Source organism: Salmo trutta, chromosome 12 (genome assembly GCF_901001165.1).
Source record: "Salmo trutta chromosome 12, fSalTru1.1, whole genome shotgun sequence".
NCBI classification, from domain to species: Eukaryota; Metazoa; Chordata; class Actinopteri; order Salmoniformes; family Salmonidae; genus Salmo; species Salmo trutta.
The window spans coordinates 59,304,214-59,425,150 of record NC_042968.1 but is presented as its reverse complement, the minus strand read 5'-3'; the positions used below and the strand labels follow the sequence as shown (position 1 = coordinate 59,425,150).

Genomic DNA, 120,937 nt, shown 5'->3' with positions numbered 1-120,937 from the left:
CCGCCTCATGGGTCACAGCCAGCTGCAACACAGCCTGGGATCAGACCCAGGTCTGTAGTAACACCTCTAGTAACACCTCCAGTGCCTTAGACCGCTGCGCCACTTGGGAGGCCGAAGTAATACATTTCTAAAGTTTCTGTAAGGTTTTCATGAGGTGGAACTTTAGGAGGATCGAAACACATTGTTTAAAAATACTGCAGAAAGCAGCAGGGAGTGCAATTGAGGAGTACATGAATGGAACCTAGAATTAGAATAGATTCTCGATTCCTCTCTCTGGAAACTTTCCTACCACCCTCAATAGCTACTGCCATGGGTGCAATGTTCTTTTCAGACAGAAGGGACATTGTGTATGCAATATAACAGCCTGGCGATGTATCACTATTAGGCCTACTGCGTGATGAAAAAAGATCTATAGGCCTTGCTAGAACTAAATAAATCAGTGTAAACTCCTGCACTTAAAAACATGTGCTGCCGTTCACAGTCTCGATTTCTATGAGTTGATTGGCATATATTTATTGACCACACATTCACCCATCAGAGGGCGGGAAAAGAGGGAGGTATACTGCGGACTACACCACGAGCTTCAAGGTTCTTGTTCACAGTCAAATCGATCTGTCTGCTGTCCAACATGCTTAAAACCATTCTGCAATTGTCATAGTAGTTTATTGATCCGTGTGTCCTCTCACTGCTGTGAATTAACCATTCTATTCCGATATGATTAGGCCTACACCCAATGCATGTTCACTATGGATATCGATCAGATATCGATTGATCAAAGCGTATCAATGGATATGATATCATTTACTGATTATGTGGTGAATGGGAGCATGCCAAATTTCAGCATTCAATTTGATACGCCCACGCCCCATTGAATTAACTAACCTACCCTTGGATAGCCAGGGAGGGACACATGTTTAGGCTGGACCACATAGAATTGATGTGATACTTCATGCAGTGGCCTGCCATTTCCACTCCAATAGGAATCGCTAGCCACCCAACCTGCGGACTTTATTTTCTCCACTTCTAATTCATATTGTTGTCGGACTCCGGGCGGATGATCTTTGAAGTCCCGCAGTTAATCAGCTGTGATGTCTATCCTCTAACCCAGTGTTCACAGACTAGCTACAGCTGAGCTGACGACAACCTCACACACACTTATAGACAGACCCCAGCTATTGACTGAATAGGCCTGCGGACCAGGGGCGGTTCTGGGGGGGCCGGGGGGGCCCCTGTGACAACAATTTCAGACCCCCTTGTGGCCCCCCTAAATGTGGAGTATGAAATTATTTTTAATTAACAAATTTTTGCTATCGTTCTTTTTTTACATCCGTTATTAGACAGTGGCAACGCGGAACACTAATGATTATGAACATGGTCTTTTGCCTACTAATGCCTGCAATGCAGTGAAGAAAACGATATGACAACAATAACGTCTAATGTAACTGGCCCCTCTAACAGTACAACTGGCCCCAGCTTGGCCCCCCCCAGCTGAAATGGTCTAGAACCGCCACTGCTGCAGACTCGACACTCACCATAGTAGTAGACTGATGTCGACTCCGCTAGTGATCCCAGCAGGGCAGCCGCCGCTTCAACAATCACGTCAAACAGATGTATTGCTGCCCTGCTACATTGTGACACCGTCGGGCGTCCAGCATTGACACCAACCATTGAGGGAACGCTTCAGTTGAAATCCGATTCTGTGGTAAAGCCTTTCTTAAACGGGACAAAACGGGGACCTACCTGAATTTGTCTAATAAAAACGGTGTTTTAATTCGGCTAAATGATTTCAACCCTGCTATAGAGTACTGCAGTATGAGTTATAATACCCATAAAACCTACCGGTCAAACAGGGAAATGCTTCAAATTGTTTTTACACCATACATTTTTCTCATAGGGGATTTTAGAAACACTTGAAATAAGGGCTGTGTTTCATGTAGGCTTACCCTGGTGGGACGTTTTCATAACCGTGTAAATCTCTCTAGGACAAGGTGACTTTTATCAATATATTTGCCCCCCAAAAAGTAAATGCTAATTAGATGCTAATGAAGCTATCATAAAGAACTACAAATACCATGATGATCTGGATGAGACTGCTGAATCTAGGCAAAGGTAAGAATCTCTGGATTAACTATCAAATGTTAGCTGAGTGAATAAATTGGCTACATTTCTTTAAATGGACAATTCTGTGAACTATCTTGATGCTTATTAGCATTTTCGAATCTAAAAGTAAATAGAGCTGAATATATTGAGTCACCTTGTCTGAGAGAGATTTACATGGTTATCGAAATGTCACGCCAGGGTAAGCCTGCACGAAACATAGCCCTTATTTTAAGTGTTTCTAAAATTCCCTATGGGAAAAATGCATGGTGGAAAAATGTTTGGAACCATTTCCGTTTGACCACTAGGTTTTATGGGTATTATGACACCTGTGGGGCTCTATACTGCTTGCTTTATGTCATGTCCAATGGCAGCTTCAGAGCTCAATAATCTGCGAGGTTCTATTGTCGATGGCTGACCATGCGTTCATTCTATGTTGTGAATTGAAATAATGTGTAGCAGATAAAAGGTCACATTGAAGGCACATTGATGACAACGCGTGTAGTGTAGCTGAAGTGTAGTTGTCACCTGTTGTGCAACAGCCTTGTCGAAGCTTCACACAATGCTGTTCCTACATGTGTTCTTCTCTTGTGCATAGCAGCAATTATAACAAAGGCTGCATGCAGAAAACCCTTGCAAGAAAGTATAGTGCCTTTTGAGGGCCCTAAGCGAGATTTTAGTTTTTTGGGGGCCCCCCCTAGTGGTTGGAGGCCCTAAGCGACCACTTATGTCGCTCATGCCTGAAGCCAGCCCTGATACCTATACAGACAATGAGTACAGCAGGCCTCTACTTCATTGCAGTTGGATGATGCCCACACGTGATTGAACCGGTAAACTATGTTGAAGGCATCTGGAATTAGCCGAAATTAAAGCAAATTTAAAACAATAGCATATTGATTATGTCTGGGGTGAGAGACTATTAGGCATACATCAGAAATGTGTCATTTCTGACAAATATTAACTTGGATTCACCTCTCAGGTTTTGGCCTCCTCCTCACCTTTCTCCTCTCATCCATCTCAATAGTCTAGGTAAATAGCTCCCTCTCACCTTTAGTGGAGAACTTCAGTCCCAGACCTCTGACTCAAAGCAGTGGGTGCATGTATATGTGTGGTCCCGTGTGGCTCAGTTGGTAGAGCATGGTGTTTGCAACGCCAGGGTTGTGGGTTCGATTCCCACGGGGGACCAGTACGGGGGAAAAAAATTCTATGAAAATGTATGAAATATATGCATTCACTACTGTAAGTCGCTCTGGATAAGAGCATCTGCTAAATTACAAATGAAATGTCTCTGTGGTGTGAGTGCATGCGCCCTAGTTTATATCTGTGTGTGCTGAGTGTGTGTTGATTGTTGCTCTGATTAAGGTAGTTAAGACATTACCTTTCAGCAGGATGTGAGAGCTGCTCTTTTCAATTCCTACAGATTAGACTTAATGATGTCATGTATAGGATAGGAGGAGAGGAAAGAGGTGGAGGAAAAAAGAAGGGAGGGGAGGAGAAGAGATGTGCATAGGAGGAGAAGTGGAAGAGGGATGGGATGAGGAGAGAGGTGAGAGATTGTCAAACATGTTCCGGAGTGAGCGATCAAAGTAATTTTCCTGTTATTTATCATTCAATAGCCCGGCATGTGTGTGTGTGTGTGTGCGTTTGCCATATACCTATAGGTGTGTGCCTTATGTCAGTAAACCATGGAACTCTGTGAGTTTGTTCTGATCTTCTGAATTCAAATGCTCTCAGTTCTAGTTACAGTCCAGCCATCACTTCCCAGAACTCCACTCCTGATTACAGTAGGTAGCATACATGACAACACTGCTGGACTGGCTAACTCCTACACTGGCCAGTCTAGTACTCATCACAGAATGCGTGTGTGTGTGTGTGTGTGTGTGTGTGTGTGTGTGTGTGTGTGTGTGTGTGTGTGTGTGTGTGTGTGTGTGTGTGTGTGTGTGTGTGTGTATATATATTCTCAATTCCTAACTGTGCCAGTCCGATAGTAAAAACAACTTAAAAAAACAACCTGCTGTCACTGTTGGTCATTTTACGTGTGTGTCTTCAGCCTGTGTTTTAACACTGTAATCAACCAAAGCTTGTGATGAACACAATGTATTCTATGTCTGAACACACAAACCATCCGAGTGACTAATTAAAAGAATGCACACAGAGACCTCTCATATCAACAGTTATCATCATCATCATATTACAGAGATAGGGAGCATGAATAACTAGAAAGGCTAAATGAATCCTCCCCAAAGGAGACATTATAATAGCATAGAGATAACCATCTTCTCCCAGTCATACCCTCTCAGCTAGTTAATATATTACAGAAATATTAGTATAAAGATAATACAAATCAAGGTTATATATTGTAATAATATAATGGCCTTTCCAAATAGCAGAGGAAATAAATAATCGTTCAATCTCAGAAAGTACATAAGCAGATAGAAAGAGCATACATCTTCTGTTCTCTAGGGTGTGGTAACAGACAGTCTTCCTCCCTCGTTCTCTCTCTCCCTTAGGATCTCTATTTTTGGTTCGTCACTCTCCTTATCCCACCGATATCGCTCACTCACACACACACACACACACACACACACACACACACACACACAAGCTCAGGCACACACGTACACACGCAAGCACACGCACACACTCACACGCACGTGTGCTCACAAACACGCGCACTTTATTGCTTCCTTATCTTTGCTCATTAATATTCATTAGCTGGCGACATCACTGCTTAATTAATCAGGCTAATTTGCATATCTCTTATCAGAGTAATCCAGTCCTATTTCCCATTAACAGAGCCACTGGATTACCCTAATCCTGTTGCGCACGAATGCACACGCACACACACACTCAAACAAAGGTGTACACACTCAAACACACACACACACATTCAAATGCAGACACTCAAACATGAACAGACACACAGATGGCTTGGTTTTTCATGTCTGATGAGAGGGCGAGATATGGAGAGATACAATTGAGAGCATCGCAATACACAAACACAAACACACACACCAGAGAGGAGACAGATTAGACACAGTTTTGTACTCCACATCACATCATATGTAGTCGGAGCTGGAGCTGGAGTGAGTATTCGTGCTGTACATCGCTCCGCAGGTAATATTACATTACATTTAATTTCATTACATTACATTACAACACGACTACATTACAACGGAACGATTGGATTAGTGTAATGTTAGCTAGCTACATAGTTGTCTTTGCTGTCTTTGTATCAAAGATAAAGGTGTAGTTTAAAGAAACTATCAAATCAAATGTATTTATATAGCCCTTCGTACATCAGCTGAAATCTGAAAGTGCTGTACAGGAACCCAGCCTAAAACCCCAAACAGCAAGCAATGCATGTGAAAGAAGCACGGTGGCTAGGAAAAACTCCCTAGAAAGGCCAAAAACCTAGGAAGAAACCTAGAGAGGAACCAGGCTATGAGGGGTGGCCAGTCCTCTTCTGGCTGTGCCGGGTGGATATTATAACAGAACATGGTCAAGATGTCAAAATGTTCATAAATGACCAGCATGGTCAAATAATAATAATCATAGTAGTTGTCGAGGGTGCAACAAGCACGTCCGGTGAACAGGTCAGGGTTCCATAGCCGCAGGCAGAACAGTCAAGATGTCAAAATGTTCATAAATGACCAGCATGGTCAAATAATAATAATCATAGTAGTTGTCGAGGGTGCAACAAGCACGTCCGGTGAACAGGTCAGGGTTCCATAGCCGCAGGCAGAACAGTTGAAACTGGAGCAGCAGCATGGCCAGGTGGACTGGGGACAGCAAGGAGTCATCATGCCAGGTAGTCCTGGGGCATGGTCCTAGGGCTCAGGTCCTCCGAGAGAAAGAAAGAAAGAGAGAAAGAGAGAATTAGAGAGAGCATATTTAAATTCACACAGGACACCGGATAAGACAAGAGAAATACTCCAGATGTAACAGACTGACCCTAGCCCCCCGACACATAAACTACTGCAGCATAAATACTGGAGGCTGAGACAGGAGGGATCAGAAGACACTGTGGCCCCATCCGATGATACCCCCGGACAGGGCCAAACAGGCAGGATATAACCCCACCCACTTTGCCAAAGCACAGCCCCCACACCACTAGAGGGATGTCTACAACCACCAACTTACCGTCCTAAGACAAGGCCGAGTATAGCCCACAAAGATCTCCGCCATGGCACAACCCAAGGGGGGGGCGCCAACCCAGACAGGAAGACCACGTCAGTGACTCAACCCACTCAAATGACGCACCCCTCCCATGGACGGCATGGAAGAACACCAGTAAGCCAGTGACTCAGCCCCTGTAATAGGGTTAGAGGCAGAGAATCCCAGTGGAAAGAGGGGAACCGGCAAGGCAGAGACAGCAAGGGCGGTTCGTTGCTCCAGCCTTTCCGTTCACCTTCACACTCCTGGGCCAGACTACACTTAATCATAGGACCTACTGAAGAGATAAGTCTTCAGTAAAAATTTAAAGGTTGAGACTGAGTCTGCGTCTCTCAGATGGGTAAGGCAGACCATTCCATAAAAATTGAGCTCTATAGGAGAAAGCCCTACCTCCAGCCGTTTGCTTAGAAATTCTAGGGACAATTAAGAGGCCTGCGTCTTGTGACCGTAGCGTACGTGTAGGTATGTACGGCAGGACCAAATCGGAAAGATAGGTAGGAGCAAGCCCATGTAATGCTTTGTAGGTTAGCAGTAAAACCTTGAAATCAGCCCTTGCCTTAACAGGAAGCCAGTGTAGGGAGGCTAGCACTGGAGTAATATGATCTAATTTTTTGGTTCTAGTCAGGATTCTAGCAGCCGTATTTAGCACTAACTGAAGTTTGTTTAGTGCTTTATCCGGGTAGCCGGAAAGTAGAGCATTGCAGTAGTCCAGCCTAGAAGTAACAAAAGCATGGATTAATTTTTCTGCGTCATTTTTGGACAGAAAGTTTCTGATTTTTGCAATGTTACGTAGATGGAAAAAAGCTGTCCTTGAAACAGTCTTGATATGTTCTTCAAAAGAGGTTAGCTAGCCAGCTATATTCGTTCGGAGTGACGCCATTTTCCAAACAAAGTCAACACCACAGCCACTGCTAGCTAGCCAACTTTACCAACTAGCAGTACTGTAGAAACGTAATACATTACAACGGAACGATTTGATTAGTGCAATGTTAGCTAGCTACATAGTTGTCTTTGCTGTCTCTGTATCAAAGATAAAGGTGTAGTTTAGAGAAACTATCAAGGTTAGCTAGCCAGCTATATTCGTTTGCAGCGATGCCGTTTTCCAAACAAAGTCAACACCACAGCCACTGCTAGCTAGCCAACTTTACCAACTAGCAGTACTGTAGAAACTAAAAAAAAATGCATGAAATGAAATGTATGAAATGTATGCATTCACTACTGTAAGTCGCTCTGGATAAGAGCGTCTGCTAAATGACTAAAATGTAAATACATTACAACGGAACGATTTGATTAATGTAATGTTAGCTAGCTACATAGTTGTCTTTGTATCAAAGATAAAGGTGTAGTACAGAGAAACTATCGAGGTTAGCTAGCCAGCTACATTTTCAAACAAAGTCAACAACGCAGCCACTGCTAGCTAGCCAACTTTACCAGCTAGCAGTACTGTATCATTTTAGTCAATAAGATTTTTGCAACGTAAGCTTAACTTTCTGAACATTCGAGATGTGTAGTCCACTTGTGTAGCTAGCAGGACTGACCTTGTGTTAGCTAGCCAACGTTTAATTACTTCTGCGTTATGAAAGGAACTAGACACGGACATGAATGATCCATTGGTAGTTTGTTGTAACCAAGTATTGGTGCTAACCGTGTGTTATTGGATGCTAGCATGCTAGTTAGCTACGGCGTCATAGGATACGGTGCACTGGGTGGGTTTCACGGAAGAATACTGTACCAAGTTATCTAGCTGAATAAACTAAGTTTGAGCCTATTACTGGAAACATTGAACCACTGTAGTTTACATCAATTATAATTTCTAAAGTGGAAGTTGGAAGAGTTATATTTGAGTGTTTCAGTGAAAGGTTAGTGAGGGAGGCCCTGCTCTCTCGCTTCCCCAGTTGTTTCGTTAATTTTCATTCCAATCTCCTTTGCATTAGCATAGCCTCTTCTGTAGCCTGTCAACTATGTGTCTGTCTATCCCTGTTCTCTTCTCTCTGCACAGGCCATACAAACGCTTCACACCGCGTGGCTGCTGCCACTCAAACCTGGTGGTCCCAGCGCGCACGACCCACGTGGAGCTCCAGGTCTCCGGCAGCCTCTGGAACTGCCGGTCTGCAGCCAACAAGGCAGAGTTCATCTCAGCCTATGCTACCCTCCAGTCTCTCGACTTCTTGGCGCTGACGGAAACATGGATTACCACAGAAAACACTGCTACTCCTACTGCTCTCTCCTCGTCTGACCACGTGTTCTCGCATACCCCGAGAGCATCTGGTCAGCGGAGTGGTGGCACTGGAATCCTCATCTCTCCCAAGTGGACATTCTCTTTTTCTCCCCTGACCCATCTGTCTATCTCCTCCTTTGAATTCCATGCTGTCACAGTTACTAGCCCATTCAAGCTTAACATCCATATCATTTATCACCCTCCAGGTTCCCTTGGAGAGTTCATCAATGAGCTTGACGCCTTGATAAGTTCCTTTCCTGAGGATGGCTCACCCCTCACAGTTCTGGGTGACTTTAACCTCCCTACATCTACCTTTGACTCATTTCTCTCTGCCTCCTTCTTTCCACTCCTCTCCTCTTTTGACCTCACCCTCTCACCGTCCCCCCCCTACTCACAACATTTACATTTACATTTAAGTCATTTAGCAGACGCTCTTATCCAGAGCGACTTACAAATTGGTGCATTCACCTTATGATATCCAGTGGAACAACCACTTTACAATAGTGCATCTAAATCTTTTGGGGGGGGGGGGGGTTAGAAGGATTACTTTATCCTATCCCAGGTATTCCTTAAAGAGGTGGGGTTTCAGGTGTCTCCGGAAGGTGGTGATTGACTCCGCTGTCCTGGCGTCGTGAGGGAGCTTGTTCCACCATTGGGGTGCCAGAGCAGCGAACAGTTTTGACTGGGCTGAGCGGGAACTGTGCTTCCTCAGAGGTAGGGAGGCGAGCAGGCCAGAGGTGGATGAACGCAGTGCCCTTGTTTGGGTGTAGGGCCTGATCAGAGCCGCCTGAAGGTACGGAGGTGCCGTTCCCCGTAGGCAAGCACCATGGACTTGTAGCGGATGCGAGCTTCAACTGGAAGTCAGTGGAGAGAGCGGAGGAGCGGGGTGACGTGAGAGAACTTGGGAAGGTTGAACACCAGACGGGCTGCGGCGTTCTGGATGAGTTGTAGGGGTTTAATGGCACAGGCAGGGAGCCCAGCCAACAGCGAGTTGCAGTAATCCAGACGGGAGATGACAAGTGCCTGGACTAGGACCTGGGCCGCTTCCTGTGTGAGGCAGGGTCGTACTCTGCAAATGTTGTAGAGCATGAACCTACAGGATCGGGTCACCGCCTTGATGTTAGTGGAGAACGACAGGGTGTTGTCCAGGGTCACGCCAAGGTTCTTAGCACTCTGGGAGGAGGACACAAGGGAGTTGTCAACCGTGATGGTGAGATCATGGAACGGCAGTCCTTCCCCGGGAGGAGGAGCAGCTCCGTCTTGCCGAGGTTCAGCTTGAGGTGGTGAGCCGTCATCCACACTGATATGTCTGCCAGACATGCAGAGATGCGATTCGCCACCTGGTTATCAGAAGGGGGAAAGGAGAAGATAAATTGTGTGTCGTCTGCGTAGCAATGATAGGAGAGACCATGTGAGGATATGACCGAGCCAAGTGACTTGGTGTATAGTGAGAATAGGAGAGGGCCTAGAACAGAGCCCTGGGGGACACCAGTGGTGAGAGCACATGGTGCGGAGACAGATTCTCGCCACGCCACCTGGTAGGAGCGACCTGTCAGGTAGGACACAATCCAAGAGTGAGCCGCGCCGGAGATGCCCAGCTCGGAGAGGGTGGAGAGGAGGATCTGATGGTTCACGGTATCAAAGGCAGCAGATAGGTCTAGAAGGATGAGAGCAGAGGAGAGAGAGTTAGCTTTAGCAGTGCGGAGAGCCTCCGTGACACAGAGAAGAGCAGTCTCAGTTGAATGACCAGTCTTGAAACCTGACTGATTAGGATCAAGAAGGGAATTCTGAGAGAGATAGCAGGAGAGCTGGCCAAGGACGGCACGTTCAAGAGTTTTGGAGAGAAAAGAAAGAAGGGATACTGGTCTGTAGTTGTTGATATCGGAGGGATCGAGTGTAGGTTTTTTCAGAAGGGGTGCAACTCTCGCTCTCTTGAAGACGGAAGGGACGTAGCCAGCGGTCAAGGATGAGTTGATGAGCGAGGTGAGGTAGGGGAGAAGGTCTCCGGAAATGGTCTGGAGAAGAGAGGAGGGGATAGGGTCAAGTGGGCAGGTTGTTGGGCGGCCGGCCGTCACGAGACGCGAAATTTCATCTGGAGAGAGAGGGGAGAAAGAGGTCAAGGCACAGGGTAGGGCAGTGTGAGCAGGACCAGCGGTGTCGTTTGGCTTAGCAAACGAGGATCGGATGTCATCAGCCTTCTTTTCAAAATGGTTGACGAAGTCATCCGCAGAGAGAGAGGAGGGGGGGGAGGGGGAGGAGGATTCAGGAGGGAGGAGAAGGTAGCAAAGAGCTTCCTAGGGTTAGAGGCAGATGCTTGGAATTTAGAGTGGTAGAATGTGGCTATAATTTTAATGGTAGGTTTATTTGAACAGTGAGAGAGAATAACAACAACAAAAATCCAGAAAAACGCATGTCTAAAATGTTATAAATTGATTTGCATTTTAATGAGGGAAATAAGTATTTGACCCCCTCTCAATCAGAAAGATTTCTGGCTTCCAGGTGTCTTTTATACAGGTAACGAGCTGAGATTAGGAGCACACTGTTAAAGGGAGGGCTCCTAACCGCAGCTTGTTAACTGTAAAAAAGACATCTGTCCACAGAAGCAATCAATCAATCAGATTCCAAACTCTCCACCATGGCCAAGACCAAAGAGCTCTCCAAGGATGTCAGGGACAAGATTGTAGACATACACAAGGCTGGAATGGGCTACAAGACCATTGCCAAGCAGCTTGGTGAGAAGGTGACAACATTTGGTGCGATTATTCGCAAATGGAAGAAACACAAAAGAACTGTCAATATCCCTCGGCCTGGGGCTCCATGCAAGATCTCACCTCGTGGGGTTGCAATGATCATGAGAACGGTGAGGAATCAGCCCAGAACTACACGGGAGGATCTTGTCAATGATCTCAAGGCAGCTGGGACCATAGTCACCAAGAAAACAATTGGTAACCCACTACGCCGTGAAGGACTGAAATCCTGCAGCGCCTGCAAGGTCCCCCTGCTCAAGAATACATATACATGCCTGTCTGAAGTTTGCCAATGAACATCTGAATGATTCAGAGGACAACTGGTGAAAGTGTTGTGGTCAGATGAGACCAAAATGGAGCTCTTTGGCATCAACTCAACTCGCCGTGTTTCGAGGAGGAGGAATGCTGCCTATGACCCCAAGAACAGCATCCCCACCGTCAAACATGGAGGTGGAAACATTATGCTTTGGGGGTGTTTTTCTGCTAAGGGGACAGGACAACTTCACTGCATCAAAGGGACGATGGACGGGGCCATGTACCGTCAAATCTTGGGTGAGAACATCCTTCCCTCAGCCTGGCTCATTGAAAATGGGTCGTGGATGGGTATTCCAGCATGACAATGACCCAAAACACACGGCCAAGGCAACAAAGGAGTGACTCAAGAAGAAGCACATTAAGGTCTTGGAGTGGCCTAGCCACTCTCCAGACCTTAATCCCATAGAAAATCTGTGGAGGGAGCTGAAGGTTCGAGTTGCCAAACGTCAGCCTCGAAACCTTAATGACTTGGAGAAGTCTGCAAAGAGGAGTGGGACAAAATCCCTCCTGAGATGTGTGCAAACCTGGTGGCTAACTACAAGAAACGTCTGACCTCTGTGATTGCCAACAAGGGTTTTGCCAAGTCATGTTTTGCAAATACTTATTTCCCTCATTAAAATGCAAATCATTTTATAACATTTTTCACATGCGTTTTTCTGGATTTCTTTGTTGTTATTCTATCTCTCACTGTTCAAATTAACCTACCATTAAAATTATAGACTGATCATTTCTTTGTCAGTGGGCAAACGTACAAAATCAGCAGGGGATCAAATACTTTTTTCCCCCACTGTAAGACTTGTTTTACTGTGGATATAGATACCTTTGTACCCATTTCCTCCAGCATCTTCACAAGGTCCATTGCTGTTGTTCTGGGATTGATTAGCACTATTCGGCACTAAAGTACATTCATCACCAGGAGACAGAACGCGTCTCCTTCCTGAGCGGTATGACGGCTGCGTGGTCCCATGGTGTTTATACTTGCATACTATTGTTTGTACAGATGAACGTGGTACCTTCAGTCGTTTGGAAATTGCTCCCAAGGATGAACCAGACTTGTGGAGGTCAACAATTTCTGATTTCTTTAGATTTTTCCCATGATGTCAAGCAAAGAAGGTAGGCCTTGAAATACATCCACAGGTACACCTCCAATTTACTCAGATTATGTCAATTAGCCTATCAGAAGCTTCTAAAGCCATGACATAATTTTCTGGAATTGTCCATGCTGTTTAAAGGCACAGTCAACTTAGTGTATGTAAACTTCTTACCCACTGGAATTGTGATACAGTGAAATAATCTGTCTGTTAACAATTGTTGGAAAATTACTGGTGTCACGCACAAAGTAGATGTCCTAACCGACTTGCCAAAACTATAGTTTGTTAACAAGAAATTTGTGAAGTGGTTGAAAAACGAGTTTTAATGACTCCAACCTAAGTGCATGTAAACTTCCGACTTCAACTGTATATACTGAGTGTACAAAAAACAGTTTAACAACTTTAAGGACAACTGCTCTTTCCATGACATAGACTGACCAGGTGAATCCAGGTGAAAGGTATGATCCCTTATTGATGTCACCTGTTAAATCAACTTCAATCAGAATCATTGTAGATGAATGAGAGGAGACAGGTTAAAGAAGGATTTTTAAGCCTTGAGACCTTTGAGACACGGATTGTGTATGTGTCATTCAGAGGGTGAATGGGCAAGACAAAATATTTAAATGCTTTTGAACGGGGTATGGTAGTAGGTGCCAGGCACACTGGTTTGTGTCAATAATATTAGGAAGGTGTTCCTAATGTTCGGTATACTCAGTGTAACTGACAAAATACAGGTAGCTGACAAAATAAAAGAAACACCCACATAAAGTGTCTTAATAAGGCGTTAGGCCACCACGAGCCACCAGAACAGCTTCAATGCGCCTTGACATGGTTTCTGCAAGTCGAGAGCTTGGGACTATAAGTTTCTATCTGCAAAAAGGTGATTCGAAGATAATTTACTTTACATTTCCAAACCCTCATTGGTTTGAATGGTGTCAGCAATTTCCATGTTGTATTCTTTTGAACTTAAATACATGAACTGGGGTATTTAGAGTACTATACAGGTGGAGATCATTGAACAGAACAAGGCTATGTCAAGAACTACATTTTGACTAAAATGCAGATAGAACCTTCTAGTCCCAAACTCTCAAAGTGTTTGGAACTATTGGAGGGATGCGACACCATTCTTCCACAGGAAATTCCATTGTTTGGTGCTTTGTTGATGGTGGTGAAAAACGCTGCCTCGGACTCATCTCCAGAATCCCCCAAAAGTGTTCAATTGGGTTGAGATCTGGTGACTGAGACACACACACACACACACACACACACACACACACACACACACACACACACACACACACACACACACACACACACACACACACACACACACACACACACACACACCTCCCACTTTCAAGAGCCTTTCTGTGTGTTTGTGCTAGTGTGTGTGTGCAAACACAAATCTACTTATGTACTTTATATCTATGTATTACTTGATTCTCTCATTGAGCAATGGTTGTTGTGTCTCTGTCTTAATCTCACTCACTACAAGAGCAAAATTCTAATTTTGCCTGCACATATCCAATCAATCTTCTCAGGACAAGATTTTATTGCGTTCTCATTCCCTCCTCCTCTCTCTCAACCCTTTTTTTCTATTTCTCCGGCTCTTAAATGTAATTACCTATGTGTGACTGGGAGGCTGAGAGACTAACCTAAGGTTCCAGGTACTTAGGCATTCACTCCACTTCTTCATCTCTTTTTCTCACATTCATCTTTCTTTCTCACTCCCTCCATCGCTCTTTTGTACATTCAGATTTGGAGACCTGTGTGCCAAGGGTTTGTCTGGAGGATGAAATATTTGTTTTAATCTATCCCACATCTCTGGAAGAGGAGATGGGTTATAACCCCCCTCTTTGTAACTTTCTATTACTTCTCTTTCCCCCTCCACTTGTTTATCCCTCCTCGTCTCCATTATTCCCCTCACGCCCACTCCCCTCCTCCACTTCCTTTCACTTCCCATCCCTCTCTCTCCTCTACTCTCCCCATCCCTCTCTCCTTTCCTCTCTTGAGGTGGATTGTGTTGTTGTTCTGAGTAGTACTAGGTGACGTGTGAAATTGGCTTCCATTCCCCTGTTGTCCATTCTGATGACAAACCTGTCTGGTCAGAAAGAGAGAGAAAGGGAGAGAGAGGGGGGTAAGACAGTGGGAAGGGGGAGAGAGAGAGAAAACGAGAGAGAGAAGGTTTGAGGGAGAGAGAGAGTGGGTGGGTTAAGAAGAGAGAAATGGATGACAGAGTGATAGGAAATGGCGATAGAGAGTGAGCAGCGAGAGGAAGAGAGCAAATAGACAGAGAGAGAGACAGAATAGAGTAAAGTAATAGTAATGTGGCCCCTGTCTTGTAAAATAGGCTTCAAATCACTCCAGCCTTGAGACCCGGACAACACAATATTTATAGCAGGAACTCACACAGACCACTCTCCCTAATGATGCTCCCTCTCTCTGGTAGCGTGGGAGAGAGGGATGGAGGGAGGAGGAGAGATAAATGAAGGTAAATAGGGAGACTGAGGAGGAAGGGAGAGAGGAAATGAAGAGAAATACTTGAAATAGTAGACTGAACTCCAGACTTCTGACAGCAGGCCCGGGCATCGATCACGAGGAGTGGAGAAGGGATTATTTTATTTTAGAGCAGGGGACCCCAATTACATTAAGCCGTGTGTCACGACTTCCGCCGAAGTCGGCTCCTCTCCTTGTTCGGGCGGCGTTCGGCGGTCGACGTCACCGGCTTTCTTGCCATCGCCGCTCCATTTTTCATTTATCCATTTGTTTTGTCTTGTTCCCTGCACACCTGGTTTTCATTCCCCAATCTACATGTATTTATTCCTCTGTTTCCCCATCATGTCTTTGTGAAAGATTGTTTGTGTTACGTGTTTATTGTTGACGCGCCAGACTGGTCTGTTTTTTCCGTGGTATTTCACAAAGATGTTTATTGTTAAACATAATTGTTGTGACTGTTTTGCGCGTTTTGCACTTTTGCCTCAATAAAGTGTGCGCCTGTTCACAAATCTCTGCTCTCCTGCACCTGACTTCACTACCAGTACGCACACACCTGACAGAATCTTTCACCTACCATGGAGTCAGCAGGAGCAGGTACCCCGGTCAGAGGAGTCGAGGAGCGCGTCCAGGAACACGCGGCAATGGTACATCATCTCGGTGCCATGATGGATCGCGTTGTCCAGACCATGGACAGCTGGGAGAGACAGGAAGTCTCTCCAGTGCCTTGACCAGCGCAACCGGGGTTACCTCTACCCGTCCCGTCCGGATCCAGCTCCAGTGGGATGCGTCTCTCCCTTCCCAGGGAGTATGATGGGACGGCCGCACAGTGCCAGGAGTTCCTTTTACAACTGGACCTATACCTGGCCACTGTTCACCCAGCTCCCTCAGGAAGGGAGAGAGTATCCGCCCTCGTCTCATGCCTCTCGGGGAGAGCCCTGGTGTGGGCAAACGCCATGTGGGGAGAGGGAGACGTGGCGTTGGACCACTTCGAGGATTTCGCCCGTCTTTGACCATCCGCCCGAAGGTAGAGCGGCGGGGGAGCGACTCTTCCATTTGAGGCAGGGGACGAGGAGCGCACAGGATTTCGCGCTGGAGTTCCGGACCTTGGCCACTGGAGCAGGATGGAACGACAGGGCCCTCATCGACCACTATCCATGCAGCCTGCGTGAGGATGTCCGACGGGAGTTGGCCTGCAGGGATGCCACCATCACCTTTGACCAACTGGTGGATCTGTCCATCTGGTTGGATAACCTGCTGGTCATCCGTGGACATCCTGAGGGGGCTCTGTCGGTTCCATCTCCCAGCACTCCCGCTCCGGTGCCCATGGAGTTGGGAGGGGCTGCGCGTAGGGAGGCTGGAGGAGGGGCCTTCACGTGCACCATCTGTGGCCGCAGAGGGCACACTGCCGGTCGGTGCCAGGTTGGTCCCTCTGGGAGTCGAGGCAGCAGGCAGGGCACTCTGGCGTCATCCCAGGTGAGTCTGCACCACTAGACGGTGCTATGGAGACATATGTCTCTGAATCCCTGCGTCAGGGGTACATTCGGTCCTCCACTTCACCTGCCTCCTCGAGTTTCTTTTTTGTGAAGAAGAATGGGGGTCTGCACCCGTGCATTGACTATACAGGTCTCAATCAAATCACGGTGAGGTACAGTTACCCGCTACCTCTTATCGCCACGGCGATTGAGTCAATGCACGGGGTGCGCTTCTTCACTCAACTGGATCTCAGGAGTGCGTACAATCTGGTGCGTATCCGGGAGGGAGACGAGTGGAAGACAGCGTTCAGTACCACCTCAGGGCATTATGAGTACCTCGTCATGCCGTACAGGTTGATGAATGCTCCATTAGTCTTCCAATCCTTCGTAGACGATATTTTCAGGGACCTGCACGGGCAGGGTGTAGTGGTGTATATCAATGACATTCTGATATACTCCGCTACACGCGCCGAGCATGTGTCCTTGGTGCGCAAGGTACTTGGACGACTGTTGGAGCATGACCTGTACATCAAGGCTGAGAAATGCCTGTTCTTTCAGCAGGTCGTCTCCTTCCAAGGGTACCGCATTTCCACATCAGGGGTGGAGATGGAGAGTGACCACATTGCAGCCGTGCATAATTGGCCGACTCCCACCACGGTAAAGGAGGTGCAGCGATTTTTAGGGTTTGCCAATTACTACCGGATGGAGATTTATCAGGGGTTTTGGTCAGGTGGCTGCTCCCATTACCTCACTGCTGAAGGGGGGTCCTGTACGTCTGCAGTGGTCGGCTCCATTTTTCATTTCTCCATTTGTTTTGTCTTGTTCCCTGCACACCTGGTTTTCATTCCCCAATCGACATGGATGTATTCCTCTGTTCCCCATCATGTCTTTGTGAAAGATTGTTTGTGTTACGTGTTTATTGTTGACGCGCAAGTCTGGTCTGTTTTTTCCGTGGTATTTTACGAAGATGTTTGTTGTTAAACATAATTCTTTTGACTGTTTTGCGCGTTTTGCACTTTTACCTCAATAAAGTGTGCGCCTGTTCACAAATCTCTGCTCTCCTGCGCCTGACTTCGCTACCAGTACGCACACCATTGGCACCGTGGGACGCTTTTTCATTGAGCAGATGGTCGGGGGGCTGGAATATAGTTATATATAATTAGTACACTGCAAATTGACTGCAAAAATCCAAAACAGATATAGTATTTGACAAAAACAAAATCATTTCAAACATTGATTACATTGGGATACGATCACATATGTCTCTTTATTTATGTGTGGGAATACTTTAGAACAGATTTCGTAAATTAAAATCCCTTTGAGCTGATTTCCTTATGACTTTACAGTATTTCATTTCCAACAACGACAATTCTAAAAAATGTATACATTCATTGTTTTTGCTCAGCAAACTTGGGGGGCAGTGGCCCGCCTATTGGGGAATCCTGAGGATTGAGATGCAGCCTGGATCGACGTGTCAGGAAGAGAGAGTCATTTAAATGCAAAAATATAGAAGGTCTATGAGCCTGCTATGATGGCAGACCCACTCAGAGGACCATATTTTATATAGATGCAGAAAACATTACTTCCAGGGGAGAGTGATTTCAATCAACACCTGAATACATACATAAATACTGTACATAAACTATTATGGGGGGGGGGGGGCATTACGCTCGTGCGTATGTGGCTCAAGTGTGTGTGTGTGTGCGGCATGGGCATGGCATGCGCCTTCAAATGCTTGGCATTGTGATGGACTCACGAGATTACGTAGTGTTAGTCCTTCCCAGCCCGCGCGCGGAGAGAAAACACTGACACAAGGTTCAGGCCTACCGTTGACGTCAAACTTAACACGAATACAGAGAACGACGACCATTTCACCGGTAACTCTGATTCTGAGAATTTCGTGTGGATTTGGGAGAGAGAAGTGCTTACACTTGACCAGTGACCCAGGCAACAGAAGAAAGTAACTGTATGACTGCTACGATATTATCCCAGATCAACATTCCAATCACTTTCTTTTGTCTTTTTTTTCTGTCACAGTCAAAATATTTTGGGTGTTTATAACCCTCGGCAATTTTTTTTTACATCAGAGCAGTAAATACTTTTTTTTTTGTGAAACAACAATCAAAAATATATTTTTTTTATCATACTAAATTGAGCAACTGGAAATATCTAAACTTATTATTAAATATAATATTTATTATTTTAGCATATAATATCTGGATTCTTACTCTTTCAACATCAAAGCTCTGACATCCGAAAATGGACTTGCTGTTGAACATGACGGATTACTACCCTTCCGTTAACGCCACTAACGGCTCCGGTTTGAACGAAACAGAAGACTATAACCAGTTCGTGCAGCCGGTGTGGCAGATCGCTCTTTGGGCAGTCGCCTACTGCAGCATGGTGTGCGTCTCCATGATCGGTAACCTGGTGGTCATCTGGATCATCCTCGCGCACAAACGCATGAGGACCGTGACCAACTACTTCCTGGTAAACAAACACATCTTATTAAAATCTAAAGAAGGAGATGGCTTTTTTTAATTTTAATTATATATATTTGTATTTTAAAATAATGTGTGTGTGTGTGTTTGTCTGTTTGTCTGTGTGTCTCTCTCTCTCTCTGTGTGTGTGTCTGTCTGTCTTCCTCTCTCTACATCTGTCTGTTTGATCCCTCTCTTCCTCTCCTCCCAGGTGAACCTAGCCTTTGCAGAGGCGTCCATGTCTGCCTTCAACACAGTGATAAACTTTGCCTACAGTGTCCATAACGAGTGGTACTTTGGTGTGGGCTACTGTCGCTTCCATAACTTCTTCCCCATCGCAGCTGTCTTCGCCAGCATATACTCCATGACCGCCATAGCACTGGACAGGTGAGCAGTGTGTGTGTGTGTGTGTGTTTGTTGTCACTGGAATGTAGTCCATGACCACATGACCGCAATAGCTCGGAACAGGTGAGAAACCCTATATACTGTGTGTGTACATGCGCGTGCATGCTTTTGTGAGTGTGTGTGCGTGTATGACCACGCCACAGCCAGCTACAGTAAAGCTTACATAACATGTACGGTGCCTTCAGAAAGTATTCATACCCCTTCACTTATTCCACATTTTGTTGTTACATCCTGAACTCAACCGTTTTTCTCACCCATCTACACACACTACAGTCAAAACATGTTTTTAGAATTATAGCAAGTTTATAGAAAATGAAATACAGAAATATCTAATTTACATAAGTATTCACACCCCTGAGTCATTACTTTGTAGAAGCAACTTTGGCAGTGATTACAGCTGTGAGTCTTTCTGGGTAAGTCTCTAAGAGCTTTCCACACCTGGATTGTGCAACATTTGCTCATTATTCGTAAAAAAAATCTTCAAGCACTGTCAAATTGGTTGTTGATATTTGCTAGACCCCCATTTTCAGCAATTGCCATATATTTTCAAGTAGATTTAGGTAAGCACTGTAACTCAGCCACTCAGGAACATTCACTGGTAAGCAACTCCAGTGTAAAAAGGAACAGAAAGGAACGATGTCAACAGGTACTTTTTTGGGGTTCGAACCGGTTCGGAACCTTTGCTGGTCGGCACAGTGGAACGGATCAAAAATAATAGTGGTTCTGTTCAGAATGAAACGATTGGAAAATAATTTTGATTCCAAACCCTGGTATTGATATAGCATCCAAAGTTGAATTAATAACTTCACCATGCTTAAAGGGATATACAATGTCTGCTTTTTTTTGTACCCATCTACCAGTCGTTGCCCTTCTTTGCGAGACGACATTGGAAAACTTCTCTGGTCCTTGTGGTTGAATCTGTGTTGAAATTCGCAGCTCGACTGAGGGACCTTACAGATCATTTTTACTCCTGAACTTATTTAGGCTTGCTGTAACAAAGGGGTAACAAAGGGGTTGAATACTATTTTGTATTAATTTGTACAAATTTAGAAAAATATAATTTTACTTTGACATTATGGAGGATTGTGTTTAGGCCAGTCACAAAAACATCTACATTTAATCAATTTTAAATTCAGGCTGTAACACAGCAAAATGTGGATATGAATACTTTCTGAAGGTAACATGAGTCATAAATCCCCTCTATACTCTTCAGCATTGGCTTCATAAAAAAAATATATATATTTAACCTTTAATTAACCAGGAGGCCAGTAGAGAAAAAGTTCTCATTTACAACTGCGACCTGGCCAAGATAAAGCAAAGCAGTGCGACAAAAATAACCCGAAGTTACACATAAACAAACGTACAGTCAATAACACAATAGAAAAATCTATGTACAGTGTGTGCAAATGTAGAAGAGTAGAGAGGTAAGGCAATAAATAGGCCATAGAGGCGAAATAATTACAATTTAGTATTAACACTGGAGTGATAGATGTGCAGATGATGATGTGCAAGTAGAGATACTGGGGTGCAAAAGAGCAAGAGGATAATTAACAGTATGGGGGTGAGGTAGTTGGGTGTGCTATTTACAGATTGGCTGTGTAAAGGTACAGTGATCGGTAAGCTGCTCTGACAGCTGATGCTTAAAGTTAGAGAGGGAGATATAAAACCACAGGATTAGCTTTTGACTTGTCAAATGAAACTTTATTTGTCACGTGCCGAATACAACAAGTGAAACTTACAAGCCCTTAACCAACAGTGCAGTTCAAGAAGAGTTTAACAAATATTTACCAAATAAACTAAAGTAAATATTATTATATTATATAGGTCCTATTATATAGGTCCAGGATGGCAGGAAGCTTGGCCCCAGTGATGTACTGGGCTGTACGCACTACCTTCTGTAGCGCCTTACAGTCAGATGCTGAGCAGTTGCCATACCAGGTGGTGATGCAACCGGTCAGGATGCTCTCGATGGTGCAGCTGTATAACTTTTTGAGGATCTGGGGACCCAAGCCAAAATCTTTTCAGTCTCCTGAAGGGGAAAAGGTTTTGTCGTGCCCTCTTCATGACTGTCTTGGTTTGTTTTGACCATGATAGTTCGTTGGTGATGTGGACACCAAGGAACTTGAAACTCTCTACCCGCTCCACTACAGCCCCGTCAATGTTAATGGGGGCCAACTCGGCCCGCATTTTCCTGTAGTCCACGATCAGCTCCTTTTTCTTGCTCACATTGAGGGAGAGGTTGTTGTCCTGGCACCACATTGCCAGTTCTCTGACCTCCTCCCTATAGGCTGTCTTGTCGGTGATCAGGCCTACCACTTTTGTGTCACCAGCAAACTTAATGATGGTGTTGGAGTCGTGTTTGGCCACGCAATCGTGGGTGAACAGAGAGTACAGGAGGGGACTAAGTACACACCACTGAGGGGCCCCAGTGTTGAGGATCAGCGTGGCAGACAGAGCAGCCCGTCAGGAAGTCCAGGATCCAGTTGCAGAGGGAGGTGTTTAGTCCCAGGGTTCTTAGCTTAGTGATGAGCTTCGTGGGCACTATGGTGTTGAACGCTGAGCTGTAGTCAATGAACAGCATTCTCACATATGTGTTCCTTTTGTCCAGTTGGGAAAGGGCAGTGTAGAGTGCAATTGAGATTGCGTCATCTGTGGATCTGTTGGGGATAGGGTATCTAGGAGGATGCTGTTGGTGTGAGCCATGACCAGCCTCTCAAAGCACTTCATTGCTACCGACGTGAGTGCTACGGGGCGGTAATCATTTAGACAGGTTACCTTTGCTTCCTTGGGCACAGGGACTATGGTGGTCTGCTTGAAACATGTAGGTATTACAGACTCGGTCAGGGAGAGGTTGAAAATGTCAGTGAAAACACTTGACAGTTGGTCCGTGCATGCTTTGAGCACACATCCTGGTAATCCCGTCTGGCCCCGCAGCTTTGTGAATGTTGACTTGTTTAAAGGTCTTGTCTAGTCACAACTCAAGTGGGTGTTGTGTGTGTGTATATACTGTATGTGTTTGAAATGTGTGTGTATGAGCAACCTTTTCCTCGAGATCCATTCTCCAACCCTGCTTCTCTCTCGCATACTGTCATCAGTATGTCGCCACAGCGTAAGTGTGTGTGAGCAGCCTTTTCCTTCAGATCATCCCTGCTCCCCTCTTCTCCTTCTCTCCATCCCTTGTTCTGTGATAACATCCCACAAACATTCAAAACATTTTGGGGATTACCAAATCTTTTTTTTAGAATTAAAAGTTGGAAACGAAATATCCTTAGAATTTTCTCCTAACATTCACTAAAATGCTGGTCACAATCATCTGTAAAAACTACCACAGAACATTCCCCTAAGGTTCTCATTAGGTTGCCAGGGAACGTAATAACACAACGTTCCGGTAATGTTCTTAGAACATATTGCCGCAACAAAATGTGGGAGCAATAGAAGTGTTTCCGAGGAAACATTACAGGAACATTCTGCTAATATTGATGGATACGTTATTCAAAACACCCATAACAACAAGCAGGGAATATTCCTACAATGGTCTCATAAAGTTATAGTGTGACATTATGACATGATGGTTCTAATATCGTTCCCTGAGCATACATCAGAAATTAAGTAATAGAAGTTATTCCAAAAAAGAAAAATCCTGGAATATTCAGCTAATGTTCATGGAGATATTACTACTACCACTGATAACAACAAACATTCCTACATTATAAAGTATTTTGTAAGGTTTGACAATCCATAATTGTTCTAAACACATACTTCAACGAAAAGGAACATTGCTTCAACGTTCTTCTAATATTGAAGTGTAGTGCCAAACTTTTAAAGAAATGGCATTTCCATCTTCTCACATCATTATATTGTATTAGGGTATTATCCAAAAATAGCTACAGCTTTTTTTTTAAAAGAATAGTATTCAAGTATATTTGAACCTGTGATCTGCCATCTTCAAGCCGTCGGCTACTTAATCTACTGCGCCACCAGGATCATAATGTTTCTGGTGGATATCCCTTTGTACTGAAATCCTTCAGTTATGATCTAAACTATGGCTATACAGTATGTCTTAGTGCATATGTACATGTATGTACACCTCACTGAAATCTGCCAAGCAATAATTGAACATGATTTGTGAAATCAAGTTTGTAGGGAAAATAAAAGTCAAAACAACTTTACAGTATATAAAGAAGACGAGTAAATAATAATAGATACTTATTTTTCTAGATTGAGTTATTCTCTCTTCAACAACCTGGATGTCAGAGTAAAGGTGCAAACAGCTTTATATTTGTCTTAGTCCAATCCCAGTAGCGCAGTGGCTTTATTCCAGGGATACCATTCCAAAGTACTACGCTATTATACAATAAATGTATAATACATTGTCATGGGACTAACTGATGAAAGAAACCGCCGTGGCCTGTTCAAAATGTAACGTTATCATTCTGGAAAACATAGGAATAACATTCTAAGAACATTGAGGGACTGTTTTGTGCACCCTGATACAAACGCTGTAAGAATGTCATCACAACTGGACAGATTCAGTGTTTTGGGAACCTACCGTATATCTCTTGTAATGTACCCACACTGTTCCCACAACCTAATGAAATGTTCCTGGGAATCTTTAAAGAAGTCAGAACAGCTGTTCTGTCAACATTCTTGCAACATCAAAGGAATGTTTTGTGCACCCTGATAGAAACATTAGCTGAATGTCAGCACAACAGGACAGGTTTAGGTTCCCAAAACACTATCTCTTGTCATATCCCCACAATGTTCCCACAACCTAAAGAAACGTTTTAGGAACTTTTTAAAGAACATAAAAAAATGTGTTCTGGGAGCATTCTTTTAACATCACGTGAGTGTTTTTTTTTGCACGCTAAAAGAAACATTGTATAATCATCCCCACAACTGTACAGTTTTTGTGTTTTGGGAACATATATTTAGTGATATCCCCACAATGTTCCCATCAGACTGTTCGTAAAACCTAATAAAACATTCTGGGAACCTTGAAAGAACAGACGAAATGTGTTCTGGGTACTTTCTTAACAACGTCAGGCAAATATTTTATACAAACATTGTATAACCATCAGCGCACCTGGACGGTTTTTGTGTTATGAGAACCACTGTTGGGCTGCGGTTCACAGAGGGTGGTGCAGTCAGCCCAAAGCATCACCGGGGTGCACACTGCCTGTCCTCCAGGACATCTACAGCACCTGGTGTCACAGGAAGGCCAAGAAGATCACCAAGAACCTCAGCCAACCGAGCCACAGCCTGTTCACCCCACTACCATCTAGAAGGCGGAGACAGTATAGGTACATCAAGGCTGGAACCGAGAGACTGAGAGGCCATCAGACTGGTTAAACAGTCACCACTAGCCTTAGTCACTGTTAATTGCCGGCTCTCACCCGATACTCGACCCTGCACCTTAGAGACTGCTGCCCTATGTACATAGAGTCTTTGAACACTGGTCACTTTAATAATGTTTACATATTGTTTTACCCACTTTATATGTATATACTGTATTCTAGTCATGGCTCATCCTATATAACTACTGCTGTACACACCTTTTTTTATTCAAATACTGTCTATACTGTCTATACACAACATTATATGTATATGTACACTACAGTTCAAAAGTTTGGGGTCATTTAGAAAAGAACACAGACACTGGACAGAGAAACTCTGCCTAGAAGGCCAGCATCCTGGAGTTGCCTCTACACCATTGACACTGAGACTGGTGTTTTGCGGGTACTGGTGTGGGTGAATGGATGATCCCCGCATGTGTATTTCCCACTGTAAAGCATGGAGGAGGAGGTGTTATGGTGTGGGGGTGCTTTGCTGGTGACACTGTCTGTGATTTATTTAGAATTCAAGGCACACTTAACCAGCATGGCTGCCACAGCATTCTGCAACAATATGCCATCCCATATGGTTTGGCTTATCATTTGTTTTTCAACAGGACAATGACCCCAAACACCACCAGGCTGTGTAACGGCTATTTTACCAAGAATGAGAGTCATTGAGTGCTTTCATCAGATGACCTGGGCTCCACAATCCCCCAACCTCAACCAAATTGAGATGGTTTGGGATGAGTCGGACCGCAGAGTGAAGGAAAAGCAGCCAACAAGTGCTCAGAATATGTGGGAACTCCTTCAAGACTGTTGGAAAAGCATTCCAGGTGATGCTGGTTGAGAGAATGCCAAGATTGTGCAAAGCTGTCATCAAGGCAAAGGGTGGCTATTTGAAGAATCTCAGATATAAAACATAATTGGTTTTGTTAACACTTTTTTAGCTAATACATGATTCCATATGTGTTATTTCATAGTTTCGATGTCTATTATTATTATTATTATTATTATGATGTATATTATTCTACAATGTAGAAAATAGTAAAAATAAAGAAAAACCCTTGAATGAGTAGGTGATCTAAAACTTTTGACCATAGTGTATGTATATATATTTATATTCCAGTCTCTGACAATGCACGTTCTGATATTAATTCATTTTATTTTTCAGTTTTATGTGTATATTGTTTTATAAAAGTTTTGCTAGGTATGACTGCACTGTTGGAGCTAGAAACACAAGAATTTTGCTGCACCTGTGATAACATCTGTAAGTCTGTGCACGCAACCAATAGACTTTGATTTGATTTGCCGCAGCCTTGCAAATGTTCTGGGACCTTTAACAGAACCAATTTTGTTTTGCTGGGTGTTTACAAGAGGTGTGTCTGAGGATGATCGATTTTACCTCAACAGGCAGAGGGAAGGAGGGAGAGGAGGATAGAGAGGGAGGTAGGGATAGACAAAGGCAGGGAGAAAATGAGAATGAAATTGGAAGGGGCAATAATCAAGCGCCTAGAGGGGAGGGGAGGAGAAGAGGAGTGGAGCGGATGGGAGGAGAGGAAGAAGGGGTGGAAAGGATGGAAGGATGAAGGTGGAAAGGATGAAGGAGAGGAAGGGTCTGCATGTGTGTGTGTTACTGATCACTATGTGTGTGTGTGTGTGTGTGTGTGTGTGTGTGTGTGTGTGTGTGTATGTGTGTTTGTTCCAGATACATGGCTATCATCCACCCATTGAGGCAGAGGTTGTCTTCGACAGAGACCCGTGTAGTGATCGGAGTGATCTGGGTGTTAGCTCTGCTGTTGGCCTTCCCCCAGTACTACTACTCAACTACTGAACAGCTGCCTGGTAGGACTGTCTGCTACATCCAATGGCCCGAATACACCAACAACACAACCATGAACTTCATGAAGATGTGAGTACTGACACACACACAAAGGAGTGTGTTTAATGGAAGCATTAGACATTAGAGAATAAACTGCATCATTTTCTGTCTGTAAAATCTGATTTAGTACTCACCTCATTTTTCTGTCTTTGAGCTAAGGGTGATCCCACACCATGATAGCCCCAAAAAAACTTCAGGGGAAGGAAGTATGTTTAACATGCTTTTTACATTTATTTCACAAACCATATTTAAGAACATCATGATGAAAGTGGCCATTTTAGGTCCTTTTTAGACCTATACGCGCCTCCTGTAAGACCCTATGATGTTGGAACCGTACATGATACATATATCTTGGTGTCATTATACTCCATATAGTGTGTTTTAATATATGGAGTATGTGTAGATTACGAAATATAACTACTCACATTCATTTATTCAACATAAAACAAGTATTATTAATACACTATATCAAAAGTACCTCTTTTGATTTAGCTAATTTTTAGACGTTGTTTCGAACAATATACCCTTCAAACACATCACATTTCCAGAGTGGACTCTCTGCTACTTTTGAAGAAATTATACATTTTATACATACAAATTGGCATTATTAGGTCATTAACCAATCACAGCCCTCCTGTAGGATTGCAAATTCAGCAAATCACCAGCAGATGGAGTTCCCTTTGAATCAATTTTCCCATTCAATGTGTTGGTGGTGTGCTTTAGAGTATATTGTTTAAAACAATATATCTAAAAATGAACAAAATCAAAAAGGTACTTTTGAGATATTACTATTCATGTGTTTATTTATTTTTTATTTGTATCAATACATGCTCTATATTTTAGAGCACACTATAAGGAGTATAATGACACCAAGATGTTGTCTGTATCATGTACTTTTCACAGATCATTGGGTCTTACAGGGGGCATGTAAAGGTCAAAGAAAGGCCTAAAATTGCCACTTTCATCATGATTTTACGGTAAAAAACCATATCAAACATCCTTCCTCCCAATGCAGCTTCTGTGTGAGAATTGCCAGAACAATCTGAGATACCCAAAAATATTTTCGGCCCATTCTGGAATGGAATCACCCACAAACGTCTGGAAGAATAGGCCCAGCATCTGTTTTTGGCTTTTTAACATCCTAGTCTAGTGGAATAGATTCATGAATCTATCCAACCTCGGTTAGTCAACAGATTGATCAAGAACCAGACACATATTAGATCCACAGCCTGTGGGTGTTGTGTTATGAAAAACTATCGTTAGGCAGAAGTTGTAGGACTTCAAGGACTTTAATTCATTGCTGTTGTTGTTTTTCTGTTTTTTGTAGTGCTGTCTATTGATGCTGTGTGGCCATTGTTATGTATCTGGTGCATTTTGTCTGGCACACAGAAAATAAGCAAATTCAAATCAAGTATACTAAAGATATGAATATTCCTCGTTAACAGCCTAGGCTCCCTAGACAGCCATGTTCCAAACCGGGACAATATGCTGTAAGTTCTTCTCTATAAATGATACAAGTTTTATATCGTTAGTCAATGACGCAGCATTTAAGAGGGCAATTGACATGATGTATTATTTTTGTTTCAAAGGATAATATTTATATGAAAAAACAATACATTTCTGCACGTTCTCCTTCGTTTGGCACCGCATCAATTTATCACAAAGCATGATCATTTTTTATCGTTTTGGCATGTCAAATGGTTATAATGTCATGTGGTGCAATCGTCTGATGTTGACTTTGAACAACATAAGTGTTGTGAATTTGGTGTAACTCATAAGAAAACTGCAAATATTTAACTTTGGCATACACATATGAGAATATAATGAAATATTGTCCAAATATTTGGCTAGGATGGAATTATTTTCTTTGAAATACTTGAATCATTTTATTTGATAATCCCTAACATCATATAGTGCGACCAACCGTAGAAGGCGATTTTCAACCACATAACATGATTTCTGTCCATATGTCATGATATGACATCAAAGCTTAAACTGTAGTGGACCCTCCAATTCAGCAGAAAGAAAAACAAATCTCCCACAAATGTTCACAAATTTCACCTCTATCCGCTGTCATGACAGGGGATGATTTTCACTGTCATATGGTTAGGGCCCTGTGTGGCTCTGGATCCGGATTTGGATTTTTTCGTAGCGCTAAAGGTCCCGAAGCTTCTGCGCATGTCTTTATTCTATACTTTGGACACTGCTATAATCGTAGAGAACAGGCTACTCTGGCAAATGGTTCTAGTTTCATAAAGTCAGATCAAAGTTGAATCAATGTCTGCACGATCACATAATGATAGTATTCTACCGAACAGAATATAAAAGCATAGTATAACGTTACTGGAATACAAAAACACCACCACATTTTTCTCTCATATGGCCAAAACTCACCTGCGTGCCACTAGGTAAAAGACACAGGTGGGCTATGCTACAGTTTGTTAACACCCTATGCTATAAAATTCTCTCACTGTACATCATTGAAAACAACACTGTAAGCCCTATGACTCAATAAGATCTATATGCAGATCCCTGTTAAACTGATTGAGGTTGATGCTGCAAGGCCGTTTCACCGGTAAAACTTGAAGAATTGTCATTCATGATTGACAGTGAGAAATGTGAAGGGAAAGGAGACCAACAAAATGTGAGTGTAAAGTACAGGTATTAAGAAACATGTGCAGAATGTGATCCCCATATGCACAGAAGCTTTGGGACCTTCTGCGTTTGGAAAAAAAAGTTGGATCTGCAGCCACAGCCTTTAGTTAATCATGTCACATGACCTGTATTTTAAGCCTTTTCCAAATGAGAATTAGATAAAAAAAATATATAAGCAATTGTCTGAGGATGTTGCTGGACCATCTGATATAAAAATAAAAGGGGACAGTTTGATGAAAAAGCTTTAAATAATGGTTCAAATCCAGGTTATGTGACACGATTGGCCAAAACACAGTGCCCTACATATGGCATAACCACTAATATAAAATGGTATATAATAAAAACATGTATTTGTTCTTACAAATAAAGGTGCATATGCATGTTTTTCTAAAAACTCCATGACAACCTTTGAACGGAGAGTTAAAAGCCATTTTGTTTCAATTATGCCTGTTTTCAGTCACTAGGCCACCGAGACTTTATGGTTGCGGTCGTAAATTCACTCTGGCTATCTACTCCGATTTCAGCGCACTCTCGTCTAAGTGTGCCAGAAATCAGAATAACTGGTTAATTTACAAATGAGCAACACCCTTTGAATATGACTGGTGTCGGTAAACGTCTGCAAAAAAACGTTGATAAATTGTTTGCCAGTAGCACAGTTACAGTCACCAGCTCTCTAGATAACATGAAAACAGCCTAACCAGCTTTGCTAGTGTGAGTAAAATGGTCAGAGAAAGGTATTCTCTCATTTGTGTCAGGAAGTAGCTAGCAAGCTAGCCAACTTTAGCCAATTATCTTGGGTGTTTGACTGCATTTGTCAGGTCAGAACGCTCGGATCAACCCTACTCCTTGGCCAGAGCTGAACGTTCCGAGGGCGAAACGCTCTGAATTTAAGAAAAGACAATCTGACATTGCTCTGACTTTACAAACACCCAGAGCGCACTCTGAGCGCACTCTGGCACTCCAGAATGAATTTATGAACACCCCTATGTCAATTAATTTGCATAGCCAGGTAAACAGAAGAGGGGACAGGATAACTTGCAGTGGCAGACTTACTGAGAGGCAGTTTAGGATCATTTACATGACACATTATCAACTTCGATAGCTGTTTACATTTTTTTTTTAAATTATTTATGAAATTATTTATATTTATAACATTCCACCGATGAGGCAACTGGAGAGCGATTTGGTCATTTAACTGCAGGAAAGGTGTCTTCCTGCTTGCGTATTGGATAATGTTTTGTAGCTGGTTTGCTAAATAGCGTTCTAGCAAGCTATGCTCAGGGGTGGAAGTTGGCCAGAAACCTCAGTGCTCCTATCTCCTCTGTGCTTGGGGCTACAAACAAATGGGAAAATGCATGCAATAGCCTCTATCCCTAGCCAGTTCATGCAGGATCAGCTGCTAGATAATAATAATAGATTTTGTTTTAAGTGCTTTTCACAACACCCAAAGTCACTTTATATACACCAGAAAATCAGCAGGATAAAAATCAATACAATCACATATTAAAACTAGACAGAGGATAAAATCTAAGACAACAGAGAATCCGGATAAGTCCGTGTGAACAGGTGTGTCTAGTGTGGACACTGAATATGTGTATGGATTGTGAGGTTCTGACATGGACAGGGAGAGAGAGTTCCAGATCTGAGGAGCTGCACAGCTAAAAGCCCGGTCTCCCATGGAGCGGAGCCTGACGCGAGGGATGGCGAGGAGGCCAGTGTCAGAGGAGCTGACGGCATATGTTAGTCAAGAGTGTAGGGTAATCTGCAACAAAATGTTTCAACAACAATATTATGCATTTACCTGTATTTAAATAAGGTTTCTAAATGAAGGAGACGGCGTACCCCTTTCCTACTGTCAAATGACTAAATCGCCCTCTAGTGGCCACATGGGTGGAATGTTATTAATATTTTTTATAATTAATAAACATTATTTTAAAAAACCTTCCTAAAATCCGGTGTTTCCGGTCAAACAGTTTTGTTATATTTCAGTCTTCTGTGATGTGTATATAATGTGTAATATTGGGATGCAATATTAAGCCCATAACCATGTGTGTGAGGTGGATACTTTGGTTTTATAGTAGATTTGTTTAACACCACCAAGAAACACTCTGTATGACCCTGATTTCACCCTCTGATTTCTAAGCCTTGAGACAATTGAGACATGAATTGTGTATGTGTCTATTGAATAGGCAAGACAAAAGATTTAAGTGCCGTTGACCGGGGGTATGGTAGTAGGTGATAGGTTTGTGTCAAGAACTGCAACACTGCTGAGTTTTTCACGCTGAACAGTTTCCCGTGTGTATCAATCTATCAAATGTATAGAGCCCTCTTTAAAAAGCAGTTGTCACAAAGTACCTATACAGAAACCGATCCTAAAACCCCAGAGAGCAAGCAATGCAAAGGCACGGTGGCTAGGATAAACTCCCTAGAAAGGCAGGAACCTAGGAAGAAACCTAGAGAGGAACCAGGCTCTGAGGGGTGGCCAGTCCTCTTCTGGCTGTGCCGGGTGGATATTATAAGTGGTCATGGCCATTTAGGCCAGACCGTTCTTCAAGATGTTTAAACATTCATAGAAGACCAGCAGGGTCAAATAATAATCACAGTGGTTATAGCTGAGTATTTAGAGGTTGAGACAGTATGTGCAGGGGGAGAACAGCCAGGAATAGTCATGCCTGGTAGTCCTGAGGTATGGTTCTAGGGCTCAGGTCCTCTGGGAAGGAGAGAGAGAGCAAGAGAGAGATGGGAGAATTGGTGGGAGCATACCTAAGATCACACAGGACATCAGATAAGACAGGACAATTACACCAGATATTGCAGACTGACCCTAGCCCCCCGGCACATAGACTATTGCAGCATAGATACAGGAGACTGAGACAAGGAGGAGTCAGGGGACACTGGCTCGTCCAAAGGTACCCCGGACAGGGACAACCAGGCAGGATATAACGCCACCCACTTTGACAAAGCACAGCCCCCACACCACTAAAGGGATATCAAAAGACCAAATGTCATGGTCCCTCCCTGTATGCAAGCTATTCATTCATAAATATATATATATATGTGTATAAACTCAGCAAAAAAAGAAACGTCCTTTTTTCAGGACCCTGTCTTCCAAAGATGATTAGTAAAAATCCAAATAACTTCACAGATCTTCATTGTACACGGTTTAAACTCTGTTTCCCATGCTTGTTCAATGAACCATAAACAATTAATGAACATGCACCTGTGGAACGGTCGTTAAGACACTAACAGCTTACAGACAGTAGGCAATTAAGGTCACAGGTATGAAAACTTAGTACACTAAAGAGACCTTTCTACTGACTCTGAAAAACACCAAAAGAAAGATGCCCAGGGTCCCTGCTCATCTGTGTGAACGTGCCTTAGGCATGCTGTAAGGAGGCATGAGGACTGCAGATGTGGCCAGGGCAATATATTGCAATGTCCATACTGTGAGACACCTAAGACAGCGCTACAGGGAGACAGGACGGACAGCTGATCGTCCTTGCAGTGGCAGACCACATGTAACAACATCTGCACAGGATGGGTACATCCGAACATCACACCTGCAGGACAGGTACAGGATGGCAACAACAACTGCCCGAGTTACATCAGGAACGCACAATCCCTCCATCAGTGCTCAGACTGTCCGCAATAGGCTGAGAGAGGCTGGACTGAGGGCTTGTAGGCCTGTTGTAAGGCAGGTCCTCACCAGACATCACCGGCAACAACGTCGCCTATGGTCACAAACCCACCGTCGCTGGACCAGACAGGACTGGTAAAAAGTGCTCTTCACTGATGAGTCGCGGTTTTGTCTCACCAGGGGTGATGGTCGGATTCGCTTTTATAATCGAAGGAATGAGCGTTACACCGAGGCCTGTACTCTGGAGCGGGATCGATTTGGAGGTGGAGGGTCCGTCATGGTCTGGGGTGATGTGTCACAGCATCATTGGACTGAGCTTGTTGTCATTGAAGGCAATCTCAACGCTGTGCGTTACAGGGAAGACATCCTACTCCCTCATGTGGTACCCTTCCTGCAGGCTCATCCTAACATGACCCTCTAGCATGTCAATGCCACCAGCCATACTGATCATTTTGTTTGTGATTTCCTGCAAGACAGGAATGTCAGTGTTCTGCCATGGCCAGCGAAGAGCCGGGATCTCAATCCCATTGAGCACGTCTGGGACCTGTTGGATTGGAGAGTGAGGGTGAGGGCCATTCCCCCCAGAAATGTCCGGGACTTGCAGGTGCCTTGGTGGAAGAGTGGGGTAACATCTCACAGCAAGACCTGGCAAATCTGGTGCAGTCCATGAGGAGGAGATGCACTGCAGTACTTAATGCAGCTGGTGGCCACACCAAATACTGACTGTTACTTTTTATTTTGACCCCCCTTTTTCAGGGACACATTATTCAATTTCTGTTAGTCACATGTCTGTGGAACTTGTTCAGTTTATGTCTCAGTTGTTGAATCTTGTTATGTTCATGCAAATATTTACACATGTTACGTTTTCTGAAAATAAACGCAGTTGACAGTGAGAGGACATATATTTTTTTGCTGAGTTTATATATACACTACTGGTCAAAAGTTTTTATTTCTTTTTTTACTTTTTTCTACATTGTAGAATAATAGTGAAGACATTAAAACTATGAAATAACACGTATGGAATCATGTAGTAACCAAAAAAGTGTTAAACAAATCAAAATATATTTTACATTTGAGATTCTTCAAATAGCCACCCTTTGCCTTGTGGTGGCCTACCACTTCTGGGCTGAGCCGTAGTTGCTCCTAGATGTTTCCACTTCACAATAGCAGCACTTACAGTTGATCGGGGCAGCTCTAGCAGGGCAGAAATTTGACGAACTGACTTGTTGGACGTTGAAAGTATTGGACGTTGAAAGTCACTGAGCTCTTCAGTAAGGCCATTCTACTGCCAATGTTTGTCTATGGAGATTGCATGGCTTCGTGCTTGGTTTTATACACCTGTCAGCAAAAGATGTGGCTGAAATAGCCAAATCCACTAATTTGAAGGTGTCTCCACATACTTTTTTATATATAGTGTATTTTCATGTCTATTGCCTCTGCTTCGATGACGATGGCAGTATTATCAGCAGCACCTATCTTTTTACGAACATTTTCTGTTTTTAATCTACTTTCTTTTTCTTTTCTCTGCCCCGCTCTGAAAGAGACTAATTGCTGCAGCTTCATTTCTTTTAATGACTTTTTTGCAATCACATTTGCAATTGTTTATACTATCAAAAGAAAAACTTTGATTACATTATAATTAACATGAAAAATATGTACAGTCGTGGCCAAAAGCTTTGAGAATGACACAAATATTAATTTCCACAAAGTTTGCTGCTTCAGTGTCTTTAGATATTTTTGTCAGATGTTACTATGGAATACTGAAGTATTATTACAAGCATTTCATAAGTGTCAAAGGCTTTTATTGACAATTACATGAAGTTGATGCAGAGTCAATATTTGCAGTGTTGACCCTTCTCTTTCAAGACCTCTGCAATCCACCTTGGCATGCTGCCAATTAACTTCTGGGCCACATCCTGACTGATGGCAGCCCATCCTTGCATAATCAATGCTTGGAGTCTGTCAGAATTTGTGGGTTTATGTTTGTCCACCCGCCTCTTGAGGATTGACCACAAATTCTCAATGGGATTAAGGTCTGGGGAGTTTCCTGGCCATGGACCCAAAATATTGATGCTTTGTTCCCCGAGCCACTTGGTTATCACTTTTGCCTTCTGGCAAGGTGCTCCATCATGCTGGAAAAGGCATTGTTCATCACCAAACTGTTTCTGGATGGTTGAGAGAAGTTGCTCTCGGAGGATGTGTTGGTAGGCAAAATTGTGAGTGAGCCCACTCCCTTGGCTGAGAAGCAACCCCACACATGAATGGTCTCAGGATGCTTTACTGTTGGCATGACACAGGACTGATGGTAGAGCTCACCTTGTCTTCTCCGGACAAGCTTTTTTCCGGATGCCCCGAACAATCGGAAAGGGGATTCATCAGAGAAAATGACTTTACCCCCTAATGCCAATATATATAAAAAATAAAATAAAAAGTGAAGGACTGGGGTAAACCCTGTACCTGTTGCAGAATATCAGTCTATCCCTGATGTTTTTCCTGGAGAGAAGTGGCTTCTTTGCTGCCCTTCTTGACACCAGGCCATCCTCCAAAAGTCTTCGCCTCACTGTGCGTGCAGATGCACTCACACCTGCCTGCTGCCATTCCTGAGCAAGCTCTGTGGTGGTGCCCCGATCCCGCAGCTGAATCAACTTTTGGAGACAGTCCTGGCGCTTGCTGGACTTTCTTGGGCGCCCTGAAGCTTTCTTCACAACAATTGAACCGCTCTCCTTGAAGTTCTTGATGATCCGATAAATGGTTGACAAGCACCACCCTCCTTTTGAAGCTTCCAGTCTGTTATTCGAACTCAATCAGCAGTGATTGAGTTCCAGTCTGTTATTCGAACTCAATCAGCAGTGATCTCCAGCCTTGTCTTCGTCAACACTCACACCTGTGTTAACGAGAGAATCACTGACATGATGTCAGCTGGTCCTTTTGTGGCAGGGCTGAAATGCAGTGGAAATGTTTTTTGGGAATTCAGTTCATTTGCATGGCGAAGAGGGACTTTGCAATTAATTGCAATTCATCTGATCACTCTTCATAACATGCTGGAGTATATGCAAATTGCCATCATACAAACTGAGGCAGCAGACTTTGTGAAAATGTATATTTGTGTCATTCTCAAAACTTTTGGCCACGACTGTACATACTGTATGTATGGCAATAAATGATTGATCTATTATTAATTATTATTTGTCTGTATGGATTCATTAACCTTTTTGGAGGCCTTTTTGTCAACAATGTGGCCAGGCAAAACACCACTCCCTCTCCATTTCCAACTTTTAAGCTTCCCACAGATTTTGCTGCTGAACCAACCTGCTGAAGCAAGACAGAATGAAAGTGATGAGCTGAGCAGGTGGGAGAGTTGGAGGGTTTTAGTCATGTAACATGCACTCTTATCTAGAGTGGCTTAGAGGAGCAATTAGGGGATTCAAACAAGCAACCTTTCAGTTACTGGTCCAACACTCTCAACCACTAGGCTACCATTAGTTCAGAGACAACACTTGTGTGAATATAAAAATGTATTTAAATGTTAATTCATTAACTTTACATTTTTTCACTCGAAAAACCTTATTTCTCAATTGCCCAAGAACCAGAAAGTGGTCTGTTTAGCTATGAAAAAATTATTCATACAGAATTTACTCTACTAATTACCTGACGTTATTGATTTTATAGTTCCTAAACACACACACACGTGCATGTGGATGCACATGGTCCTGGCTTTTTCCTAGTTGTCTCGGGCCGGGATTCAGTCCGATTGCAGGTTATAGGCATTTCCACTTCTAAAGGAAATGTTCCGGCGTTCGCGGACATCCCATTCACGGTAAACGCTGCTTATGTCGGCTCAATCGGAAATTGCCTTTAAAAGCCGCAATGCCTGTAAGCCGCTGTCGGATTGAATCCCGGCCTCACTCTTTTCACAGTTCTCTCTTTCTCTGTCCCCACTTTTTTTTGCCTCTCTCTCTCACTTGTTCTTGCTGTTTTTCTTGCCCTCCACCTGCCCTCCCTCTCCCTCTCTCATGAGTATGTGTCTGTGTGTGTGTCTGTGTGTGTGTGTGTCTGTGTGTGTCTGTCTGTGTGTGTGTATGTCTGTGTGTGTGTGTGTATGTGTGTTTGTGTGTGTGTGTCTGGGTGTGTGAGTTATTTAGTATCTCCATTAGTCTCAGGTGTGGAAGGGATTGAAGTCATTTCCGATGGTGAAGTTAGGGGCTAGGAGATGACACATCCTCATTTTCTTTCCTCCTTCCTCTTCCGCGTGACCTTTCCCCCTTCCTCTTCCTCATTACCATGCCTCCTTCCTCTTCTTCTTCCCTACGCCTCTCCTCTCCTGCTCTCAGTTAATTGATTTCATGCATCTTTCAGTGAGTCTCGCTACTCCCTGAAGCAAGACTGATAATCAATCAGCAGACAGTGTGTGTGTGTGTGTGTGTGTGTGTGTGTGTGTGTGTGTGTGTGTGTGTGTGTGTGTGTGTGTGGACAGGCGGACACAGAGATAAGGAAGCAATTCAAGAACTCTGTGTTCTACTAGACTACATCTGAGTGACATTCCTGTCCGACAATCTCATTTGTGTGTGTGTGTAATTTGGTGGGTCCCCGTATTTGTATAAATGTGCATTATTACGCATGTGTGAATTGGAAACTGAGACACCCTCGGAGATTGTGGTCATGGCCAGGGTCTGCCAATATCAATGGCGACACTGGAGAAATTAGGGTTAAGTGCCTTGCTCAAGGGCACTTCGACAGATTTTTGTGTGTGTCTAACTTAGTCTCTATGTGTGCAGGTACTATTTGTCTGTGGTGTTGCTGTACTATTTCCTGCCGCTGTGCATTATGGGATGTGCCTACCTGGTGGTGGGCTTGTCCCTGTGGGCGGGGACTATCCCTGGAGACTCCACTCACCGCTACCGAGAACAGCTCATCGCCAAACGCAAGGTACACACAATCAACCAAACAGACATAACACACTTATGTACACACACACTCATGCAGCCACACACACACACACACACACACACACACACACACACACACACACACACACACACACACAAGTAAGCATGACACAGCAGGGAACCTCTTAAGTAGATATTCTTAGGCAAATTACTAAACTGCTTTCTTCTCTCTCTCGCTATTTCTCCCTCCCTTTCTCTCTCTCCCTCCCCTCTCTCTCGGTAGTGAAGATGATGATCGTGCGTGATTGACGTACGCCCACACGCACACAGCAGGGAACCTCTTAAATTAATATTCTGAGGCAAATCCCTAAATTTCTTTCAACTCTCTACCTCCCTCTCTCAGGTAGTGAAGATGATGATCGTAGTGGTGTGTACGTTTGCAGTGTGCTGGCTGCCGTACCACATCTACTTCCTGCTCCAGCATTTCCACCCTGACCCCATGCAGCTGTTTGAGTGGCGCTACATCCAACAGGTTTACCTGGCTGTCATGTGGCTGGCCATGAGCTCCACCATGTACAACCCTATCATCTACTGCTGTCTCAACGACAGGTGGGTTTACGTACATACACAGACATGCACACACCGTTCTGTGGGTGGCACTGAACTGGTCCCGTTTGTCTCTTTGTTCCTCTGTCTGTCTCTATACGTATATGTATATCTCTCTCTAGGTTCAGAGCAGGCTTTCAGCAGGTGTTCTGTTGGTGTCCGTGTGTTCCTGCAGGCTCCTACGAGGGACTGGAACTCAAGTCCACCAGCTACCTACAAACTCAGGTGTGTGTGTGTTACAAGTCTGTCTACTTTGTATATGCATGAATGTGTGTATAAACTTTGCCTCCTTTATCTCGGTTTCCAGGTGAGTGTGTACCGAGCCAGCCGGACGGAGACCAGTGTGTCGACGGTTCTGCAGCCCACTGAGGAGGAGTGCTGTGGGGCCGAGCTGCCAGCTAGCCCCCCTATCAGCCAGACCACTCTGGAGCTCACCTCCATGGACTCACAATCAGCCCCAGACACACCCGACAGCCCTGTTTTTTTGCGGCAGACACAACATGGATTAGTAGCTTAATAAACACCTAACTGGACTAGTGTCTGAAACATTTCTGTAGGTATATGTGCATTAGTACAGTACCAACTAGTTCACTGAGAAGTATTAAACAGGACTAGCGTCTAGAGTGCTTCTGTCGGCAGACATGGGTTTTTGTGGACTACGACCTGTAGTTCTATTATCCTTGTCTAGTATACCTGACCAGGCCAAGTGTGGAGCACATAAGGATTCTTTCCATCATTCACCACACCGTCCCTGTGTACCCCCTGCCTCACCCCCCTGCGTTCCAGAACCATGGGGCTGTGTATGGAACACCCAGACCACCACTTCCCCTAGCAACAACAGCAGCCACAGGTCTCTCGCTAAGAAAACACTGATGATTGTGTGTGTGTAAACAGTGTCAGGCAGAATGTGTGCCTGCCTGCATTTGTTTCTTCATGCAAGCGTGTGTGTGTGTGTGTGTGTTGGTTCATTTGTGCAAGCGTGTGTGTGTGGATTTCTGCGAGGTGATGTGTGCTGACCCAGCACTTGTTGTCAAGGATTGCTGCTCAAAGCCGACAATGTGAGGAGCAGTACTCTGTCTGTCTGGTCAGAGCACAGGGCAGATACACTACATGACCAAAAGTATGTGGACACCTGCTCGTCGAACATCTCATTCCAAAATCATGGGCATTAATATGGAGTTGGTCCCCCCTTTGCTGCTATAACAGCCTCCTCTCTTCTGGGAAGGCTTTCCACTAGATGTTGGAACATTGCTGCGGGGACTTGCTTCCATTCAGCCACAAGAGCATTAGTGAGGTCAGGCACTGATGTTGGGCAATTAGGCCTGGCTCGCAGTCGGAGCTCCGATTCATTCCAAAGGTGTTATGTGGGGTTGAGGTCAGGGCTCTGTGCATACCAGTCAAGTTCTTTCACACCAATCTCGACAAACATTTCTGTATGGACCCTCATCTTCTGCACGGGAGCATTGTCATGCTGAAACAGGAATGGGCCTTCCCCAAACTGTTGCCACAAAGTTGGAAGCACATAATAATCTAGAATGTCATTGTATGTTGTAGCATTAAGATTTCACATCACTGGAACTAAGGGGCCTAGCCTGAACCATGAAAAACAGCCCCAGACCATAATTCCTCATCCACCAAACTTTACAGTTGGCACTATGGATTCGTCCGTAAGACCGCCAGATGAAAGACTCCTTGTCCAGGACCATTTAAGACCGTTTTTGAATGAGTAGGTTATGGTCAACAATGTTGAATGCCTTGGAAAGGTCTACAAATAGGGAAGCACAATGTTTTTTTATGATCTAGGCAATTTAACACATAATCTAAAACAAGCATTAATTGAGAGTCAGGTGAACTACTGTTCTGTGGTCTGGGGAAATGCAACAGCAAGTGACATTAGGAGGCTGCAGATTGCACAGAACAAAGCAGCAAGGATTGTTTTAAGGTGAAGATATGGTTCTTCTGTTGCAGTCATGCGTAATGCTCTTGGTTGGTCATCAATCAACAAGATAATTGAAAAAAACATGCTTATTTTATTTCCTAATATACACCATTTAAAACAGCCAAACTCTATTCACAACACTATTCAGTTAGTAAGAGACAGTCATTCAGTAAATACTAGGAATAGATTGTCCACCATCTATGTTTTATCCAGACAGAAAAGAGAAATAGGCAAAATAACATTTTGATTTAGAGCAGTAAAGAAATTGAATAATTTATCTGAGCAAACCAGAAACCTTTCAATATATAAATTCAAACAATACAATACTTTGCTGGACTATGGTCGATGAAGAATCAAACTATCTTTTTAGACTGTTAAGAGTATTTATCTGGTCAATATGTCAGTGTATTATGTCTGCTTGTAACAGTGTGTTATATGTGAAAATGTGATCGTATTATAAATTGTATTTTAATGTTTAAGGACTCTTGGAAGATTAGTTCAAATGAGGACTAAAAGAGATCCTAATCACATCAATATCAAATCAAAATCTAAAACAAGCATAGTGGCTGAAACAGTAAAAAAAATAAAAATAAATAAGGTTATTAGCTGAGAGTTATTAAGAGATTCTAGTACCTTGGCTGAGCAAGAAAACTTGGAGATTTGGCCGGTAATTATCTAAGTCAGAAGGATCTCCCCCTTTATGTAGGGGGAGGACGTGCCACTTTCCAAATTTTAGGGAGAACACCAGTAGCAAATGCCAAGTTAAAACTACAGGTTAAAGGTTCAACAATGAGTGGGGCAGAGAGCTGTAGTAAGAAGGGGTCAAGTGAATCAGCCTCTGTGGATTTAAAAAAAATACATTGTAGACATCAAATGGTTGAAATTAAAATAAAGTATGAGAGTCTGTTAGAGCATCGTTCTCTACAATCTGTTCTGAGGTGACTAAAGGTCTCCTATTAGTGGGAGGAGATTCATTTTCAGAGACTATCATTTCAAACAAGTGGGCAGCTGAATCAAAAATGGATATTAAAAGCACTACACATTTCAATTTTGTCTAGTATGGGACCAGAGGCTGTCAAAACCTGCTGAGGCAACGAGGAGATGGAGTTTTGTTTCAAAGATTTGACCACTTTCCAGAAATTTGCTGGATTACTAGCAGTTTCCGATACACAATTCAAGAAGTATGTTGATTTAGCTTTTCTAACCAGAGATAGACATCTATTTCTCAAATGTCTGAAACTCTGCCAATCAGACTTAGAATCAGTCAGTCTAGCCTTAGCCCAAAGCTACATTTCTTTCCTGTCATTTCTCTTTGTCAATTCATGCATGAACCAAGGATTAGATTTAAAAGAGAAATAAAACAATTAAGGGCCTGATCCGAGTCAGTGATAGTAGACAGCAATTAAACAGATGTGTAAGTATATGTCTATGTTGTAAAAAATTATAATATTAACTTCCACACCCTTGATTTTACCTATGCACATTTGGTTTTTTGATAGTTCACTGAAAAAATTGGGTAAGTGTACTTATTAAGCCCACCAAAATCTAAGTTTAGACATTTCTAACATATACTGCCCTAATTTTTGTAAGAAAAGTGGAGATATAATGAAAGATGAATCTCTTATGTGAGATTTTATGAATTTACTTACAACATTTAATAAGGCATACAATGGGTATTAATGAGTATTGAGTACGGGGGTTCCAAATAAGCCCACCTCTAAAATATTTCAATTTTTTTAATTAATAAATGTTCAAAACTTAGAAACTGACATTTCTTGTGTAAAAATGTGAATATATTTAACTCCCCTGAAGTTATTAAAATAAATGAATCATTGCTACTCATCATGAAAGTAGCACTTATAACAGGGGGGTGTCCAATCTAATCCACAGAGATAAGTGTATAACAGGGGGGTGTCCAATCTAATCCACAGAGATAAGTGTATAACGGGGGTGTCCAATCTAATCCACAGAGATAAGTGTATAACAGGGGGGTGTCCAATCTAATCCACAGAGATAAGTGTATAACAGGGGGGTGTCCAATCTTATCCACAGAGATAAGTGTATAACAGGGGGGTGTCCAATCTTATCCACAGAGATAAGTGTGGACTTATGCTTTTGTTCTTTGCAACCAGTACACACCTGCTTCAACTAATCAACTAATCATAGACTTCAATCAAGACACGATTAGTTGAATCAGGTGTGTTACTGCTTGGTTGGAACACAAACCTGCACCCACACCGGCCCCTCCGTGTATAAGAAGCAATGCTCAAAGACCATAAAACTCACAATTGTCAACGAATTATCTGAAGGCTGAATAACATTTAATGTACTGCTAAACTTGTTAATTAGTTTAACTTGTCTTCCTTAAGCCTGTCTGAAGACAGTTTCAAATCTCCCTCTGCTGTGTATAAAAAAGGTACAGGTGGTGGACCAAAAAACAGAATCACCTAGATGAATGAAAGACAACAATATGAAACAGCCCCCACCCAAACGTGCATGAGTGGTCACCCAATAGTCATCTTATTGTCCCTCATTTGTTTGAATTTTTGTCCACCACTTGTAGTCCCCGCCCCCCCCCCCCCCCCCCCGATAGCCCTCAACCCTGATCTTATTCTTCTGTCTCTGCATCAATGACTAATTGTCCACTCCAAACATCTTAGAGAGAGTACAGAGGTTTAACAATTTTCTAAATGGTTTCTAATCTTGGTAAAGACACCATGGCTAGATGAAGAATATGCATAATTGTAGTTTTTGTGTGTTTTAATCAACTTAAATCTTAACACAAAACATATTTCTGCTCATGTTCATTGGATATTAGAGAGCTCAACACCCGGTTTCAATGAAAACCGGCTGTCACGACTTCCGCCGAAGTTGGTGCCTCTCCTTGTTCGGGCAGCGTTCGGCGGTCAACGTCACCGGCTTTCTAGCTGCCACCGATCTACGTTTCTTTTTCCATTTGTTTTGTCTTGATTGTACACACCTGGTTCCCATTACGTTATAATTTATTCCCTATTTAACCCTCTGGTTCACATGGTTTTGTGCGTGTTTGTTCTTTGTTGACTTCTGTGCGATGGTGTGTTTTTCCCCTGCGTGGAGATTATTGTTTATTTTCGAGTAAAGTATGTCTTTTACTCAGTTCTGTGTCCTGCGCCTGACTCCGTCCTACCGCTGCACACTGACCCCTGAGAGCGGGCTTAATAGGAGCCATACTGAGTTTAATTGGAATAACAGTAATTGATGATGAAAAAGACAGAATACCAAAGTCTACTCATAAAATATTTGGAAACCAATGGTTTGGGGCATAAATATTCACTATAGATGACAATATTCTGCAAAGTTCGTATTGATCATATTGAACAATATTTATTTATTGTCATTTACATTCTGTATAGAGGGAGTGATTTCTGTGCTACCTAATCCTTTAAGCCCACCTGAGATAAATGTCATATTTTTTTCTAAACGGCATCTATGCATAACAATGCAAGGTTCATTTAACAGTAAAATATGAGGAAATGTATTTAAAAATGTTAGCTGTGAATGCCTGAAATCTAATATCTTGTAGTTCGCTAAGTTATGTTGCTACTGTGTGACTGTGACAAGCAGGCACGACTGCTAGCATGAAAAACCCATATTTTCAATTGGCAAGAAATAATAACGAATGTTCATGAAATATTCTATCATGTGAATATATCAGCACACGAATCTCTTAATTTGACATAAAGCATAATCACTTATCTGAGGGGCCTCAACACGAAAGTTTTTTATTTTCATCTTTGAAATTGTCCACTAGTGAGAACTTACACATAACTGTCAATAACTTAGAATATAACAAGTTATGGATATAACAACCAGATGTATAATTTGAAACATTAAACAGGAGAAAACCTTCGTTTTTTTTGTTTATTAATTGAATACAAAAGATGGAAGTGGGCTTAATGGTTATGTGGGCTTAATAGGTACGCTTACCCTAAATGTGCAGAGATAACATCGAGAAACACGTGGTATTATGTGACTTAGTATGTGTCTATGCTTTCATGTGCGTATGTGTCATGCACAGTATGTATGTGCTGTATATACATGCTTGGTTGACACAAACAGTGGCACCGGAAGTCTCTGCCACAGCTGTGAGGGTAGGGACTGTTGTCCCTCTGTGTGTTGGTGGAAGATGTCTACCACAGCCAGGTATGACATCTCAAGTGTCACCCAATGCCCAGGTCTGTCTGTCTGTCTGTGTGTCTGTGTGTGTGTGTGTCTGTGATTTGCTTTGAACACCTGACTGAGTATCCAGTAGCTGCAACTGCTCCTTCCCTACACTGTGTGTGTGTCTGGCAGAACATGGGTACACACACACACACACACACACACACACACACACACACACACACACACACACACACACACACACACACACACACACACACACACACACACACACACACACACACACACACACACACACACACACACACACACACAGACCACATTGTTATGCCTACTGGTTCAGCTGTCTGTGTGTGTTGAGTACATGACGATAAGTAGCATAGTGCGATTGATGCATGATTGTCACTATTTCATTTAGAAGGTAATCCAACCATATAAATACCTGAAGAACTGAGAACGTTATGTCCTCCGTGATTGCCATTTCACACAATGTTTTATAAATCATGGTCACGGTTATTTATTCTTATTGAGTGTGTTTACATAAATGAACATGAAAAGTTGAACTATTTTATGAGTCATGTCATGTTATGTTATCGTGACTCTGTACTGAATATACAGCTGTATCCATGTTTGGTTTTGTCGTGCATCAGAAGGTGTTGCCTAGAGCTTTACGGTGTTCATATTTGTGGTGTATTGAATTAAATTGTGACCATTATATTCAGCCCCCTGACTGTAGTATGAATACACATTATTTACTGCATCAAACAGTAGCCAGACTTACTTCTGTCAAAGTTGTGAACTATCTGAAGAATGCTGCTGATACATACAAAATGTACGTATTTATGATACAGAAAACTTTACTTCTAATGTTGTGTATTATATGTTGGACAACATCAGGAAAGTTAACTTGGAAATGTCTAAATGGGAAGTTCACTTTCTCTAAGTGTTTGTCTCGGCAGACAGCCTGCAGGACAATCCATTCATCAGGATGGGGAGATGCTGTAAACAGCCTGCTGATCAGTCTGACGAGAACACTTTAACTTCAAAATTAGAGCAATATATAGGGAATAAGGTACCTGAGTAACCTGAGGAAAGTTAACCTAAGTCAAATTTACACCTTGCACTAATATGTGGGTTTTGTGATCTGATCAATATTGACATTTTAGCCATTTAGCAGATGCTCTTATCCAGAGCAATTTACAAGAGCAATTAGGGTTGCTCAAGAGCACATCGACAGATTTTTCACCTTGTCAGCTTGGGGATTCGAATCAGCGACCTTTCAGTTACTGGCCCAGTGCTCTAACTGTGTCTGCATTGTGACCAGATTTTTTGGTGCTCCCCTATATGCAAATTATTTTTGGATATTATTTTAAACTAATATGAATTTTTTTATTTTTAAGCTGTCAATGGTTTTAGAGGTCGGTATAGTGATGCTTTCAATGTTTTAATCCAGATCTGTTGACACTTTATTGATATCCAGATACAATGGGTCCCTGGCTACCTCTAGAGGTTGTCAGGGAGATCTGATCACAATCAGATGACAATCCCTCTTTTAATCATCTACACCTGTCCAAAAAATTCAAGACCAAGGACACATGTTAGAACTAGGTATAAACGAGGCTTGAGATGCGCTCTGACTGTCAATAGGTGCCACCAGAGCCTCTTTTACACCTTGAGAAAACGTGAGTTTCATGATCTAAACAACATGATCCAATCACTATCTGATCAAGGTTTGTTGCGTCTACACATTGTAATAAAATGTGTCGCTTATCTGTTCACTGTGTTTGCATTGTGACCAGATTAGATGGTGCCTCCCTGTTTGAATATTATTTGATAGGTATTCTTTCAAACTAACATGGACGTATTTTAAGACAATTAAGGATGCCGTAAGTCAATGGTGCTACCTGTCAATGATTTTAGAGAACGTTATAATGATGATTTAAATGGCTCAACCATCCAGATCTGTTTACACAATGTGTGCCTGACTACTTCCGGAGGTGGTCAGAAAGATCTGATCCCAATCAGACAATGTGTATTTTAATCGTCTACACCTGTCTAGAATTGTGGGCACAATCAGAATGTGGACAAGATCAGGACAAAGGATGAACATTAGCACCAGATATAAATGGGGCTTGTAGGTGAAAATTCATGACTATGGTTGATTTTCAGTAACCTATACTGTTCTCTTTGAAGTAGAAAGAATAATCGATAGAAGTTTAAATATTAGACATGTGTAAACAGAATGAAGGCTGAGGCAATGTTAGTGTTCAAAGCTGGATCAACATCGAATTGACCATTGGACATGTAAATAACAGAACGTAAGCAGAATCTGTGTGGATTAGGCAAGGTAAACCAGCAAGACGTGTCTGGTCTGGGCCATGTCTGATCTTGTGAAGGCTACTGGACACGCACATGGGTTAACCTCTCTAGGGCAGGTGGGACGAAATTGTCCCACACTATTCAACAGCCAGTGCCAAATCAGAGCGCCAAATTTAAAACCACAAAATGTCATAATTCAAAGTTCTCAAACATAGGACTATTTTACACCATTTTATAGATACACTTCTCCTGAATCGAACCACATTGTCCAATTTCCAAAAGGCTTTACAGTGAAAGCAAAACATAAGATTATGTTAGGAGAGGTCATAGACACAAAAAAACACACAGCCATTTCCAAGCAACTAGCATGCATCACAAATACCCAAAACACAGCTAAATGCAGCACTAGCCTTTGATGATCTTCATCAGATGACACTCCTAGGACATTATGTTATACAATACATGCATGTTTTGTTCAATCAAGTTCATATTTATATCAAAAAACAGCTTTTTACATTAGCATGTGATGTTCAGAACTAGCATACCCACCGAAAACTTCCGGTGACTTTACTAAATTACTCACGATAAACCTTGACAAAATACATAACAATTATTTGAAGAATTATAGATACAGAACTCCTTTATGCAATCGCTATGTCCGATTTTAAAATAGCTTTTCGGCAAAAGCACATTTTGCAATATTCTGAGTACATAGCTCGGCCATCACGGCTAGCTAATTTGACACCCACCAAGTTTGGGACAACCTAAACTCAGAATTACTATTAGAAAAATGTGATTACCTTTGCTGTTCTTCGTCAGAATGCACTCCCAGGACTTCTACTTCAACAACAAATGTTGTTTTGGTTCCAAATAATCCATAGTTATATTCAAATAGCTCCGTTTTGTTCGTGCGTTCAGGTCACTATCCGAAGGGTGATGCGCGAGCGCATTTCGTGACAAAAAAATGCAAAATATTCCATTACCGTACTTAGAAGCATGTCAAACGCTGTTTAAAATCAATTTGTATGCTACTTTTCTCGTAAAATAGCGATAATATTCCAACCGGGCAACGTTGTATTCATTCAGAGAGAGAAAGAAAAAAATGGAGTAGTCTCGTGGACGCGCATCTCAGTCTCACTGTCCCCAGGCTGACCACTTACAAACTCTCCTGCTGTTCTTCGCCCAGAGACAGCAGACACCCCATTCCACTTTCTGGCGGCTTTAGAGAGCCAATGGAAGCCTTGGAAAGTGTCACGTTACAGCACAGATGCTGTATTTTCAATAGAAATGCAACAGAAGGACAACAAATTGTCAGACAGGGCACTTCCTGTATGGAATCTTCTCAGGTTTTGGCCTGCCTTCTGAGTTCTGTTATACTCATAGACACCATTCAAACAGTTTTAGAAACTTTAGAGTGTTTTCTATCCAAATCTACTAATTATATGCATATTCTAGGAGTAGTAACCAGATTAAATCGGATACGTTTTTAATCCGGCCGTGAAAATACTGCCCCCTATACCACAACAGGTTAATCATACATAGACAACATCGGTCTGAACTTGTGAAGACCTTTGGACAGGAACATTAGCTAATCAGTGATAGGCAACAGGAGGGGTATGCATGTCACGCCACCAATAGAATCTATGCCCCAATGTCTGAGCCAATAAGAGAATGGAAACTAAGTAAGAAAACAAGAATCATAAAGTTAAGTGACGACGTTATGTAAGGGTAAGACTGTATAAAAACCAAGCACTAAGAATGAAGATTCAGTTCTTCCATGGAATTGCTCGGCTTTGTTACTCTCTGTAATAAAGTTTATTTGAATTCACAAGCTCCGGTATCTGAGAAGTATTTGATTCAATGTTTTCCACAACAGGCTCTGGTGTCTGGAGGAACTCCACAGGAACAACAACTTCACTGATCTCAATAATAGGTCTGCGAAAATGAAATCAGTTGCTAATTAATCTAAACCGTGCAGCTGATATTATGGCAGTTAACACATCTGATTGAGTGTTAACAGTCTGAGTGAACACACATTTTAATTTAAATTCAATTGAGAGTAAATAAGGATATTGTAAGCCCTTATCAGCCACCTGTGACTGCATGTTCTGCAATGATGAGTGTGTGTGTTGAGTGTGTTGACTGTGTGTTGACTGTGGGTTTACTGTGTGTGTGTGTATCAGAGAGAGAAACATAACTGACATATAACTCCTTTGTGTTCCTATCCAATAACGACAGATCAATTTTATTGCTCCTCTGTATTCAAACCGGTGTTTGACAGCGCTGGTATTAACAAAAGAGAGGGAGGGAAGGGAGGAAGAGAGAGATGCAGTGGGAGCAAAAGCAAGGTAGACAAAAGAAAGAGACAGACCGAGACAGAGAGAAAAAGTGACTGAGCGAGGGGAGGAGAGACAGAAACAGGTCATAGAGATATAGACACAGAGAGAGGTTGTTCTGGTTGGCCAGGTTGTTATGGTTACAGCTCCTCTACGTGAGCCCATCTGCTTTAGGATGTGTGTGTGTCTGTGTGTGAGAGAGAGAGACAGAGTGTGTGTGTGTGTGTGTGTGTGTGTGTGTGTGTGTGTGTGTGTGTGTGTGTGTGTGTGTGTGTGTGTGTGTGTGTGTGTGTGTGTGTGTGTGTGTGTGTGTGTGCCTGTAATATGTGGCAAATTGATGTTTGATCAATATTAGCAGCTTTCTGTCTCTCTTCTCCTCTCACTCTGGGTGCCATTAAGGTATATGGGAAATTACCTGTAATTTTCTTGCCATTACGTGTTCACACACACACGTACTGGCGAGGAAATTGCAGGTAATTTCCTATCCAGAGTGAGAGTAGAAAGGAAGCTGCTGATAGCTGAATATTGATCTCATATCCACATATTACAGACACACAGGCACAGACACACACGCACGTTACAGCAAATAATAATGCAAATAATTTATTACATAAGGTAAAGTGCTTTTCAATTTACAGAACAAAGTGCATAAAATAAAACATTTTACGTGGCAACTAGACATAGCAACGGACACAAAGAACACAGCTGACACTACAAATGACAAGGACACCAAGGATGACAGCTATCAACAGACAGCCTTCCTGTCACACCCTGATCTGTTTCACCTGTCTTTGTGCTTATCTCCACCCCCCCCCCCCCCCACCAGGAGTCTCCCATCTCCCTCATTATCCCCTGTGTATTTATACCTGCGTTTTCAGATGGTCTGTTCCCAGTTCGCCTTGTCCCGCCAAGTCTCACCAGCGTGTTACAGTGTTTCCTGTGCTCTAGTTTTTGTTTTTCCTAGTCTTCCCAGTTCTGACCTTTCTGCCTGTCCGACCTGATCCTGCCTGAATCTGATTTGGATTACGACTCTTTGCCTGCCTTGACTTACCTTTTGCCTGCTCCTTGTTATATAATAAACTCTGAGATTCGTACTATCCGCCTCCTGTGTCTGCATTGGGGTCTTAGCCTGAGCCTTGATACTTCCTAAAGAGAAAGGTCAGTTTTAAAGGAGCCCAGAGTCTGTGGTGCCTTCAGGTGGTCCGGGAGGGACCTCGGTGCTTGGTCCTGGGGGCGTGACCTGAAGGTGGGGTTATGGAGGGAGAGCAGTTCTTTGCGATAAGGATTGGGCCAAGGGGCATTGCCATGAATATACTGGAAAGTCAGCAGGAGGGTTTTGAATTCAATCAGGAATTAGACGGGGAGCCAGCGCAAAGGTGCCAGGATGGTGGTGATGTGATGGTGTTTCCGTACTCTCATCAGGATACTGGCAGCACAGTATTGGAGCTTCTGGAGACTTCTGCCAGGGATCCCGATGAACAGTGCATTGCAGTCGTCCAGCATTGAGGACATAAAGGCATGGACAAGCTTATCTGCATCAGAGTGAGTGAGGGTGGGATGGCGTTTGTCAATGTTCTTGAAGTGATAGATTGACGCTTTACACAGTTGTTTGACGTGGCTGTCAAAGGTCAGGGAGGAATCAACCTTTACACCCAGATTGGAAACTGAGGGGGAAAGAGAGATTTTCTTGTCCTGCAATGGAGAGGTGTGTTTTTGGTGCATGCTGGACCTGGTGGTGGGTGCCAACAAGTAGGGCCTCGGTTTTCCTGCTCTTCAGTTGAAAGAAGTTTCTGTTATGTAGTTTATGTATATGTAGCTTATTTTTTATTTAGTTTATTTATAGATTTTCAGATATGAGAACAGAAACAAAAACAGTACAACAACCCCAACCCCTCATTCACCCACCAATCCCATCCATCCACACCAATAATAGAAACAAAAACAAAACAAAAACAATGGGGTGAAAAAAATCGGTATCAGTTTAAGTCTAACTTTTGTCTGGACCCATGCAGTGTACCTAACCTTTTCCAGAGGCAGAGATGACATCACCTCCTCATCACCTCCTCCGAGTGTGTGCTCATCTTAAGTCTTTAAGTCTGGACATCGTTTTTCTCCAGGAGACCCATCTCCGGTCCAGCGACCATGATAAACTAAAGAGAGGATGGGTGGACAAAATATTTCACTTCAACTTTAATGCTAAGGCCAGAGGGACAGCCATCCTTATCAGAAAAGCCACCCCGTTTGTCTCCTCCAAAGTCATTTCAGATACTAATGGTAGATATGTTATAGTGATGGGGAAATTGTTTAACACACAGGTTGTTCTGGCTAACCTCTCTGGTCCTAATTGGGATGACGCAAACATTTTTCCTGACTTCATTGCAACACTTCCCGACCTCAACTCTCATCATTTGATATTGGGCAGAGATTTCAATTGTGTACTACATCCAAGTCTAGACAGATCCAGACCGATGCACAACAATGTAACTTCAAAATTGAGCGCATGTGGGTAGAACTGTTTTAGGGTGAGTCAAGCGCAGGAGACTGAGGTCCGTTGGAACAAACTTGATTTAATAAATTAAAAGGGCAGCCCGGCAACCCTACTGCCTATACTGCCTATACAATAAATACCCCCCCACTAATGACAAACACGAAACAGGTGCAATCAAAAACCAGACATAACTAACAGACACTGAAACACAGATCGGTGGCAGCTAGTAGGCCGGCGACGACGAACGCCGAGCACCGCCCGACCGAGGAGAGGCGCCACCTTCTGTGGACGTTGTGACAGCGCAGTAATCAACTAATTTCTAGAATCCCATAATTTGTCTAATCCATGGAGAAGGAGCAATCTCACTGCTAAACAGTACTAGTTTTTTTCTCCAGTCCGTCCCTCATACTCTAGGATTGACTTTTTCCTGCCGGACAATAGAATTCTTCCTTTTGTAACTAATAGCCAATATCACAGCATCTTTATCTCAGACCATAGCCCTGTCCAGCTAGATATCCGCTTTCCGGACAGTATTACTACTATCAAATAGTGCCTTTAAAAATATATATATCAACTCACATTGATTTTTTTTTTACAGGTCAACTGCACCCCTGACATTTCTCATTCTACTGTGTAGGAGTTGTTAAAAGTTTATCTAAGGGGCCAAATTTTTTCATACACAGCGCATGACAACAAACAGCGCACTAAACGCATATTGAAGCTATCTAAACCCATTCTAGATGTGGACAACAGATATGCATCTTCTCCAACTCCAGAACTCTACAAAGAGAGACTGCTACTTCAATCGGAATTTAACAATTTTTCCACAAAACAAGCCGAGCAGCTTCTGTTAAAGTCGAGGCAGATATTTTATGAACGCGGAGAGAAAGCTGGCAAGTTATCTCACCAGCTTCCATAATCCGCTGCTAGCAGCACCATACCTGAAATCTGTGTTGCAGCTGATTTAACTTCTACCAATCCCAAAGAAATCAACAATCATTTTAAGCAATTCTACTCGTCTCTTTCCTCGTCAGAGTAAAGAGCAGGTCCTCTAGCGCATTTTACAGACAGTGATTCCTAGCATAATTAACTCTCACCAAACTGGCTTTATCTCAGGTAGATAATCTTTCTATAATATAAAGCTGCTATTTAATGTTCTTTATTCTGCCCACTCAACTCTACAGCCAGAGGTTGTCATCTCTCTTGCTGAGAAGGCTTTTGACCGGGTTGACTGGGAATATCTATTTACATTACTAGAGAGATTTGGGTTTGGCCTGTCATTCCTTTCCTGGATTAAGATTTTGTACTCATCCTCAGTGGCTTCTGTTCGCACCAACAATGTTACCTCCAGCTACTTCCCTCTCCACAGGGGGGCCAGGCAGGGTTGCTGTTTATCCCTTTCCTATTTGATATGGCTATTGAGCCTCTTGGAGGAGAGGCTCAATAGGAGGAGGAGAAGCCTCTCGGAGGAGAGGATTAAGGGAATACTAAGGGGCAACATAACTCACAAGGTGTCCTTATATGCAGATGATGTTCTTCTATATATCTCAAGCCCTGTGGAGTCTATACCCTATCTCTTAGTCATGCTACAAGGTTTTGGGAAATTCTCTGGTTATAAGTTAAACCTTACAAAATAAGTGTGCCAGTTAGCAGAGGGTATTGAGTATGCCAATTTCCTGTTTAAAGTGGAGCATCAGGTCTTTACTTATTTAGGGATAAAGATCACACGCTCATTAAGGTTCTGTTTAAACATCACTTCAAAACACTCCTGGAGCTCACTCAGCAGGATTTCATACAGTGGTCGTCTCTTCCCATTTCATTAGCAGGGCACATTCATTCTGTCAAGAAGACTATACTATCTAGGTTTTTGTAATTATTTCAAAGCTTCAAATTTTTCTGCCAAAGTTGATGTTCAAACAACTGGACAGCTGCTATTTCAACTTCATTTTGAATAAGTCAAATCCACGAATGAGAAAAGTATATCTAGAGAGATCTAAACCCACAGGCGGGCTGACTACTGGTCAGCAAATATATCTAAATGTGTTTATTGGGTTTCTACATTTGAAAAAAGTTTGGTCCAACTTGGGCTATCATGGAGTTACTGTCAAGCCTCCCACCTTCTCCTGTCTCATTACTGTGCTCTACCTAAGAATCTTGGCAGCCATGTTTTGAATCCCATTGTCAAAACTCCCTTAAAATCTGGTCCAAATTCCGAAATCACTTTAGCCTTAACCAAGCAACCTGCTTCTCCCAATTAACATCTTAACATCTTTCCCCAGCAACTCAGATTGGCACAATATTCCAGTTCTGGCATAGGAACGGCCGGGTGGTTTTTGTGACCTATTTGCTGATATCACATTTGTCTCATTCGATACTTGGATAGTTGACCATAATATTCCCAATACCCACTTTTTTAGGTACCTGCAAACTCACACGCGTTCTGTCTCCTAGAGATGAACGTACTTTGGAGCGAAAAGTGTCTAATCAATCCCAGAACAACAGCAAAGGACCTTGTGAAGATGCTGGAGGAAACAGGTACAAAAGTATCTATATCCACAGTTAAACGAGTCCTATACCGACATAACCTGAAAGGCTGCTCAGCAAGGACGAAGCACTGCTCAAAAACCGCCATAAAAAGCCAGACAACAGTTTGCAACTGCACATGGGGACAAAGATCATACTTTTTTTTGAGAAATGTCCTCTGGTCTGATGAAACAAACATAGAACTGTTTGGCCATAATGACATCGTCATGTTTGGAGGAAAAAGAGGGAGGCTTGCAAGCCGAAGAACACAATCCTAACCGTGAAGCACGGGGGTGCAGCATCGTGTTGTGGGGGTGCTTGGCTGCAGAAGAGACTGGTGCACTTCACAAAATAGATGGCATCATGAGGGAGGAAAATTATGTGGATATATTGAAGCAACATCTCAAGACATCAGTCAGGAAGTTAAAGCTTGGTCGCAAATGGGTCTTCCAAATGGACAATGACCCCAAGCATACTTCTAAAGTTGTGGCAAAATGGCTTAAGGACAACAAAGTCAAGGTATTGGAATGGCCATCACAAAGCCCTGACCTCAATCCTATAGAACATTTGTGGGCAGAACTGAAAAAGCGTGTGCAAGCAAGGAGGCCTACAAACCTGACTCAGTTACACCAGCTCTGTCAGGAGGAATGGCCAAAATTCACCCAACTTATTGTGGGAAGCTTGTGGAAGGCTACCCGAAACATTTGACCCAGGTTAAACAATTTAAAGGCAATACAACCAAATACTAATTGAGTGTATGCAAACTTATTGAGTGTATGTAAACTTCTCACCCACTGGGAATGTGATGAAAGCTGAATAAAAGCTGAAATAAATCATTCTCTCTACTATTATTCTGACATGTCACATTCTTAAAATAAAGTGGTGATCCTAACTGACCTAAGACAGGACATTTTTACTCGGATTAAATGTCAGGAATTGTGAAAAACTGAGTTCAAATGTATTTGACTAAGGTGTATGTAAACTTCCGACTTCAACTGTATGTTCCGCTCCCCACCCCACCCTGTGACCATCCGCTTGGGATGTATTGTATTAAAAAATAAATAAATAAATTGGAAAACAAACCCATTTGAAAGTGCAGTGTAATTTAACATTTGTATAAATGTAACTCTCTATTGAAAATCCTAACAAGCCAGAACACAGACAAATTACTGGCAAACGCTTGGCAATTAATACCCGTCTTGCAGTATTCGCTCGGCTGTACAACCTGCGGTCCCGTGTCAGCAAGTTGAAGGAAGTTTTGCTTCATCCATGCCCTTATCTCCTCAAGGCAGGTGTTCAGACAGGCACATGAATCAGAGGGACTTGGGGCAGTTTTTACAAACAGTAGGGTGTCAGCATAGCAATGGAATGAGCTTCCATGCTGGCTAATGACATGACCAAGGGGGCGCATGTACAGGACAAACCGGATGGGTGCAAGAAGAGATGCTTGTTGGACACCGCAGGTGACGTGGTGGGTCCGGGACTTGGACTCACCTAGCAACACATAATCAGTCCCGTCTGAGAGGTAGGAGTGGAGTGAATCCAGCTCAGAGCTGGTCCAGACCTGACAGTCCGAAGGTGTCTCGGATGCGTTCCAGAAGGATTGGATTGTTGACAGTGTCAAACACTGCACTCAAGTCCAGGACGATCAGCAGATATGGAGAGCCTGCATCAGCCCTCATCAGCAGGTTGTTGGTGAGTCTGAGTAGGGCCGTTTTAGTGCTGTTGGCCGGGCAGAAGTCTGACTGGAACTTCTCAAATAGGTTGTTCTGATTGAGTTGTACAGCAACCACTTTTTCCAAAACCTTGGATGGAAGGGGAGGTTGGATATTGGACTGTAATTGGCCAGCAATTCCGGGTCCAGGATGGGCTTCTTCAGAAGGGGCTGATTACTGCAACTCGCTGTTGGCTGGGCTCCCTGCCTGTGCCATTAAACCCCTACAACTCATCCAGAACGCCGCAGCCCGTCTGGTGTTCAATCTTCCCAAGTTCTCTCACGTCACCCCGCTCCTCCGCTCTCTCCACTGGCTTCCAGTTGAAGCTCGCATCCGCTACAAGACCATGGTGCTTGCCTACGGAGCTGTGAGGGGAACGGCACCTCCGTACCTTCAGGCTCTGATCAGGCCCTACACCCAAACAAGGGCACTGCGTTCATCCACCTCTGGCCTGCTCGCCTCCCTACCTCTGAGGAAGCACTGTTCCCGCTCAGCCTAGTCAAAACTGTTTGCTGCTCTGGCACCCCAATGGTGGAACAAGCTCCCTCACGACGCCAGGACAGCGGAGTCAATCACCACCTTCCGGAGACACCTGAAACCCCACCTCTTTAAGGAATACCTGGGATAGGATAAAGTAATCCTTCTAACCCCCCCTTAAAAGATTTAGATGCACTATTGTAAAGTGGTTGTTCCACTGGATATCATAAGGTGAATGCACCAATTTGTAAGTCGCTCTGGATAAGAGCGTCTGCTAAATGACTTAAATGTAAATGTAAATGTAAGACACTTGTATTTTTCATGAATATTTAGATTTTCTTATTTTGATTATGGCGCTCTGCAATTTCACCGGATGTTGTCGCAGGTGGACCGCTAGCGGTCCGCTAGCGGTCCGCGATCCCTAAGAGTTAAATTAGCTGTTCTATTACCACTCTGTCCAATGCGTTGTTGTTATGTACTTTGCTAGTGAATTACAAGTCCGTTTGAAAACCAGGGATTGTGGCATCTGTGTTGTGCAAACAAAAACACTTGTTCACAAATTGCACTGACAGAGAGGGCTGCCTCGCTTCTAGTTGTTAAGAAAACTTGCAGTATTTTGTTTTGTTATATATTATTTCTTACATTGTTAGCCAAGAAAATGTTATGTGCCATTACATACTCTATACTCATACTCTATAGAACTATTGGATACAGGAAGTACCCATGCTAAGGACTATTCAACGCAATCCACGCTTCAAGATTGTTTTGCTCACGCGGACTGACATATGTTCCAGGTAGCTTCCGAGAATAATATCGACAAATATACTGAGACGGTGACTGAGTTTATCAGGAAGTGTCACGCTTGTCATCGGTAATGGAGGACCAAAACGCAGCAGGTATGTGCAGGCTCATCTTGACTTTTATTAACTATCAAAATGAACACCCAAAATAACAAACAGAATTACGATCGACAAAAAACAGTCTGGTAAGGCCCAAGGCTACACACAGAACAATCACCCACCAATAAGAAACACAAACACACCCTAATATATGGGACTCTCAATCAAAGGCAGATAGACAACACTTCAACTGATAGACAACACTTCAACTGAGAGTCCCAACCCCAATTAACCAAACATAGAAACAGACATACTAGACTAAACATAGAATACCTGAAAACCAAACAGTGCCCAAAAACCCCAGAATACTTAAACCAAATGCCCTTCAACAAAACACACCACCCCGAAACACATAAAACGAATACCCTCTGCCACGTCCTGACCAAACTACAATACTAATTAACCCTTATACTGGCCAGGATGTGACAGGAAGTGTATAGGAGATGTTGTACCCACTATTAAAACCTACCCTAACCAGAAACCATGGATAGATGGCAGCATTTGTTAAAAAGTGGAAGCGCGAACCATTGCATTTAACCATGGCAAGGTGACTGGGAATATGGCAGAATACAACCAGAGTAGTCATTCCCTCCATAAGGCAATCAAACAGGCAAAACGTCAGTATAGAGACAAAGTGGAGTCGTAATTCAACGGCTCAGACACAAGACCTATGTGGCAAGGTCTACAGAAAATCATGGACTACAAAAGAAAAACCAGCCACGTCGCAGACACCGACGTCTTGCTGCCGGACAAGCTAAACACCTTCTTTGCCTGCTTTGAGGATAACACAGTGCCACCGATGCGGCCCGCTACCAAATACTGTGGGCTCTCCTTCTCCGCGGCCGAACTGAGTAAGACATTTAAACGTGTTAACCTTCAAAATGCTGCCGGCCCAGACGGCATCCCTAGCCGCGTCCTCAAAGCATGCGCAGACCAGCTGACTGGTGTATTTACGGACATATTCAATCTCTCCCTATCCCAGTCTGCTGTCCCCACATGCTTCAAGATGACCACCATTGTTCCTGTACCCAACAATGCAAAGGTAACTGAACTAAATGACTATCGCCCCATAGCACTCACTTCTGTTATCATGAAGTGCTTTGAAAGACTAGTCAAGGATCATATCACCTCTACCTTACCTGTCACCCTAGACCCACTACAAGTTGTTTACTGCCCCAATAGGTTCACAGATGATGCAATCGTCATCACACTGCACACTGCCCTATCCCATCTGGAAAAGAGGAATACCTATGTAAGAATGCTGTTCATTGACTATAGCTCAGATTTTTAACACCGTAGTACCCTCCAAGCTCATCATTAAGCTCGAGGCCCTGGGTCTGAACCCCGCCCTGTGCAACTGGGTCCTGGACTTCCCGACGGGCCACCCCCAGGTGGTGAAGGTAGGAAACAACACCTCCACTTCGCTGATCCTCAACACTGGAGCCCCACAAGGGTGCATACTCAGACCCCTCCTGTACTCCCTGTTCACCCATGACTGGGTGGCCAAGCACACCTCCAACTCAATCATCAAGTTTGCAGACGACACAACAGTAGTAGGCTTGATTACCAACAACGACGAGACAGCCTACGGGGAGGAGGTGAAGGCTCTGGGAGTGTGGTGCCAGGAAAACAACCTCTCACCCAACATCAACAAATCAAAGGAGATGATCGTGGACTTCAGGAAACAGCTGAGGGAGCACCACCCTATCCACATAGACGGGACCGCAGTGGAGAAGGTGGAAAGTTTCCAGTTCCTCGGCGTACACATCACTGACAAACTGAAATGGTCCACCCACACAGTCAGTGCGGTGAAGAAGGCACAACAGCGTCTCTTCAACCTCATGAGGCTGAAGAAATTTGGCTTGTCACCTAAAACCCTCACAAACCTTTACAGACGCACAATTGAGAGCATCCTGTCGGGCTTTATGACCGCCTGGTACGGCAACTGCACCACCCACAACCACAGGGCTCACCAGAGGGTGGTGCGGTCTGCCCAACGCATCACCGGGGGCAAACTGCCTGCCCTCCAGGACACCTACAGCACCCAATGTCACAGGAAGGCCAAAAAAGATAATCAAGGACAACAACCACCCGAGCCACTGCTTGTTCACCCCGCTATCATCTAGAAGGTGAGATCAGTACAGGTGCATCAAAGCTGATATCGAGAGACTGAAAAACAGCTCCTATCTCAAAGCCATCAGACTGTTAAATAGCCATCACTAGCACAGAGAGGCTGCTGCCTATATACACAGACTTGAAATCACTGGCCACTTCAATAAATGAACACTAGTAACTTTAATAATGTCCCTTTAATAATGTTTACATATCTTGCATTAGGCATCTCATATGTAAAAATGAGCGACGCTGTTGCCAGTGATGACTGGTGAGGACCTGCCTTACAACAGGCCTACAAGCCCTCAGTCCAGCCTCTCTCAGCCTATTGCGGACAGTATGAGCACTGATGGAGGGATTGTGCGTTCCTGGTTTAACTCGGGCAGTTGTTGTTGCCATCCTGTACCTGTCCCGCAGGTGTGATGTTCGGATGTACCGATCCTGTGCAGGTGTTGTTACACATGGTCTGCCACTGTGAGGACGATCAGCTGTCCGTCCTGTATCCCTGTAGCGTGTCTTAGGCGTCTCACAGTATGGACATTGCAATATATTGCCCTGGCCACATCTGCAGTCCTCATGCCTCCTTGCAGCACTCCTAAGGCACGTTCACGCAGTTGAGCAGCGACCTTGGGCATTTTTCTTTTGGTGTTTTTCAGAGTCAGTAGAAAAACCTCTTTAGTGTCCTAAATTTTCATAACTGTGACCTTAATTGCCTACTGTCTGTAAGCCGTTAGTGTCTTAACGACCGTTCTACAGGTGCATGTTCATTAATTGTTTATGGTTCATTGAGCAAGCATGGAAAACAGTGTTTAAACCCTTTACAATGAAGATCTGTGAAGTTATTTGGATTTTTACGAATTATCTTTGAAAGACAGGGTCCTGAAAAAGGGACTTTTCTTTTTTTTTGCTGAGTTGATATACCGTATTCTATACTATTCTACTGTATCTTAGTCAATGCCGCTCTGACATTGCTCATCCATATATTTATATATTCTTAATTCTTTACTTAGATTTGTGTGTATTGGGTATATGTTGTGAAATTGTTAGATATTACTTGTTAGATATTACTGCACTGTCGGAGCTAGAAACACAAGCATTTCGTCACACCAGCAATAACATCTGCTAAACACATGTATGTGACCAATACAATTTGATTTGAATAGTTTATTTTCATGTTTGTTTCAGACAGTTACTACATCAGTGAAGCACCTGGACATCCACATCAAGGTGTGTATGTGAGTCTGTTCTGTTCTGAACCAGTGTTCAGACTTCTAAAGCCTGTGGGGAGACCTGGGTTATATGCTCTGTTTGATGTCCCATATAGGACTGTCATCCCTGCCTAACTTCAAACCTCAGAGGAGAGGAATGGAGGGAAGAATGGAGAGAAGGATGTAGGGATGAAGGGATGGAAAAAGGGTTCAGAGAGAGGGCAAGTTAAAATAACATACACCTGCATACAAAGAAACACCTGCATGTACACCGATAGACAAACAAACAGACACACACACAGACACACAGAGCCAAAGTAAGACATACATTGTCGTGGTAACAGCCAAACAAAGTTTAGCCGCTCTAAAGGTCACCAGACAGTTAATTCATCCCATTTTTCTTCCATAACTCCGCACTCTGTTCCTCTCCCTCCCTCTCTATTTTGATCTCTCAGCTTTAATAGATTGCTCCCTTGCTTGTTTACCTGACTGCTGTCTTGTTTCATTTCCCTCTCTGTTAATCTTGTTCCCCCTGTCCCTCTTTCTTTTGACCTCTTATGTCATCTCCTCTTAGACTTGCTCATCTCTTGTTCACTGACATACACTCCTCCAGGTGTCTCTCTCACTTTCTCTCTCCTTCTCTTTACCCCCCCTCTCTTTTTTTAGGCCATCTCAGCCCTCTGGCTCACATCCATCTGAGAGGAGGCAGAGGGGAATGAGGACTGGTTCTGTCCCTCAACAGCAAGCATCTGTTTCACTCTGGTGCCATCTAGTTGACCAGACTAAAACTGCAGCAGACTATATTCTCTCTCTCTCTCTCTCTCTCTCTCTCTCTCTCTCTCTCACACACACACACACACACACACACACACACACACACACACACACACACACACACACACACACACACACACACACACACACACACACACACACACACGTGCACATGCACACATGAACACATGAGAATGCAAGCACTTATTCAAAACAACAGCTGACTCGTAGAGTGGTTAGAAGGTGCAGTGGAAATATGTAGAAAAACCTGTCTGAGAAGGAAGAGAATAGGAGAGGGAGAGTTTGGTGAGTGATTAGGGGGTGAATGGATAAACTGTAGTAGTCAATGGGCCACCCACCAATAAATGCTTCAGAAAAGGCATTGCAAAGTTTCAACATCATTACGTAGATCATTTAATGAATATGACCACTGTGTGGTTTAAAAATGGTACAACTTGCAGATTAATTAAATATTATAAATCAAAAGGTAACATTTTTAAATCATAGCACATTTTGGGTAATTTCCCCTAGCACATTTTGGGTAATTTCCCCTAGCACATTTTGGGTAATTTCCCCTAGCGACATTATGAGGTTGCTATTTTACACCTTGGTTACAATTGTTAAACATGTTCCATTGTCCATGCTTGCAGGAAGCAATTTAAGTGAAGGACCAGAGGAATCCTGAAATAATACGAGATTAGAAGCTGTTGAAAGGTGCTAAAAGCATTTTTCTCAGATGCCAGAATAGCGGTCTATGCAGCTTTCTGGACCTTGAATGTTTTGAGAGCTGTTGTTAGCTAGCAAATTGCTGTCTTTAGTTTGGATAGCAGGCAAACACAATGGTGGCCCTTGTAGGCTAAATATATCTGGCAAAATGTCTTATATTAACTGAGAAAACCACTACATGGTTAAAACATATTTCCTAATTTCAGGGTTAATCTGGATCAGTGAAGGACTGGTAAGTGCTGCTTGAATTTATGCAAGGACAAACATGAATAGTGAATAGTGTGACTAGTGTGTAAGTACAGTAGTATTTTTGTTGTGTCTTTCCAATATTTAACTATTTTCTTCTTCTTTTTTTTGTTTTTGATTATTATTCTAATAATTGTATTTAATGTCCTTGTCTATAACTGTTCTGTACTTTGTCATGTATTTGTTTGTTTCATGTGGACCCCAGGAAGAGTAGCTGCTGTGATTCTAGTAGACCAAACTCAAACGCACAATTACACTACATGACCATAAGTATGTGGACACCTGATTGTCAAAATTGTCATTTCAAAATCATGGGCTTTAATATGGAGTTGGACCACCCTTTGCTGCTATTACAGCCTCCACTCTTTTGGGAAGGCTTTACACTAGATGTTGGAACATAAATGAGGTCGGTCACTGATATTGGGCGATTAGGCCTGGCTCGCAGTTGGCATTCCAATTCATCCCAAAGTTGTTCGATGGGGTTGAGGTCAGGGCTCTGTGCAGGCCAGTCAAGTTTATCCACACTGATCTCGACAAACCATTTCTGTATGGACCTCGCTTTGAGCACGGGGGCATTGTCATGCTGAAACAGGAAAGGTCCTAGCCCAAACTGTTGCCACATAGCTGGAAGCACAGATTACCCTTCACTGGAACTAACTAGCCCGAACCATGAAAAACAGCCCCAGAACATTATTCCTCCTCCACCAAACTTTACAGTTGGTACTATCCATTCAGGCAGGTAGCGTTCTCCTGGCATCCACCAAACCCAGATTAATCCGTCGGACTGCCAGATGGTGACGCGTGATTCATCAGACACAGAGGACACTTTTCCACTGCTCTAGAGTCCAATGGCGGTGAGCTTTACACCATTCCAGCCAAAGCTTGGCATTGCGCATGGTGATCTTAGGCTTGTTTGCGGCTGCTCGGCCATGGAAAGCCATTTCATGAAGCTCCCTACGAACAGTTATCGTACTGACGTTGCTTCCAGAGGCAGTTTGGAACTCAGTAGTGAGTGTAGCAACCGAGGACAAACAATTTTTAGCACTAGGCAGTCCAGTTCTGTGAGCTTGTGTGGCCTACCACTTTGCAGCTGAGCCTTTTTGCTCCTAGATGTTTCTACTTCACAATAACAGCACTTACAGTTGACCGGGGCAGCTCTAGTAGGGCAGAAATTTGACGAACTGACTGGATAGGTGGCATCCTATGCCGGTGCCACGTTGAAAGTAATTGAGCTCTTCAGTAAGGCTGTTCTACTGCCAATGTTTGTCTATGGAGATTGCATGGCGGTGTGCTTGATTTTACAGGTGTGGCTGAAATAGCCGAATCCACTATTTTGAAGGGGTGTCCACATACGTTTGTATATATAGTGTAGTTGAACCACACAGTGTTCATATTCATAACATTATCTACATAACGTTGTTGACATGTTACAGTTTTGTTTCCAGGGTAACTGAACAACACGTTTGGTTGGTGGCAACATAGAAATAGAATGAAGAGAACGGGCTTGGAAGCTCTAACCCTGGCAATTTGACTGGTAATCTCGCAATGGCTGCCTGGTATTGTGATGCAATAATTTCCATGGTGTTTCATTCTATCAACTGATGCTGGATTGTCATGGTAATGTAGAATGTTCATTCAAATTATGACAACTGATTTGGCTCATGCAATGGAAAGTGCTTTTTGTAATGTCATTGGGTCAATAAATCACAGCACATATTGAAGGGTACACTTCCTGCTTTTACTTCCTGGCATGGTTACACTCACAATGGCTGGCAGTCCACCCAATATACCATTTTCATCTTGAATGGAGACATCCCTTCTATTCATTCTATTTCTATGGGTGGCCCTGGGACTATAAGAAAGGACTAAAGAATCAGGAAGATGTGTAAATATCCCAAACCAACTCTCTTACTCTCTATGCGCCTTCTTCCTCCCACCTCTCTCTCTTTCCTTTCCAAGTTGTTGCATATCAAGATGTTGTTGATCGTTTGATATTCTGAGCATCTATAGGGACTATCCAAACAGTGGGATCTTGGCAGTTCAGCACATGCCATAGACTACAGTGCATATTTTACCATTCTCTCTCTCTTTCTCACCCCTCTCTTTCTCTGTTGTGTGTTTACAGTCAAAGCTCTTCGAGGGAAAAAAAAGAGTGAAAAGGTGGCTCGTTCCTGATTGTTGGCATAGTAACCGCTGTGATCGTTATCATCTTCATTCTGTTGACCACTAGAGTCATTCCCATGAATGTCACACCACCCTGAGACACATGCATGGACACACTAACATTCACACTGTGTGTATTGCAATGTCTTTCTATGCATTATAAATAAAGCACACACACAATCATGCATACCCACTTTTACAATGTATGCATACAAACATGCGTATAGAGCAAACACACACCTATCTGAAGCATCATGGGTTATATTGCACTTTAAGTATGAACAGGTCTGTGTTAAAAATCAATGAAAGTATGTTTACAGTCATTACACAGGCACACACACACCTGATGGAAAATACCACAGGAGACCAACCCAGCAGTGGAAGTAATGTACGCCAATTCATGGCACATTTATTCACAAAGTTATTCTCACCACTTAAAGGAGTATGACGGTGTAAATTCACAAATCTCACATCAGTCATCTCATTCAAAGAGCCTGTGTTGTCAAAAAGCACACCCACACCCTTGTGTGCGTCCCAAAAGACACCCTATTCCCAATATATGCGTCCCAAATGGCGCCCTAATCCCTAATAATACACTACCTTTGGCCAGAGTGCACTATATAGGGAATAGGGTGCCATTTGAGACAAAGCCATAGTTTGGACACAAGCATTTTAGGTACTATGCTCTTTACATTCAATCACAGAATTATTACTGTGTACAGTATGGTCTATGGCAGGGCTGACAATGTTTGGTTTGGCCTCTCATGGTAATGTAGCCCATGTCGGGTAACATTCTTTTGTATTGCTAGGTAAGGTAGTCTAGCCAGCTATCTAAACCTTGTAGTAGGCTAATCATCACCAAATTACCAACTGGGCATGTGCCCAGGGGCCCTAACCACCAGGGGCCTCTCACTGATTGTTTACTTAGTCACTCACTCATATGAACATGGCATAAGTCATGGCAACATTTGTATAATGGCCCCTGGGGGGGGAGGGGACACACTAAATTGTCTTGCCTGTGAGGTGGTAATCAGAATGTGGTTAGGTTTCAAGTTATATGGCTACAATGTTTGAAGTGTGATTTTATGTTTGCTTACTAAAAAGCTATTGTTTACTTTTTTATTTTTATAAATACTTATACGTTCAGCCCGTGGCCCACCACTTAGATTATATTTTGGCCCACCAAGCCCAAAAGTTTGAGCACCCCTGATCTATGGCCACAATAGACACAGGACACACCATAAACAACGACCCAATTCCAAATGGACCCCTGGCCCCTAGCCTTGGACGCCCATGAGCATTTGCTGTATGGTGAAAATCCAGAGGGCAAGGTGGAGCTACCAGAGCTATCCAATCCTCTCAAATCTACATGGGGTGGCAAGGGTTTAGGAGTCAATTTGGGCTTGGGCAAAGGAGAAGTTTCCAATTGAAAAGGCACATTGGTGTAGTAAAACATCAGTCATTATTGGTGCCTAAGCCATCAGCAGAGGGACATTTCTAGATCAACTAATTTACTCTGAATGAGGCGTTTTCCTAACATTGCAACAAAAAAAATGATGGGTTGAGGCAGTGGCAGAAATCCATTCATGTCAGGGCCCGCTAAAATGTAGGTGGGCAAAAAAAAAAAAAAAACTCAGACCTACTACACATAATAAACCGTAGACCTATAATTAATAGACTGAGACTAGAACATAAACGCCCTGATATAGCAGTAATAATCACAACAGGCTTGGCACATTTCCTGGATCAGCAACCAGGAGATTAGTAGGTTAGGTGGCCACAAACGTAACCCTTTAACACTAGGAGAGCCGAGAGAGTCATTTTGACCGGAAATTCACTTTTTCAATTACTCTGCCATTTTTTTAAGCTGTCACCCGTCCTTGACTTGTCCTAAATAAGTCCAACACATGACCGTTGTTAGAATCGTAATGCTTTTAACCTAAATTCTGGTTGATATTAAGAGGATGTCAAACTAAACTATATCAAAAGTAAATTTGACACATAGTTAGCATAAAGACTAGATTAAATTGACAATAATGTAAATGGGTGAGAATACTATTAATTGTATATGAAGAATCTGATGAACAATTAAATGATCGATAGCCTATAGGGCCTAACTCTAATGCATGGGCAGAGAAACACAGGGCACAGTTCTATTTCCAATTCAATTCCTAAAAATCATTGACTGGAAATACTGTGACTGTTTCATGCATTTGCCCATTTTCATATATAAATAACAGATCCAGTTTTATCCATGTAGGCCTACCCTTATAAATAACGTAGAATCCCTTCTATTTCAAAATGAGTCTCACGCTAGACTATTAACACAGGTAAGACAATAGGCTATTATTTGCGAGGCACATCGGAGCATACATTTAAATAACTTTATTTCACCGTGACTGATGGCCACGAGTCGAAGTGGAGAAGAGCGTTTCATGATTTAAAAAAAAGAAAAAAGGGTTGAATGGAAACAGCATTGTAAGCGCCGATTGAATTTACTGAAAATGTCTTAAAGGCCCTTAAAATAGATCCGTGAGTAATATAGGAGGGGGACTGGAAGCCCTTCATGGTGAAATCACTAATATCAAACATGGCATATGCTCCAACATCCTCTTCTAGAAATGGCATCTTAAAAAAAAATGTAAACAGTGAGCTTTGTTGGCTAGTGAGTCTTCGCTGGCTCACGGTGAGTAGAGTCTAGCCTAGCCTACACAGCTATTGCTACGGTTTACTGCACATGGTATCAGTGTGAATTGACACGTGCAAGAACCCTCCCCATCATTTTGAAATTGGTAAGCTGACAGTCTGTTACTTCCCGGTAAATAATTCATCACATAGGCCTAAATGAAATGGATTTTATGTACAGCACCAGATTTTATGTAAGATGTCCTTGAGTGTCCTGAAAAGGCATCTGCCAAATAAAATGTATTGTAAAGATATATCCCTTTTGTTTTCACACGCCCTTCCTTCTGTTTGCTATGAATTCCATCTGATGGTATAGACATGTTTAGGCCAGTGTTTGACTTGCCGGTACTCATTTTGGGTGCAGGTACAGTTTATTTTTAAGTGCCGGAACTCCTTAATACTTTGGAGTTAATATTCAATAGGAGGTGCAGGAATTCATGCAGAAGAACATTTGAGTTGCCAGTACTCAGTTCCAGTGAGCTCCTGCCCAAGTCAAGTACTGTGCTTAGGTAAACAGACAAATAATATCCCCTTTGCTCCTGGGTTGGGGGTAAATCCCATCTAAATTTCAGTCAATTCAGAAAGTAAACCAAATTCCAGTTTCCCTAATTGACAAGCATGGACGATAGTTGGAATTTCAGTCTACTTCCTGAATTGACTGGAATTTACCCCAGAAACAAGTTCACTTTTTGATTCTTTGGTCTGGTGAGATATTGTAGAATGAAGTTGCTTTTAGGTGCTGATTTGGGGTCACTTTTCAATTTCTTCCCCTAAAGGCTAAGGGTAGGATTTTCTGATCCTAGCTCTGTGCATACAGGCAACTTCTACACAGACCAGAGGAGAGGAAAGCAGAACAATACAGATAGTGGAGTGGTTTTCCTGTTGCATTTCAGGAATAGTAAAAAACACATAATACTAAGATGTTAAAACATCGGAAGAAATGGAAGGACAAAACAGACGAGGAAAAAAAATTCACATAACAGCGACTGAGGATGCAGGGACGTTCCATGATGTATTCCGAGAGTGGATCCTCATTGGCGGGTTGGATGGGACACCACCACCAGAACCAACCGGGGTGGTCCTGCCCTTCCCTGTTAACCGGTGAGTCCTGAACAGAATGAAGGTCTCCAAAGTCTCCCGGAGCAGATGCAGGACCAGGTGAGAACTGTACCAGGTGAGAGAGTTTATAGCTGAGAGAGAGAGAGAGATATAGATTGCAGGAGAGAATCAGTGGTTTTTGGGGTTCCAGTGATCATCAGTCTCAATAAAACGCATGCAGACAGAGTCCTGCAGAACTGGGCTAGGCAGCCCTCCCCTACATGCGTGTTAGTCCACAGGGTCCTGTATTAGAGGGGTTTGCTCGCTGGATGAAGTGCTCACGCTGGCGTCCGGTATGACAGTCCTCTCACATTTTATGATCTGTCAGGAGAAAGAGAAACGGGATGGGAGAAGTCAGGAGAGGCAGCGAGGGTATAAGAGAACGGATGTTAGAAGCACAACAACACTGTCAACGTAGTGAGGATCAAGTCTGTTTTGGAGCCGAACCAGGCAGCTGAGAACACTGTCATTTCATTCAGTAAATGTGTGCATCACAGGCGGCTGGTGGCACATTTGGAAGAACAGGCTCATAGTAAATGGCTGGAATGGTAGACATGGTTTCCTTGTATTTGATACAATTCCATTCACTTCATCCCAGTTAATAATAATAATAATAATAATAATAATATTATTATTAGCCGTCCTCCCCTCACCAGCCTCCTGTGGTGGGCATAGAGCAAACGTTTTAATGATCTATCAAACTACCGCACCAACACCTTTTCACTACAAAAGGCCCATAAACATAATGCCTCGTCCCAAACAGACATTTTCAGACACTTTTCAGTTCATTTCACATTGGGTGTATTCATTCCGCTGATTCTGTTGTAAACAGTTTCTTAAACTGAAGCAACTGGAACAAAATGGAGGAACCTACCCGAATATGTTCAATAGAAACTCTTGTTGAGTTGTTTACCTTTTAAGAACCAAATGGAAGCAAACTGTTTCCGTAATGAATACACCCGTTTGACTACAGAGCGTCACCTGTAATCAACATTCTGTTAACGTCATTTAAACTCCCAAAAACATTGATCCTAATCGTATAACAGCAGTCTTCAACCAGAGGGTCTGCTGTAAGAGAATGTGTTAACTGTGGCCTGTCAGAGTTCTGGCTCAAACCATGCTCAGATTTCCAGACTGGACACTTAAAAAAAAAACATGGGCAGACCACTGGGTTGTATGAAACATGGCACAACAGCAGTGAATAAGAAAACTGTTGATTTTAAATGATAGTGATGTTTATAAATTAAATGTGGGTGAGCGTGATGCCTCGTGTGAGTCCTCAGTTTGTGTTCGTGTGTGACCTGTAGAAAAAAGGTGTACACACACACACACACACACACACACACACACACACACACACACACACGAAAAGGGTGAGTGTGTATGTCGGCCTGAAACCTACCTGTGTCATTCGTGATAAATGTGTCCATCTGTGCCGTTTACTGGGTCTTTAACCGTTGCCTAAAAGATAGCCAGACCTTTACTAATGAGCCAGTCAGAAGCAGCTACAGGAAATTATTGACCAACCTGATTGGCTGTCAGGTGGTTGATTTGACAGACAGGAAGTGCAGTATTTAGTCACTCAGCCATTGGGTCATTTAATCATGGGCTGAATGTGTGTGTTCATGCAGTGTGCGTTTTAATTGTTGCAGTTTGTGTTTGTACGCAGATTGAAAACCGAGAAAGACAACAGATTGAAGGTGGAGCAAGCAGGGTTCATGCGATTGGTTAATGACGCACCTCAGACAGTCTTAACCAATCAATTGTGACATTTGGATTGATTGACACCTGACCCAGTTGAGAAGGGATGATCAGATTCCATATTCCTATGATCAAATCAACTTCGTACAGTAACACAATCAGGCTGAAACAGACACGTTATACGCATCTTTCTCCCCCATGATCAGGAGAACTCCGGTCCGGGAAGGCCAGCGTGTGCAGGCCTTCTGCGACAACCCAGCTTCCACACACACACACCTGGTTCAGCAAACAGTACGCACGGTCTTCATTCTCCATCAACATGACCAACAGAACTTTACTAAAATCTAAAGACCATGAACACTGTAGTGTGTAAGCGCTTGGCTGGAGCAAAAGCCTGCACACGAGGAGCAGCCCCCAAGGACCAAAATTGGCCTTCCCTCCCTACTGATGGGTCCTTATAATCAAATCAAAGCTGATCAGAAGCTGTCAGGGTATATCATTTTATATTCATATTGCCATCACATTCTTCTGATTGATAGAGGCATCTTTTCTGGAGGGATTGGGAACAGTTTAATGTGTAGACCAACCCCATGGTTCTCTATCACTGTAGGCAGATCTTTTTTCAACAACACCTGCAAGAAAGAAAACCGTTCACACCACACGACCTGAAATGCCTGTGTACGTGTGTGTGTGTGCATGCCATAACCATATACTGCATGTATGGGTAGTCTTTACGGTCCCTGGGGAACATAGCGTTCCAAAACTAAAATAACCTTGAAATGTGCATAGAAATGACTTGATACACCAAATAACCCCATACTTAATCCTGAAGTATCCTTTTAAGAATATTGGCAATGAGGCCCTTTATCTACTTCCCCAGAGTCAGATGAACTCGTGGATACCATTTGTGTGTCTCTGTGTCCAGTATGAAGTCAGATAAGGTACTTTCGTGAGCCAATGCTAACCAGCATTAGCACAATGACTGGAAGTCTGAGGGTATCTGCTAGTATATACCCCCATAGACTTCGTCATTGCGCTAATCTAGCATATACCCATAGACTTCCAGTCATTGCACAAACTCTAGCTAGCATTGGCTTGAGAGTTATGTTCATCAAATTAACTGGCTAACGTATAGAGTTAGCTATGTAAAATACAACATATGCCTTTGGATGAGGGTGTGCTAAGGAAATCTCTCCCGTGATTAGTCTAACGAGAGCAAGGCGGTGGGGGTGGCACTGTGTGTGTCCCCAAGTGGCACCACTGTACAGTATAAATCAGTCTACAGCAACTCAGAGGGAGATGGGGGAGACCTCACAGCACCCTTACCGGTGGTTAGAAAGGGGAGCGCCTGTGTGTTGGTTTGTTAGCCGAGGCTGTGGGAAGAGCCTCTTCTCTGGTGGGTAACAGAGGGCTGCTCAGGACTGTGCAAGAGTCACAGTACCTAGTACCCATGCAAACCAAAGAATGACTCTTTATTTCGCTCCCTCTCACAACTACTTGCAGCGCATTCAGTTTTGTGAACACATACTCTCTCTCTCCCATCCAACACCACACAAAACGTTCCCATCCACACAGGCAGCGAGCGGTGACCATGTGCTGTAGAGGCCTTACCTTCCCTCTGTAGTGTAGTAGTACAGCTCCCAGAACGGTGGCCAGGCCCAAGCCTAGGAAACAGTACTGCATGTACACCATCACCATTGGCAATAGCACCAGGTTGGTGTGGAACGTTTTCACGATGGCACCGTCCATATAACCATTCTACACGAGAGAGAGATGTAGAGAAAGACAGGGAACACAAATCTGATGAGCGGACAGAGTTATGAGGGTGTTAAAAGGGTTAGGGTTATATATGCACGCACACACACACACACACACACACACGTTAGGGCGGTGTTGCTTAATCCTGGTCTTTGGTGAGTTGATTAGTGGAATCAGGTTGGTAGTGCTATTACAAAAACAAAAAAAGGTGCACCCCTTTGGGTCCCCAGGACCAGGATTAAGAAACACTGATCTAGGGGTATGGGTGAGAGATAGAGAGTGTGTTGGTTAGGTTTGGAGAGTTGGGGGGGAAATAGAGGTATAGAGCAGGTTAGGAGTGTAAGCAAACCCAGTAAGTCTATTCACCACTCACCTCCTCAAACCAGATCATGGGCATCACAACCTCTGAGATCTTCCCCGTTTCCCTGCAGACAAACAAACAAAGTCACTTACAGAGACGCACACAAATACATTCTAAATAAAGAACTGAAGCTTCCAGATTGAATGGGATCCTTCAGCTTCTTGGCCTTTGGGGTTAAAGGTCAGGGATAAGGAGTTGTCAACATGTGAGGAGTGCTGGGTGGGGGGGGGGGGGGTGAAGATAGTGGTTATAAATAAGAGGGGTTGAGGGTTAGGGGTTATCCTTACGTGATACCCGACACCTTCTTCATGTACAGGTTGAGCTGCAGACGGATAGACACATTCAGAGGCACACCAGTCTCCTGCAGAGAGAGAGGGAGATATCTATACACAGTCCAAAACATTAAGACTGCCTAAAATTGAGTTGCACTCCCTTTTGCCCTCAATTCATCAGGGCATGGACTCCAAGGTGTCGAGAGCATTCCACAGGGATGCTGGCCCATGTTGACTCCAATGCTTCCCACAGTTGTGTCAAGTTGGCTGGATGTCCGTTGTGTGGTGGACCATTCTTGATACACATGGGGGGGGGGGGAAACAAAACAACAACGCAGTACTTTTGAACAAGGTATGGTAGTAGTTGCAATCTTGTCTTGTCCATTCACACTCTGAATGGCACACAAACAATCCACAAAAAGTGAGAGGGAGAGAAAGGATAGAAAAGAGAAAAAGGATAAGAACAGGAGAGTGAGTGTCAATGCAAAAATACTTGCTATAGTAAGCAAGTAAACAAATGCTCCGTTGAAGGAGAGGAAATGCACATTAATGAGAAAGCAGATGTCTACACAGCGCATCCTCTAAATACTGCGGTGACCAATGGAAACAGAGCTAGAACCATACATCAAGTCTCGCCTTCTCTCTTACCAGGATTATTTCATTCCACTCCCTTGTTTCCAAACACAGTTTCGTGCCACAAACGATAGTGCGCATCCCCTCATAACTTGACAGGCAGTCTACTTTACAGACACCAAGCCATCCCCAGCTAGCCTAAAGTCTGCACTTTGTCAAAACAGGAAAAACACACACGCCTAGCTAAATTAACACAAGGGGCATACACGTGCAGACGCATACGGACACAACCACACCACTATGAGCTCAAAACGGAGAATGAGCATCAGTCCAACCTCACATAAAACAATTGTTCACAGTTCGCTGGCTTATTCTTTTTAAAAATGACAATGAAAAACATGTAAAAACACCAACGGTGATTAAGATAAAGTCCTGAACTCAAATATACAGCATTTACAGTGCCTTGAGAAAGTATTCAGACCCCTTGACTTGTTCCACTTTTACATTCCAGCCTTAATCTAAAATTGATTAAATTGAGGGGGGGGGGGGGGGGCGACGACAATCTACACACAATAGCCCATAAATGACAAAGCAAAAAAAAAAGTTTTTTAGAAATTGCTAATTTATTAAAAAACATCAAGTATTCAGACCCTTTACTCAGTACTTCGTTGAAGCACCATTGGCAGCGATTACAGCCTCGAGGCTTCTTAGGTATGACGCTACAAGCTTGGCACGCCTGTATTTGGGGAGTTCCTCCCATTCTTCTCCGCAGATCCTCAAGCACTGTCAGGTTGGATGGGGAGTGTTGCTGCACAGATATTTTCAGGACTCTCCAGAGCTGTTAGATTGGGTTCAAGTCCTGGCTGGGCCCGAAGTCACTCCTGCGATGTCTTGGCTGTGTGCTTTGGGTTGTTGTCCTGTTGGAAGGGGATTTTCATCAAGGATCTGCCTGTACTTTACTCTGTTCATCTTTGCCTTGATCCTGACTAGTCTCCCAGTCCCTACCGCGGAAAAACATACATACAGCATGATGCTGCTACCACCATGCTTCAGTGTAGGTGCCAGGTTTCCTCCAGATGTGATGCTTGGCAGTTCAATCTTCGTTTCATCAAACCAGAGAATCTTGTTTCTCATGGTTGGAGAGTCCTTTGGGTGCCTTTTGGCAAACTCCAAGCGGGTTGTCATGTGCCTTTTACTGAGGAGTGGCTTCCGTCTGGCCACTCCACCATAAAGGGCTGATTGGAGTGCTGCAGAGATGGTTGTCCTTCTGGAAGGTTCTCTCATCTCCACAGAGGAACTCTAGCGCTCTGTCAGATGAACTCCGCACTCTCACCTCCCTGACCAAGGCCCTTCTCCCCCAATTGCTCAGTTTGGCCAGGCGGTCAGCTCTAGGAGGAGTTTGTGTGGTTCCAAACTTCTTCCATTTAAGAATGATGGAGGCCACTGTGTTCTTGGGGACCTCCAATGCTGCAGAATTTTTGGTACCCTTCCCCAGATCTGTGCCTTGACACAGTCCTATCTCGGTGCTCAACGGACAATTCCTTCGACCTCATTGCTTCGTTTTTGCTCTGACATGCACCGTCAACTGTGGGACCTTATATAGCCCAATCAACTGAATTTACCACAGGTGGACTCCAATCAAGTTGTAGAAACTTGAGGGACGATCAATGGAAACAGGATGCATCGGAGCTCATTTGAGTCTCAGAGCAAAGGGTCTGAATACTTATTTACATAAGGTATCAGTTTATTTCTAAAAACCTGTTTTCACTTCATCATTATGGAGTATTGTGTGTAGATTTATGTAATCCATTTTAGAATAAGGCTGTAACGTAACATGTGGAAAAAGTGATCTACTTTACTCCTTGCCCTGCTGTCCTGTTTCCATTGCACTGCACGTTGTGGGGAGAAATTTCCGGTACATTCTACTGTAAGTGACAGTAAAATCTATGCAGCCAGAATACACTACCAGTCAAAAGTTTTAGAAGACCTACTCATTCATCAATTTCTTATTTTTGTCAATTTTTTCAAACTATTTTCTACATTGTAGAATAGTCAACACATCAAAACTATGAATAAACATATGGAATCATGTAGTAACCAAAAGTGTTAAAAACATATTTTATATTTGAGATTCTTCAAAATAGCCACCCTTTGCCTTGACAGCTTTGCACATGCTTGGCATTCTCTCAACCAGTTTCACCTGGAATGCTTTTCCAACAGCCTTGAAGGAGTTCCCACATATGCTGAGCACTTGTTGGCTGCTTTTCCTTCACTCTATGGTCCAACTCATCCCAAACCATCTCAGTTTGGTTGAGGTCGGGGGATTGTGGAGCCCAGGTCATCTGATGAAAGCACTCCATGACTCTCCTTCTTGGCCAAATAGCCCTTAAAAACAGGCTGGAGGTGTGTTTTGGGTCACTGTCCTGTTGAAAAACAAATGAGCACACTAAGCGCAAACCAGATGGGATGGCGTATCGGTGCAGAATGCTGTGGTAGCAATGCTGGTTAAGTGTGCCTTGAATTCTAAATAAACCCCTGACAGTACCTAGCAAAGCACTCCCACACCTCCTCCATGCTTTACAGTGGAAAATACATACGCGGTGATCATCCGTTCACCCACACCACAAAAGCCATGGCGGTTGGAACCAAAATTCTCCAATTTGGACTCCAGACCAAAGGACAGATTTCCCACTGGTCTAATGTCCATTGCTTGTGTTTCTTAGCCCAAGCAAGTCTCTTCTTATTGGTGTCCTTTAGTAGTGGTTTCTTTGCAGCAATTGCAGTCTCCTCTGAACAGTTGATGTAGAGATGTGTATGTTACTTGAACTCTGACGCATTTATTTGGGCTGCAATTTAAGGCTGGTGACTAATGAACATATCCTCTGCAGCAGAGGTCACTCTGGGTCTTCCATTCCTGTGGCAGTCCTCAAAGCCAGTTTCATTATAGCGCTTGAAGGTTTTTGCAACAGCACTTGAAAGAAACTTCCAAAGTTCATGAAATAACACATGGAAATGTGGGTGGACTCTACATTGTTGTTGAGTGGATTGTTAACCAGCTCCAGATTTGCAAATTTAATAAGTTGTTGAGAATACACTCTTCCTTTCTGGGAAAAGTCCATGGCAGGCATCGTTGTCACCCTGTGAGACCCATCTCAAACTAAGAGCATTGTATGTGGTACAAATCATTCCTTAAGTGCTAGACCTCAGCTGAATCTGGTAATGAATGGTGTGGCTGTTGAACAAGTTGAAGAGACTAAATGACTAAGTTACCTTAGATTGTAAACTGTCATGGTCAAAACATATAGATTCAATGGTTGCAAAGATGGGGAGAGGTCGAGCTGTAATAAAGAGATGCTCTGCTTTCTTGACACCACACTCCACAAAGCAAGTTCTGCAGGCTCTAGTTTTGTCTAATCTTGATTACTGTCAAGTTGTGTGGTCCAGTGCTGCAAGGAAAGACCTAGTTAACATTTTACATTTTTACATTTTAGTCATTTAGCTGACGCTCTTATCCAGAGCGACTTACAGAAGTGAATGCATACATTTCATACATGGCCCCCCGTGGGAATCGAACCCACAACCCTGGCATTGCAAACACCATGCGTTGCAAACACCATGCTCTACCAACTGAGCTACAGGGAAGGCTTGCAGCTAGTTAAGCTGCAGCTAGTCCAGAACAGAGTGACACGTTTTGCTCTAAGTTATAAATCAGAGGACTGTTTTAAATAATATGCATGCCAGTCTCTTGGCTGAGACTTGAGGAGAGACTGACAGCATCACTTCTTTTCATAAGAAACATTTTATTGAAAATCCCAAGTTGTATGCATAGTCAACTTATACACAGCTCTGACACACACATACTTCTCCCACCAGACATGCCACCAGGGGTCTTTTCACAGTCCCCAAATTCAGAAAAGCGTACAGTATTATATAGAGCCCTTATTGCATGGAACTTCCATTTCATGGAACTTCCATTTCATATTGCTCAAATAAATAGCAAACCTGGTTTCAAAAACAGATAAAGCGTCACGTCGCAGCACAATGCCCCTCCCCTATTTGACCAAGATAGTTTGTGTATATGCATTGATATGTAGGCTACGTGTGCCTTAAAAAAAAAAAAATACAACAAAAAGTATGTTCTGTCCTTGAGTTGTATTATGCTTCGTGTGGACCCCAGGAGGAGTAGCTACTGCTTTTGCAACAGCTAATTGGGATCCTAATAAAATAAAATACCTTTCGCTTGCTACATAACTTCTGAGTGACAGGAAGCACGAGCGCCATTCAGCCTACACCACTGCGTACTCACCCGTCTAGAAAAGCCACTTCAGCAAATGACTGCTGTTTGTGTGTTCAAACAGCTCCGATTTGGTCACTTGTAACTTGCTGTTTGGACAGTCAGTATTCCAAACCTGATTTGAGCAAAAAGGCCTGCAGTTTGATTGTGAAGAAGGCGTCGTTGTCCAAGCAGACACCTACCTCTGCCTACTTTCACAACTTAAGTCATGAGTCGTTTTGTCAACGCATCTGAAACGTCAATACCTGCCTATCACGTCACACCATATGACTTAACAAAACAACCCAAAAAGTTAGTCATATTTTTTTAGATGATACCGATATGACTCAATCTTGGTTACGGTAGGTAGCGTTAGCTAGCGCAAGTTAGTTGTACCTGAGCAAAAACTCCAGTATTTATCATATAGCTTGTTCTGTAGCTTCTTTTTAAACCCTGTGAGACCCAACTTTGCAAAAACACACTTCCTAAACTAAAAGTCTAACACTACAGAGTGCAGCTCATTAGGCCCACGTATCTCTCAGTAGTATTTGTTGTGTGTCAGTATGATTATTGTGGCATCCGCAGCCTCTGAAACATTGGAAAACTGTCCACGCATCTGACACCACACTGGTCACCTACACAAGCTCATGTAGTAAGTCATCCTCACAAGTACATGACTCGAAAATGTGTGTTCCTTCATGTTAAAAAAAAATAAGAAATGAAAAACTCCAGAAAGAAACATTCCGAGCAAGAGTTAGTTTAGTAAGTGTAGAAAAACATTACATTGGGCTTAAAGGGTTGCCAAACAGACATTGGGTCAAGATCATATATTGATAGACAAGTTGGAGAGATCGTTTCCCTTCCAAATATGGACAACCAAATACTTCGTTACTTTTCACATTAAAATAAATGTCATAGATAGATATATCTATCTTTGAAATAATTGTGGTTTTTGAGACCATTCATTTTATGGTAAGTAGTAAGGTTCTCTTCAAATTAAGTCAGAAACACCAACCGAATATTTCTAAAAATGTGTTAGATGTTCTCCATACATAGAAAACACAAAATAGTTTGCTTACTTTTTTTTTTTTTACAGTATTTTTATTCTAATATTTGGATTGGTCAAATTTATAAATTTTGCTATTTCAGATTAAATACGACTTCATTTCAAATGTATACACCATTAGACAATATTTTCCATTGCATGTATATGCTTTTGATCCATTTTCATGTGATTTTAATATAAATTTCACAGTTATCTTAATGTTTTTTTTTACCATTGAAGCCCAATGTTGCATTTTTGCAACACTTCCAGCAGATTGTCTTAGAAAAATGACTTTGAAATTTGTAAGAGGATTATTACAAGTATTTGATGAGTAATACGTTTTTTCCCTTCAATTGGGTCTCACAGGGTTAAATAGTGAGTCAACATGTCAGCACTTTTACTTCCCTGACTGATCAAAACTCGTTTTCAGTATTCTTTGTCCCTCTGCAGCAGGCATATAGTGAGCAACACGTTTCTAACTTAAAAATCGCAAATACATATAGAATCGTGAGAATCGCACTGCATATCTCAGCAACTAAGTATCGTGATAATATCGTATCGTTGAGGTCTCTGGCAAGTCCCAGCCCTAATATGACTGGATAACATGAGACTTTGGTCAATAAGAGCAATCCCCCCCACCATTGTCACATTCAAATTGTACTGCCTATAGCCATAAAACAGACCGCTAAATCAACATTATCGACCGAGTCCACTAACTAACATCAGTATATCTATAAGTTACATTCATATGCAATGTTACATATGTGAACATTAACAGATAAATCAATAGATGACTGAAAACAGACTGAAGGGAGGTCATTGATCTGTCATTATCTCAACCTGAGTTTAGATAGTGACAGACCCTGACTGTAACACACAACCGCCCGACCCACCCACCTTCTACCCCCAAGCCATAAGACAGTTACATAGTTAACCAATAGCTACTCGGACTATATGCATTGGCCCTTTTTGCACCAACTCTTCATTCACACACACTGCTGTTACTGTTTATTGTCTATCATGTTGCCTAGCTACTTTATCCCTACCTATACGAATACACTACCGTTCAAAAGTTGGGGTCACTAAGAAATGTCCTTGTTTATGAAAGGAAAGCACATTTTTTGTCCATTAAAATATCAAATTTATCAGAAATACAGTGTACATTGTTAATGTTGTAAATGACAATTGTAGCTGATTTTTTATGGAATATCTACATAGGTGTACAGAGGCCCATTATCAGCAACCATCACTGTGTTCCAATTCTGTTGTGTTAGCTAATCCAAGTTTATCATTTTAAAATGCTAATTTATCATTAGAAAACGCTTTCGCAATTATGTTAGCACAGCTGAACTGTTGTGCTGATTAAGAAGCAATAAAACTGGCCTTCTTTAGACTAGTTGAGTATCTGGAGCATCAGCATTTATGGGTTCAATTACAGGCTCAAAATGGGCAGAAACAAAGACCTTCCTTCTGAAACTCGTCAGTCTATTCTTGTGCTGAGAAATGAAGGCTATTCCATGCGAGAAATTGAAAAGAAACAGAATCTCTTACAACGTTGTGTACTACATACGCATCTTGTCTGAGCCGCTTGAATTGCGACTCCACTTTGTCTCTATACTGACATTTTGACTGTTTGATTGCCTTGGAGGGAATGACTACTGTTTGTATTCGGCCATATTCCCAGTCGCCTTGCCATGGTTAAATGCAGTGGTTCGCACTTTCAGTTTTGCGAATGCTGCCATCTATCCACTGTTTCTAGTTAGGGTAGGTTTTAATAGTCACAGTGGGTACAACATCTATACACTTTCTGATACGCTGACTGAGTTTATTCGTCGATGTTATTCTCAGAAGCTACCCGGAACATATCCCAGTCTGCAGGATCAAAACAAATCTTGAAGCGTGGTTTCCGATTAGTAAGACCAGCGTTGAATAGACCTTAGCACTGGTACTTCCTGTTTGAGTTTCTGCCTATAGGAAGGAAGGAGCAAAATGGAGCCGTGGTGAGATTTGCCAAAAGGAGGGCGGGGGGAGGGCCTTGTCTGCATCGTGGAAGTTAGAGTAACAATGATCCAGTGTTTTTCCAGCGCGAGTGCTACATTCCATAGAACTTCGGCAGCGTTTTCCTCAAATTTGCTTTGTTAAAATCCCCAGCTACATTAAATGCAGCCTCAGGATATATGGTTTCCAGTTTTCAGAAAGCCCAGTGAAGTTACTTGAGGGACGTTGGGGTGTTGGCTTGAGGGGGGGGATATACACGGCTGTGACAATAACCGAAGAGAATTCTCTTGGGAGGTAATACGGTCGGCATTTGATTTTGAGGAATTCTAGGTCAGGTGAAAAAAAAGGACTTGAGTTCCTGTATGTTGTTACAATTACCTCGTACCCCTGCACATCGACTTGGTACCCGGTTTATATAGCCAAGTTATCGTTAGTGTGTGTTTATTCCTTGATTTCTAAAATATAATCCCTGCATTGTTCTGAGGGCCCATAAGTAAACATTTCACTTTTAGTCAACACCTGTTATTTATGAAGCATGTGACAAATAACATTTGATTTGACATACACAGTTCTGTCAGGAAGGAGTTCTATGAGAGTTGTGGCCCGGGGCTGTGGATGGGACCACCAGGTGTCAAGCTGCAATCCAACCCCAGATGGTCAATCCCACATCGGGGAGCCTTCCTCTCTCCATATCCTCTCCCTCCTGGAACAATGCATTGCTCAACAGTCCACGTCTGATCCCACTGCCAATCGGTACAGCAGCAGTTACAAACCATAATGTCTTCACTTATATAACGACTCCTTCTTGTATGGAAGTAAACTACCAAGAGACCTGGCCCTAATTGGCACAGTTGGTAGCACACCACGTAAGCATTAGCCCTGGACCCAAAAAGGTAACTGGCTCAAAATCTGCTGTGGTTGTTTCCCCCTCCATCCCTCCCCGCTGCCCTTAAAATTGCTACACACCAACAGACCGGTCATATAACCAATTACTGGGCAAAGCTTATTGCCATGTCTGCAATGCTTTTATAATTGGCAGTGGTATGATAGTACATTTACCTAAAACAAGTGTGATTCTTGCTTAGTCAGCAATCATAAACCAACTTTATTGGGGCAAATACTAGCAGATCAGACGCACAGTCATATATATATATATATATAAATAATCTTTTCACTTCCAGCCATATTGTGACATGGTGCCAATAATTAGTTGCAGTGTATTGGCCAGCAACAGTATAGGACCACCAAAAGCACCAGTCAGCCTCACTCTGGCCTTAATCTATTTATAGGAGCAATCATGACACCATCACAATACCCATTTCCTAGTACAGTAATACACAGAAAGGCTGCAATTCCAATTAGGCTATCGCTAAAAAAGGTCACTGACTTCGTGTCCTGTGCCAGACAGTTTACCATTAGCATGCACACGTTTTAGATATTTAGCTGCTAATATCTGTTCCAGAGAATTTCACTTTGAGACTTGGGAAACTGTTATAGTTTCATCATGGACTTGGTGGATTACTGCATGGCAGGCAACCTAAACCACATACATGACCCCCAGGCCTTAGAGGATTGTTAAGATGGCAGCCCTGTATGTTTTTTGGTGCAATCTATATAGGACATTTACACTAACCGCTGCCACAGAAAAGCACTGTATATAATTAAGGACCCCCAGCAACCACGGTCACTAATGGCCTTCAGCCCTACAGAACAAATCATGCTGTGGTCAACAGCAAGTCATCACGAGTCGACTAGGTAAACCATTTTTTTATTTTAAATCTGTCAATGTGCTCTTAGGCAAGGCACTGAATAACCTTTTGCTCCTGTAAGTCGCTCTGGATAAGAACGTCTGCTACATGACAAATGTACTATGAAAAGAGTATAGTACAGCCTGTACACCATATCCAACTTGGCACAGGAGCCTGACAAAAAAAGAATTGGATGATATCTGCTCTCGTTGGCTGTCCCACAAGTGTATTTTAAAATCAAGCTTTCTGTGATTGCAGTTGATGAAGATCACGATGTTTGCAGCAAACATTGAGTGGATATGAAAATGTTTCTACAAATGAGTCCAACAAGTTTTTCGCCCTCAGCCAGGGGACAATAAATTGTATCTAAAATTAGAGGACAATTCTAAGAAATTGCTATGGCCAAGCCATCTGTGTATGCGTCAAGACAGGCTGTACGGTGTACGTTCGCTACGACTATGAGATCAGATGTGTTTACACAATCAATTTAGATAAGGGGAAATGGCCTCGCTTTTACTGCCGGAGTTATACGTTTATAACATTAACGTGAATGGGCCCAATTCGCACCATTAAAAGCTCACACGTCTATAAATGGGGGAGAACTTGGCACAGATGCTTCAGGCTGTCAGACAATGTGGCGCCCCCCCCCCGTCAGATATATGGAGCGTCGTAAATCAAGTCATCATTCAATTACATTTCATTTGACCTTTTTGACGCCAAGCGGCGACTGTGTCAAAGACCAAACACTTACGCACCCGATACGGACCAGGGAGGCTAAAAACTATCATTGCAAATCTAACTGGAACTCAATGCATCTGTCAGAGAAGTGACATTCTTCATCTAAATAAAACCCATCAGGGTATAGTTCAGGGGTTAATTGATTGACTGCGAAACTGGAGAGCCACATTGGAGCCGTCTTGTCTCTGGATGATAGCCTGTCAGAAACCCACTGGTCTTTGACCCTAATAGATCATAAAGGTGTGTGTGTTGTGTGCATCGCCGTCCACTAATCTGATCTAATCTTATCGAAGACCTATTAGAACAAAGGGGACGAGTCCACAGTCAATGGACACAATTTCCTCTTACTAAACTCAACAAAAAAAAGAAATGTCCTCTGTCAACCGCGCTAATATTTAATGTGTAAATATTTGTATGAACACAAGACTTAACAACTGAGAAACTGAACAAGTTCCACAGACATGTGACTAAGAGAAATTAAATAATGTGTTCCTGAACAAAGGGAGGGTCAAAATCAAAAGTTAGTCAGTATCTGGTGTGGCCACCAGCTGCATTAAGTACTGCAGTACATTAAGTACTGCAGCGCATCTCCTCCTCCTGGACTGCACCAGATTTGCCAGTTCTTGCTGTGAGATGTTACCCCACTCTTCCACCAAGACATTCCAGTCTTGCAGGAAATCACACACAGAACGAGAAGTATGGCTGGTGGCATTGTCATGCTGGAGGGTCATGTCAGGATGAGCCTGCAGGAAGGGTACCACATTGGGGAGGAGGATGTCTTCCCTGTAACGCACAGCATTGAGATTGCCTGCAATAACAAGCTCAGTCCGATGATGCTGTGACACACCGCCGCAGACCATGACAGACCCTCCACCTCGATCCCACTCCAGAGTACAGGCCTCGGTGTAACGCTCATTCCTGCGAAGATAAACGCGAATCCGACCATCACCCCTGGTGAGACAAAACCGCGACTCATCAGTGAAGAGCACTTTTTGCCAGTCTTGTCTGGTCCAGCGACGGTGGGTTTGTGCCCATAGGTAACATTGTTGCCGGTGATGTCTGGCGAGGACCTGCCTTACAACAGGCCTACAAGCCCTCAGTCCAGCCTCTCAGCCTATTGAGGACAGTCTGAGCACTGATGGAGGGATTGTGCGTTCCTGGTGTAACTCGGGCAGTTGTTGCCATCCTGTACCTGTCCCGCAGGTGTGACGTTCAGTTGTACCGATCCTGTGCAGGTGTTGTTACACTTGGTCTGCCACTGCAAGGACGATCAGCTGTCCGTCCCGTCTCCCTGTAGCACTATCTTAGGCGTCTCACAGTACGGACACTGCAATTTATTGCCCTGGCCACATCTGCAGTCCTCATGCCTCCTTACAGCATGCCTAAGGCACGTTCACACAGATGAGCAGGGACCCTGGGCATCTATCTTTTGGTGTTTTTCCAGAGTCAGTAGAAAGGCCTCTTTAGTGTCCAAAGTTCATAACTGTGACCTTAATTGCCTACCACCTGTAAGCTGTTAGTAACTTAACGCCCGTTCCACAGGTGCATGTTCATTAATTGTTTATGGTTCATTGAACAGGCATGGGAAACAGTGTTCAAACCCTTTACAATGAAGATCTGTGAAATGATTTGGATTATCTTTGAAAGACAGGGTCCTGAAAAAGGGACATTTCTTTTTTTTGCTGAGTTTATAAGTGTTCCACTTCAGGACAGCGTGTATTTGTTACTCACAGGGTGGATGTCTATGAATAGTCCGTGTTCGTCCTCAGTAGGCTGAAGTCCCTGTACGTAGTCCAGCAGCACAGGGTCAGCATTGTAGAAGTGGGGTTGGGAAATGAACACTTGGGCGTCTGGAACACAATATTAATACAACGTCACCTTTACTTGTATTATCATAATCAACATCAATACCACTATTATCATTCACCATCATACATTTCCTTTTTAACAAGTACGCTACCGTTCAAAAGTTTGGGGTCACTTGGAAAACAAGAATTTGTATGAAAACATACATGAAATGAGTTGCAAAATGAATAGGAAATAGTCAAGATGTTGACAAGGTTACAAATAATAATTTAACATTTATTATAAATGAGACCTCCAAACTTTGCTTTCGTTAAAGAATCCATCATTTGCAGCAATTACAACCTTGCAGACCTTTGGCATTCTAGTTGTCAATTTGTTAAGGTAATCTGAAGAGATTTCACCCCATGCTTTCTGAAGCACCTCCCACAAGTTGGATAGGCACTTCTTACATACCACACGGTCAAGCTGTTCCCACAACAGCTCAATAGGATTGAGATCCGGTGACAGTGCTGGCCACTCCATTAGACAGAATACCAGCTGACTGCTTTTTCCCTAAATAGTTCTTCCATAGTTTGGACCTGTGCTTTGGCTCATTCTCCTTTTCTAGGAAGAAATTGGCTCCAATTAAGCACCGTCCACAGGGTATGGTATGGAGTGACAGCCTTCCTTCTTCAAGTTCACACTTTTACCCTGTACAAATCTCCCACTTTACCGCCACCGAAGCACCCCCAGACCATCACATTGCCTTCACCATGCTTGACAGATGTCATCAAGCATCTTTATTTTTTCTGTCTCACAAATGTTCTTCTTTGTTATCCGAACATCTCAAACTTAGATTTGTCTGTCCATAACACTTTTTTTCTTTTAATATTCCTCTGTCCAGTGTGTGTTCTTTTTCCCCATCTTAATCTTTTCTTTTTATTGGCCAGACTGAGATATGGCTTTGTAACTCTGCATAGAAGGCCAGCATCCCGGAGTCGCCTCTTCACTGTTTATGTTGTTTTGCGGGTACTATTTAATGAAGCTGCCTGTTGAGGACTTGTGAGGAGTCTCTCAAACTATACACTATAATGTACTTGTCCTCTTGCTCAGTTGTGCCTCCCACTTCTTTCTATTCTGGTTACAGTCAGTTTGTGCTGTTCTGTGAAGGGAGTAGTACACAGCATTGTAAGAGATCTTCAGTTTCTTGGCAAATTCTTGCATTGAATTTTCACTCATTTCTCAGAACAAGAATAGACTGACGAGTTTCAGAAGAAAGTTCTGTTTCTAGCCATTTTGAGCCTGTAATCGAACCCCCAAATGCTGATGCTCCAGATACTCACCCAGTCTAAAGGCTAGTTTTATTGCTTCTTTAATTAGCACAGTTTTCAGCTGTGCTAACATAATTGCAAAAGGGTTTCTAATGATTAATTAGCCTTTTAAAATGATAAACTTGGATTAGCTAACAACGTGCCATTGGAACACAGGAGTGACAGTTGCTGATAACGGGCCTCTGGTATGCCTATGTAGATATTCCATTAAAAAGCAGCCGTTTCCAGCTACAATAGTAATTTACAACATTAACAATGTCTACACTATTTCTGATCAATTTGATGTTATTTTAAAAAGTGAAAATAATTTTTTGCTTTTCTTTAAAAAACAAGGACATTTCTATGTGACCCCAAACTTTTGAACTGTAGCGCATTTGTGAGACGAGGTTGAATCATAACTTTGAACGTAGTTTAAAATTAGGGACGGGCAATTGGTGGCCCAACTTTTGTAGGCATGCGGATCAATTCTGAGAGTTAGAATAGTAGAATTTCAAAATGTGGATGTGCAACAGCAGTTTCTCTTGTTATGTCAGTCACTCAATAAGCTCATGTCAGCAACAACAAAAAAATCTGGCTAGACTAACTTAACAATCTATCCAAACTTTTAGTAATCATTGTTATTCGACCGACTATCGGGCCCCACTTGTTTTAGTTAATCACTCACTCAGATATCACATTGAACTGCAAACATTTCTCTCCACTCTATGGCAAAATGTGTAGAATTGCATACAAATTTGTTACAGGCTTTGGTTTTTCCATTTATATTTCGAGGTTGGACGTTAGCGCACCGATTGGTGTCACCTCTTTAGTCAGAATGTGTTATACTTATGCTGGTTTGTCAACTTGTTAGTGGAAGGTGTTTCATCAGTGTTGGCCCATGTGATATTTAAGAGTGGCTGGCCCAGTACTCCAGGTGTCTTGAGAGATGTGGAGGGTTAACACCTTTAGTTGCCCCCCTCCGCATTTGATTTCTAAAAGAACACAATACTTTGGTTTTACCGGTTTTTGTTCTGCACCACTTTTTGGTTTGCTTCCTGTCTAAGTTTGGTGTGGGTTTTCATTTTGTTTGCCTGTTCTTGGGCAAATTTAGTGGGTGCTCATGGTGGGTGTCTTAGGTCCCAGGTGTTGCTAGTCAACTTTCAGCAGACAACTTTCAGAACCCTTCCTAAAGTCACCTGTTTAGATTTGGTTGTTAATTACTATTCGTTAGTTCCCCTTCTGTTTGAGTGACAATATTGGGTTTTCTTGCTGGGGAATGTAACAAATTACAAACTCTTCTCTCCACCCATGGCAAAAATGTGTAGAATTGCAGCAAAAGGCAACATTTTTCTCTTTGTAGAATTACAGGAAATTAACTCCAAAATGTAAATGCTCTCTGTGCTGTCGAAAGGGGGGCATGCTAAACCGTTTTGCTCTCAAGGTGGGGTGCGGGGACCAACAGAATTTCACTTAGGGACACAAAAAGGCTAAGGCCAGCTCTAACTGAATTAGTGTATGGATAAGGACATGCCGACCACTGTGGCCCATCATGATGAGTTCAGATTGTGGCCCCCACTCCCATTGAAGTTGCCCGTGGCTGGTTTAAAATCTCCCCTTGACATTGAATCATGATTTATACAAAACATTCCTATAGTATGTGGGCATTTCTCAAGCTACAATTCAACCCCAAGTGCTCGTGTGATCTTGAGATGTGATGTTCTATTGGGTGCTATTGGGAACATAAGTGTGTAATGACTTGTGTTGTCTCATGCCCAAGTGTTTCTAAAATGTGTTTATACAGCGGCATGGCTCCTCGGTGCGTGTGCCATACTTCCTCCACCAGGTTGTTTACCAGACAAGGCATGTCGGTCATGACTAAAAAAAGGGTAAACGGCAGCGAAATGTGTGCTCAGAAACATCTACTCACTTAGAAATAATTACTCCAGTCATCATTCAGTTCCTATTGGGCAAAACATAACCCAAAACAAAAAAAAACGCAAGTTTGTAGAGTCACAAGCTTGATGTAGTCGTTGTGTGCTAGAAACATGGGACCAAATACTAAGCGTTTGATGACTTTAATACACTAAGAGAATTTGTCCAAATAGGACTTGATACAAATAGGACTTGATACATAGTGCTTTCATTTCTAAACAGTAAAACATATGTATGAAAATACCCTCAAATATTAATAGGTGACATTCTGTCTGTACTGTCGCCTGATATGAAACACTTGATCTCAAATTCAAAATGCTGGAGTATAGAGCCAAACTACAAGTTTTAGCTCCACTGTCCAAATAAACACGTAGGGGAGTGTACATGCATCTGTGTCTGAACTCACTGGCTCTGCAGCTGCTGACGTTGAGGAGGCCAGATTGTCTGCAGGGACAGAAGCCCTCATTGGGAGCGTAGTCTGAGCCATTAGCGAACATAGTCTTAGGAGCCACAAAGCGATAGAGGGGAATCCCTTTCATTGTCCCCTCACGCTGGTACACCAGCTCCAAAGATCTAGAGATAGATAGAGAGATACCTAGTCACAACACATTCAACTGAAATGCGTCTTCCACATTTAACCCAACCCCTCTGAATCAGAGGTGCGGGGGGCTGCCATAATCAACATCCACATCGTTGGCGCCCGGGGAACAGTGGGTTAACTGCCTTGCTCAGGGGCAGAACGACAGATTTTTACCTTGTCAGCTCGGGGATTCGATCCAGCAACCTTTCGGTTACTGGCCCAACGCTCTAACCACTAGGCTACGTGAGTGTTTGAGAGCGTGTGTACCTGCAGGCGTCAGGACTGTAGAAGGGCAGTGTGGACTCTTTGGTCATGAAGGGAGGCCACATTTGTCCTGCTGTACCGTTGATCATGTTACACTGGGGAGTCCTCCAATATATCAACTAGAGAGACAGAAGGTAAACATCCGTAACACATTGAGCTCTCCTTCTAGAGGAGGAAAGAACCAAAAAAAAGTACATTCAGGATTTGACTAAAGTTAAACTTTATATTTTTATATTCATTCATTTAGCTGAGATAGTCAGAGTTTAATAGTCACATGTACATGGTTGTCGGTGTGATTGCAGGGTACAGTGAAAATCTTAGGCGTCGAGCTCCAACATGCAGGACAAGTAAAATAAAATAATGAAAATGGTCATAAAAACATTAGAAATCGCACTATATATATACACACACATAATAAGCACTGTGGCAGTGATGAATAAATAATGTCCATTGGGGTGGAGGCAGAGTAAAACCTGTTGAGGCGGTGGGGGGGGAATGATCATAGGGGGAGCACCATGACCATTGAGGGGGTTGGGAACCAAGTGAAAAAAAGTCCATCCACTCTAACAGTAGCAGCAGGTAGCCTGGTGGGTAGGAGCGCTGGGCCAGTAACCGAAAGGTTGCTGGATCTAATCCTCGAGCTGACAAGGTAAAAATATGTCGTTCTGCCGCTGAGCAAGGCTTTTAACCCACTGTTCCCCGGGCGCCGATGACGTGGATGTCGATTAAGGAAGCCACCCGCACCTCTCTGATTCAGAGGGGTTGGGTTGAATGCGGAGGACCCATTTCAGTTGAATTCATTCAGTTGTACAACTGACTAGGTGTCCCCTTTCCCATTGTTTTTCATTTACAAAGGGCCCAGATTTGTTTTCCCCTCATCTGTGCTTCTAACCGCCCCTCTCAAACCAATCTGTAAATGTGAAAGGTCATGGCTGTGTGAGCCCTAAGCTCCAGACATCTCACCTTGGTCAAGCCGTTCCATGAGTTCACTTTGTGAATCAGCCGGATGTCATCCTTCCCAGTGTGAACGGTGAACAGACCAGTGTTGGAGTTGTTGAACTGATGGGAGAAAACAGAAAGATTGATATTTAGCCAGTCACTAAAACTAGACAGCCAACTTAAAAACAGCCTGTAGATAAGCGGTACTTATATACTATTTGAGAAAGTCAAACACACACTTCCTATGTGGCACAAGTTAGGATGGAGTCATTATCAGCGTAGTAACAGTGGAGAACGACTGCCCCCTCTCATTGAAGCTGCCGAGCGGTGCAGCAGTCTAAGGCACTGCATCTCAGTGCTAGAGGCGTCACTATAGACACCCTGGTTTGATTCCAGGCTGTATCACAACCGGCCGTGATTGAGAGTCCCATAGGGCGGCGCACAATTGGCCCAGCATCGTCCGTCATTGTAAATAAGAATTTGTTCTTAACTGACGTGCCTAGTTAAATAAAAAGGTTAAAATGTTTTCAAAAATGTAAAAAAGCCACAGAAGTTTAAGGCTGACCTCAGTACTGTAGGCATGGTTAACAGAAAACAGGATGCCCCATTAGTGAATAGAAATAAATGGCTATTTAAAAAAAAAAAAAAAAAAAAAAAAAAAAAAAAAAGTTTTTGAAGACAATCATGGTACCAATAATTGCTTCTAATACACCAGATAAGGTTCTTGAACAGATTTTTTTTATATATACATTAAAAAGAACCCCCCCACAGAAGAAGTTAAAGGATTATTTTTATGCCAATTGAAGCCTTGAACTTGAGTTACTCAATGGAGGGGGCAGCACTGAGCTAGCCTGCAAAGTCATTTCCAGGAGTAACTCAAACTGCACATACTAGGTCTCCATGAAAACATTATCTTAACAGCGCATTGAAGCCAAATCAATTCGGTTAAGTCTTCACGTTGGAATGAAAGATGACACGTGAGCGATGGCTTTGTCCATTCATACATAGATCATTGCTCACTACCCATGCAACCCCAAACTGTTCAAACTGTCCCCTGGGGATGGAGTGTGGAAGTGGTCATGTAGTGTCAATCTAAATTCCAACACTAAACTACCTCCTGGGGGATGAGGCCACTGGGCACATTATTTGGCTAGGTTAACTACAAGATTTAGATAGCTGGTTAGCCTAATTTACCTATCTAAATCTTGATCAACTGGACATTTCTGACAGGGTATAAATAGTGCTTTAAGGTCTGCCTGTGAATTACATAATAGGGAAACTGCCCATGCACTACATAATTTCAGAGCCTGGCTGAGGCCTTGATTAAATTAGATCAAGCATTAAAGGGATACTGTGAGATCCTAGCAATTGTTTTTCTACTTACTCAGAGTAGAGATGAACTAGTGAACAGCATTTTTATGTCTCCGTGTGCAGTGTGAAGGAAGAACGAGGTGGTTTCGCAAGCCAATGCCAACTAGCGTTAGCACAATGGCGAAGTCTAAAGGTACACTAGCATATGCTACTGTACCTGTAGACTTCCGGTCAATATGTGCGCATCTTCTTCACCCGCTCACTCACCTCAGAGAAGAGGCCAAACTTGCCAGTGGAGGGCAGCATCCCAGGGAACCATTTATTGAGGAAGTCCACCAGCTTGCTGTCGTAGCCCCACATCAGCTCTCCTACAGACTTGCTTAGGAAGGGTCCCTCCTTAAATCCCTTAAAGGTGGCGCTGAGCAACAGACGCACTGCGATTGGCATGTTTTCCATCATCACCGCCGCACCCTGGAAGACAGAGGGGAGAGGGAAAAAGAGGATGGGGAGAAACGGGATGAAGTGGGGGAGAGATGAGGGGGGCAAAGCGATAGGAGTCCAGTTCATAGTGTGTGTGCAGCAGTGCGGTCTTACCAACACCAGCATGTTGGGGATGGTGACCACATCCGACTCATTGCCCACTGACATGCTGGGCTCAAAGAAGTAGCTCCTGTATTCAAGATACGACACTGTATCGTTGGGATGGAACGTGATGTTCTGCTTCTGAAGACGCTTCCTGAAACACACAACCACAAAACTCAGGTCAACCGCCAACTGACAGATGCAAACGGATACACTTGACAACAGAGGGTTTATAGACTTAATAGTTAAGATGACTGGAGATCTGATTGAATAGCTGATAAAGAAAAGAAGCAGATAAAGGGGATCGAGAGTTAACCTAAAAACTGACAACTTGCAGGGGTAGGGTTTCTTATTAAATCACAAAAGGGCATTCCACTGACACTGGCTTTCTAAATCGCTTACTGAGATGAACAGGGTAGAAATTCTCAGAGATAAGTTATTCAAGGATACAGCAAAAGGGAGGTAAGGTAATGAGAGAAGGAAGATCAGTTCGAGAACAGAGTAGGGCTGCCCGATATGGGCAAAAAAAATGTAATTGTGATATATTTTTAACCAAATATTGCAATGCCGATTTTTTTGTAGGTGGAACGCAGCATCATTCTTGTTTGGAACAATCAGCTGACTGCATTTGCCCTAACAGAAGAGCATGCAAACTTAGTGAATCTAACAGCGAGGAGGAACTGCGCTGCTTGAGTGATGGGGCGGGGCATGACGTGTGCGGAAAGCAGCCGCAAGACCAGAAAAAAAAGAATATCAAAAGAGGTACATGCGGCTGATGAGCATTTCAAAATATTGCATGCAATATGGATCTCTTGCACGTCAGTATTGCAATTTTTATGCGAATTCAATTAATTGTGCAACCCTAGAACAGAGAGACTGGATAGATCAATTGGATAAATTACAGGGTGAAACAGGCAAGATCCATAAGGAAAGGGGTTCAATTTGGGGAGTTTCTCCCATTCTTCTCTGCAGATCCTCTCAAGCTCTGCCAGGTTGGATGGGAGTGTCACTGCACAGTTATTTTCAGGTCTCTCCAGAGATGTTAGATAGGGTTCAAGTCCTGGATCTGGCTGGGCCACTCAAGGACATTCAAAGACCTGTCCCAAAGCCACTCCTGCGTTGTCTTGGCTGCGTGCTTAGGGTCGTTGTCTGTCGGAAGGTGAACTGTCGCCCCAGTCGGAGGTCCTGAGCAGGTTTCATCAAGGATCTGCCTGTACTTTGCTCCGTTCGTCTTTCCTCAAACCTGACTAGTCTCCCAGTCCCTGAAAAACTTCACCACAGGATGCTGCCACCACCATGCATCAACGTAGGGATGGTGCCAGGTTTCCTCCAGACTTGACACTTGGCATTCAGGCCAAAGACTTCAATATTGGTTTCAGACCAGAAACTCTTGTTTCTCATGGTCTGAGTCTTTAGGTGCCTTTTGGCAAACTCCAAGCCGTCTCACATGTGCCTTTTACTGAGGAGTGGCTTCTGTCTGACCACTACCATAAAGGCCTTATTGGTGGAGTGCTGTAGAGATGGTTGTCCTTCTGTAACGTTATCCCATCTCCAGAGGAACTCTGGAGCTCTGTCAGAGTGACCATCGGATTCTTGGCCACCTCCCTGACCAAGGCCCTTCTCCCCCAATTGCGCAGTTTGGCCGGGCGACCAGCTCTAGGAAGAGTCCTGGTTGTCCAAATGCACTGTATATTGCAGAGGCTTTTGGTGGATCAGAGCAGAACACTTGTTTGGGAAGAACTGCTGGCACAAACGTACAATATTGCAGGACACAATCACACACACACGTCAGGGCGTTCCTGCATTTGGGCATCCCCCCTCCTCAAGTGTCCCATTGGTTCCTGGATGAACGTCCCCCTGAGCACACCATCTTTATGCTTGTGGCACTTGATTTCCACTGATCGTCTAGGCGTGGGTCAAAAATTAGTTCTTCAGGGGTGAAGGACACAGTCTACCGGTGTCGCCCCCATCTCCAGCCTGCTGTGTACTGGAATCCTACTAGCGAGTAGTGTCTTTCGCTCACGCCTGCCCTCGCCATCGTTAACAGAACTGCGGGAAAACAGCGCCTGAGAGGTGGGGGCGAAGTCCATCATCTAACAGTGTTCTAGCTATTGTTAGCTAGCTACTCATCACACCTGTTGTGTACCAGAGTCCTAACTAGCACAGTGTCCTTCACTCCCACTTGCCAAACACCTGCCCTCGCCATCATTAACAGAACTGCGAGAAGCTTCTTCTGTGGGGTTTACCGGTGGTTGGTAATGAATGTTATGGTGCATTACCGCCACCTACTGTACTGGAGGGCTCCCCACCTCCCACCTGTGTACCAGGGTCCTAGCTTAAAAAAAATAATTACCAATAGAAATATAAGAGAGGTTCCTGCAGATGCTGGAATGCCCCAACTTCAGGCTGCAATTGTATCCTTCTCCAAACGTACAGGAGTTCAGTCAACACACCATCATAGAATATCGCGAAAAAGACAAATTACCACAAGATTTTGTAAAGTAAATTGGTGTCCATCACATGTTATTCCAATTTGTGGCTGACTTTAGCTATGCTAGGGGTTAAGGTTAAGTTTTGGAGTGTTAAATTGTTACATGCTAGCTAAGGGTTAAGGCTAGGTAACACGCTAGCTAAGGGTTAGAGCAGCGTTCCCCAAACTTTGGGTCACACTAATTGAAAATGGGGAAACAGAAAGGCACTCACAAATCTGAGCTCTTTGTTGCAGGTGCATGGTAACAGTTGAATAAGATGAGAAAAAAAGAAATCCGCACACTACTCCTGCTAGTATCACTGCTCTTTATTAAACTTTACATATCCGGTCAGGTGTGAAAGCCTACCTGTATACGTAGGGTCCTCTCTGCTCCACCATGGGTTTCTCTCCCGCAAGGACTTCGGTGGGGTTGAGGATGTTGAAGAAGTAGACAGACATGAAGAAAGGGACAGGGATGTCCTTCCACATGGTGTAGGATATCTCATTCTTAGGGTCTATTACTAAGTTCTGAGAGAATAATGATAAAGGCATATTATTATACATAACATATACAAGGTGTTCAGTATGACAGCTCGTTCCTCTCTGCAGGATGGGATCACTGGCAGTTGACACTCATATTCAGTGTTCCTGATCCATGTGGGAACCAAACCCATAACTATGTGGCTGCCAGTACTTCACGGCAACCAGCTGAGTCTTTGGAACCAGTGTTGGCAATAAAGGCTAGTGGATGCAGTATAAAGTGACATTATCCCTAAGGGGGAAATTGGTTATGGCAGAATCATCCTTAAAAACAGGAGCAACATCTTGGGAAAGCAAGCTGTACCGTAGGCCTATAAACTATGTGAAGTCAAACACGCAATGTACAGGGCTCCCTGCTGGCTGGGGCTTCTGTATGTCATGATAGGAAACAATACATTTAGGTAATAGGGCATGAAGTGCATTGAAAATATACTGAACAAAATTATAAAAACGCAACATGTAAAGTGCTGGTCCCATGTTTCATGAGCTGAAATAAAAGATCCCAGAAATGTTCCATAGCCACAAAAGCTTATTTCTCTAAAATGTTGTGCACAAATTTGTTTCCATTCCTGTTAGTGAGCATTTGCCAAGATAATCCATCCACCTGACATATCAAGAAGCTGATTAAACAGCATGATCATTACACAGGTGCACCTTGTGCTGGGGACAATAAAAGGCCACCATAAATGTGCAGTTGTCACAACACAATGCTACAGATGTCTCAAGTTGAGGGAGCATGCAATTAGCATGCTGACTGCAGGAATGTCCATCAGAGCTGTTGCCAGAGAAATTTGAATGCTCATGTTTCTACCATAACCCGCCTCCAACATCATTTTAAAGAATTTGACAGTAAGTCCAACCGGCCTCACAACCGCAGACCACGTGTAACTATGCCAGTCCAGGACATCCACATTCTTCACGTGCGGGAATGTCTGACACCAGCCACCGGACAGCTGATGAAACTGATGAGTACTTTCTTAATAAAGCCCTTTAAGGGGCAAAACGTATTTGGCTTGGCCTCCCATGGCCTCGCCCCTACCCAGTTATGTGAAATCCATACACTAATTTATTTGTTTCAATTGACCGATTCCTTCTATGAACTGTAAATCAGTAGAATCTTTGAAATTGTTGCATTTATATTTCTGTTAAGCTTAGGCAGTGTGGTTAGGGTTAGGTTTGAAATCAGATAAATACATCTGAGAAATAGGTGGGGTTTATAACCTTGTGGCAGTGGTAGCTAGTGACAACAACTATTTATTTTTTTGAGCGGATAGTCAGGGGGCCGGTACATAATTACAAATCATTTGTAGAATCGAAATTGGCCACAAGAAGCCCAAACTGATCTAATATTTGACTAAAACAATTTCCAACCTTACATTAGTTTGCTTATTCCTCCATATATAATCTTCCCAGATCCTTGATTTCCTTTGTCTGCGCTTATGGACTGCCCTCTTCAATTCAAACCACATGTTTCTAATGGGGTTCAACTAAGTTCAGAGACTGATGGCCATGGCAAAATGTTGATCTGTGTGGTCAGATAACCATTTATTTGTGGGTTTTGTTGGTGTGTGCTTGGGGCTGTGGTCTTGCTAGGAGATCCAATTGCAATCAAGTTTCAGCCTCCTGGCGGAGGATACCAGGTTTTTGGCTAAAACGTCCTGGTACTGGGTAAAGTTAATGATGCCGTTGACCTTAACAAGGGCTCCAAGACCAGTGTCATGACATCTGGGAGGATCCAAAAGATCAGGTTACAGTGCATCCGCTCTACAGAACTCTCCCGTAGAGGGAAGGGGGGGGGATTGATGTGGGATTTTTTTTTTTTTCACACCTCACACCCATCGGAAATTGTAAGGCAGCAGACGATTCCTTTCTGCTCTAGTTGGAGAGATTGGAAAGTCGGTGTGCCTTATTTAGAGTTCACAGCCCAAAACTATAACATTAAAACAATGGACACGAGGACAGATAGAGATATCTCTATCATCCTCCAAATGCTGGTAATGACAAGAGGTGGAATGTGGAAAATTAACATCTATTTCTTGATGTTATTAGAAGTTATATGAAGACGTTACGACAAAAACACAAACTCAAGTTAGTGTGTATCATGTTTTATATACGTTACATTGTGTAGAAAATATCCAGATGAAAGAGAACGTTTGTGACAATAAGACTGATTCTATTTATCTAAAAGAGATCATAGTAAATTGGGATACCTTGCCCTTTGCCCCAGGGAACCCAGAGAGCGTGTCAGCAAGACTTAAAAACGTATAAAGCATTAGAGTTAAGAATTAACAGCCTAGGATGACCACGCGCTGCAGCAGAGGGTCTACGATTAGTCACCACCCCAAAAACGCAACACGAGGTTGAAGACAAAAGGAATCTCTTTAACATGCAATGTACTGCATCTAAGGTGAACTTAAGCAAGACCGTCCGGTTATTCTCTTCAAATCATCGGTTGTCTACACAGTTTACACCCGAGAACAAGGCCCCACTAAAGTGGAACTCGGCCCGCGAAGGCCTTGGCCCAACAAAGACCTTCAACACGTAAATACATACATTACACTTCTTACCCATAAGAGCGGCAGTTCGGGGCAAGGTATTAGGGATACACTAAGCATAGTTTACAAATGTATCCAAGTGTTGCTTCTCTTTCTCATTAAATCTCCATCTTGTGTAAAAGGTAAATGATCAAGAAAGAACTAGCTTAACATTTAAAGGAAGTTGTGGGACAAAACCAATCTATGACCTCAGTCGGGACACCCGTTTAACGTCCCATCCGAAAGACGGCACACTACACAGGGAAATGTCCCCATTCACTGCCCTGGGGCACTGGGATATTTTTTTTCAACCAGAAGAAAAAGAGTGCCTCCTGCTGGCCCTCCAACAGCATGTGGTCTCCCATCCAGGGACTGACCAGGACCAACCCTGCTTAGCTTAGCTTAGCTTCAGAAGCAAGCCAGCAGTGGGATGCAGGGTGGTATAATAAATAGTATAGATTACAACACTGAACCTTTTTGACTTTATCTAGAGTAAACCACCCATTCGCTGATTTAATTATTTTGTGGGTAGAATGTTTGGACAAAATATCTATACATACACACGAGAATTTGGCTATTTCGGTCACACTCGTGAACGACAGGTGTATAAAATGGAGCACACAGCCATGCAATCTCCACAGACAAATATTGGCAGTAGAACAGCCTTACTGAAGAGCTCAATGACTTTCACCGTAATAGGATGCCACCTTGCCAACAAGTCAGTTCGTCAAATTTCTGCCCTGCTAGTGCTGCCCTGGTCAACTGTAAGTGTTGTTATTGTGAAGTGGAAACGTCTAGGAGCAACAACAGCTCAGCCAGGAAGTGGTAAGGCCACAAAAGCTCACAGAACGGGACCTCCGAGTGCTGTATGGTTTAAAAATCATCTGTCCACGGTTGCAACACTCACTACCGAGTTACAATCTGCCTCGAAGCAGTGTCAATACAAGAACTGTTAGTTGGGAGCTTCATGAAATTGGTTTCCATGGCCGTGTAGCCGCACACAATCCTAAGATTACCATGAGCAATGCCAAGCGCCATTGGACTCCGGAGAAGTGGAATCGCGTTCTCCGGAGTGAGGAATCATGCTTCACCATCTGGCAGTCCGACGGACGAGTCTGGGTTTGGCGGATGCCAGGAGAACGATGCCACTGCCAACTGTAAAGTTCAGTGAAGGAGGAATAATGGTCTGGGGCTGTGTTCATGCGTTGGGCTAGGCCACTTAGTTCCAGTAAGGGAAATCTTAACGCTACAGCACACAATTACATTCTTACGAGTCTGTGCACAAAGCGAGGTCCATACAGAAATGGTTTATTTAGATCAATGTGGAAGAACTTGACTGGCCCTGCATAGAGCACAGCCCTCAACCCCATCGATTATCCTTCTGAATAAATTGGAACGCAGACTACGAGCCAGGACTAATCGGCCAACATCAGTGCCCAACCTCACTAATGCACGTGGCTGAATGGAAGCAAGTCCCCACAGCAATGTTCCAACATCTAGTGGAAAGCCTTCCCAGAAGAGCGGAGCTGTTATAGCAAAGACCAACTTCATATTAATGCCAATGATATTGGAATGAGATGTTTGAGAAGCAGGCGTCCACATACTTTGATTTCATTTCTAGACATTACATGACAAAGTATTTTATCTCTCAGAGAACTTGGGGGTGTCAAATAAAATCAGCGCTAGTTGGGGAACCCTGATATAAGTCTACAGTCATCGACACCAAATTAAAGACAAGCGAGTTACTTCAGTAAAGTTACTTGGTTTTATATTTACTAAAGTCTCAAACGTAAAAATAATTGCTCAAATACACTTAAAAATAAATAATTTCAAATTCCTTACATTTAGCAAAACAAGAAGGAACTATTTTATTGTTTTTTAAGTCACACCCACAGAAGTATCGACCGCAACCAGCGGAGTACATTCTGGCTTGTAGAGAAATAGGAAATGTTCCAAACAAATGTATGGCATTAATCTCAGACCGCAACCACGTGGTAGGTATTAAGCATAGTTAAACCCTACAGTAAAATGCCTCGCTTGTTTGCGCTTTCCCAACAATGCAGTAATCAATATAAATCAAATAAAAAAAACACGAGAAATACGAGTAATAAGTCAGCTTCATTCTTCGCTATACGTTAGTCGTGACTGAGGAGAAAACGAAGCCTTTTCCATTAGACGTAGGCCTACAACAGAAGTATAAAATTATAGGAAAAAGCTACATTACATAACTTTAATCTCAATCGCTTACCTTTACTATTTGGTCGTCAATGATGATTGGTCCAACGAATACAATAACTAACCCAAACACTGCCGTCATAGTACCTGCGACAAAAAGTCCGATCGCTAATTTAGATTTATTCATTGTTATGGACACAGTTTAACTGTTCACCAATAAAACTGTAGGCCTAATGAAATGCATAGATTAAAACAACGCATGTACGCTGTCTGCAAAGTCAAATTCACTGGCTTATGTTCGGAGCGCTGCCCGGCTCGTTGCAGATCTAGACAAGGCAAGAAGATGACGGACTGTCAACCAACTCACAACAACACATCAAGTGTTGATGGACCTTGCCACTCTCCAGAATATGATCTTAAAGTCCAAAACCAGGTACACGAATAAGGCTTGTCTTGAAGTCGAGTGTAAGCGATCAAGCGCGGAACCGCAGTGTTTATATTGTACAAGCCACGCCTTCCTACACGCTGAGGCTGGTGGGGGCTGTAGTTTATTTGCGTTAACAGAGACGCATTTCATTTATAAGTCATAACGTTTCATGCAAAATCTAAGAAAATGTGATATACACATTATTGATGTATATAAATATTGTATGAATAGCGTTACCTCACATTTTAAGAACTGATCATACACTAACATTTAAAAAACGAAACACATTTTATAAATGAGGCCCCAGGTGGGAAAAGGAAGATGGAGCACAACATATTGACCAGTCACCTTTTGTGTTGCAGTTGTGAATTATGAGGCAGACAGACAAACAACAGACAGAAAATAATAATGCCATGTGTAAATTGTGGTGAAACGCTCTGGACTGAAAGAGCCCCGTGGAAGGCAGCAAATCTGTCCACTCGAGGCTGACTTACTGACATACACGTTACAGTTTCAGATTAGTTTTTGAATCCTCCAGCCCTTCACAGGAATAGTAAAAGGGAAGCCTTACGTTTAGACAGAAAACACCACGTATTCGTTAACCATTTATGTATTAGAAGATTGCAGTACATTAGGCTTGGCATTAAGCTCTGCTACTCCAGGGTAACTCACTGCCAGAGCACACATCATGTAAGACAATAAGAATTACAGGCAGTGAACAAGACATGCTATGCAAATCCCCCTGACCGCTACAGTGCAGCTACACCACCAGATTTGTGAGTGTGAAAGAAATATGGCCACAGACTTATTGGCGAGAACACATTTCTGCACGTCACACAAACTGCACAGAATCAAGAAAATAATTGTCCAATTATCACCACAAAAGTATCATTAGCTTAAAACTAGCAGTGCTAAAGGACACTTGATGTAGAGCAAGGGTGAAAGTAGATAAAATTTATTCCGGGTACGGGGCCTTGCACGTGCTCCAAAACATTTTCTGGGCCTAATCATAGAATTACATATTAATATAAATTCAATAAGATCTTTATGGGCATAGTCATAAAGATATTGTATGTAATTTCACTTGTAAAATGTATTACCTTTTATTGTGGCATAAACACAACCAGTCATGTTTTTTATCTGACTGTCAAACAATCACTTTCAATGGCCCCTTCACTAGGCTATCCAAGCAGATTCATCCACTTGCAACATATTTCCAGCCTCATAACAGTGGTGAATGGAAAGAGACTGTTACACAAAACACCAAAAAGTGTAATGACAGTTTGATGGTTATGCTGATGAAGGTAGAGCACCTATTTTGGAAGGTTTGCAAACTTGGTAAAAGACTGTCAGTAATGAGCTGCAGTGTGAAGAGGTTATTGTGTATTTTCCTGTAACTTAACCGCAGCTTGTTGCGAATTTGTCATTTCTTAAAAGGACACTACAATAACTTACTTGCAAAATGTTGCCTGTAACAAACTTGCTGCCACGAGCAGTCTTGCCAATAACCTACTGTGCCTTAACTAACTTCTGTTGACAACATGCACATCGCTTGCTGATTGGCAGCATACTCTAACAGTGGTAGCCTATCAGAAGATTGCAGGCACAGTTTATTATAGGTGTGGCTTTCAGCTAGCGCTTTTCGGTCTCCCATGAGAGGGAATGTCATCCCAGTTAATCTGGTCTGTTCATAAACAATTAAGTTGTGCGCTAGCAGAAGGAGGTGAGTTTGATAAGTACCCACCCCGTTCTTGTACAAAGGGCCGAAGACAGCCTTATAATATAACAAAGTTATTTATTTATTATTTTTTTAATCTGTTTTTCATGTCTCAAAAATGTTTTAGCTTGTTAAAGCATTTGTACACATTTAAAATGGCTTTTACAGAATTGGATGTTTTTCTAATAAAAAGTACTTTTAAAGTACTTTTATTCATGGTTGTTTCTATTGTTTTTAACAACATGTACTTTTTAACAACTTTAAATGTAATTCTCAAATTCTGTTTTATGCTGTTTTTATGTGTATAAAATGTATATGAGCTGTTTTAAAGGAAATTAAACAAAACTTTTCCAAAAGAAAGAAGAGCAGGAGGAAGCGAATTTGAAATAGATTTTACGGATTGGATTTTTTTTTAAGTACTTCTATCTTCTATCTAACAACGCATACTTTTTGTAAATGTTCAATGCTGTTTTTAACACCTATTATGCTATTTTAAAGTGTACAAATTATTATGTAAAAGTATGAGCTGTTTTAATGAAACCCTGTGACAAAAGAAGCTGCATGTAATACAAAAGAGCCATAAGATATTTAATTTGTATTTCATTTATTCATTATGGAACCCCATTAGCTGCTGCCAAGGCACATTTAAGGCAGTTATACAGTTAAAAACATTACATTTCACAAAATGTTTCACAAAACATTAAGTGTGTGCCCCCCCCCCCCCCCCCACTATTCTACAACACAAAATAAATGTATAGCTAGTCTCCATATAATTGTAATACTCACTTTCCTACCAGGTTGTTAGGTTGTTGTCCTGTTGCATCACCTAACTTATGTTGAGCTTCAATTGGTGGACAGATAGCCTTACACTCTCCTGCAAAATGTCTTGATGAACCTGGGAATTAATTTTTCTCGTCGATGATAGCAAGCTGTCCAGGCCCTGAGGCAGCAATGCAGCCCCAACCATGATGCTCCTTCGACCATACTTTACAGTTGGGATGAGGTTGATGTTGGTGTGTTGAGCCTTTTTTTCTCCACACTTATTGTTGTGTGTTCCTTCCAAACAACACAACTTTAGTTTAATCTGTCCACAGAATATTTTGCCAGTAGCGCTGTGGAACATCCAGGTGCTCTTTTGCAAACTTCAGATGTGCAACAATGTTTTTCTTGGACAGCAGTGGCTTCTTCCGTGGTGTCCTCCCATGAACACCATTCTTGTTTAGTGTTTTACTTGTTGTAGACTCGGCAACAGGGATGTCAGCATCTTCCAGAGATTTCTGTAAATCTTTAGCTGACACTCTAGGATTCTTCTTAACCTCATTGAGCATTCTGTGCTGTGCTCTTGGAGTCATCTTTGTAGGACTGCCACTCCTAGGGAGAGTAACAACAGTGCTGAAATTTCTCCATTTATAGACAATTTGTCTTACCGTGGACTGACTTTTAGAGATACTTTTGTAACCCTTTCCAGCTTTATGCAAGGCAACAATTCTTAATCTTAGGTGTTCTGAGATCTCATTTGTTCGAGGCATGGTTCATATCAGGCAATGCTTCTTGTGAATAGCAAACTCAAATTTTGTGAGTGCTTTTTATGGGGCAGGGCAGCTCTTACCAAAATCTCCAATCTCATCTCATTGATTCATCTCCAGGTTAGCTGACTCCTGACTCCAATTAGCTTTTGGAGAAGTCATTAGCCTAGGGGTTCACATACCTTTTCCAACCTCCACTGTGAATATTTAAATTCTGTATTCAATATAGACAAGAAAAATACAATTTGTGTGTTATTAGTTTAAGCACACTGTGTTTGTCTATTGTTGTGACTTAGATGAAGATCATAACATTTTATGTTAAATTTATGCAGAAATCCAGGTAATTCCAAAGGGTTCACATACTTTTTCTTGTCACTGTATACTATAAGATTAAATGCAATTGCATGTGAGGCATGCCAAGTTAATTTGCAGGATGGGCCAAAAATGACCCAAGTGTATAGCAAAACACTAATACAGTATCCTATTACTGTAGAAATGTACTGTATAATGACAGTAAAATGTACCACATAAGTAACAGCAATAGCTAACAGTGTAGTTTCATGTTATCACATGTTGAACCACATGGTTTCACATGTGGAATATATCACATGATTTCACACATGAAACATGAAATTTAACATGTAAAATCATGTGATTTTTGGAACTCCACGTGATCACATGTTTTCAAATGTGCAATTCCATCCGTTATCGCTGCTCAGGTGAAACACGATCCCATCTGAGATTTGAGGTACATCAATCTTTCTGCTGCCCCACAAAGTCTGCACAGTTCCTCTAAACATTCATTACCTATAATACATTTCTGCACTTAGCAAAAGAGGGCCATCTGCACTGCTATTTTAGTTGTCAGTTATTCAGACTTTTCTTTCATCATTGATTTCATTTACTTATATCAGCAATTTGAGGGTTTTCTGTATAGTTGTCTACTTTTGGTGGGGAACATTATTCTATTTTAATGTTACTACTGAATCACTATACTAAATATAATAGTTTGTCTTGAGTGTATTTTTAACAAAGTTGACATGTACTTTGAAGTCCAACATGTAGGAATACAGGCGAAGTCAGTTCCTTTCACATAGTGTCTTTGAAAAGTATTCAGACCCCTTGGTTATTCTACAGGTTATTCTAAAATTGATTAAATTGTTTTTTCCCTCACCAACCTACACAAAATACCCCGTAATGACAAAGCAAAAACAGGTTTTTAGACGTTTTGCTAATTTACAAAAAAAAATACAAAATTGAAATATTACATTTTGCATATTCAGACACTTTACGTGTTCACTACAAGCTTGGAACACCTGTATTTGCGGAGTTTCTTCCACTCTTCTCTGCAGATCCTCTCAAGCTCTGTCAGGTTGGATGGGAAGCATTGCTGCACAGCTATTTTCAGGTCTCTCCAGAGATGTTCGATCAAGTTTAAGTCCGGGCTCTTGCTGGGCCACTCAAGGACATTCAGAGACTTGTCCCGAAGCCACTCATGCGTTGTCTTGGCTGTGTGCTTAGGGTCGCCCTGTTGGAAGGTGAACCTTTGCCCCCAGTCTGAGATCCTGAGAGCAGGTTTTCATCAAGGATCTCTCTGTACTTTGCTCTGTTCATCTTTGCCTCGATCCTGACTAGTCTCCCTGTCCCTGCTGCTAAAAAATATCCCCAAACCATGATTCTGCCACCACCAGGCTTCACCGTAGAGATGGTCCCAGGTTTCCTCCAGACGTTACGCTTGGCATTCAGGCCAAAGAGTTCAAGCTTGGTTTCATCAGACCATAGAATCTTGTTTCTCATGGTCTGAGAGTCTTTAGGTGCCTTTTGGCAAACTCCAAGCGGGCTGTCATGTGCCTTTTACTGAGGAGTGGCTTCCATCTGACAACTCTACCATAAAGGCCTGATTGGTGGAGTGCTGCAGAGATGGTTGTCCTTCTGGAAGGTTACCCCATCTCCACAGAGGAACTCTAGATCTCTGTCAGTGACCATCGGTTTGTTGGTCACCTCCCTGACCAAGGCCCTTCTCCCCCGATTGCTCAGTTTGGCTGGGCGGCGAGCTCTAGGAAGAATCTTGGTGGTTCCAAACTTCTACCATTTAAGAATGATGGAGGCCACTGTGTTCTTGGGGACGTTCAATGCTGCAGAAATGTTTTGGTACCCTTCCCCAGATCTGTGCCTCGACACAAACCTGCCTCAGAGCTCCATGGACAATTCCTTCGACCTCATGACTTGGTTTTTGCTCTGACATGCACTATTAACTGTGGGACCTTATGTAGACAGGTGTGTGCCTTTCCAAATCATGTCCAATCAATTGAATTTACAACAGGTGGACTCCAATCAAGTTGTAGAAACATCTTAAGGATGATCGAAACAGGATGCACCTGAGCTCAATTTCGAGTCTCATAGCAAAGAGTCTGAATACTTATATACGTAAGGTATTATGTGCAGATTTGCCGAGGATTTAAAAAAAAGGCTGTAACGTAACAAAGTGGAAAAAGTCAAGGGGTCTAAATACTTTCCGAAGGCACTATACATGGTTGCGTAGATGGGAGTTTGGAATGCCATGAATTAAGAGGTTGTGAGTTCAAATCACAAGTAAGTACAGGTTGAGTAATAATCACTGTATAAATAAACATATGCAATGTATTCAAAGTGTGTCAAATATGCAAGTTGAAAACACTGGATGTTAGCAGCACCGTGTGCGTGTATCATAACAAAACAAAAACATTGTTTGCAGGGCCTGTGAAATCTCATGTGAAAGTGTGTGAAAGGTTATGTGATCAGGTGATCACATGAAATATCGTCTCATGTGAAGTGTTCCAAAATCATGTGATTTTCCACGTTAAATCGTGTGGTTTTTCCGTTAGGGAAACACCTGGTGTATTACCGGCAACTTCAGCAGAATCTGCGAAGGACAGCAGGAGCAGGAGGAGGACAGTCATGTCGGGAACACTTTTTCTTCTGGTTATGTTGATCTGTGGCTTCCTCTAGAGTCATTTATATGTTTTAACTAATTCATCAAACAGTGTGCTAAAAGCATCAGACAAGATCAGTGTCTATAGTTGATTTTATTAAAGCAAGAATATATATATGGGGAAAATGTAATTTTCGACCAATCGATTGGTCAAAAGAACAGATAACAGATTTTTTTTTGTCGGGCACAGCTCTAATGGCCACGCAGTCATGGGTGAAAAGGGAATACAAGAGAGGGCAACACACCCCCCTGTGGGGCCCCGTGTTGAGGATCAGCATGGCAGATATGTTTTTGCCTACCTTCACCACCTGGGGTCAGCTCGTCAGGAAGTCTAGGACCCAGTAGTGCAGGGAGGGGTTCAGACCCAGGACCCTGGGCTTAGTGATGAGCTTGGAGTGCACTATGGTGTTGAAGTCTGAGCTGTAGTCGATGAACAGCATTCTTACATAGGTATTCCTCTTGTCCAGGTGAGATAGGGCAGTGTGCAGTGCAATGGTAATTGCTTCATTCCTGGATCTGTTGGGGCACTATTGAAATTGTGGTGGATCTAGGGTGTCGGCTAAGGTGGAGATGATATGATCCTTTACTAGCCTCTCAAAGCACTTAATGATGAAAGAAGTGAGTGCTATGGGTGATAGTCATTTAGTTCAGTTACCTTCGCTTTCTTGGGTACAGGAACAATGGTGAACATCTTAAAGCAAGTGTGGACAACAGACTGGGATAGGGAGAGATTGAATATGTCTGTAAACACTCCAGCCAGCTGGTCTACACATGCTCTGAGGACGCAGCTTGGTAGGTCTTAGATGGTTTGTTTGTACACGTCCATTTTCCCAGTCACCTTGCCGTGGTTAAATGTGGTGGTTCGTGCTTTCTGTTTAACGCGAATGCTGCCATCTATCCATGTTTTTGGTTTGGATAAGTTCTAATCATCACAGTTGGAACAACATCCTCTATGCTCTTCCTGATGAACCCAGTCACCGAGTCGGTGTATACGTCGACAGTATTCCCAGAGGCGAGCCACAACATTTCCCAGTCTGTGTCATCAAAACAGTCTTGAAGCATAGATTACAATTGGTCCGATGTTGAATAGTTCCTTACCACAGGTGTTTCCTTTTTAGGTTGTTAATCATGAGACATAACCCTCCACCTCTTTTTTTCCCCACAGAGTTCTTTCTTCCTGTCTGCATGATGAACGGAGAACCATGATTTATCCGGAAAACAGAGTATGTGTCTCTGAAAGGAGATCCTCGCCCTTCGCTTGTCTACTTAATTACTTAATTGTCCAGGGACTGAGCAAGTAATATACTCGGAAGTGGTGGATAGTTTGCTCGCCGCCTGAGTCTGACTAGCACCCCACTTCTCCGGCGTCTAAGTTTTGGTGTAGCACCCTTACAAAAATGAATTAGTTTCTGCAAACTTCCCGTAAGTTTGTGGAAAATTTTCTGCAAACTAAATAGTGTGCCACTAAATGTTGCCAAAAGTTTGCAAACGTTTGGCACTAGTGGTGAATCTGCGGCAAACTTTTGGCAACAATAATATTTATTGTCACCAGTGTCAAATAGTTCGCCAGTGTCACGTCCTGGCCAGTATAAGGGTTAATTAGTATTGTAGTTTGGTCAGGACGTGGCAGAGGGTATTTGTTTTATGTGGTTCAGGGTGGTGTGTTTGTTTAAAGGGTGTTTGATTTAGTATTTCCGGGGTTTTTGGTTGATGGTCTATGTTTATGTATTCTATGGTTAGTCTAGTGTGTGTGTTTCTATGTTTGGTTAATTGGGGTTGGGACTCTCAGTTGAAGGCAGGTGTTGTCTATCTGCCTTTGATTGAGAGTCCCATATATTAGGGTGTGTTGGTGTTTGTTATTGGTGGGTGATTGTTCTGTGTTGAGCCTTAGGCTTTACCAGACTGTTTTGTTGATCGTTCTCGTGGTTTTGTTATTTTGGTGTTCATTTTGTATTTATTAAAGAAGCAAGATGAGCGTACACATACCTGCTGCGTTTTGGTCCTCCTTCACCGACGACAACCGTGACAGCCAGAGGTTTTTTCTCTGGCAGACAATTCTCTCAAGATTCTATTTGAATCCATGGCAAACCCGTGGAAGTATCATTTATTGCCACTAGTGGCAAACAGTTTACCAGAAGCTGTTTCTGGTGAACACATGAGTTCCAAAACCAGTAACAGTTGATGACCAATCAATGGGATTAGAAACATCTGTTGGAAAATGGAAACCAAGCTATCTAGCTAGCTACAGTACCTACCAAAGTTGTCCTGTGAGTGTCTAACTTATTAATTAAACTTCCTTATACATTTTAACATTTTATTAGCTAAATGATGCATAGTTAACAATGCCATTTATGGGAAAGAGTGAAACACATGTTGTTGATACTAGTTTCAATCTGTCAGCGCCACTGACTGACTGACTAGCGCTTAACTAGCTAACATTAGCTATCATATTTTTGCACAATTCATGCGATAGGTAGCTAGCTAACTAATTATTTGCCTAATCACTTGTATTTTTAGGTGAATACGTTGCTGTTTTTTAATACCAATATGCATGTCAATATCCTATTGTCACGGTTCAGTATCATTTTAGCTAGCACAAAAGCTAAGGTAGCTAACTTGCAACAATATGAGTTGATTTGACATTAGAGCAAAACTGAATTGGGAGGAGGATTCGTCAACACCCTGGACATATGTTTGTGGTGCACTCAGTTGTAACACTTTTTTGTTGTTGAAATAAATTTGTGTATCGTCTTAAAGATTGATTAGGTAAGTAAATGCATGCATTATTATCATAAATGTAGCCCATGCATTTATTCTTTGTAACAATGAGATCTTTCATTGCTTTAAATTAGTAGCTAGCTCATCATGATCATGTGATGTCAATTCTCTCTTACTAGAAGCAATCAGTTACAAGGAAAAAATACAGATGAAGGCCTTCAATCAAACTGAGGGCAGAGAAATATGTGTGCACCAGACAGGTAAAGGCTTCTTGCATGCATGGCTTTGAGAGGTAAGTTACACAAAAAAAGATTGGGTTGTTTGGATGACCCAATTGCTGGGTTGCAGGCATTGGGTCAATAGTTGGGTTGTTTTCTGTAAATACAGCAAGGTTGTTTTGTTGGTGCTGTGTTATTAATGTTGAGCTATGTAGAATACCTCACAATCAAATGCCAACTGTATTGTCTCCCAAGAGAATTCTCATCGGTTATAGCCACGGCCGTGTATATCCCCCCTCAAGTTGAGACCACCACAGCCCTCAAAGAACTCCACTGGACTTTATGCAAACTGGAAACCACATATCCTGAGGCTGCATTTATTGTCGCTAACAAAGCAAATTGGAGAAAAAGGATGCCGAAATTCTAACAGCAGTTCTATCAACATATCGACTGCAGCATCCTCAGAGCATGCACAGACCAGCTGGCTGGTGTGTTTACGGACATATTCAATCTCTCCCTATCCCAATCTGCTGTCCCCACATGCTTCAGGATGCCAACATTGTTCCTGTACCCAAGAAAGCAAAGGTAACTGAACTAAATGACTATCGCTCCGTAGCACTCACTTCTGTCATCATGAAGTGCTTTGGGAGACTAGTCAAGGATAATATCACCTCCACCTTACCTGTCACCCTAGACCCACTTCAATTTGCTTACCGCCCCAATAGATCCATAGACAATGCAATCGCCATCACTCTGCACACTGCCCTATCCCATCTAGACAAGAGGAATACATATGTAAGAATGCTGTTCATTGACTATAGCTCAGCATTCAACATCATAGTACCCTCCAAGCTCATCATTAAGCTCGAGGCCCTGGGACTGAACCCCGCCCTGTGCAACTGGGTCCTGGACTTCCTGACGGGCCGCCCCCCCCACTCAGGTGGTGAAGGTAGGAAACAACACCTCCACTTCACTGATCCTCAACACTGGGTCCCCACAAGGGTGCGTGCTCAGTCCCCTCCTGTACTCCCTGTTCACCCATGACTGCGTGGCACGCCTCCAACTCAATCATCAAGTTTGCAGATGACACAACAGTAGTAGGCTTGATTACCAACAATGACGAGACAATGATGAGGGCTCTAGGAGTGCGGTGCCAGGAAAATAACCTCTCACTCAAAGTCAACAAAACAAAGGAGATGATCGTGGACTTCAGGAAACAGCAGAGGGAGCAACCCCCTATCCACATCGACGGGACCGCAGTGGAGAAGGTGGAAAGCTTCAAGTTCCTCTGCGTACACATCACTGACAAACTGAAATGGTCCACTCATACAGACAGTGTGGTGAAGAAGGCACAATAGCGCCAGCTTCAACAGAGGGTAGTGGGAACGGCCCTGGGGCCAAGGTTCCTGCCATCCAGGACCTCTATACCAGGCAGTGTCAGAGGAAGACCCTAAAATTTGACAAACTGTTCTCTCTGCTACTACACGGCAAGCGGTACCGGAGCGCCAAGTCTAGGTCCAAAAGGCTTTTCAATAGTTTTTACCCCCAAGCCATAAGACTCCTGAACAGCTAATCAAATGGCTACCAGGACTTTTTGCACCCCCCCACACACTCTTTTACTCTGCTGCTATTCTATTTATTATCTATGCATAGTCACTTTAACTCTACATATTACCTCGACTAACCGGTGCCCCCGCACATTGACTCTGTACCTGTACCCCCTGTATATAGCCTAGCTATTGTTATTTTACTGCTGCTCTTTAATTATTTGTTACTTTAATTTCAATTTTTTTACTTAACATGTATTTTTCTTAAAACTGCATTGTTGGTTAAGGGCTTGTAAGTAAGCATTTCACTGTAAAGTCTACACCTGTTGTATTCGGCGCATGTGAAAAATGCTATTTTATTTTATTTGAGGCAGAGTAAATTTGGCTTGTCACCTAAAACCCACACAAACCTTTAGAGATGCACAATCGAGAGCATCCTGTTGAGCTGTATCACCGCTTGGCACGGCAACTGCACCGCCCGCAACCGCAGGGCTCTCCAGAGGGTGGTCTGCCCAACGCATCACCGGGGGCAAACTACCTGCCCTCCAGGTGACCTACAGCACCCGATGTCACAGCAAGGCCAAAAAGATCATCAGACAACAATCACCTGAGCCACTGCCTGTTCATCCCGCTATCATCCAGAAGGCGTGGTCAGTACAGGTGCATCAAAGCTGGGACCGAGAGCCTGAAAAACCTCCTATCTCAAGCCATCAGACTGTTAAATAGCCATCACTAGCACATAGACACTGCTGCCTATATACATAGACTTGAAATCACTGGCCACTTTAATAAATGGGAAACTCGTCACTTTAATAATGTCTACATATCTTGCGTTACCCATCTCATATGTATATACTGTATCCTATACTATTCTACTGTATCTTATTCTATGCTGCTCTGACATTGCTCGTTCGTACACTTTTATATTCTTAATTCCTTTACTAGATTTGTGTGTATTGGGTATATGTTGTGTAATTGTTAGATATTACTGCACTGTCGGAGCTAGAAGCACAAGCATTTTGCTACACCCGCAATAACATCTGCTAAACACATGTATGCGACCAACACAATTTGATTTGATTTAAAGTTGCACAGAATTTTCACAATGTTCAAGTTTGCACTCAGCAGACCTGACATTTGCTCAGTGAATTTTTTTTGGTGGGAACATTGCTTGCTTGTATTCTAGTTCAAGTGCAACTATGTGGCTGACGAGTGGAAAACGGCGGATGTTATTTCGACAGACTAAGGGTGTTTTGGCTTACTTAGTAATGTTAACTTGAGCATTAGCTCAGGCCTTAGCCCCTGCACCACTCCCAGTCCCCAGGCGCTCTCATTTGTTGACTTCTGTAACCGTAAAATCCTTGATTCCAAGCATGTTAACATTAGAAGCCTCCTCCCTAAGTTTGTTTTAATCACTGCTTTAGCACACTCCGCCATCCCGGATGTCCTAGCCGTGTCTGAATCCTAGCTTAGGAAGGACACCAAAAATCCTGAAATTTCCATTCCTAACTATAACATTTTCCGACAAGATAGAACTGCCACAGGTAGCTTAGTTGCAATCTACTGCAGAGATAGTATGGCAGAACTCTGCAGGCTATCCAGGTCTGTGCCCAAACAATTCGAGCTTCTACTTTTAAAAATCCACCTTTCCAGAAACAAGTCTCTCACCGTTGCCGCTTGTTATAGACCCCCTTCAGACCCAGCTGTGCCTTGGACACCATATGTGAATTAATTGCCCCCCATCTATCTTCAGAGTTCATACTGTTAGGTGACTTAAACTGGGACATGCTTAACACCCCGTCCGTCCTACAATCTAAACTAGATGCCCTCAATCTCACACAAATTATCAAGGAACCTACCAGGTACAACCCTAAATCCGTAACCATGGGCACCCTCTTAGATATCATCCTGACCAACTTGCCCTCTAAATACACCTCTGCTGTCTTCAACCAGGATCTCAGCGATTACTGCCTCATTGCCTGCATGCGTAATGGGTCCGCGGTCAAACGACCACCCCTCATCACTGTCAAACGCTCCCTAAAACACTTCAGCGAGCAGGCCTTTCCAATCAACCTGGCCCTGGTATCCTGGAAGGACATTGACCTCATCCTGTCAGTAGAGGATGCCTGGTTGCTCTTTAAAAGTGCTTTCCTCACCATCTTAAATAAGCATGCCCCCTTCAAAAAATGTAGAACTAAGAACAGATATAGCCCTTGGTTCACCCCAGACTTGACTGCCCTTGACCAGCACAAAAACATCCTGTGGCATTCCGCATTAGCATTGAATAGCCCCAGCGATATGCCATTTTTCAGGGAAGTCAGGAACCAATATACTCAGTCAGTTAGGAAAGCTAAGGCTAGCTTTTTCAAACAGAAATGTGCATCCTGTAGCACTAATTCCAAAAAGTTTTGGGACACTTTAAAGTCCATGGAGAATAAGAGCGTCTCTCAGCTGCCCACTGCACTGAGGCTAGGAAACACTGTCACCACCGATAAATCTACTATAATCGATCATTTCAATAAGCATTTTTCTACGGCTGGCCATGCTTTATTCCTGGCTACCCCTCCCCTCTTCAAAGGGGGAGACACACTAGACCCAAACTGTTATAGACCTATATCTATCCTGCCCTGCCTTTCTAAAATCTTCGAAAGCCAAGTTAACAAACAGATCACCAACCATTTCGAATCCCACCGTACCTTCTCCACTATGCAATCTGGTTTCTTAGCTGGTCATGGGTGCACCTCAGCCACGCTCAAGGTCCTAAACGATATCATGACCGCTATTGATAGACAGAACTGTGCAGCCGTCTTCATCGACCTGGCCAAGGTTTCCGACTCTGTCAATCACCGCATTCTTATTGGCAGACTCAATAGCCTTGGCTTCTCAAATGACTGCCTGGTTCACCAACTACTTCTCAGAAAGAGTTCAGTGTGTCAAATCGGAGGGCCTGTTGTCCGGACCTCTGGCAGTCTCTATGGGGGTGCCACAGGGTTCAATTCTCAGGCCGACTCTTTTCTCTGTATATCTCAATGATGTCGCTCTTGCTGCTGGTGATTCTCTGATCCACCTCTACGCAGACGATACCATTCTGTGTACATCTGGCCTTTCTTTGGACACTGTGCTTACAAACCTCCAAACAAGCTTCAATGCCATACAACACTACTTCCGTGACCTCAGCTGCTTTTAAATGCTAGTAAAACTAAGTGCATGCTCTTCAACCAATTGCTGCCCGCAAGACTAGCATCACTACTCTGGACGCTTCTGACTTAGAATATGTGGACATCTACAAATACATAGGTGTCTGGTTAGACTGAAAGCTCTCCTTCCAGACTCACATTAAGCATCTCCAATCCAAATAAATCTAGAATTGGTGTCCTATTTCACAACAAAGCCTCCTTCACTCATGCTGCCAAACATACCCTCATAAAACTGACTATCCTACCGATCCTTGACTAAGGCGATGGCATTTACGAAATAGCCTCCAACATTCTACTCAGCAAACTGGATGTAGTCTATCACAGTGCCATCCGTTTTGTCACCAAAGCCCCATATACTACCAACTAATACAACCTGTATGCTCTCGTTGGCTGGCCCTCACTACATATTCGTCGCCAAACCCACTGTCTCCAGGTCATCTCAACTTACTGGCCACTATAGCAACACCCACCCGTAGCACACGCTCCAACAGGTATATTTCACTGGTCATCCCCAAAGCCAACACTTCCTTTGGCCGCCTTTCCTTCCAGTTCTCTGCTACCAATGACTGGAACGAATTGCAAAAATCACTGAAGCTGGAGTCAAACATCAGCTGTCAGAGCAGCTTACCGATCACTGTACCTGTACACAGCCAATCTGTAAATAGCGGACCCAACTACCTCATCCCCATATTGTTATTGTTATTTATCCTCTTGCTCTTTTGCACCCCAGTACCTCTACTTGCACATCAGCATCAGCACATCTATCACTCCAGTGTTAATGCTAAATTGTAATTATTTTGCCTCTATGGCCTATTTATTGCCTTACCTCCGAACTCTTCTACATTTGCACACACTGTACATAGATTTTTCTATTGTGTTTTTAACTGTATGTCTGTTTGTGTAACTCTGTGTTGTTGTTTTTGTCACACTGTTTTGCTTTATCTTGGCCAGGTTGCAGTTGTAAATGAGAACTTGTTCTCAACTGTCCTACCAGGTTAAATAAAGGTGAAATAAAAATATTTAAATAAATAAGCTTTCACCAATTTGACAGGAGGTTCATGATTTTTATTTCTGGGGTGGATTATCCCTTTAAATAATATTCTTAAAACATTCTCTGAATTTTTGAAAAGTTTTCTTGTGGTTTTTATGGAATTTTTTCTTAACGTTCTCAGAACAATTTGAGAACATGACTTTAAATAGAACCATGAGGAAACCTGTAGGAAATGTTATGCTGAAGTACTGAAATTCCCACAAAAGAACGTTGTTCCTTAACATTCTATGAACTTTTTGAGAACATTCTCAATGTTAAACCAGTTGGAGAACGGTCCTAGAACATTACCAACATTTTAATGAAATGTAACCATGTTTGAACTTTAAGGAAACGTTCAGTTAATGTAATGAAATACCCCAAAAGTTTTTTTTTTTTGTAAAGTTCCTTAATAAATGTGCTAAGGATGTTCCAAAGCCAAGCAACTACCCTGCAACATTCACAGAATGTTGTGGGAAGGTTGTATGCAAAATAACCATAGGTCAAATACGCTCTCACCAAGCTCTAAGAAACATATGGTTCTCAGAACGTTGTGTGCTAGCTGGGTGGTAAAAAGCCAGAGCAGCAATTGTAGCGAAAGATAGCTTGAGTTGTGTTCATTCCACCAGTTCGCTAAAGGATCTGGGCCTCAAATGATGTTTAATGGTAGTCTGGTGAGAGAACAGGCTGCAGGATGAGTCAGTCTTACTATTGGTCTTAGAAGGCATACCCCCTCCAGTTGTGTCTCTTCTCACCCAAAAACACCTCATCCTGGAGCTGACTCGATGGGCTGCAACACACAGACCTGATGCCACTACTAGCTCTGCATGACAGACAGGCATGTCTGTTCTACACACTGTGTTTCTATCTGGACATTGTGTATGTTCTGTCTGTTTTTCTGGCTTTTATTTAGATTTAAAATATATATATTGAAAACTATAGAAACTGACTGAAGCCGGTGATAAATTCTGTTCTCGTGTGATCAGACATAAAAGCCTGGTGTTACAAGCGCCATGCTCTACCAACTGAGCTTTAAAGGACCTGTCTGGTGGAGTGATCAAGAGCTGAAATGGTTGTTCTGTCACATGCCTTCCTGCCCAATCGCTGACGGAAGCATAACACCGTTTTTGACACAGGCACACACTCTGAATCACACGGCCTCTGACATGATGACAGTCACATTTCCAAACCCGTGGTTTTCCCGCGAGTACTTCCTTTTCTTTGTCTACAGTAACATCTCATCAGGTAAAAACTGCACTGATTTCTATCAGTTATTCACAGTGGATACTTTTATTAGTGGTAGAATATGAAGTCAAGGGGCTGTCCGTCTACCCTCTTATTGCTCAGTCAGACTTAAACTGAGTTCTAATTATAACTTAATTAGATCTACAAAAAAAACATTCCTTTCCTAAACAGTGCACGTTTTCCAGATTCCAGAAAACGTGCACTGCTTTTTGATTGTATAGTATTTATCCTTTGATGGTATTAATATTATTTGACCAGTATAGTGATTTTATTTTGTGTTGCAATGACATCCTGGTATTTCAAGTACAGTATACTAAAGTATATACAGTACCAGTCAAAAGTTAACACACCTACTCATTCAGTGTTTTTTCTTTATTTGTACTATTTTCTACATTGTAGAATAATAGTGAAGACATAAAAACTATGAAATAACACATATGGAATCATGTAGTAACTAAAAAAGTGTTATTAAACAAATCAAAATACATTTTATATTTGAGATTCTTTAAAGTAGCCACCCTTTGCCTTGATGACAGCTTTGTGCACTCTTGACAGTATCTCAACCAGCTTCACCTGGAATGCTTTTCCAACCGTCCTGAAGGAGTTCCCACATATGCTGAGCACTTGTTGGCTGCTTTTCCTTCAATCTGCGGTCGAACTCATCCCAAATCATCTCAATTGGGTTGAGGTTGGGTGCCCACAGTGACCGTGAGTACGTACCCAAACCAGAAGCCATGGATTACAGGCAACATCTGCACTGAACTAAAGGCTAGAGCTGCCGCTTTCAAGGAGTAGGACTCTAACCCGGAAGCTTATAAGAAATCTTGCTATGCCCTCCAACGAACCCTCAAACAGGTAAAGCGCCAATACAGACCTAAGATCGAATCGTACTAAACCATCTGATGCTCGTCGGATGTGGCAGGGCTTGCAAACCATTACAGACTACAAAGGGAAGCACAGCCGAGAGCTGCCAAGTGACACGAGCCTACCAGACGAGCTAAATTACTTCTATGCTCGCTTCGAAGCAAATAACACTGAAACATGCATGAGAGCACCAGCCGTTCCCGGAAGACTGTGATCACGCTCTCCGCAGCCGATGTGAGTAAGACCTTTAAACAGGTCAACATTCACAAGGCCACAGGGCCAGACTGATTACCAGGACATATACTGCAAGCATGCGCTGACCAACTGGCAGGTGTCTTCACTGACATTTTCAACCTCTCCCTGTCAGAGTCTGTAATACCAACATGTTTTAAGCAGACCACCATAGTCCCTGTGCCCAAAAACATTAAGGTAACCTGCCTAAATGACTACCGACCCGTACCACTCACGTCTGTAGCCATGAAGTGCTTTGAAAAGCTGGTCATGGCTCACATCAACACCATTATCCCAGAAACCCGAGATCCTCTCCAATTTGCATACCGCCCTAACAGATCCACAGATGATGCAATCTCTACTGCACTCCACACTGCCCTTTCCCACCTGGACAAAAGGAACACCTATGTGAGAATGCTATTCACTGACTACAGCTCAGTGTTCAACACCAAAGTGCCCTCAAAGCTCATCAATAAGCTAAGGACCCTGGGACTAAACACCTCCCTCTGCAACTGGATCCTGGACTTCCTGACGGGCCACCCCCAGGTGGTAAGGGTAGGTAACAACACATCCACGCTGATCCTCAACACAGTGGCCCCTCAGGGGTGTGTGCACGGTCCCATCCTGTACTTCCTGTTCACTCATGACTGCACGGCCAGGCACGACTCCAACACCATCATTAAGTTTGCAGATGACACAACAGTGGTAGGCCTGATCACCGACAATGACGAGACAGCCTATAGGGAGGAGGTCAGAGACCTGGCCGTGTGGTGCCAGGACAACAACCTCTCCCTCAACGTGATCAAGACAAAGGAGATGATTGTGGACTACAGGAAAAAGAGGACCGAGCACGCTCCCATTCTCATCGACAGGGCTGTAGTGGAGCAGGTTTAGAGCTTCAAGTTTCTTGGTGTCCACATCACCAACAAACTAACATGGTTCAAGCACACCGAGACAGTCGCGAAGAGGGCACAACAAAACCTATTCCCCCTCAGGAGCCTGAAAAGATTTGGCACGGGTCCTCAGATCCTCAAAAGGTTCTACAGCTGCACCATCAAGAGGACTGCCTGGTATGGCAACTGCTTAGCCTCCGACCACAAGGCACTACAGAGGGTAGTGCGTACGGCCCAGTACATTTCTGGGGCGAAGGTTCCCGCTATCCAGGACCTCTATACCAGGCGGTGTCAGAGGAAGGCCCTAGAAATTGTCAAAGACTCCAGCCACCCTAGTCATAGCCTGTTCTCTCTGCTACCACATGGCAAGCGGTACTGGAGCGCCAAGTCTAGGTTCTAAACAGCTTCTACCCCCAAGCCATAAGACTCCTGAACATCAAATCAAATAGCTACCCAGACTACCCCTTTACACCGCTGCTACTCTCTGTTGTTATCATCTATGCACTGTCACTTTAATAACTCTACCTTCATGTACATATTACCTCAATTACCTTGACTAACCGGTGTCCCCGCATATTGACTTTGTACCGGTACCCCCTTTATATAGTCTTGCTATTGTTATTTTACTGCTGCTCTTTGATTACTTGTTACATTTATTTCTTATTCTTATTCGTATTTTTTCATTTTTTATTTTAACTGCATTTTTGGTTGGGGGCTCGTAAGTAAGCATTTCACTGTAAGGTCTACACCTGTAGTATTCGGCGCATGTGACTAATAAAATTTGATTTGATGTGTCTCCATGCGCTCACTTCCTCCAAATGGCCCTGGTTTCCTGTTCTAAAGCCGTCACGAGTGAGTGAGTGAGTGAGTGAGGGAGTGAGTGAGTGAGTGAGTGAGCGTGTGTGTGAGAGAGAGAATGAAAAGAGAGAGAGGTACGTGTGCATGTATAACCCAGTGTGTCCTTCAGGGCTGTGATGCTGAGTTCCGGGGCTTGCCTTGTCCCGTCTGCTGCCTCCAGGGCCTGCAGCAGGCTGGGGATGTTGACCACACTGCCCCTGTCGGACACCACCTCACCCCCCACGCCTGGTGTTGCCTCCCTGGACCCTCCAGACTTCCAGCCATACGCCCTCTCCTTTACAGGAGCTCCACGTAACAGCCCACAGTTACTTGAACACACAAAGAGAGAGACTTAACATGTTTGTAAACAGTCGTGGATAAAGTTTTGAGAATAACACAGATATTAATTTCCACAAAGTTTGCTGCTTCAGTGTCTTTGGATATTTTTGTCAGATGTTACTATGGATTACTGAAGTATAATTACAAGCATTTCATAAGTGTCAAAGGCTTTTATTGATAATTACATAAAGTTGATTCAAAGAGTCAATATTTGCAGTATTGACCCTTCTTTTTCAAGACCTCTGCAATCCACCCTGGCATGCTGTCAATTAACTTCTGGGCCACATCCTGACTGATGGCAGCCCATTCTTGCTTAATCAATGCTTGGAGTTTGTCAGAATTTGTGTGTTTTTGTTTGTCTACCCGCCTCTTGAGGATTGACCACAAGTTCTCAATGGGATTAAGGTCTGGGGAGTTTCCTGGCCATGGACCCAAAATATTGATGTTTTGTTCCCCGAGCCACTTAGTTATCACTTTTGCCTTATGGCAAGGTGCTCCATCATGCTGGAAAAGGTATTGTTAGTCACCAAACTGTTCCTGGATGGTTGGGAGAAGTTGCTCTCGGAGGATGTGTTGGTACCATTCTTTATTCATGGCTGTGTTCTTAGGCAAAATTGTGAGTGAGCCCACTCCCTTGGCTGAGAAGCAACCCCACACATGAATGGTCTCAGGATGCTTTACTGTTGGCATGACACAGGACTGATGGTAGCGCTCACCTTATCTTCTCCGGACAAGCTTTTTTCCGGATGCCCCAAACAATCGGAAAGGGGATTCATCAGAGAAAATGACTTTACCCCAGTCCTCAGTAGTCCAATCCCTGTACCTTTTGCAGAATATCAGTCTGTCCCTGATGTTTTTCCCGGAGAGAAGTGGCTTCTTTGCTGCCCTTCTTGACATCAGGCCATCCTCCAAAAGTCTTCGTCTCACTGTGCGTGCAGATGCACTCACACTTGCCTGCTGCCATTCCTGAGCAAGCTCTGTACTGGTGGTGCCCCGATTGCTGGACTTTCTTGGACGCCCTGAAGCCTTCTTCACAACAATTGAACCGCTCTCCTTGAAGTTCTTGATGATCCGATAAATGGTTGATTTAGGTGCAATCTTACTGGCAGCAATATCCTTGCCTGTGAAGCCCTTTTGTGCAAAGCAATAATGACGGCACGTGTTTCCTTGCAGGTAACCTTGGTTGACAGATGCCTTCCCTGTAGCTCAGTTGGTAGAGCATGGTGTTTGCAACACCAGGGTTGTGGGTTCGATTCCCACGGGGGGCCAGCACAGAAAAATAATGTATTAAATGAAATGAAATGTATGCATTCACTACTGTAAGTCGCTCTGGATAAGGGTGTCTGCTAAATGACTAAAATGTAAATGTAAAATGTAGATGAAAAACAATGATTCCAAGCACCACCCTCCTTTTGAAGCTTCCAGTCTGTTATTCGAACTCAATTAGCATGACCGAGTGATCTCCAGCCTTGTCCTCGTCAACACTCACACCTGTGTTAACGAGAGAATCACTGACATGATGTCAGCTGGTCCTTTTGTGGCAGGGCTGAAATGCAGTGGAAATGTTTTTTGGGGATTCAGTTCATTTGCATGGCAAAGAGGGACTTTGCAATTAATTGCAATTCATCTGATCACTCTTCATAACATTCTGGAGTATATGCAAATTGCCATCATACAAACTGAGGCAGCAGACTTTGTGAAAATTTATATTTGTGTCATTCTCAAAACTTTTGGCCACGACTGTATGTTACATGATTGTTTATGAACGTGTTTGTGTAAAGGTTCAAACAAGGACTTTGTCATTGTCTATCCTAAGTGGTGTCATGGTCAAAATTGTACCCTACATAAACTGTGGCATGTAAAGAAAGTAGATGTATCCAGTATCTCTGTTTGTCCATTATGTCATTATCTATTCAATATCTATATTTA

At 43.0% G+C, this 120,937-nt stretch overlaps 2 protein-coding genes and 1 long non-coding RNA gene across 6 annotated transcripts; 2 read left to right on the top strand and 1 right to left on the bottom strand.

Annotated features, from left to right (window-relative positions):
• The first annotated feature begins 18,284 nt into the window (after positions 1 to 18,284).
• Positions 18,285 to 39,026, top strand: LOC115203872 (substance-P receptor-like). Its single transcript, XM_029768941.1, has 7 exons — positions 18,285 to 19,102; positions 19,304 to 19,479; positions 26,536 to 26,739; positions 37,777 to 37,927; positions 38,291 to 38,496; positions 38,616 to 38,718; positions 38,801 to 39,026. Exons 1-7 carry the CDS (start codon positions 18,872 to 18,874, stop codon positions 39,008 to 39,010), a joined length of 1,281 nt encoding a protein of 426 aa, XP_029624801.1. The 5' UTR covers positions 18,285 to 18,871; the 3' UTR covers positions 39,011 to 39,026.
• Positions 39,027 to 50,339: 11,313 nt separating this feature from the next.
• Positions 50,340 to 61,329, top strand: LOC115203873 (uncharacterized). Its single transcript, XR_003880272.1, has 3 exons — positions 50,340 to 50,790; positions 60,648 to 60,689; positions 60,787 to 61,329. It is a non-coding gene; the product is annotated as an uncharacterized LOC115203873 (long non-coding RNA).
• Positions 61,330 to 64,957: 3,628 nt separating this feature from the next.
• LOC115203871 (scavenger receptor class B member 1) lies at positions 64,958 to 99,747 on the bottom strand. Of its 4 annotated transcripts, XM_029768938.1 has the most exons (14): positions 99,325 to 99,747; positions 94,370 to 94,530; positions 91,545 to 91,686; positions 91,218 to 91,421; positions 89,664 to 89,759; positions 88,704 to 88,819; positions 88,263 to 88,429; positions 84,561 to 84,679; positions 72,470 to 72,543; positions 72,195 to 72,246; positions 71,675 to 71,821; positions 70,651 to 70,695; positions 69,765 to 69,823; positions 64,958 to 68,683 (listed from the first exon to the last, which is right to left on the bottom strand). In XM_029768938.1, the coding sequence occupies exons 1-13, from the start codon at positions 99,436 to 99,438 to the stop codon at positions 69,770 to 69,772; spliced, it is 1,491 nt and encodes a 496-aa protein (XP_029624798.1). In that variant the 5' UTR covers positions 99,439 to 99,747; the 3' UTR covers positions 64,958 to 68,683; positions 69,765 to 69,769. The 4 variants fall into 4 exon arrangements, with proteins under 4 accessions (XP_029624798.1, XP_029624800.1, XP_029624799.1 ...); XM_029768940.1 differs by lacking the exon at positions 70,651 to 70,695; XM_029768939.1 differs by lacking the exons at positions 69,765 to 69,823; positions 70,651 to 70,695.
• Positions 99,748 to 120,937: the final 21,190 nt, after the last annotated feature.

Excerpts from the sequence above, each read along its gene's own strand:
- LOC115203872 (XM_029768941.1), top strand. The coding sequence starts at position 18,872 with ATGGACTTGCTGTTGAACATGACGGATTACTACCCTTCCGTTAACGCC. Across the intron at positions 19,103-19,303 it reads CCGTGACCAACTACTTCCTG|GTGAACCTAGCCTTTGCAGA; the intron begins GTAAACAAACAC and ends CTCTCCTCCCAG. Across the intron at positions 38,719-38,800 it reads CCAGCTACCTACAAACTCAG|GTGAGTGTGTACCGAGCCAG; the intron begins GTGTGTGTGTGT and ends CTCGGTTTCCAG.
- LOC115203871 (XM_029768937.1), bottom strand. The coding sequence starts at position 99,438 with ATGAATAAATCTAAATTAGCGATCGGACTTTTTGTCGCAGGTACTATG. Across the intron at positions 88,820-89,663 it reads CATGGAACGGCTTGACCAAG|TTGATATATTGGAGGACTCC; the intron begins GTGAGATGTCTG and ends CTGTCTCTCTAG. Across the intron at positions 72,247-72,469 it reads AAGAAGGTGTCGGGTATCAC|GGAAACGGGGAAGATCTCAG; the intron begins GTAAGGATAACC and ends GTTTGTCTGCAG.